This window comes from Alosa pseudoharengus, unplaced genomic scaffold, assembly GCF_046254945.1.
Source record: "Alosa pseudoharengus isolate Yale_2024_CS ecotype anadromous, Long Island Sound unplaced genomic scaffold, YU_APseudo_1.1 YU_APseudo_1.1_scf_13, whole genome shotgun sequence".
Lineage (NCBI taxonomy): Eukaryota > Metazoa > Chordata > Actinopteri > Clupeiformes > Clupeidae > Alosa > Alosa pseudoharengus.
In genome coordinates, this window is record NW_027468598.1 from 7,121,900 (window position 1) to 7,266,078 (window position 144,179).

The 144,179-nt window shown below is 40.6% G+C and overlaps 8 protein-coding genes, 2 long non-coding RNA genes and 1 pseudogene across 14 annotated transcripts in view; 8 read left to right on the forward strand and 3 right to left on the reverse strand.

Annotated features, from left to right (window-relative positions):
- The window catches only part of LOC143121546 (neprilysin-like), a 26,855-nt gene extending 8,606 nt beyond the window's left edge, over positions 1–18,249 (forward strand). Inside the window, exons 1-20 of one of the 2 annotated variants that reach the window (XM_076281963.1) lie at positions 3,250–3,388; positions 3,771–3,854; positions 4,206–4,301; positions 4,393–4,511; positions 4,921–4,986; positions 5,796–5,930; positions 6,018–6,119; positions 6,208–6,344; positions 6,709–6,802; positions 7,042–7,170; positions 13,541–13,639; positions 13,784–13,861; positions 14,089–14,192; positions 14,468–14,526; positions 14,961–15,080; positions 15,377–15,510; positions 15,924–15,989; positions 16,553–16,648; positions 16,731–16,807; positions 16,928–18,249. In XM_076281963.1, coding sequence (XP_076138078.1) covers positions 3,379–3,388; positions 3,771–3,854; positions 4,206–4,301; positions 4,393–4,511; positions 4,921–4,986; positions 5,796–5,930; positions 6,018–6,119; positions 6,208–6,344; positions 6,709–6,802; positions 7,042–7,170; positions 13,541–13,639; positions 13,784–13,861; positions 14,089–14,192; positions 14,468–14,526; positions 14,961–15,080; positions 15,377–15,510; positions 15,924–15,989; positions 16,553–16,648; positions 16,731–16,807; positions 16,928–17,027 — 1,905 coding nt within the window. In that variant the 5' untranslated portion in view covers positions 3,250–3,378 and the 3' untranslated portion in view covers positions 17,028–18,249. Of the gene's footprint in view, positions 1–3,249; positions 3,389–3,770; positions 3,855–4,205; positions 4,302–4,392; positions 4,512–4,920; positions 4,987–5,795; positions 5,931–6,017; positions 6,120–6,207; positions 6,345–6,708; positions 6,803–7,041; positions 7,171–13,540; positions 13,640–13,783; positions 13,862–14,088; positions 14,193–14,467; positions 14,527–14,960; positions 15,081–15,376; positions 15,511–15,923; positions 15,990–16,552; positions 16,649–16,730; positions 16,808–16,927 lie in introns of those variants that run through there. The other variant, XM_076281962.1, reaches the window with a different exon arrangement.
- A 17,609-nt stretch (positions 18,250–35,858) lies between these two features.
- LOC143121550 (extracellular calcium-sensing receptor-like) lies at positions 35,859–40,845 on the forward strand. Its single transcript, XM_076281966.1, has 6 exons — positions 35,859–35,998; positions 36,146–36,437; positions 36,703–37,521; positions 37,750–37,980; positions 39,701–39,824; positions 39,947–40,845. The coding sequence occupies exons 2-6, from the start codon at positions 36,180–36,182 to the stop codon at positions 40,843–40,845; spliced, it is 2,331 nt and encodes a 776-aa protein (XP_076138081.1). The 5' UTR covers positions 35,859–35,998; positions 36,146–36,179.
- Positions 40,846–44,339: 3,494 nt separating this feature from the next.
- Positions 44,340–47,918, reverse strand: olfcw1 (olfactory receptor C family, w1). The gene is made up of 6 exons (XM_076281964.1): positions 47,842–47,918; positions 47,366–47,654; positions 46,298–47,110; positions 45,811–46,041; positions 45,519–45,642; positions 44,340–45,247 (listed from the first exon to the last, which is right to left on the reverse strand). The coding sequence occupies exons 1-6, from the start codon at positions 47,916–47,918 to the stop codon at positions 44,340–44,342; spliced, it is 2,442 nt and encodes an 813-aa protein (XP_076138079.1).
- Positions 47,919–49,582: 1,664 nt separating this feature from the next.
- On the reverse strand, positions 49,583–53,350 carry LOC143122249 (extracellular calcium-sensing receptor-like). Its single transcript, XM_076283108.1, has 7 exons — positions 53,336–53,350; positions 52,933–53,096; positions 52,397–52,685; positions 51,435–52,256; positions 51,098–51,319; positions 50,789–50,912; positions 49,583–50,484 (listed from the first exon to the last, which is right to left on the reverse strand). The coding sequence occupies exons 1-7, from the start codon at positions 53,348–53,350 to the stop codon at positions 49,583–49,585; spliced, it is 2,538 nt and encodes an 845-aa protein (XP_076139223.1).
- A 15,127-nt stretch (positions 53,351–68,477) lies between these two features.
- Positions 68,478–71,436, forward strand: LOC143121549 (extracellular calcium-sensing receptor-like). Its single transcript, XM_076281965.1, has 5 exons — positions 68,478–68,764; positions 68,881–69,630; positions 69,727–69,954; positions 70,235–70,358; positions 70,523–71,436. The coding sequence occupies exons 1-5, from the start codon at positions 68,510–68,512 to the stop codon at positions 71,434–71,436; spliced, it is 2,271 nt and encodes a 756-aa protein (XP_076138080.1). The 5' UTR covers positions 68,478–68,509.
- A 2,610-nt stretch (positions 71,437–74,046) lies between these two features.
- Positions 74,047–81,914, forward strand: LOC143122250 (extracellular calcium-sensing receptor-like; annotated as a pseudogene).
- Positions 81,915–86,143: 4,229 nt separating this feature from the next.
- Positions 86,144–91,683, forward strand: olfch1 (olfactory receptor C family, h1). The gene is made up of 7 exons (XM_076281467.1): positions 86,144–86,159; positions 88,217–88,400; positions 88,535–88,823; positions 88,953–89,765; positions 89,845–90,072; positions 90,556–90,679; positions 90,773–91,683. Exons 2-7 carry the CDS (start codon positions 88,234–88,236, stop codon positions 91,681–91,683), a joined length of 2,532 nt encoding a protein of 843 aa, XP_076137582.1. The 5' UTR covers positions 86,144–86,159; positions 88,217–88,233.
- An 846-nt stretch (positions 91,684–92,529) lies between these two features.
- On the forward strand, positions 92,530–97,187 carry olfcj1 (olfactory receptor C family, j1). The gene is made up of 5 exons (XM_076281469.1): positions 92,530–92,814; positions 94,810–95,622; positions 95,709–95,936; positions 96,018–96,141; positions 96,274–97,187. The coding sequence occupies exons 1-5, from the start codon at positions 92,563–92,565 to the stop codon at positions 97,185–97,187; spliced, it is 2,331 nt and encodes a 776-aa protein (XP_076137584.1). The 5' UTR covers positions 92,530–92,562.
- A 14,113-nt stretch (positions 97,188–111,300) lies between these two features.
- LOC143121073 (uncharacterized) lies at positions 111,301–113,291 on the forward strand. Of its 4 annotated transcripts, XR_012986391.1 has the most exons (8): positions 111,302–111,366; positions 111,617–111,757; positions 111,914–111,949; positions 112,024–112,063; positions 112,162–112,326; positions 112,421–112,512; positions 112,621–112,689; positions 112,791–113,291. It is a non-coding gene; the product is annotated as an uncharacterized LOC143121073 (long non-coding RNA). The 4 variants fall into 4 exon arrangements; XR_012986392.1 differs by having other exon boundaries at positions 111,301–111,366; positions 111,650–111,757; positions 111,914–112,063; XR_012986390.1 differs by having other exon boundaries at positions 111,914–112,063.
- A 4,173-nt stretch (positions 113,292–117,464) lies between these two features.
- On the reverse strand, positions 117,465–118,322 carry LOC143121074 (uncharacterized). The gene is made up of 3 exons (XR_012986394.1): positions 118,160–118,322; positions 117,971–118,058; positions 117,465–117,817 (listed from the first exon to the last, which is right to left on the reverse strand). It is a non-coding gene; the product is annotated as an uncharacterized LOC143121074 (long non-coding RNA).
- Positions 118,323–126,000: 7,678 nt separating this feature from the next.
- LOC143121075 (extracellular calcium-sensing receptor-like) lies at positions 126,001–129,145 on the forward strand. The gene is made up of 6 exons (XM_076281471.1): positions 126,001–126,155; positions 126,369–126,660; positions 126,796–127,587; positions 127,667–127,894; positions 128,022–128,145; positions 128,232–129,145. The coding sequence occupies exons 1-6, from the start codon at positions 126,001–126,003 to the stop codon at positions 129,143–129,145; spliced, it is 2,505 nt and encodes an 834-aa protein (XP_076137586.1).
- Positions 129,146–144,179: the final 15,034 nt, after the last annotated feature.

Here is a 144,179-nt window from a genome sequence, read left to right on the forward strand (position 1 = left end):
AATAGTAATATTAATGTGGAATGCCTAAAGTCGAATGCCAAGGGTATGATACGGTTTGAAAGGCTTTTCCATATGCATAGAGGAGATGCCGAGAGAAAGGTTTCCTGTTTGCGCTTCAGAAAAAGAGAAACCCAGAGTCCAGGGTCGTACGAGGCCACCACATGTGGACAACACGTTTGTGTATCACGTTACCCCAGCATTGAAGATGCTGGACCTGAAAACAGAGTGTGTCAAAGAAGCTGCCGAGAAAAAAAACGGATTTATTCCCAGTGGGAGTAGGCTGATCATCTGAATGATTCAGTGCCCTCATTCATTTGCTGCTTGAATGAATCCTTTAACACTAAAAGAAGAATCTGCTTTCAAGTTCATTCGCCATCTCCATCCATTTTTACTAGATAGGTGAAAGAGCGGCGCTGACTGTCCGAGTCAAATGGTTCTTGTCTCACTGACATCAGGTGTTTTTGGGATCTCCTGACAGAATGTTAGTTGCTCACCTGGCTTCTTGGGGATGCGGCCTGTCACAACGCCAGCTTGAAGTCTTTGTTGGCTGAGTGCTGTGGTGTTTATCCAGACGTGACGTAGTTTTTTACGGCATGGTAGATACACTTTCTCAGAGTGTTTCACTGCCTGTACTGCTCTGTCTGTCCTCCACATCCAGTCCAGTCCAGAATCATAACACATGTTTGGATAAGATGCCAAGCTTTTAAGCTAGCCTCACTGTATCATTGTGTCCATAATCTAGTGTTTTATAACAAACAGAACACACAAGTGTGGATATCTAACCACAACAACCTCACATGTGTGGCGCCTGAGATAGCAGCCATGTCAGTTGGGTAATGTCTGGGTAGGAAAGAAAAGTCACTGGTGTTACACAAAGCAAATATCAGTGGCAAATAGAGAATGGAGAAAGAAAATATGGCTGCCCTCTTGGTTGGTACTGTACGCCTGTCCCTTGGTTAAAGGCTTTTGTGGTAGTTGGGGTATGGTTGACCAGAAGCAGATGACCAGAGCCCACTGAGGTGGGAGAGGTCCTGAGTATTTTCATGGTTGTGTCCTGGTCAGAGCCATATTTGGATTGAGAAATTCATGAATATCTGTCAGGGCAATCTCTCTGTGTATCTAACTGTACAAAATACCTTTGGGCACATCATCACTGACAAGATGGAAGATGATGCTGATATGTATAGGCTGAGACGAATGTTGTATGTCCAAGCAAACATGTTAGTCCAGAAAATTCCATCACTGTTCTGATGATGTGAAAGTGAGCTTGTTCCGTGCATACTGCACCCTTATGTATGTAGCCCCATTATATGGGTCAGCTACAAAGAGGAGACCCTGCGCAAACTTCAGGTAGCATATAATGACTGCCTGAGGATACTGCTGAAAAAGCCCAGGAGTAGCAGTGCAAGTAAGCTCTTATGTGACTCAGGGCTAAGCACTTTACAGGCTCTCTTGAGGAACCTAATGTTTAAGTTCATGTCCCGACTTGATGAGTCTCAAAACTGTATTATAATGATGCTCACAAGCCCCAGGTGCAGCTCGGTCAGATATCAATCATATTTGTGGAAACATTGGTATGGGTGCCTGTTAAGACTCTCATGAATCAGAATATGTTTGTATGTGTAAATGTATCTATGTTTTTATGTTTTTTTTTTTTTTTAAATGTCATGCTGTTTGTCTTGCGGTTGGGTCTAGAGCCTGTAATACAAAGTGACTTTCAAAAATGAAGATCGAATTATTGAATATTAAGTATCTCTAGAAAAGAAACAATTGTAGGTAGAGACAAACTGCTTCAGAAACATTAGTCTATGTCAAGGCCAACCCAAAACAAATGGAAATCAATAGAACTCTTCTTTCAACTGTGAGTCTCACACTGAGATGCCCATATGCTTCCATGCTGTAGAAGCAGAAGCCTTCCCTTCCCTCTCTGGCTGCTACGCTGGTTGGTTTGCCAATTTGACCATGGTGTTCTGTTATTAGAGCAAGTGAAGTGTGGCCCACATGTAAGCACATGGCAAAGCAACTGTTTATAATCCATCTGATTTGTAATAGTTAACATACTATGCTTTGAGTTGACTAGAATTTTGTGTACCACTACACACACACACACACACACACACACACACACACACACACACACACATAATCAAGCTTTATACATAAACTCGAACATAACTTTGCACAGATTCACTGTCCATGTTACATTGTATGTGTTCAATTATAATCGTAGAAAGGGGGAGATTCTGCTGCAGCCTACATTATGGTTCCCCACCCCTACATCATTTCTCTCAGACTTGCTACACTGTCTCTTTTTACAAATGTGTTATGACTCTGTGACATCATAGTTGACAGCTTTTATGGCAGAACATTTTTGGGTACACATGTCATTTGTCATGAAGGGTATATAGATGTCATGTGGCTGCCATTAAGTGTTTGCAAATGTTTTACAATATTTGTGAAGCTTAAAATGTGTCTGAATACATGATTTGCACTTGACTGTGCTCTCCAGTTTGTCCTTTGTCAGGCTTTGTCAGGCAATACCAAAAAAATGTTTACTTTTTTATGAAGGATGATTGTAAAAAATGTGTAAACAATTGTATTCGGTTATGTTGCCTATTAGTGTTGTCCATCAGTGTCCAGTATGTAATAAAGAATGTGTGTGTGTGTGTGTGTGTGTGAGAGAGAGAGAGAGAGAGAGAGAGAGGGAGGGTTAAGGATTTTTTAAGCTGGAGGGATTCCTGCCTTGCTTTCACCAGGTGGTCGGTAATCCAATCACACACACAAGATGTGTGCCCTTTTACAGGAAGCCCTCTCACTCTGTCTCTGCCCCCAATTAAAACTAAATAAGAGTGTAAATACTGCTTTCCAGGACCATGAATGGAAAGGCTCACTATTTGTGTGTTGAGTTTGTGTGTGTGTGTGTGTGTGTGTGAGAGAGAGAGATAGAGAGAGTATGGGTGTATGTTTCAAGACAGCAAGAATGGTGCATTATAGTGAGACTCAAAGGTTTTGAGAAGACAGCACAGCATGCAAGGTTGGATGAAAGGAAAAGATCTCTTTATTTGCGACATGTGATGTAAACTCATGTTCTGTCTCTAGAATGTGACATTTGCATGCAGTATCACCTTATGACAATTGCATTTAATCCCATTAAATGTACAAGGTTTTGTGACAGATGAGCGAATTTTAAGGCAAAATTACTGAATCATCTTTACTGTCTTTATTTCTTCTTGATTTATCCTCAGATAGACCAACATGCACATAGTCATGAAAAGACAAGTTCAGTTTGTACAAGTCTGTTGTTCCTTCAACCACCTCTCAGATTGCAGTATTGTGTGAAATAACTGGCAATTACCTTCAGCTGATGACACTGAAAAGATGACCAAAGGTGGAGGATTTCATCCCTCAGTTGCACTCATCATAGGCAAAGTTCATAATGAGTGAATGTGTTTATTGTGTTGGCAAAATGTTCAGCTTTGCCGGTTACAACAGATTGTAATACACCATTCACACATCATCCCTGTAATGGATCAGAAACAATTATACAATTTGAGGGTTGTAAACAATATTCCACCAGACACAGTTATTAGCATGTTATGTCACACAGTTCTTTCTTATGTAAATGTTGATAAAACATTACACCAGATTGTTGTGCATCAGAACTGTGCATCATAGTGATTTAAACCATCAGAAATGCCATAATGAATAGTTTGCCAAAATGGTTTGAAATGATTATGAAATGACATGTTCTTTCTCTTGTCTCAATGCAGGAGTACTAGAAAGACAAGACACTAGCAACAGCAGTAATGCCTTGACCAAAGCCAGAGTGCTCTACAAGTCCTGCAACAATGAAAGTAAGTACCGGTAGCTGGTATTGTTTTATACACATGTCTATGATCCAGAAATGATATCTAAGATGAGTCAATACTGTACATGTAGACCATGTTGGTTTTCAGTACTGAACACACTGACATCTTTACATGGTCTTACTTGTGGTTTTGCTTTACCAAGTACTTGTCTTGGACTTCAGCCCTGTATGTAGCTATGCATTTCAGCCATGTGTTATGGAGTCATACAAACTCATTTGAACATAAAATTGTGAGCTATTATCTGGCTAAATTCATTAGCTATATTTAGACCTACAAGGGAAAACTCAATGGGAAAGATTTTGCATCTCCTCTGCCTGCACTGCATTTTTCTGACAGGTCTCATTGAACAACGAGGAGGGTCACCTTTACTGTCAGTGCTGCCAGATGTCCTCGAGTGGCCAATAGCAACAGACCATTGGGACACCAAATATGGTATCCGGGATGTATCACTTGTTAAATGTGTGTTAGTAGTTGCCATGTTTCTCATTACAGAGGAATTTTAATGTTTTCCCCTCCTCTTCAGGAACTCAATGGAGGGCAGAAGACATCATAGCCAAACTCAATGAGAAATATTTGAAACCAGTCCTTATTTATTTTTTTGTCAGCACTGATGACAGGGACTCCAATTCTCATATCATTCATGTAGGTATTCCATGCATATCAGGGAGCATTTACGCCATCACTTCTCTCTTTTCTCTTCTCTCTTTTCCTGTCTGTCTTTCTCATTCAAGACAAGACAGACAAACAACACACACACACACACACACACACACACACACACACACACACACACACACACACACATACACATACACACACAGATAGAGAGGGGAAATCTATTTAGACAGACCCTGTGGAAACGTTTCAACCAAGAAAAATAATCATAAAATAAGGCTGGTTTTCCAGATAGAGCGTAACTGCAGCTTCAGTGTACTTTAACTCAATCCTTGTGCTCACTGATGCTTGTTGTGATCGGGTCTTTTGGATCTTGTATAATATGTCACTGTTTTACACTGAACGGATGATTGTGTGGTTTTATTTCATGTGCCAGATTGATCAGCCAAGTTTAGGCCTCCAGTCCAGGGACTACTATGTGTGTGCAGGACCATATAAAGAGGTATGTCTGCAACATTACAAATGCACATAACGACACAAAAGTGAAATAAAACTGGTATGCCCATATGGCATGCGTTATTATTACATGCATGCTCACAATAACCAATTAACCAATTGTGCAGATTTAGAAAAGCTCTAATCACATAAGCAGTCGGGCATTTCTCCTCTGCCAACCTCAGCTTGTTGCTCAATCTGATTCAGTATAAGCAGTGTCAGGTTTCCTCATTAGGAGCAGGATAACCATGCACATGTCTAAGGCTCCCAGCTGTGACGAGAGATGGAGATAACAGCCCACAGAGCAGCCTTATGCTCCTCTGTCCATGTCCACGAGAGGCCAGTTCTGTCCAGCTCATCAGCCTTTGCTCAGCACCCCCCCCCCTCTCCCCAGTCCCATTTTAGTAATCCAACCCCCAAATGTGATGCTATGTTTAGTAGAACAAAACAAAACCTACTTTTCTAAATGTTCACAAGGATATTATCTAGGTCTGCTGTTCGAAAAAAAAAAAAACACAAACCAGATGGAAGTATTTCCAGTCCAGCCTCACATAGTTTAAATAGGGTATGAGAGCAACACATAAATATTCAGAGATGGGCTCTCTGCTGTCTCCAGGGGAGACTATAGGGGATGCTTTAGTGGGAGGGGGGGGGGGGTGGATTAATGTACCACCTAGTGGGCCACTAAAACTGTTACCTCAACATCTCAGGAGGCCCTCTGGACGCTGTGCTACATTATTTAACATGCAAGCTGTCAATCCATGAATGTGTTTTAAAAATATCAAGATGGTAACAACAGTACATCTCTTTTTCCAGGTGTGCGATGCCTATGAGACCTTCATGTTTGATGTGGCCAAACTTATGCGCTCAGACAGAGGTCTAGAGATAAATGAAACTGCCATCAGAGAGGAAGTCAAGCTTATAATGCAGCTAGAACAAGATATGGCTAATGTAAGCACCCTTGTCTTATTTGTGTTTTTTTGTGTGTGAGTGTGTGAGCTTTCTGCTTTTACAACAGTTTCTTCTGCTGCTTCCCAGGCAACAGATACATCAGAGGAGAGAAATAACCCTACACTTATTTACAACAAGATGCATCTTGGGGCCATGAATGTCAACTTCACCTTGGAATTTGAAAGTGGTGTAAGTAGCACACCTTTTTGTGTTATGCTCTCAAATATGAAGTGAAAACATGTTATACACATTTAAATATGCCATGTCCTCTCGCCAGGTGTTTAATTGGACACACTTCATCAACAAAATCATGGAGACAGTAAACCTCACTGTGACAGATGCTGAAGACATTGTTGTGTATGCACCAAACTACCTCAGAAAACTCAATGCCATTATTAATAAGTACTCTACCAGGTAAGTCATAGGGGACTGCTACAACAACACAGTATTGGGGAATGACACATACCTATAAAATGTGTTTTCTTTGTATATCTCTCAAATTCTTCATCTGACTGACTACACACTTGATGGATGGTAAATGTGAAGTTGTTTTGGATGTGAAATGTGGAAGATATTGTTACAAGTCGACATTTAGCGAATCTTGACCTCAACAATATGACAATCGCCTGCGGCTGTGATATGCCTAAAGGCACAGAAATGTTTAGCAGACCTTGACCTCAACAATGTGATGACCATATAATGCAGTCTGCCTGTGGCACATTTTAAACGAGCACTCAGCACTGCACTAGTATGATAAAATTCCCGTTTTGCCCCTTAGACAAATCCAGAACTACATGGTTTGGCGTTTTGTGATGAGCATGGTCGGGGGGCTCAGTAAGTCATACAGAGACACCCGCAAGCCACTTCAGAAGGTGAGCCGCCAGACACAACAATAACATCAAATAAGCTGTGGATTTTGAAAAAGGCTCCCTTCTGATTTTGGTTTTCTTTTTCACCATTTCCACTACTGTTCTTTGCCTCGCGGTCATTTATGTCCAGCCATTCATTTGTTGGAACTAAAAATAAGAGGAGACTGATAACTGATAAGCGCCTGGTTAGCACACTAATGACACTGTCAGTGAGCACACTGTCCTTTGGACTACTCCGGCAGGCCATCTATGGGACCACATCTGAAGCCGCCATCTGGCAGCAGTGTGCCAATTATGTCAACACCCACATGGACTACGCAGTGGGCAGACTGTACGTGGAAGAGGCTTTCTCAAAAGATAGCAAAAGCATGGTAAGCTGAGCTTGGCTGTCATGTGTGCTGATTTATGTGAATGCGTTTGGGTGTGTGGTGTGTGTGTGTGTGTGTGTGTGCCTGCATGAGGGCTGCATGTCTATGGCACCTGTCATTACAGATCTATTGCTCATTTTGCACAGGCTGACTGCCCCTTTATGTGGCTTCAATCTCTTTCTCTCTCTCTCTCTCTCTCTCTCTCTCTCTCTTTCTCTCACACTGTAATGTACAATGGGTTGTCCAAAATATTATGCATTTTAAACCATATGTGTGTAAGTGCGTGTGTGTGTGTGCATGTCTGGGTGTTTTGTTATTGCAGGGTACCCGCCGAGTCTTAAAATTATTAAAAAGTATTAAATTTCATTTTCCTAAATTAAGGCCTTAAAAAGTATTGAATTTCACCTCAAATTATGGAATTTTTTCACGGAGGTCTTAATTTTTCAAATGATCAGTAGATTTAGTGTAATATCCTCACATAGCGTAAATCACAAGGATTAAAGTTCTCCGTCGTACGACGGATTTCCGTCAATTTGATTTTAGAAATTTCATATTTGAGATAGATGCAGATCCGGTGAGAGAAAAAAAAGGAGGGGGGGGGGGTCTATCACCTTTTCTTTTCCTTTTTTAGGGCAACTAGGCCTACAAATATTAGGTCCGATGAATGAATGTGTGTGATGGTAAATGTTTAAAGACCTAATAGTGTTCTTGAGAAATTTCTGTGTCTCAATCAGAGATTGCTCAAGAAGATACGTCAGCCATGAGTTTCGCTTTGTTTATGTTGTAGCTACACGGTTGTCTCATTGGCCTGGGGCGGTTGCTTAAAAAAAAGAACACGTCTGGAGGACGGTCTAAAAGTTGGATTACAGTGACACAATCGAGACAGCTGATGAGGTTGCCCAATCCGTTTAACTTTTTTGGATATGCTATTGTGAGCTTTATGTGCGAATTCGGAGGCTGTGTTCTTTCCATGCATCAATGTAGACAATTTCTTACTATCGCGAACTCTTGTCAGGGGAGGTCATTCATTTTGGGTGTCACCTATGACTTGAACAGATAGCCTGCTATGCCACCCGATGTACTATTATTGTTACAGTTTTTAATCAATGCAACTAACATTATGTGTAAAGCGACACAATATAAACCGTAGCCTATGCCTCCCGTCTGTTATGACATGTAGGCCTACAACAATGTTTTTCCCAATTTCCGACGGAAGGTTTTGACTGAGCGTGTTCAGTTCAGAGCGTGAACAGTTCGCGACATTATTATTTTATGTTAAGTAAGGGGGTCAGTCGTGTTAATGACGTACAGACAGCCTTGTAGCCCATTTGGCTTAGGCCTCACTTTTAATGACAGTAGGTTGTGAGGGTATGTTGACAAAAAATAACCATGCAATTAAAATAGTCAACTTAAAACTTTGCTATTATTAATGTATAGCACAAAACCATAACCAGTAGGCCTACCAGAACCTCGCATATTAGCGTCATGATTTGTGTACGTTTATCTATGGCTGACCGTTTTTGCGCTAAGTGCGCCCTCTCCAGATTGTCGTTATCAGATGCGCAGACCTCCTGCATGAGCACACACAGTATTGCTGCTCATTGGAAAACTGAGTTGTCTGTAAAACTCAAAAGTACCATGTTTTCATTAAATGCGGATGAGGCAACAAATGGAAATATGAACAGTATCTAGACTGTTCTGATTCATTACATTGATTAGGAAATGTGAGTCTTGCAAGTCTTGCAAACTTGATTTTATAGATTTTACTTGGTGTTGAATTGCATATTAAGAAAAAAATCTCCCCTTTAAATACTTTTGGCCTGAAGTAATGAAATAAGAGTTTAAGTTAAAGCCTTGCTACAATATTGCTGCAGTAGAAAAGAATAGCAATGGCTAATCAGCAATGGTCAGGGATGGTATTGAAATATTGTTTTGTTCATCAGGAAAACTCAATCTCAATCAAGAACACTCTCAATTCGCCTTATTCACATGGCGGCTAAAACGAGGCTACAGGGTACACAAACCAGTGGCGGACCGTGCGTTCAGTGGTTAGGCCTTCAAGGATGACCATTTTTTGACAAAAATAATAATAGGGGGGCGTTACGGCGGAGATTTTTTTTTTACATTTCAGCATTAAAATGTGTGCAATTTCCCAGCATTTCATGGTGGGGGGGATAGTTTTCTCTCTCTTACGCGAGTCTGTAGCACTAGAATCTTCGTTACACAAACAATTAATGCTCCGATTGCTATTGGTTAACAGATCACCCTCAGCAGCAAAGTAAGCTGCTAGGCTATTTATTTACCACCCATATTCACAAGTAGGCTACATTATAAACTGCTGCCTGCTGCTGCCAGCAAAGACGTGCAATTTAGTCCATGTCATATTGAAAGTGAACACCAAGTGTACTCAAGTATGGGTTTGTGCAGACTACTTTGAAATATTTAGGCTATCGGTTGCCTAATTTATGTTCATGACTGCCACCGGTCTACAATGATGTGTCCAAACCATTTAGTAGTTTAATCTGACATCAGCAAACTTGCTTCAGACTGTGGCTCTCCTATTTAGTTGTAGCTCTAACGTTAACGTTACAGTGCAACTAGTCTAGGTACCACGCTGCTCTGATTACTCGCGTGAAACTACAGTAGGATATCCTACATTGTTTGCCAAGCGTAGGTTATTTCGCGGTAGGCCTACACTGAGAAAATGTCTCAACAGAAAATTATTTAAAAAAAATGTCACTGCACACCACCATGCTATTAAACATAAAAGTCACCAGATGTATTGCCGTATATCTATGTGTATTGCCCTAATGCTGCTACTGCATGTTGGTTATTTTAGAATGTCTGATAGCCTGGTCTGATTTCACCAATAATTTCCACAAAACTCAGAGAGATAAAAAGTCAGACTAAACTAGTAGGGCAGGGAACCAAAGACAAATGACAGTTTTCACATAGATGCCGATCCAGACATCTTCACCAAAGCCACCAACTCCTCAAGCTAGCATACAGTAGAGTAACCAAGCAGACACTGCAGTCTGCAAGCAGCACAAAAACAGTTTTTATATATAAAAGGGCCAGATAACAAGCATCTATAGTACTACTGTACTACAAGTCTATGTTATCAAATGAACATGAAACAAAACTTACCAATTCCTGCATAGGTTACCAGCTACGTGCAGAGCTAGCTGCCGTTATGTGCATCTTGCTAACATGTATTCCAGCTGACACTTGTTACATTAGCCTATATTATTTTGCTTAATGAAGGCGTATCAATATATATTTTTTAAACAAAAACGGTCAATTTACTGTTCATAACTATAACCATAGTCATGTCAGTGTGACATACTTTTCCAGTGAATGTTTGTCTGTCTGACTGACAGAAGTTGCTCACGAAGTTCATCACAAAACAGACAGCGTCAAAATTCGTGATGAACGGTTCCGGGTATTCTTTTGGAACATTGCAGGCCCAGCTGCAGTCAGACCTGCCTACCTCGCCATAACAGGTCGATTTGATTGGCTAATCAGTCAGATGTAGCCATCAATCAAGCCGAATCCAAACATATGATTTCTAATGGTTGCTTAGGTACCGAAAACGCAGTGATTCCTTGAGAAGGCCTGATGCGGGACTTACCAAGAGAAGACGTGCGATTGGATAAAAACGTATCGCACCCCCTCACTATTTGTTCACACAATCTGCCAATCAAATCACATATCGGACCAGCGGTGGGATATCAGTAGTCAAGAACGATCGGGGAAGGAGAGAAGCAGAAGCAAATAATAAATGCTAAAGTACAATGTTATTAAAGACACTATTATTTTTCATTCGTTTGAAAATAGTTAGGCCTTCAGAGAAGGCTTTGAAGGCCCTGACGGTCCGCCACTGACACAAACCATAGGATTTTTATGTTCTATGCCTTCACCTGTAGGTGGCATTAATTATATAGTAACTTAAGAGTACCCTGTAGCCTCGTTTTGGTGTTTATTTGGTGCTTTACTTTGCTGTTTGCATCTTTTTGTACATTAAAAACCAATAGGTCGCGACCGCAAAAGGGGTGCTATCTCTATAGGTAGATATGAACAACGTATGACTTATGGCCTGAAAAAAGTTTTTTTTTTCACTTTAATCCCTGATTCTATTCTGTGTAAATTTGTCCATGAAGCAGGACATTCAGTCACGTTACTAGCACGACAAATCTTTGCGTTGCCACTGCACTGCTGTCATGTTCATCTTGGCATGTTCAAACACTTGTAAATAGTAATTATGACCGCCGCGCAGCGAAGCGGCGGTCATATAGGTTTAGTCAGAATTTTTTTTTTTTTTTTCTTTTTCGCATGCCCAAATTTCCGTCAATGAGTCCCGGGACACTGAAAGACCAGGGTACACGAAACTTGGTGGGCATGTAACCCCATATGGATAGCATGGAACCATCGTTTTTCGTTTTGATCTGTAGCCCCCCCCCCCCCCGCTGGACTGGACCCCCCAAAAGGAGGGTAGGGCAGACACAGTTTTCTGTGAATATCTCGAGAACCGTAAGGTTTAGGAGGACCTTTTTTTTTTGTATGTTGATCTCAAGGGGCCATGTCAACCCATTCCATAACCACTCGTTTCATGTATAGTGCCACCTAGTTAAACACAAAAAAGTAAAAATGAGGTGTTGTAATCGCAGGTATCTGTGACCTAACATAGTCAAAACTGCACGAAATTGGAAGTGTAGGATCATTATGACACCCTCTGAATGCACGCCAAGTTTCGTGGAATTCCGTTCATGGGGGGCCACACAATAAATTAATTTATGTTACTATACACCAACTGGCCTGTAGGTGGCCGGAGACAGTTTTCTGTGAATATCTCGAGAACCGTAGGGCCTAGGAGGTCCACCTTTTTTTTGTATGTTGGTCTTAAGGGGGCATGTCAACCCATCCCATTACCACTTATTTCATGTATAGCGCCACCTAGTTAAAAATTAAAAAGCAAAAAATTAGGTGTTTTCATCACAATATCTCTGGCTGACATGGTCAAAACTGCACGAAATTGAAAGTGTAGGATCATTATGACACCCTCCAAATGCATGCCAAGTTTTGTGAACTTTCGTTCATGGGGGGCCTTACAATAAAATAATTTATGTGTACATTTAGTGACCGTACACCAACAAGGATTCCCGGGACACTGAAAGACCGGGGTACACGAAACTTGGTGGGCATGTAACCCCACATGGATAGCATGGAACCGTCGTTTTTCGTTTTGATCTGTAGCCCCCCCGCTGTACTGGACCCCCCGAAAGGAGGGTAGGGCAGACACAGTTTTCTGTGAATATCTTGAGAACCGTAGGGCCTAGGATGACCAATTTTTTCCGTATGTTTGCCTCCAGAGGTCATGTTATCCCATTCCATGTGCACACATGTGCATAAACAGATACACACGCACACACATACATTCACAGTAATCATACGTATGACACATACTCACACAGTAGACATATGTACGCATGCATGCACATGCACAAACACACATACGCAGGCAAACACACAAGCACGCACACACACACACACACACCCACACACATAAACATAAACGTGTACACGCACACATGCACACAATTCAAGAATTTCTCAGAATTATGAACAGGCAAGATGGGGGTGGGGTTGTATAAAATGAATTTTACATGTGAAATCTATGAACTAATCATGTTTTGGTACTTGTTGTCAAGCAGATACCAGTGAGAATTGAGTGTGGCTAATGCAATTTAGTGAGACAGTTAGAATCATATAGGCCTTTCAGCGTGATTTATTTTTGTGGAAAAAATGTGCTGGACTGGGCGGCGGTCATATTTTATACCGCTCTGCGGTACATCTAGTTTTTTGAGGTTTAATCTTACCTTTAATATTATTTATTCTATCCGAATGGGTGCGATGTAGGTATTACATTTCATCTGAAGTGGTATTAAAAAGGTCTTAAAAAGTCTTAAATTTAGGTCTGACAATTCTGGGGGTACCCTGTATTGTTTCTCTGAACTCTCTCTGGCCTCTATTCAGAGTGCGTTCCACTGTTTAAAGTCACATGGAGCACATTTGAACTGTACACATGCTGTACAGTTGGTCTATCATCTCTCTCATGCACAAGGCTATTTTGAGGCTGTGATGACAGGCAGGGAAAAGTCTCAATCGGCGTACTAGATTTAAACATCCATTCATTTACTGCAAATCCCAATGTCCTTACCATTCATACAGACACCAAATATTTATAAGAATTGGTGGTGAGGTCAATCTGAAATTAGTTCTCTATCTAAAACAGTTTTTAATGTATTACTACAGTCAAATATACATATTATAAGATGTAAAGATCTGGCCTGTGAGAGTCTTTTTTGTGTCTCAGATGGATGAGCTGATTGCTGAGATACGAGACGTCTTCATCAGTAATCTCAATGATCTCCCATGGATGGACTCCGAGACCAAAAAGGAGGCTGCTAAAAAGGTGAGAGATGATGTTACCCGACAGGACTTCTGGAGTTAATCTAACACATGGTTTATTATTTGTCTTCTGAGAGGAGATGTTGACTCTGCGTTGGGCTCCCTTTACCCTGCTCTATCAGCTCACCTCTCTGTGCTCCTCCTGCAGGCCCTGGCCATAAGCGAGAAGATTGGCTACTCAGAAAACATCATGGATGACAACTACCTTAATAAGGAATATGAAGGTGTAAGTGGCCCGCTGTGCTCAGAAGCTCATTTGAGGTTAATTGCTCAAACTGCACAATTCAAAGTATGTATTGCTGTTTGATCTGATTTATAGATTGAGGTCATATCATCTCTTTTAACTCAAATGAGAATATTAGGCATAGTTAGGGCCTCTAGTTTTAGGCATCAATAAAAAGATGAGTGACATTTGAGAGTGTTTCCTGAATCTCTAGCCTTTGCTTTGAACAGTTAAACTACAGTGCAGATGAATACTTTGAGAACACGCTGAAGACATCCGAGATGACTCAGAAGAAGCGGCTGAAGAAGCTCCGGGTAAAAGTGAACAAAGACGAGTAAGGTCCCTCATTATCAGACAAACTCATCCACTCACACAGCACATGCACAGGACACATCCACACAGATGCACTCAGTGAGTGGTGTTCTACTGTATATCCCATCCTGGGGTTTGATATCTTGTTGGCTTGCTTTTCCACTTGTCTGAAGTAAAGTCAGAGTAACTTCAATTAGGCGTAAGTACGTAATGGAATGCAATGCAATGTATTGTAATGTAATAGCTATAGTTATATTTGTATTGAATGTGCATTGTCCTATGTCTTTTCCCATGAAGGTGGATTACAGGGCCAGCTGTTGTGAATGCCTTTTATTCAGCAAGCAGAAACCAAATAGGTAACAGAATAATATATCACCTAGTTTGGCTGTACGGAAAATGTGCTGTTGCTACCTCTTGAAATAAAATGATCATTCCCTAGATACAATGTTTATTTCTGACAAAGACCATAGGTTTACTAGAGAATATAGCATGTTTTACTATTGCCTCCTGTATGCCTAATGTATTGTGTTTACATAGTTCTGCTAGTTGGTTCAGTGAATGCATATGGTGTCAGTTCAACCGATATAATACAGTATAGTAGATTATATAGCTACATTATCCTATCTCTATAAAGTGTTTAGAGGAAAAGTGATCTTAATACAGTGAGATGTTTGAAAACAATAGTAAAAATAAGGTTGAAGATGTTATCATATTTTTAATTCTCTGAATTGAAGAAGTCAGGTAGCTTTTGAGGAGTAACATCTGCTCCCTGATACCTTCCCTTTTATAGTGTTTCCTGCAGCTATCCTGCAGCCTCCCTTCTTTGGCAAAGGTCAAGCCCGCTCCCTAAATTATGGAGGAATTGGAATGGTGATTGGGCACGAGATCACACATGGCTTTGATGATAGTGGTAAGAGGCTCAACTACAGCCTGTTAATCCACAGGATCTCATTATTTCTTTACCAAGCTCAACACATACAGCAGCCTACATGGCCCAGAGTGTCTTAGTTAGCTCAGCCAGCTCATATCTACTAATCATTAAAAGTTAATAAGGCAGATGAAAGGCAAATAAAGCACAAGCATTATTTCATAAAATGAAAATGAGTTATACACATACATACATACATACATACATACATACATACTGTACATACATACATACAGAACGTTAATACTTTTCTTTCTTTCTTTCTCTCTTTCTTTCAGGAAGGAATTATGATAAAAATGGGGACATGACAGACTGGTGGAGTCCTTCTTCCTCTCAAAAGTTTCAGGAGCTTTCACAGTGCATTGTGGACCAGTATGGCCGCTACTCCTGGGATTTGGCAAATGGACAAAACGTATGTAATGCTACCCTACATCTACACCAGTGAGGAGCACAGAGCCTCCTCATAGACAGAACAAGACCAGTTTTCTGTCCTTAAGCTCTCTACTCAGGCACTATTACTAGAACTTGAGCTCTCTACTCAGGCACTTCTTTTACTAGAACTAGAGCTCTCTACTCAGGCACTTCTTTTACTAGAACTAGAGCTCTCTACTCAGGCACTTCTTTTACTAGAACTAAAACAAGCAATGATATTGGTGGTGTCTGTTCAGGTCAGGTCAGGTCTAAAACTTTGTCTTTCTATTTCTTTCCTCTGCCCACCTTTCCCGCACTACCTACTTATTTTCTTCCTGTGCATCTGCGTCTGTGTGTGTGTGTGTGTGTGTGTGTGTGTGTGTGTGTGTGTCTGTTTGTGTGTGGGTGTTTCAGCTCAATGGGAATCTTACCTTGGGAGAGAACATTGCAGATAATGGGGGGATCCGTCAAGCCTATCAGGTGAGAAAAAAACATCTTTCTAACTCTGACTCAGACACTCAGACACTTCTATACCAATTATCTAGATATTTTTTCAAAGCCATAAGCCCAATGCATTTGTTTTGTGCTAGGTGAATGGACTTTCTATATTGACTCCAGACAAAGCAGCTTTTTGGGCCTTTGCTGGGAAGATTTGGCCAGTAAAATTTTGCGATGACACATAAAAGACCCTCATTCTGACCCACAGTGGGGAAATGCCAGAGATACTTAAACAAGAAGGATTTGGACAAGACACTCTAATTACAGGGCAGCAAAAGACAGGGGCAATTGGGACCAATTTTATTGCTGGTGAAACCACCCCAAGGCTTTGCCCATCGTCAGCATCTTCCTCATGGAATTGGATCCATTTAGTGGTTCCAACCTTGGTTTCCTAAGTCTGTAATGAGCCCCAGATTGTCCTGTCAGACAAAGAATCATAAAACAACATTCTTTAACCCAGAAAGCAGGGAAACAATCAGTGTACTCACTGTATGTATGTGTTTATTCAGCTTGTTGAAATGACTGGTTGAGAACTGTTCCTCCAGGCTTATCAGAACTATGTGAAGAAACACGGAACTGAAAAGCCTCTCCCAGGTATTGACCTCAACCATGAGCAACTTTTCTTCCTCAACTTTGCACAGGTGAGATCTGGTTAAGAAATTTGTGCTTATCTATTAGCTTTGAAATATTAACTTAAAATCACCTTTGAAATTCCCTTATTAGGTGTGGTGTGGCACTCACAGACCTGAACATGCAGCCAACTCGATCAAAACAGATGACCACAGTCCAGGGGAGTTCAGGTATAACTGCTGCCTAAAGGCTAATTTATTAAAGAGTAACCTACAGTTAAACTGAAGAGATATTCAACTGAGATGTTTGTCTATTTTGTGATTTGTGATTTATTTCCTCCCCACATTCAGAGTTATGGGGTCACTGCAGAACTTTCCAGAATTTGCCAGAGCTTTTAACTGTAAGAAGAATAATGCCATGGTGCCTCAGACTACATGTCGAGTGTGGTAATACACTCTGAAGAGACGGAGCAAGAGGACAAAGATCTCTCCACTTCACACTAGACCAATAAGGCTTGAATGGGAAGGTCCCATTCTCCACAGGGTAGGCTAGGGCTCCCCAGCCGACCTCTGTTATTTTAACAGTACAGAGGCATGTGCCTGTGTTATAGTCTGCCTTCACTGACTTTATTCAAATTATTTAAGTCTACTTGATGAAATTGTATCCAGTCGTGTGTTTTTGCTGTTGATATTTTTGAAGATGATAGTAATGTGATTTTATTTTTTTAAATTGTCAATCAAGCTTTATTTGATGGCAGTATGTTGTCAAGCTGTGATGGGGATTTTCAGTAGCATACATGTCATACCACAAGCACAAAAAGCAGATCACTTCAGCTGGAATCAATGAGTCAATTATTGGATTCATATACATGTTTATCATGTTTTTAATGCCAAGAATGTATGATTATAAGAGTATATATATAGATATAGATATATATATATATATATATTTCAGTGAACTATAGATACATATGCCTGTGTAAATACCATGTGTATACAATAGATACAAATGCCTGTGTTTCCAAAAATGCTTTTAAAGAAGCGCCTTTTAATTTACATAAATGTCAGAAATTTTAAAAATATATAATAATATGAAAAACCAAGGGCCAGTGAGTACACAGTAATTAGTGTTGTGTACCACGGTGCTCATTTCTTTTCCAATTAGTAATATCCACCTCTTGAAGCACTGGCCCAATATAATGGGAAAGAACAGAGAAAGTCTAATATTTAAGTGGCAGTAATACAATTGACAATCATAGAAAATATTGTTGTAGTTCTTATTTTTACATTTCTGTATTGTCTGCATCCATCATTCAACTTGTTGTTATACCCATACTGTTCATTCTGCCATTTTTTCTTCTGTGTGTGTGTGTGTGTGTGTGTGTGTGTGTTTGATTTATATGCCAGTTTAGAACACAGTCTCCAGCCTTTTTTCTAATCAGTAAACATTGTGTTGGTTCTTTTCTATGTCATACTCCAAAAAGTGTGTGTGTGTGTGTGTGTGTGTGTGTGTGTGTGTGTGTCCTGCCCTTGATTTACTTCATGACCACTGCAGCCCTCCTTCCAAACTCATCTCAATCTGTATGAGGACAGACAAATATACCTCAGATGCCTATATTTGAACACTTTATAATGAACATCCTCAAAAAAATAAATCTTGTTTTAATAGTAAATCAATCGTCTATCTTCTCCTGTCTCCCTTACTGTGTCCTTTTCACTTTGTTGTGAGTTGTGACAGCCCCAAGAGTTCTACCTCACTTGGAAGGCATGGGTGGACAAACATAAGGTCCAGCAAACAGGAGGCCACTTCAGGTTTGCTTTGGCAAAGGAAAAAGCCCTGTGAGAGTGCATCACTCCAGTCCATTATATAGTTTCACTCTACTATGACATGCTCTATGCAATGCCCTTACATGGGCATTGATGGGATTCAATGTTGGTCTATGGATAGTGAGAAACTGTGGCCAAATGTTATACTGGTTATTATTACATGCTGGTATTCAGTGTTCTCTTTTCACGTGTTGTACAAATCTTGCCCAGCTGATGCAGTCTTGCTTGCAGTTCAGCTTTATCAAAAACACATTTGTTGCTGCTCTGGCAGCAGACCCTTAGGCAACCGGAGACATGGGACAGATCAGATACACCTTTATTAGTCAAGTCTCAATTGCCTCGCATGGACACTTGCGTGTACACGTTGGGGTCTATGATACACTCATACAATGCACACACAATAAAGCATACAGATGTGCTATGCATGAATGTCTGTTCTGTTTTATGATCCATATTTAATGTGAAGTATGGTATTCACTTCTGATAGAGGAAAGGCTTCCTGCAGTTTTATTTCTTTTCCTTCTAGCCTTTATAGCTCTCATATTTCCACAATAATAATTTCTACATGCTGGTTGGCAAAACTGGTACAGCATAAGACCAACTTTCCATTAACGTTGTCCTCCTTCACACGGGTGAAGTCGTTTGACCGATCTCAACACTTGAGTCAGGGTCCTTTGCAAAGCCACTCCTATTTCCCATAAAAAGCTCTGGAGACTCTTACACTGGGGCACTCCACACTTACTCACAGCATGCCTGCGTCTAATTATAAGCAGTTATCTCTCGACATCTTCTCAGTGAGCATGGGTCAGTTAAGTGGGACTTGTGGCTGTTGGCACATCCTCTTGTGGTTTTGTCTGCTGTGGCTGGAGGGCAGTGGGAGATGGGTTAAGAGATTGTTTGGGGTTAGCTGGCAGGTTAATGTGCTCCCTCTGCACCCCCGCCCCCCCCCCCCACTCCTCAGGAAGAGCACTAGATAGGTCACTTGGACCTCTCACATTACAAGCTCTTTCTTCCTTTCACACACAATTTGTTCACCTACATCATGTTTTTTTTGTTCTTTGCAGAAATGAAAGAAAAGAAAGGGAAAAATCCTTGCAATTGTGGAGCGATGGCACTTGACCTCAAGCTTCTCGAATTGATATTGTTCTTCTCACTGAGAAAAATACATTTGTGTAATTTACTGCTGACTGTTTTTATACCGTTCATTCAACTTTCACAGGAAATAAGCAGATTCACTGAAACAGAGACAATGAGGATTGCCAGAGTTCATCAGTGTTGAGGTGATTTATCTTCATCATATGAACATGGCACTTATAGAATCCTCCATAGAAATGTATGGGGACAGCTTGTCAAGCCAAGATGGCGGTTGTCTACACATACACATATCCATAACATAGCCTAACATGGGGTCATCCCTATGTTCCCCGGGTCCTATGTTCCCCGCTCGGGGTTAGGGTTATGGTTATGGTTATGGTTAGAGTTTTAAAAAAAGGGTCCTATGTTCCCCAGTCCCATACAAAGCGGGGAACATAGGACCCAGGGAACATAGGTACGCTCCCCCTAACATAACATAAGAGTAATGTTCATTTAAACTTATTTTAGCGATTTGGAGATATTCATACTGTTCAATTCAGATTTATAAACAGATTTGCCTGATGTACTTTTTATGTCAATATAACCTCCCTATTTTAAGTTATGTATGCTTCCCCATTCATTTGAGTAGGACCTTGTTAGTCTGAAATAACGGCACAGAGACGTTACCAAGATGGCCGCTGAGCAGCGAGGACTTTGATCTTTTCATCAATTGAAATGTAAATCCATAGCTCTCCGTAGATATTTCAGTGGCAGAGTGATTGGTCCATGTGACTAGTGCTGGCTTTTTAGTCATCACACAATGTTGATGGAAAAGCTTTTCTCCCCATGAGTAGGCTACAACCTCCTTGGGAGCAATGAGAATTTAAAAGAGGGATTGAGGCTCTATCTCCGCAGGGTTGCTGCCATTCTCCACCCCACCCCCCCCACCCCCCACCACCCGATCAGAGATGGATTCATGCCTGGAACAGCAGATGAGAGGAAACTGGAGTCGATAAATGATTGTGTAAATCATGTGGTTACTGGAGAAGAAAGTAGACAGCCAACAAACACAGCAGGCCTCCACTTCAGAAGAGAGGCTCGTTGAGTAACGCTAACACTGAGGGTGCTCACCAAGGGTGCTTATGTCTGTGGCTTGAATGAAATGAAATAACACAATTACTTTTGCAAACTTGACCTTTCAGCATTGAATAAACAAAATATGCTTAGCAGGTTAGCCATGTATTCTAATTTTAATTCTATCATTATTCTTAAAAAAGTTAATATATAATAGGTCTTGGTGGAATGACCAAATCATTCATGAAACAACATGTTAGAAATGGCAATAACAACATCAGAGAGCATATTTTAATGTGTAATAGAAATATGTTTTCTTTCCTGTATGCTAAAGCCAGAACTTGGGAATGTTTTTGGCCAAAGGAAGGAATATAATACAGTAAATCGATGTGTGAGAATTAGCCAGGAGGCAGATCTTACTTCTCCCATGGCTATTATGGTCCTCTTGCCATGGTGGTGTGTCAGAACTTGCATGAGTTTGTACTTTAACATCACTCTATATATATAAAAAACAATCAAGGACATCTATCAAGACCATAGTTGTCATGCTCTCTCACAAGCGGATCGAGATTACAGAGAACAAGACGGAACACTCTGTTTTTCAGACAGAGATCACATAAGCTAGGACTATAAATGAATGAGAGAGGCCAGCGAGTATGGGCTCTGTTTATCCAGACTCTGGTCCATGATGTGTAGTCTGCTTCCTCCTCCAAGTCCCAGTCTCATGTCTCAAACCATGAGATTACCAGCATTCCTAACAGACAAATAGACTCGAATCCAGTGGCAGAGTGACATGGCACGACTGGCTCATGTATTTGTTGCATCAGAGGTGGATGATAAACCGCACCAAGAACAGTTTTCGGATGAATAAGGAGTCTGACAATGCATTGCCATAAGGATTTCATTTGTTGTCCTTAGAAGAGTTATTTCAGCTCTGCATGAGGTCCCATTTCAATTTCCTTCATGAAAGGCTGGATATCTATTACAAAACAGATCTATCACAGGAAAGATCAGATGCAGGGAAAACACGTCTGACTATGTCTGGAGCAACTGGGACCGACAGTAACAGGGCCGCCTGCAGCTAAGGCATCTGTGGTTTGTGATTATCCAAACCACAGGCTTTTATATGCATAGATATAAATGACATGTTGTTATTTTGGGACACAGATGTCACCTACCCCTCAACATTTTACAATTGCGGAACATCAGAGCTGACCAAAAACTGACCCTCATAAACATCAGATGACTGTTAACATCATGATAAATGTGTTCCAGAAAACTAAGGGCAAAATTCCTCCAAAGACTCGTTTCCAGAAGATGGGCACACATTGTATATTTGGACTTTGAATGGGGACTGACCCTAAAACTTTGTGACAAATGTTTTGCACTGATTTAAGCAAGTGACTTGATCTAAGGAAGTTCTTGCTCAACATGCCATGTTGTTATGGTACACTCTTTATCTCAAAAGCGAGAGGTTACATTTGAAACATTTAGATGAAAATATGTATGCATTTGTGTTAACTGCTGAACTAAACCAGGAAATGTTGATACAACAGCACAAATAAAACAGAGTCCATGGGACCTTATGGATTTCGTTTGTTGATGTTAAATGATGGGGAGTGGAGAGTAGCTGGCAGAGATTATAAGAGGTGACTTTTCTTGTAAAACATAATTTACATCTTATCATTTTAACCTTGAATGAAAATAGATTCTAAGAAAATGTGTCCCTTGAAATTGTTAAACCAAGACAAATAAGCAATTTATCACAACTTCAGCGTCAGAAGGAGGCTTGGATAATTTATTTAATGAAAAGTTGCATAAGCTGAGGGGAAATTCACTGCTTCTAAATGTGGCTGAAGTGTTAAAGGAGGCTGTGCTTATGTAAGGGGGATTTGAAGGAGCTGGGTGTGGAGAGAGGAGCTTGTGTAGATCCCTGGAGAGACAGAAGAGGAAGCTCATGCCACCACACACTGTGTCACTAGGAATGACATGACTCACATTTACTGGTAGTATTTGTGACTACTGTATCATTCTTAAAAAAAAGGAAAGCCGCAGACTATACTTCATATGGTGTTTCTCAGCTTAGTTTGTTTGAAATAAGGAAACTTAGTATTCCAGACATGGTACATGTAGTTAATGAATTCAGAGAGGACAGCGAGTAGGATGTGTGATTTCTCAGTTAAAACAGAACTGTTAAAAAGTGCAAAGCAGAGAACGTGTTTCTGAAGTGAAGAAAGTGCTGTGCAGCAGTGAGCAGAGAGGGCCCAGAGAGAGAGAGAGAGAGAGAGAGAGAGAGAGAGAGAGAGAGAGAGAGAGAGAGAGAGAGAGAGAGAGAGAGAGAGAGAGAGAGAGAGAGAGAGAGAGAGAGAGAGAGAGCACTGAGTGTGGAATAAGAGCTGGGCTAGCACAGAGGGGTTAAACTCTGAGCAGCCTGCCACTTAAGCAGTGTGACCTTTACAGCCCAGGAGTCAGCAATAGTGAGGAGCCGCTAACGAGCCCAGCACCGTTTCAAGCAGGGCACATGCGCGCACACAAACATGCGCGCACACACACACACACCACACACACACACACACACACACACACACACACACACACACACACACATACACACATGCGCACACACACACACACACACACACACACACATACACACACACACACATACACACATGTGCGCACACAAACACGCACACACACACACACCACACACGCGCGCACACACACACGCACACACACACACACACACACACACGCACACACACACACACACACACACAAACACACACACACACACACACACACACACACACACACACACACACACACACACACACACACACGCACACGCACACACACACACACACACACACGGAGCACCGGCTCAGCCATCTGAGACGAGCCCTTCCAGCCCAAGAAAGCACCTTCATCTCAGGGCCTTCCAGTGTCAACATGTCCTCATTCCTTCCCCCCTCTTCCCCATGCCTTTTGTGTGACCAGGGCCATGAGGAAACTCTGGGTGACCCTGTTTTGTGGAGGGTCGTTGGCATGTGATGGCATGAGGCCACCACATGTCTGAAATACCTCGGGCAGGCAGCTTTGACAGCTCACGCCACTTCACACATCTCGGCAATCTGTCAGTCACATTTTTGCATTGAGAACAAACACTTTTTGAAAGTCAGCTGTGCTTTTAAAGTAATGACCCACTGTAGAGTCGGACGGCCAGGTAGGTGGACTGCAGTGCAGCACACAGTGGCAAAAAACAGAATGACCTAACGGTGGTGAAATAGAATGATAGACATTCTATTTAGGAATCATCAACAGGGAAATAGTTAGTGCTTCACAGCTGTTCTGAGATCTTACACATGGATGAAAATATGACAGGAAGACAAAAAGGCCTTGATAAACAAAATACCATAATTCCCAATGTGTCTTCAAACGCATCTTCCCCTGGAACTCGAGTGAGCAGCTGATGCTCGCCAACTATTTTTCAGTGACAGCACACGAAAACAGTAATAAACTGTCCATTATGTCCCCTTAGGGACACTGATTGGATGTGTATAATTTCAGGGCATGACATCAACCTCTGGACAAGAAAAAAGAATGATCATCCGGCTTGAGGCCATTTGAACAATCACATTTTCAAAATCTCTCTTGCTTGATGTGTGTGTGTTCAGTTCAGTTAAATTTAAATCAGCTTTATTGTCACAGTATAACAGAGTATAGCAGAAAGGTTATCACCATTCCATCTGGAATAGCATATGGCATGAAGTAACATGCAAGATATTAACACCAAGCTACACAGAGCCCAGTCACAGATTAAAAATAGAATTCACCCTCAACTGAACTGAAGTGTCATCTATATCTCTCAAAGCTGCTGTGCCCCTGCATTCCTGCCCAGTTGTTTGTTTGCTTTTGTGTTTGTGTGTATTTGAGCACAGCACAGATAAACTGTGGCATTTCACACCAAGGCTACCGGCTTTTCTGCCTTCTTTGTGCAACACCAAGAAACAAAAGGTCAAACAGTGGACTCATGTGGTCAAAAGGAGTACTGCACTTGCTGGCTGTCATTAAGCCTAATTTAACTAGATTAGATTAGATTAGATTAGATTAAACTTTATTGTCATTGTGCAGAGTACAAGTACAGAGACAACAAAATGCAACTAGCCTAATGTCACTCACTGTCACAATGTCACAGTGACTAAATTAGTTACTGGCTAAATGCCTATTTTATGGCATTCTATGGAGAATACTACCTGAGTCACAGAAAAGGTAACAACACTAATAACTGGACAAATGTCTGTGTGTTTGAATGAATGGGATATTGAATGGACAGACATGATGTGATGAAAGCTCTAAAACATACCTGGTCAAACTATTCGTCTCTTTAACCTTTTCAGATTTCATAACCTGAATAATGAAACAATGCATGTTAAAATGGAATGGACAAAGCTTCCGAAATATAACCAGCTGTGTTGAATCTATTGCATCTATCTACATGTTGTGCTTATATGAGTTGCACTACAATCCATACACTAGTACATGCTTCCAGACATTCTGTACAGCTGGCATTGTGGATTAAATTGTCATTAATTGGCATGTCAGTTACGAAATAAACATCTCTACAACTGTAAGGTGTATCATGACATGATTGTTTTGTTTTGTTTCATTTTGTTCTGAAACAAAACAGCTGCATTGGGAATCCAGAATCTACTGTACATTCAATGCATTATGCTTGAAGTGCTGGAGCGATTACTCATGGTCACTACAGAGCACAGCAGGCGAGTGAGCACATCTGGAGTACATTTTGAAGACCACATATGTCATCACTGAAGGGAAGTTTATCTGAGGTCTGGCTAAACAAAATGTGCCAATTGTTAAGGATCTGACTCACACAAGTCTGTGGGGTATTAACACATAATCATTCCACCTGTTTGAAGAGGTCTTGGCTCTGTGTTTCTAGGCTGTTCCAAATGTATCTTTAAGGTGGCATAACCAGTAGCGAGTTATCCCAATGCGCAATACGGCATAATCATAATATACTTTAAGGGGGGGACATGTCCCTCCCAATATTAAAAAATGCTCAAAGCTCAAAATGCCTGGGAAAACACTGACTTGATTTGCAAAAACATTCCTCTCTCGAGTCATCACTTACTGTATGAAATTGTAGAATGCCATGGAATCATGAAATACTTATTGAAAAAAGAAACTATTGTTTGGGGGGGGGGTGGGGGTATTTCAGCTAGCCTATACCTCATTAAACCTGAGTGAATGTGTTTTTCAGCCAACAGATGCACCCTATGGAATATTGACTTTGTATTTTGTCTGCATTGGATCTTGCCCTCTTCCACCCTCGACTTATACATTAGGATTTAAAAAAAAAAGTCTGATACTATCACTTGCCTGGCCAAAAGAAACGTTGCATACTCTAATATTTCATTGTACCACCTTTAGTTTTGATCACAGCTCCCATTTCCCTTGGCGTTATTTTGAGAACCTCACAATATTAATTTTCATTCAAACTTGCATTCATTTATTGCCAAGATATTGTATGGACGTCAGGAAAGTGGAACCACTGCGTAAAGGCTTCTTTGGCACATTCCAAAGACTTTCAGTGGTTTTGGTGGCCAATTTATGTGTGAAAATTATTCCTAATGTTCTCGGAACCACTTTTCCATCATTTGAGCCAAGTAAATCTTAAAATTGTCTTCCTGGAATATGCTTGTGCAGTTGGGCAAGAAAAAAAAAGCAATTGGTGTGATTACCTAGTCCTTCAGTACATCCAGGTTTGATAGCCACATAATGTCACTGTAGACCAATGACTGAATATGTCGTATTGTGTGTGTTGAAACACTTCTCTTCTGCGCAGTAACCATTTCACATCATAACAAGCAGTGTTATGATCTGGTGTTGCTTCAACCTTGTCCTCCCTCCACCCTTTCCTTCCCCTATGGGCATATCCCATGATGACAACACCAGGAGTCATCTGCCTGAAATTCTGAAAGAGTGGTTCAGAGAGGATGAGGACTCAGTTTCAGAGATGAATTGGCCATCACAGAGTCCTGATTTAAACTTAAATGAAATGTCTTTGGAAAGAAGAAAACGTTATGCAGAGCGTGTACAGACTTTATGCAGAGGGTGTAGATAGAGTCAGTGCAGTTCTGATTAACAGGCACTGATAGAATGTTTCTCTACTTAGCAGTTCTATTTCCAGTCATTTTCATTGTTCAAGGAATGTAAAGCTCTTTTGGAGGTCCCATTACCACAAATGAGACTGTTCACATGTTTATGATTAGGCAAGGTTCAGTGATTTGGAATGAGGCATGTTACTGAATAAGTCATCAAACAATTTACTGTAGCATGACCTCTTTCTACAGTATCTCAATCAATAGATGTATCCGGGAAAAGCAGCTTGGGAATTTGAGGCAGAACCTCCGCCATTAACATGGCCATTTCATCCCACCACGAGACAGCCTGGTGTTTGGAGAAAGTCTCACTGGCACTTGGGCTCCTGCTGACAAACGGCCTCTTTAACATGCCTCTTCTGGTCGAGGACAAGAGGGAGGGAACGAGCAGTCAGATTAAATGCTTCCTCTTCAGACTGGATGAAGAAATGAAGAATGGTGAAGGGAGGGAGAGAGAAAGAACACTTTTCTCCATGCCTCCAGACCACCATCATCCGTCATCAGCCACCAGCCACCAGTCACATGCAAGCAGCCAATCAGTACTTGTACAAAAAAGACTTACCAAAAAGGTGCAATTAAATGTTGACCCCCATCCATAATACAGTCAAGAGTATTAAACAACACTGAGAGAAAGTGAAGTGACCAAGAGCAATGTAATTAAAGTGATTAACATACTGTAACTAACAACTGGCTTTAGACTTAACTATTCAGACAGTATGCTTTTGTTATATTTCCTCAAGCCAAATCTAATGTTTTCAGAAAGTCAACATACCCTGTCTGATGCTCAAGTAGCAATAATAAACATTGTTTCCTTCACTGGTATGACAGACTAGTTATTCATGTTGCCTTAGATCTGGGGTCTTTAAACCAATACAAAATATCTAATTATTGCAATGTATCCTTTTCTAGCTTTCATACATCCTGATCCAAAACATGTCTTTTTTTGTCCAAACACTGCCTGGAAAGAAGACAAACATCTTATCATTATCATTATCACTGTTCAAGGTATCATTGTTCAAGTCCATTCTGAATTAATATTCTACACGACACATGGATATCAATTCTCCTTGCCCCCCAGCACTGTCTGCTTGTGCGCCTGACACCCTGTGAACAAAAGCAGACTTCAAGGACTTGTGCACAAGGGAGAAAAGGGAATGAGGACTTCAGTGAGGGCCCACTCTGCCTGCCAGGTGACATGACATGCTGCCCCCACAAGCACAGCCAGTAGGATTAGGGCATCACAAAGAAGCACAATTCCCCACAAGCTGGATAAATGTGACACACACACACACACACACACACACACACACACACACACTCACACACACACACACGCACACACACACAGACTCACACACACACACACACACACACACACACACACACACACGAACACACACACACACACACACACACACACACACGGATAATACATGCAGCTGTGCTGTTATCATTTTTGTAAAGTTAACATTTTGGTAGTGTTTTATAAATTATTTGCAATAAAACATCTACAAACATATAACCTCAAATACATTCATCTTAACATATGAATCACATGTTAAAAAAATAATCAACAATAAAATCTGTTCTACGATGAGGATGCTATACATTCGACCAGATCAGATCATAAATCTTTATGTTATGAAGTTAATTTACGTAATTGTTTCTAAGATTTGAAGAGGAAAGGGGGTAAATATAAAGGTAATTGTATTGCTATGCAATAGATGTAGGCAATAGATGTAGACTACAATCCAATAATAATTCACACATGGAATACATTAGTGTAGAGGGAGAGCAGCTTCACAGAAGAGAACTTCTGACGGCAAATTTGAGGAAAAGTCGGTAAACCACCTTTCTTACCTAATTTGAGGGTGCTGATTCTGAATATTTTGTTTACCAAGCTCAATTCTGAGTTCTAAGCCTCATAATCGGCATTTTAAAATAAAATAGCGATTATTTTGCTTGTTTTTCCCTTAATTGGGTTGATTTCAAAAGTAATCACTAAAACCAATTAAAAGTGATCTCTAAATACATGTTTGAGCATTAAAGAAGACATACTATAGTTTATTAACATATTTAAGTTTTAATAATTAAGTTTCATATTAAGATTACAGTTAACATGTAATGAACTCGAAAATTCTAATCAAAACACAACCATATTTTTTATTGCTATAGTTAGTCACTCATGTGGTGATTTAATGCATTTCATCACAATAACATAACACAATAACATAATAAAAAGTTGCACAGATAACCTTCAATTCAGAAATAAACCTACATATGAACTTAGATAGCGGGAATAAGCCCAACTGCAATATCTACAACATCTACATTAAAACATCAGCAACAACCGACAAGCATTTTTATTCACAGTTTGAGTTCCACACAAGATGCCTTCATCTTCTCATTCGTGGTAATTTATTCCATTGGCCTGTTGTTTATCAATCTCCAGAGGGTCACTGCAAAATACATTAAATTGTTAATTAAGGACATGTGCCAGTATGTAAGAGTAAAAGAAACTAAAAATAAAAATAAAATAGAAATAGAATTAAAACTTACCTTCCTCGGATATTCTATTCCTGGTCTTCATCTCCAGTGTTATGGCATGGGTGATCAGCAGTAGCTCTACATCTACAGGCCCCTGTACAGAGTAGGCCAGCACTGTGGCAACTGCATTTGCCTGTCTTACAACCAGACTTGCATCTGCAGTTCACCATCAGGTTGCAGCTTTTTGGGATAGGTGCAACAGACATGAGCTTGGGTTCCAGGTTGCCACTGACTAAATTCCATCCCATTTTCTCAACAGGTGGTAGCACTGGATTTGCTATGTGTGCTTGTCTCCATACCATAGCTTGATAATGTGCTCTTCTTATATGCCATTGAGCAGCATCACTTGTTGGTGGTAGTGCCTCCGGTCCTCGACATCTAGAAAATAGAGTGGCTCTGGCATCATTACAGCTCTCATCGGTGGTGTCATAAACATGGCAAATGAACTTCTCAGCAGACTTTATTGTTGTTTCACTCAGTTCACCCCTGCCGAGTCCATCCAGGAGAGCTGGCTGCTCGAAGAAAGTCTGCCATGATGTTTTCTTGCTGTGACCCGCAAAGTAAGAGACTGTGTCACAGCCAGTTATCGCATGAAAAGAGAGAACATTCTCAATATTCAGTATCTGTGCCCTTAGAGACTCACGCACGGTGTGTATAGGAAGATTCTTTGGCTTCTTACGCGTTCCCATGCTCATCCACAACTGCTTGCACTTCATTTTATCAAAATGCGCAATTAATAACAGAAATACATCTGTGTCTTGACTTGAGACAACAAGGAAATCTGCATCAGAATGCACACAGTGCAGGACCATTCGAGTGTCTGCTTCCTCATGGTAACCCTGAAGAGCAGTGATGTCTACATCTGAACGTGAGCATTTCACTGTGTTCTCCTCTTTAAAACCACCCGCTGCAATGATGATCTTGTCATCTGGAGAAAGAGCCAATAACTCATCTGACAGAAATCGTGCAAGGTCTGCCTTATTCTCATCAAGAGCAAAAAAGTTAGACCAGTTCTTTGGCAGTGGCACAGAACCATCTTCAATGGATCGTCGAATGGGTGTAAACCTTCTAGTGCGTTTCTTCCTTGTTGTGTTTTTAATAGAGGTTTCCCTGTATCTGTCAAATGTTACATCAATTCTGTGAAAGTTTTTGCCAATTGCAAGCACCCCTCTCACAAACTTTCCTGCATACTCCTTAAATGTGCTGCAGTCAGATGGGTGTCCTAAAGACATGACTAGAGCTTGACCATCTATTACCAGTGTTGAATGAGCAGTTTTTGGAGTGATCACTACTGGACATTCCACATCGCTAGACAGCACCTGAGTTAGGATAGACTTATTTCCACTTCGCAAATAACCATCATTATCTGCAATAGCTACAGGGACATTAATCAGTTCATAGCTGAGAATTTGTCCTAGGTCCACTTTCCTTCCAGCATCATACGCAGTAATGATGCGTTGCAGGATGTTTCTTTCAGCTTTAACTTTGATTACTGCCTTATCACCTCCTTTCTTTCCTGCTGTATGGAGAGAGGAAAATGTGAGGGCTTTATTTTTGGGCAAAGTGTCTCTGAGCTTCTTATGCTTGCCATCTTTCCTTGGTAGCATGAGCCTCTCTTTCACAAAGTTTATCAATTTCTCCTGGCCAAGATTAAATGCATTAAGTAGAGAGTCTTGTATTTCTTGTGTTGCAAGGTCTTTGGTCACAATGTTCTGCAACTTATCTGGTATTGCTCCCTTTTTGCCATCAGCAAAGACCATTGACTGCTGCAACAGCTCCACCACTTTATCTTCATCAGCATTATCCTGTAGCTTCCTAAATAGGTTTGACTCACTATGACACATTTGATCCTCATTGTCAACGTGGTACATTTTCCTTGTATGTTCAGCAATGCGTGCACGAAGACTGTATGATAAAGTCCACCGGAATAGCGCTGATGGTGTTCGAGTGATACCAACTATCCCTCCACTTCTTTTCCCTATTCCATTCAGCCACTCTTGAGCTTGATCAGGATCCACTTGATTGAATCTTCGGGATGAGCCTTTTACCACCCAGTTTCCTCTCTCAAATTCTTCATGTACTTCAGCTGGCAGCTGCTTCATCTGTGCAAGGTACACAGGGCCCCATCTTGCATAGTTTGTGTGGTCATAGCGATGGAAGAAAGGTAGCATTTCCTGAAAAGCATACAGGTGTAAGTCCCACTGTCCTTCTCTCTGAGCTCGGATGAAAAGCAGGAGGATATGAACCATCTCTGTGTATTGCCACCAGAAATGAAAATTGGGGTTGTTTTCTTTCTTTGAGGCAATGAAAGAGGACAGAAGTGTTGTGTAATTGTCAGATGATAGCAGATTATGCATTCTTTCAAATTCCTCCCTTTTATCAGATTCTGCACACTCATCAAGACTTTGTTTCAAATTCCCATCATGTTCTTCCATATAGGCCAGAAGTTGTGGTAGGAGAAGCCGCCACAAGGCTTGGAGAGTAATTTTGTGAGCTCGAACACCCCTATTATACTCTTTCCCCTCAAACACATGGTCAACCTTTCGGGGACCTAACAATCCACTCTCCACCCAGATTTCTGCTAGTCCAGAGCCTTGCATATGCTGACCTAGAACCTTTAGAAAGTTCATTGATGTATGAAGACCCCCTAGGCGAGGAATGAGACTGTTTTTGTATTCTGGAACAGCCCATTTCAGTTCCATAAGCAGTGGGAAAAGTGCTTGGTCAACTGTGAGCACTACATGTGATTGATTAAATGACCCAGCAACTTGAAAAATTCTTCTGACGACGGTGTTCATAGTGTTTATGTCATGTGCTGGAGCTGTTATGATGGGCATATAGCCAACCATGCTTACTTCAGGGTCCTCTTCAGTGTAATCTTCATTAAAAAGGGTCCAGCCTGGCTTTAGATTCAGAGTTTGACGCTTAAAGTAAAACGCCATGTCTGCGGCGACTGCTTTTTGTGCCCCTGGACATTCACTGAGCTTTTGTTGAAACCATTGCTCACAGACTCTTCGTTTGAAATCTGGCTCAACACTTCCCTCACGGATGTACACAGGCAAAACTGCATTTATCTCTTCTGGGATTTTAAGACTTCGCTGCTGAGTTGGAGCTATATTCTCCAGAAGGTCACTAGACTCTTGACCTCTTTGCCAAGCAGCGTACTGCGTTGCATGAAATGTGTTTTGACCATCAAGCGTTTCCTCATTTATGTCAATGTTGTCTGCAGAGAAATGGATGAAGCGCTTCTCAGTCAAATTGGTTGGGATGACAGATCCAGTGTCTGTGTCCATTGATGATAGAGTATGTGCTGCAAGTGCAGTGTCAATCCGAAGAATATCCCTATAACTAACGATATGTCCTGCATTATGAAACATCTCAACTAGCTTTCTTGACCGAGTTGCCTGATGTAAGCTTGCACCGAGCCCAATGTGTTTAGGTGTCCACTTCTTTCCCCCACTCACCATGTACACCAAGTCCTGTGCAATACTCAATACTCTGGTTTCCATCTTCTCTTCATGTTTCCTACGGAGCTTTGCTATTTGTCTTTCCTCTCTCTTTGGGCCTCTTGTCTCATCATCCTCAAGTTCATCAGCAGGGTCAATGTCATCATCTGTTTTCTCTTCTTCACTGTCTTCAATTTCATTCTCAAGAAGAGACTGACCACCAAGCAGAAGTCTTATGAACATGTACAATCTCTCTGGAACACAGGCAATAGCATTTTCTTTAGAAACATTAAGGCCTCTGATGACTGGGTGTGCTAATATATCCGACCGAAGTTGTAGCGCTACATGCACCATTGACAGGAAATCATCTTGCATGTCAGGCTGATAGACCGGTATAGAAAACTCATCATCAGCAGCACCCATACCTTTATTCAATAACTCTGAGACCGGGATATGCGCAAATTCTTTAGGAAGAAGGACGGTTTGACGCTCTGTGATCTCCTCATTTTTAAGTCGAATGAAATCATAAAAATCAGTTACATGAGGCTCAATGTATTCTTTAAACGTTGATAGACGACTGAGAAATGAGAGTGGGATTTCAACGGCTAGTTCGGCAGAAAGTGAGCAGTAATGAGAAAAAACCTCTTTCAGTTCCAAAATGTGTCCCATTGTTGCCGACTTCTGTAGGTCATTAATAAGCCACATTAGTATCCTCCCCTTCTCATCGGTTGCCTCTCCTTTCGAGCGTGATACTCTTTGTAGGAATTTCTTGTAACAGTTGGGATGATACTTGCCCTCAGCTGCTATCAAATCACTGATCCCTGCCACACGCACAGAAAGACTGTGATCACACTTTGCACCCTCAATAATCTGTTGACTGACTTTAAAAGTCATAACAGAACTTAGGGTTTCTTTTTTTGAACCTTTACTCTCTTGACAAAATATGCACAAATTCCAGTTGGATGATGAAATCCTACTCCGTAGCCCAGAGCTGGTCGTCTGTGGATTCTGCTTGAATGAAGATAATTGCTTTTTTAATCGAGTGATCTTACCCTTGTCTGTGAAAATAGCAAAACATTTCTTATGCCAACGAACATCTTCGATGTTGTCCTCAGCAGTAGACAAAATTCTTTCAATCGTGTCCATATTAGCAACATCTTTAAAATTTTGTCTTTCCTCTGCAGTCACTTTTAATGACTGTAAACCTTTTGTTGTTGCTTTATAAATGACATCTTGTCGAAATTCTTTGCAAATAATGCAATCTCCATAGCGCTCTTCATCGCTATTCAAACATGCACACTCTTCCATTTTTCTGCATGGCTGGAATTTCAATGATAGGAAAGAGTACCAGAGAGAGGTTTTATAACTAGGCAAGCACAGTCACCTTTACAGTAAAAAAAGAAAATACAGTGTAAATCCTCTGTAAAGACTGAACACTGATGATAATAGTTAGTGACAAATGAGCAGTCAGCTACTATTATATCAAATTATAATCAAGGAATCTATTTTGTTTCTAAACGTCATACCAATTTTTAGCTATTATTTCAATTTATATTTTAATTTGAGCTTATTTTCATGTTAATTTGCTACTTGGGGGTCACTGGGGTAATTCCTATCCTGTCCTACAACCTATCTGAAACACATTTTTTGCGATTCCTATGATATCTGATGGCAAAACCAAAAAGTATGTGAATTATGCTAATTATGCTAATTAGCAATCTTAAAACTCCAAATTGAGTTTGGTAAACAACATATTCAGAATCAGCACCCTCAAATTAGGTAAGAAGGGTGGTTTACCGACTTTTCCTCAAATTTGCCGACAGGACTTTTTCTGAATGTTTGTTAGCTATCTGCTCTCCCTCTAAATACAGAGAATGTAAACAAATGTATTTTATTGCATTCAAGGCTTATCTATTTTTTTATAATTTACTGGCTTTTTAGCAATAGATACAATATACCTCAAAGTATATCTGTTTAAATTATTAAAACTATTTTTAAGTGTTACAACAGTGGTAAACATATATATAATTTTTCAGTATTTATAAACAACTGAAAAAATGACATTTGGATTTTACTGTAAACCTTTTGCGTGCTTTGTCATAGGACCATGAACTACCTGGACTATACTGTTGTGAAAAGGAGTGGAGTGCAGTAGAGAGGACAGCTGGCAGTAATTGGCTGAGGTCAAGCTGAGCACTGACCCCTGGTTCTCATCAGGGCTGAGTGGTGTGGAGTGGCTCTGCTAGAGGAACTTGAGTCGGCCCGACTCTCATCCTCACTTCATCGCTCTTCCGTTTCTCCTTCATCTTCTCCTACTGCACCTGCATGTTTGTGTGCTCAGAGCTTACGGTGTGATAATGAGGACAAAAAGGTGCAAGGGATAGTCTAGTTGTTTGTATGTGTGTTGTGGTTGCGTTTGTCTTTGTGTGTGTGTGTGTGTGTGTGCGTTTGTCTTTGTGCAAGTGAAGTGTGTGGAGTCGTTAGTGTGGGTGGACTAATGGTCCTCAAAATTCCTGGAAAACAAAGTGATTGAATGATTGCCTCCAGAGTCTCAACAATTATCTCATTTGCTATAATTAAACACAACTCCCTGTGGATTGCAAATTAAACACTTTTCCCTCCATGCATGTCAAATTGGGCATTTCACAGGGTCTCTCTCATCACTGCAGGCCTAAAAACAGGCAATTCATGTCATCTTACATAGTTATATATTTGAAGTACCAACAGAAAACCGAATTATACTATCAAATACTATATCTACTGTAGCAAGACCTCCGTGTCCCACATGAATTGAGGTAAAGTAATAGCTGAGTGTTTTTGTTTTGTTTCTTTTTTCATCTGGGCTTTGATCAATTATCTCCACCCAGCCCACTTACAGTACCTGTGCTCCTGTGTACTCATTCACCCACACTAAGGGATTTGGCTTGTTTGCTTTGGGCAAGTTTGCCTCTTCTTAAGCAGGCTCTCCCTTTCTCTTGCCTCTCTCTGTGAGGGGATGTCAGGCCCTTCGTTTGCCATTTGTCTTTCTCTGTTGTAGGTGACGTGTAGGGGATGGGTGTAAGTGTTGGTCTCTGCTTGCTGTTGGTCCTCTGTGGTCAGGGCCAGGTGGGTGGTGAGGAGCCTGCCTGTCATTTACAGTGGAAGACTGTGTCTAATAGTCTCTACAAGGACGGAGATGTGATCATTGGGGGGCTGTTTCCTGTTAATGCCTTGGCACCTAAGCTTGATCTGACGTTCAAAGGCCAAGTGAGCAATGCTGCATGTCAAAAGTAAGGCGGAAAAAACAAACTGTATTCTACTATCAAATTCTACATTTATATAAAACTCTGAACCTTGCATATTTTGATGTGCAATTGTGCAGAGGGTTGACCTCTATCTTTATATATAAAGTACTGTAAGTCTTGATTTCTTTGCAGGTTCATCTTACGGCACTATCGCTGGCTTCAGACTATGGTGTTTACCATTAAGGAGATAAACCGTAGCCCTATTTTGCTGCCAAACCTCACTCTGGGGTACCTGGCATTCGACACCTGCCTGCAGGAGCAGACGACAGTCGGGGCTGCGCTGGCCATGGTGACGGGGCAGGAGGCTGCGGTCTGGGGTTCCAGCTGCACTGGCAGCCCTCAGGTGCCCATCATCATCGGTGATGCCAGGTCGTCTGGCTCCCTTGCAGTTGCCCGGACTCTGGATATTTTCAACATCCCTATGGTGAGTTAGGGTACAATGCTGATAACTGTTTATTCTCTCTGCTCACTGTAATTATAGATTATATTTTACTCTGGAACTATGAATGGACTCAATTATATTTAAGTTGTTTTTATGCTGCTTTTATTTTAACAGGCTATTGATCCATAGTGGAAAAATATGTTGTGTATTTACAACAAGCACAGAATGAAAGTAATTGCAGATGCAAGTTAAAAATGAAATATTTCCAGTACATTATTCTTTTGTAGATTATATCTATCCTCTTTAGGTCAGCTACTTTGCCTCCTGTGCATGTTTGAGTGACCGACAGAAGTACCCAAACTTCTTTCGCACCGTCCCCAGCGATGCCTTCCAGGCCAAAGAGCTTGCCCATCTGCTGCAGTTGCTGGGCTGGGCGTGGATCGGGGTCGTGTTCGGAGATGACGATTACAGCCGCTACGGTGTGCAGCTGCTCCTGAAGGAGCTGCAGGGCTCCAACGTATGTGTCGAGTTCAGCCAAGTCATCCCCAAAGCCCACAACCCCCAGAGGATAAGGCACATCATGGAGACCATTCGCCTGTCCACAGCGAGGGTGGTGGTCATCTTTGCCATCAGCACTGATGCACAAGTGCTCCTGGAGGAGGTGGTGAGGCAGAACATCAGTGACAGGCAGTGGATCGGCACTGAAGGCTGGGTAACGTCGTTTGACATTTCAACTCCTCAGAATCTGCCCTCGTTGGTGGGGACACTGGGCTTCGCTCTGAGGAAGGCCCACATTCCAGGCTTGGGCTCTTTCCTCACCAGCATCAAGCCGGCGGGCTCGAGGACTGAGCCGTTAGTGAGAGAGTTCTGGGAGACGCTGTTTGAGTGCTCGCTGGAGGGAAACTCCTCCTCTGGAGACAACAGGCCCCGTTGCACAGGCACAGAGAGCGTGGAGGAGAAGGCCAGCTTATACTCAGATGTGACTCAGCTTAGAGTGAGCTACAATGTGTACAAGGCTGTGTATGCTGTTGCCCATGCAATTCAGGACATGCTTGCTTGCCCACCAGGCCAGGGGCCATTTCAAAATGGGACATGTCCCAATGTCAAAAAGATTACACCAAAACAGGTAGGGCAGGCACTCTAACTTTATTACTTTTTCCTGCCATCTCATCAGTCATATGACCATTTTTGCTTTAGTTTGGATTGTAGCCTGCTGCTCAGTGAATTAAAAATATTATGTTCTCTCTCTCTCTCTTCCTCCTCTTTGCACCTCTTTCTCCCTCTCTCTCTCCCCCCTGTGAGCATGGTTGTTTGTCTTTCTCTCTCTCTATGTGTTTTTAATCCATATTTGGAGCTCCTTCACTACTTGAAGAAGGTGAATTTTACAACACATCTGGGAGATACTGTAAACTTTGATATGAATGGAGACCCCTCTGCCTCATATGACATCATCAACTGGCACATAGGTGATGGAGGCAAAGCTGAGTTTGTGAAGGTGGGGCAGTATGACTCCAGCCGAGGGCCGGGTCAGAAACTCCAGCTGGACCTCTCCAAAGTGGTGTGGGGTGGTGGATGGACCAGCAAGGTAAAATGTCAGCTAACGAGTACAAAAATGGGTTTTGACAGCCAAAGCAGCCATTTAACCAAGCGTATGTTGTCTGTTAAACACAGAGAAATTAGAAAAGAACAAAGAGAGACTCTGTTGTACTCAGGAGAGTCTGTTTACATTAGAAAGATATGAATATGTTTATACAATTTATAAAGACATATTAAGCCAACACCCGAGAACCCACTGGAGAGAAAACGGTCCAAAGAATGCCTGAGGGAATAAATATGGATTTATTTCACAAAAAATAAGACAGGGATGGACAGAATTTATAATACATGTATTTGAAATACATATTTCAAATACAACATAGTATTTTGTAATTTGTATTTTATCAGGTTGAAGAAAATGGCTTCGTATTTTGTATCAAAATACTTTATAGGTGTGTATTTTTGTAGTTTAAAAACACTGCCAAATATTTTTGCTTAACCATACACCATAAAAATGCAAAAAAAATGAATGTAGCCTCTGACTGGTGCTGACTTAGTAACTTGCCCAGACTCGTTGTGATCAGAATATTGAGATTCAGGAAGATCCAGTGCTGAGTAACGTGTAGGTTACACACACCCATGCGCGCGCACACACACACACACACACACACGCACACACACACACACACACATGCACACACACACACGCACACATACACACACACACACACTCCCTCTCTCTCTCACACCAACCCACTTACTGAACCACGTGGTTACTTGATCACCCACACTTAAAAGTTAGTCTGTTTTTGGTAGAACTGGACAACTTAGACTGTGGTGTGTCCTTTCTGAGCAATGTTGCTGAGCAATGTTCCTGAGTATTCCCTTACAAAAACAAAATTTTTGCGGCAGATTTGCAGCTCACTTGTGGGTGATTTGTGGGAAACAAATGAGTTCACTAGAAAAATATTGCCAGAAGTTTGCCAATGTTGGCCACTACAGGCAAACGTCCAGCAAAGTTCTGGCAATAATGAGAAGTTTGCCACTAGTGCCAAATGTGTTGGCCAGTGATTTGCCACCACACTTTGCCAATAATGGGAAACTTCCAGTGAACTTCTGACGACAAATCTAATTTGCATATGACATTGCTGCAAATTTGCTGCAACATTGCCAAAAGTTAACCACAACTGTTTGCCAGAAACCTCATTTGCTTGTGGAAATATGACCTTGCTGCAAATTTGTGGCAATTGTTTGCCAGAAACATGAATTTTCTGCAAGGGTTGTTTTTCTGGCATGTTCACGTTAATATTGGGCAACTTATTTATGCTTTTATTAGGCAACTTATTCTTGAGAACTTGAATCATCAGTAGGCAACATGATCATCCAATAGGAACACATGGAACCGGTTATGTGGTTACCCTCAACATTGCTCAAAAAGTTGTCCCATGAATCACCTAAAGCAACATGATGAAAAATTTAGAAACCTGAAAGGCCCATTTTTTCTTCATGAAAATACACTGCTCAAAAAAAAAAGGACCACAATTGTTAAAAACACATTTATTGAAACCTTCCACCCTTTTCTCCATTCTTAAACTACATTCACAGAATGTCTTACAGTTCTTGCAAAATAAAACGCTCGCCTCAAAGGTTTTACAGTGTCAAACAGTGTCAGAGTACCGATTCAGTGTAAGATTGAAGTGTTCCCTTAATTTTTTTGAGCAGCATATTTTATATAGTCAGTAGCAGGGCCTTTCACTGTTCCTCTGCAGATACCCGTGTCAGTATGCAGCACCCCTTGCACTCCTGGAGCCAGGAAGGCTCAGCAAAAGGGAAGACCAGTCTGCTGTTTCGACTGTGTACAATGTCCAGATGGGGAAATCAGTAATGAAACGGGTACAATTCTTTTGTCACATAAACATTCATTCTTACTTTCTCATAAGTTTGTGAATTACACTGCTCACATAATATTCAATGTATTGTTGTATTTGTTGTCTTTTATCTACTATTCCATCAAGGTGCAACTGAATGCATAAGATGCCCAGAGCACTTCTGGTCCAACAACCTGAGGACAGAATGTGTCCTAAAGCAAGAGGAGTTTCTCTCCTTCCAGGAGCCAATGGGGATTGTTCTGACGGCTCTTTCAATATCCGGAGCGCTACTAACATCTGCCGTCCTTGTGACCTTCATCCGCCACAGGGACACACCCCTGGTCCGTGCCAACAACTCCGAGCTGAGCTTCCTCCTGCTGCTGTCCCTCATCCTCTGCTTCCTGTGTGCCATGTCCTTCATCGGCCGGCCGTTGGCCTGGTCCTGCATGCTGAGACACACCCTCTTCGGGGTGACTTTCGTGGTGTGCATTTCATGCATCCTCAGTAAGACAGTGGTGGTCCTTGTAGCCTTCCGGGCCACACTACCGGGCAGTAACCTGGTGCGCTACTTTGGGCCGGCACAGCAGAGGATAGGGATCTGTGTGTGCACCTTGATCCAGGTGCTGGTGTGTGTGCTCTGGCTTACGCTGGACCCTCCACTGCCCTCGCAAAACAAAGCCACCATCCGCAGTGCCACGGTGGTCCTGGAGTGTGCAGCCCACTCGCTGGCTGGGTTTGCTGCTTTGCTGGGCTACATTGGTCTGCTGGCAACTGTCTGTTTTCTACTGGCTTTCTTTGCCAGGAGGCTCCCTGACAATTTTAATGAGGCCAAGTTCATCACCTTCAGCATGTTGATATTTTGCGCTGTGTGGATAGCATTTGTCCCAGCCTATGTGAGCTCACCAGGAAAGTACACCGTTGCTGTGGAAATTTTTGCCATCCTGGCCTCCAGCTATGGGCTGCTTTTATGCATTTTTGCACCAAAATGTTACATCATTCTGTTCCAACCACATAAAAATACCAAGAAAAGCATGATGGCCAAATGACGATACGCTCTGTTAAAATGCACTTTTTCTACTTCTTGTCATTCTTCAAAATGGTCTACTAATTTGCTGACTAATGCAGGCTTAATTGACAACTGTTTACTGTTAATTCTCTGTAATGTTCATATTCTGTAAGTCACTATAAACAAAAGTGTCTGCTAAATTCCATACCATAAATCTCATTCATCTGTCATAGTGACATATATTTGTTTTGGGTTATGTTTGTCAGACTTTCTTGTACTTGTGATGCTTTAGTAAAATATAATGATTTGTGAGAATGTCAACTGCCCCATTTTTCTCTCTGCAACCACACAATTGTAAATGGTGCCACATGTTACAAAAACAATATTTCTCTTTGCCAGAACTGTAACTCTTCCCTCAAACAAATGAACAAAAGTGTTCATGTGCAAACCAATGTTTCAACCGTGAGAACCATGTCCACACACTACACCAGTTATCTTCCTCTGCAATGTTCTGGCTTCTAATCACACACCACTCACACACACACTAAACAGACCTCTCGTTCAACACTCCACCTCCACTCAGTCATCATCTGGCCAGTCCACTGTCGACTGGCCTTCCTCAGGGAGCTGCTTGTTATTATGAGTGTCCACGATCTTGTGTGACCTCAGTGCCATCACTAGATAAACCCCAGCAGACAAAAGGCCCAGTGAGATGACCCCCAATGAGCCCATTGTGCCGCCTGGAGCGACACTGTATCTGGTGGGAGCCAGAAGGGCGCAACACAGACAAACCAAGTGTTCTGTGGCGATCAGCAAAGCAGCCCCCTCCAAGAACAGCAGAGGAATGAATCCATTCTATACTCAAACTGCGTTTCTTGACTTTGCTCGATTTAATATAACTGGAGTTGTGACATAACACACATTTATCCTAACATAATGAAATACAGTAAAACAGAAATTATGAAAGTAAACAACCAGGTATTTTTTGTCCCTGTACTTTTTAGATAATAATAATAGTATACTTAACTGACAGACCAAGCATCAATAAATATAGACAATAGACATATCATAGTATATTTTTGCTCTCTCTCTACACACCTACACACACACACACACACACACACACACACACACCTTTGCTACGTGAGGTCTAGTGGGAGGGGTTGGAGTTTAGAGGGTGTCTAGAGTGTGATGAACATGCTGAACGAGTTATTAAAACTCATTAGCAGAGCTGGCATGGGCTGTGCAGACAGCCTGGGGCTGTTTTCTGAGCCGCAGTCATTTTCCCAACACATCAGGAGGTGTGAGCTGTCAAGCGGCCTGGCCCCCTCCTCGCCTCCGACGTGCCTGTAGGAACGGCCTCCGCTCCGCCTCCACCGGGCCGGTCCCCCCAAAGCAGGCCCGCACTCACAGGCCATCCATCACTGCCACCGTCACTGGGGATACGAGACTGTGACAGATCAGCGCTTACACACATTATGTGGCTGTGCTTCTGTGCTTGAACAGTGAGACAGACAGCTGATTATTGTGTGCCATCATCATTGGCATTACAACACTCTGATTTATAGAGAGAGGGGCGGGGGAGTGGGTGAAGGTCTTAGATGTCATACACGCGTCCCTGATGAACCAGCATACACAAGGCAAAGGAGATTTGGTGGTATTACATTGGTGTTGTTTGTACATATTTTCATGCAGCGGTTCACAAGTTGGCTGAGGTAATAGCCAAATTACTGTTCCTTGTGGAGCCAATTTGGCTCACAATTATCATATTTTCTTTGTACTAAGAGGGAATATTCTACAATTACATTAGAGAGCAGGGAAAATGGCCTATAAAATCATAATAAATCATTCTTACAAGTCATTTCTCAGAAACACAAATCTCCTTACACTTTCATACATTAATATTTTAAATTCTTCTTATTAGAATCTTTCCTTTTTCAACTAAATCATCTTTAAGTGCTTGCACTAGCAACTTAGTTCAGCTTTTGACCAAATGCAGATCCACAAGTATAATAGACTTTTCTTTATCAAACAAACGAGCCATTTGTTGACTCTTTACAGGACTTGTCCATGGGTCACTCAGTGCACATCCTCCAAGTGTCTTGTGAGAATGTTGTTTACAGTTTTTTTTTCAAATGCTTACACACTAAATCTTTGCTTGTCACACAATTTTCTAATCATGTCTTCCAAACATCATAACCCCACACCAAATCTGCAAAACCAATCTAATTCTCAGTGTTTGACTCAGTTTTCAATTGACTAAAACACATTTTGCAAAACACCACACACAATTTTCTACTTAACACACAAAAATCGAACAGGAAGTAACTTGATTTCATTTTTCAAACACAACCCATCAAAATGCCACACTAAATCACCAGTGCTTCACTCTCTCTCTTCACATGTGTAAACACTCATTACTTTACGGAACACCATCCAGTCATTGCCTTAGTATAGGCCTATAAATAGATATTCTATATGTAGGTATGGACCCTTTCAATCTGGCCCTAGAGGATTTCAGAACCAATGCAGATACTTTGAAAGGAATGTTCTACAAAAAGTCGACTTTATGTACAGTAAAACTTGTCTTTTTTACTATATTTATGTGTCTTTTTTGTGTTTTTGTGTCATTTTTCTATAGACCTATGAATACATACACCCCCCCCCCCCACACACACACATACAGACAAACACACACACACACACACACACACACACACACACACACACACACACACACACACACACACACACACACACTTTTCTTTGGAAAAATGTAATCATTCAAAGTAATTTGATAGTAGTCAGTCATTTCCATAGGCAAAATCAGCTTTTTCAGAACTCCATGTACATCTGGTGGTCATTGCCTCATCTGGTGGTCTATTTTGCTTTGCTTTGTTCTTGTTGGCTGTAAAATACTGTATTCACAACAGCAAATTATTTGGAAAAAAACACTATTTTTTGGTTTCAATATTGCTTGCATTTTTACTGTGTATTTCAACTTCTCTCTGTAGATACCATAACTTTCATTATTGTATGGAAATACATAAAGCCTATGAAAGACAGAAGAGCGGTTTTGAGCAACAGTGTGTACATGATGTATCCAAAATGTCATATTATGACAAAAGTGTATGTAATGTGAGGCGAATGTTTGATTTAAAGATGTGTTTATGACATTTTGAATGTTGTGTGTCATTTTGCTGGAGATTTGAGGCATTTTGCATTTTGTGTGAGCAATTGTTGGTTTTGTGTGTGGAGTTTTGAAAAATAGACACAGAGTTTTGAAAACGTGTGTAAACAGTTGTAAAAAACTGTAATAGAATTCCCTGGAACTTCTGCGCCCTCTGGTGGTCAGAGTGCACACACACTTCAGAACAGATAAATACACATTACACTCTTGCACCACTCTACTACTCCTTACTGTCTTTCAAAGAAGACAGATACATTACACATGGGCAGGACTGAAACATAAAATAACGTTTAGCTATTTCCAGCTTTTCAACCATTTATGCATATTTTATGGAAATGAATATCTCATCGACCTCCTTTTTGTGACATGATGAACTTCTTTGTGTTATGTTCTGGCAGAAATATGATTATGTAACATTTAGGGACAAATATACATAAAAGAACACCAAAACTAGATGCCAAAATAGCAAATATCTCCACAGCTACAGTAAACTTCCCTGGAGAGCTGACATAAGCAGGAATAAAAGTGATCCAGACAGCACAGAATATCAGCATACTGAATGTGATAAATTTGGCTTCATTAAAGTTATCAGGTAGTTTACGAGCCAGAAAAGCCAGAATGAAACAAAAAGCAGCGAGGCAGCCAATGTAGCCCAGCACACAGCAGAACAGCGCCACCGAGCCCATGTGACACTCCAGGATGATCCTGTCTCGGTACAGCCACGTGTTCCTGATGGGGTACGGCGGTGCTCTGGCCAGCCACACGGCACAGAGGACCACCTGCAGCGAGGAGCAGAGGAGCACGCTCAGACGCTGCTGCGGACGCCGGAACCAGCGGGCCGAATTGTCACCGGGCAGCGTGGCCCGGAAGGCCATGAGCACCACGAGGGTCTTGCAGAGCAGGCAGGAGAGGCAGAGCGCGAAGCTCAGGCCGAAGGAGGTCCGGCGCAGCGGGCAGGCCCAGGGCGAGGGTCGGCCGAGGAAGGTGAGCGCGCACAGGAAGCACAGGCCCAACGAGAGCAGCAGCAGGAAGCTCAGCTCCGAGTTGTTGGCGCGGACGATGGGCGTATTGTGGTGGCGCAGGAAGACGGCCGCCACCGCCAGCGTGAACGCGGCGCCCAGGATGGCCGTGGCTGCCAGAGCCATGCCGAAGGCCTCGGTGTAGGACAGGAACTCAATCTGCTTGTGCACGCAGGCGTCTCTCAGGGCGTTGGACCAGAAGTCAGCAGGACAGGGAGTGCATTCAGGCTGGTCTATAGAGTCAAAGGGTCTTACTTTACGTGAACAATGATAAACACTGAATGAAATGAAAAACTGAATGAAAAACACTGAAATGAGACTAATATAGGCTTACAAGTCACTAAATTATTATTTTCAAAAATTATTCACGTCTCATTTATAAAAAAGAAACGATTCATGACAGAGACTGTGTGTGTGTGTGTGTGTGTGTGCATGCACATGTGTGTATGTCTTTGCTCAGGCAAGGAGGAATTGTCCTGTTGCTTGAGTGATTTCTGTCCTTACCTGTTTCATTTGTTATGGTGCCCTCTGCACACGGAACACAGTCATAACAGCACACAGGGAGGCCTTCCCTCGTGGCCTTTCTGAAGCCATGTTGACAACTGGCAGAGCAAACGGACTTGGGGACCTATGCATAATAACACCAGACATTTTAAGTGTTGCATGAAAGAAGAACAAAGGAGAGGTAATATAGCACATTAATAACATTACATTTCAAAACACAGAACACTGTTCATGAAGCAAACTGTTCATACAGCACGATGTGTGAATGACACGTCGTCCTGCTGCTGCTCACCTCTCTGGTTCCCCCATACCAGATGATGCCGTCGGAGTTCAGCAGCAGCTGCTGTGTGGGAGGCAGACTAGAGTCAAATCTGCCGACGGTCACATACTCCACAGGCCCACCAGGGGAGCCTGTCTGCCAGTTCACAATGTCATACGCACCCGCAGGGTCTCCGTTCTCATCAAAATGCACCGTGTCACCAAAGAGGTTTGTGTAGTTCACCGTACGCAAGTACTGAACCACCTGGGGGGAAATAATGGCAAATAATGCCATAAGGAATACAGAACAGAACACATACAGTAAATATGCAACTTGATACATGCAGGAAACAAACAGGTAAAACACATTCCTGCATTAAGAGTAGCTTTACAGTCTTAGAGCAGAATCCATTATGCTTAATAAGGCAATTAACACACACTTATAGTAAAATCACAAACATAATCATCATGAATAACACATATTTGCATAGCACATAAAAGTCCAGTTGTACATCTCCCACCTGCCATGGATGGAGACTATGGATTGAGATGGATGAGTTGTGGTCAGTCAGTAAGTTGTGCAGAGCATGTGCCACAGCATACACGGCCTTGTGCATATTATACGTGACTCTGAGCTGAGACACGTCATTGTAAATGCTGTCTGTGTCTTGTACACTCTCCCTGCCCGTGCAGGTCTTAGTGTAAGGCACGGGGTCAGCCATAGAGGCAGCGGGAAGTGTGGTGTTGAAGGAGCACTGGAACTGTGTTTCCCAGAATTCCCGGACAAACGGGTTGTAGGGACTGCCCAGAGGTCTGAGGTTCTGCAGGAAATGCTTCAGGCCCGGGATCTCTGCCCGGCGGATGGCAAAGCCGATGGTGCCGCTGAGAGAGGGGTAGTTCTCCCGGGTGGAGATGAGAGTGGACGTGACCCAGGCCTCGCTGGCCACCCACTGCTTTCCCGTCACATTCTGGGACACCATCTCCTTCACTACAGGCTCAATGTCCTCCTCGATGGCAAAGGCCACCACCACTTGAGCTGTGGAGTCCCGGATGATTCCCACAATCTCCTGCAGCTGCTGTCGGGAGGGGAGCTTAGGGATGGTGATGCGGTACGCCACACACACGCCCAGACGAGTTACTTCGGCCGTGAACATATCGATGCCCATGCGCCCGTAGTCATCGTCTGCCCCCATGGTTCCCACCCAGGTCCAGCCGAAGTGCTTGACCAAATAGGCAAGGGCCCTCGCCTGGTTCACATCACTTGGGATGGTCCGGAAAAAGTATGGAAACTGGCTTTTGTCACTCAGGCAAGCACAGGATGCAAAGTAACTCACCTAAAGAAAAGAGGATGAATAAAGATTGAGAGAGATTGAAACAAGGACAGAGAAAGAGACAAACAAACAAATAGCAAGAGAGAGAGTGTGAGACAGAGAGAGAGAGAGTGTGAGACAGAGAGAGAGAGAGAGAGAGAGAGAGAGAGCAAGTTACGGTTAAAAAATCACACCCTATTTGAGGCAATTTCTGCATAAGTAATAGTATCATTTTGCATGGACACAAAAATATCACACATATTTGTGTTTGTCTCTCACCAATGGAACCTTGAAGAGATTGAGCAGCCTGGAGATGGCCATAGACAGAGAGGATCCAGAATCTCCCACTATGAGAGGGACACTGGGAGACACACACACCCCTGTTCCGTTCCTCTTGAGGGGCTGTGAGATTACCGACAGAGCTGTCCTCAGAGAGAACATCTCCACTCCACATGTGTCATACAGCCTGTAGCCCAGTGTAATGTTGGGCAGCAAGGCGGGATTCCTATTGATCTCATCAATGAAGTACACCATGGCCTGGGACCAGCGGAACACCCGCAGATTAAACCTGCCAGAAAGACATTCGTCATTTCATAATTTCATGCACAACAACAACAAATGCAGAGTGACAGAAATGGAATAAACGAGAAGAGAAAGGTTGAGAGAGGGAACAAGACAACAAATCATTACAACAGTATTACGAGATGATGGATTAACTAAAAAATGTGCTCTCGGAGCGTATGAGCACTGTTTACCCCCGGCATCGCCTCTTGCTAGGTTTTTTGGAGAAGGTCAGTTCTTGTTCAACTCCTTTGGAGTGAATGGGGAACATCCCGGCCAGGACAACGTGCCCATCCTTGTGCACCACGGTGGAGTCGAGGTCCTTCCAACGCTGGCATCCCCCACTGGCTGCTCTCAGGTTGGGGCAGAGGAGGCTGAGGAGCAGGACAGCAGGGGGGAGCAAAGCCATCTCCATACAGGGCCTCTGGACCTCCAGACTGCCCCCTGCTCTGAACACTGGCCCCTCTTCAGTGAGCCTTTATTGGTGGGAATTAATGAGGTTCTCATCTTCAGGGAAATGAAATGGGGGAGAAGGAAGAGGCATCATGCATACAGACATGCGCAGATCCCCTCACGCACACAAGTGCATAGTTTACACTGACACATACGTAGGCTGTCAACATACACATTTACTCGCAAACATGTGGTACTCACATAGCATACACACACACACACGAACATAAACACGTGTCACAAACTCACAATATTTAGTATTTCCGTATACAGCAGGGCCTTTCTGGATAAACATTTTTCTCTTTATAAAAAAGAAAAGAAAATGGAGATGATTTACATATTGAAAGAGGTTTTGTTGAGATAACGATGTTGATCCAGAATAAATGTCAACTTGTACAAGCAACATTGTTGTGTTGTGACCATTGTGATCATTTTGGCAAGAAGTTGGTTCATCTATCGCCAGTTGCTGAGCTATCAAGACTGGCATTCATATTTGTGCATTTTCTGCTCATTAAATTCAAAACAACAGCTATGTTTTCAGAATATTGGCTGCAGCTGTCTTCAATTCATGTTCATTATCCCACATTGTGCCTCTGTTCTCAGGGTAAATACAATACCTCTAGGTGATGAGGAGGGTGTGCTGAAGTATGCAGTTTCACGTGTGTGTTTAGGAGTGAGCCATTGAGAGGTCCAATCATGACTGAGTGCAGGGTTTCATTAAGTGACATTAGCTTCAAGTTTGGCACGTGTCCCTGTGGCCGGTCTGTTTTCCATCACGTTCCCTTGCGCATGAGGGGACCATGGGCAGCTTGTGTCTCTCCCTGCCCTGACTGGTGAAGACAACGACAAATAATGAGCCCTGGCTAATCAGTCACAGCTGGTCATGTGTATGACTTGGAACAAGAGGGGAGGCCAATGGAACAATTGGGGGGGGGTTGATGTTTGCATGCTGACAGGCTACACAGAATAGGGAATTCATTAATCAGAGCCAGCTGGGCATTTTTCACAGATCATAAGACTGTACACCTCCAAGAAGGCACACATCTGCAGGTGAAAATCCCTTCAAACCATACCAAACTTATGAAAACACATATGTGGATAGATATGCTAGTTAATTTGAAATGGATGTCCTGCATATGGTGGATGTGAGTGGGCTATGCTGCCATGCTGATACATTAGGAGTAGACTGGAAACATGTTGAGCTTTGTTGAATTAGTAAAAATCGGCTGTGCAATAGCAGAGCTTTGTGGACAAAAGGCAAAAATGCATGAGCACCACTTGTGAGAAACTGCTGTACTCATGATGTACTGGTGTACTCAAGTGAACATTCATTTAACATTCTACTGGTAATCATTTAATAACCAATCATTAATCATTGTTCAGTTTAATACAACATACAAACATTTATTACATATATTTTTTTATATATTTACATTGTATGCTTAAACTGTGACATCTTAGTATCTTTTGTCCTCTATTGTCCTATGTAGTCTTAGCCATCATGTGCTTTCTAGTGTTCTTCTCTGGTTTCAGCAAAATGATGTAGCACTTGGGGAAAAACAGGCAAGCCAGGAGGCTGTAGCTGGAGGCGAGGATAGCGAAGACTTCTGTGGCGGTGGTGTACTTCCCTGGAGAGCTGACATAGGCCGGGACAAAGGCCACCCACACGGCGAAGAATATCACCATGCTGAAGGTGATGAGCTTGGCCTCGTTGAAAGTGCCCGGCAGCTTCCGGGCCAGGAAGGCCAGCAGGAGGCAGAAGCTGGCCAGCAGTCCAATGTAACTCAGCACCAGCGAGAAGGCCAGCGCCGAGCCCTCGTCACACAGCAGGATGAGCCGCAGGCTTTCCCGGTTCGAGAGCGTCCTTGGCGTCGGAGGCGCTACCGCCAGCCAGACCCCACAGATGACCACCTGCACCGTGGCCCCGGCAAAGATCATGACCCTCTGCTGGACGGGGCCGAACCACCTCATCACCATGCTGCCGGGCAGCGTGGCTCTGAAGGCCATGAGGACCACCACCGTCTTGCTGAGGATGGAGGAGATGCAGAGGGAGAAGGCGATTCCAAAGGCCGTGTGGCGCAGCATGCAGGTCCAGGCGGTGGGCTCTCCGATGAAGGGCAGGGCGCAGAGGAAACAGAGGCCCAGAGAGACCAGGATGAGGAAGCTGAGCTCGGAGTTGTTGGCTTTGACAATGGGAGTGCCGCGGTTGCAGGCAAAAATCAGGATGACTGTGAGAGTGCAGCAGAAGCCTACGAGTGCTACTACCATCAGAGTGATGCCCATAGTGTCAGTGTATGATAGGAACTCCACCTGCTTGGGGACACAGGTGTCTCTCCTGGCATTGGACCAGAACCCAGGCAAACACTGTTCGCACTCTATGGCATCTAAGACAAAACAAGTGACAGGACAAAATGTAATTGACAATCAATATATTATATATTATATATTATATATAATTCATGCATCTTAAAAGGTATGGACTATGTAAAGTAATTTCAACACATTCACCATGTACAACAGAATACTGTACATTTACAGCACTGTTTCAGCTATTTAACATGTGCTCAGAAAGAATCCAGGGTTTTTTGAGGTGCTAGTTCTGTACATGTTTGTCTATCATTTACAGTTCCAAAACAGGATACACAGTCTGTCACCTGAATAAAGTGTCTGCAGCAGTGTGTCACTCACCTGTCTGATTGCTAATCTCCCCAGCTGCACACAAAATACAGTCAAAACAGCACACAGGGAAATTGGGTTTGATGGCTTTCCTAGTGCCTGGGGGACAGCCTTTACTGCACACCGAGAGAGGGACCTGGGGAGCAGAAAGGGGACACGCTACACCAGTGAAAGAGTCGGTCAGACCCTCCATCACTAATGCACATGGCTATACAGAATGAAAACGGAATGCTGTACACAATAACAAAAAAAACTTTGAATGAAACAGAATCAAAAACAGTGAATTATATGGGAGAACACTGAAACACATGCGAGACTCACGTCTTTGGTCTTCCCTGTCCAGAGTATGGCTTCTTCATCAATCTCTAGTTTGTTCTGTGTGGTTTCATCAAATTTCCCCACTGTGACATATTCCACCTCTCCATCTGCATTCAGCTGCCAGTTGATCAAATCATACATCGCCACTGGGTCACCATTCTCATCAAATTTCATTTCCTCACCAAAGTCATTAATGAACTCCACCTGTTTCAGGTACTCCAGGAGCTAACAGAGAAAATAAGGGAAGGTGGCAGAGCAAATGGATGAGAGGAAGAGGGGTCACAAGTGGGAGGGGGGGGCACTCAAAAAAGAAGCAATTTACAGAGAATGGTGATCTAACCTGCCATGGCTGTATTGTGGACATGTTAGGACATGCCCCTTCATGAAGAAGCCCTTTGCCTGGCACGCATTTGGCCATGGTTTCCAGGGCATGAGCGATAGTATACACTGCTTTATAGACATTATAAGAGATTCTGAGTTGAGTAACATCAACATAAATGTTTTCTGTCCTTGCAAGCTCTTCCAAGCCTGTGCATGGTGGTTTATCAGGTGTGTCTATGTCATCTCCATGATGTAGTGAACACCCAAATAGGTTTTCCCAGAATATTGGAAAAAATGGGTCCTGGGGGTCAAATGAGGGGTTCAAACGTAACAGAAAGGACTTGAGTCCAGGGATATCAGCCTTCCGAATGGCAAAGCCCATGGAGCCCTGCAAGATGGAGTGGAACTGTGGGGTAGAGAGCACGGCAGCGGTGATCCAGGCCTCACTGGCCAACCACTGGATGCCCGTCAGGTTCTGCCTCAGAGCCTCCCTGAGGAGCGCTCCAGCATCTTGCTCAACGGCGAACAGCAGCACCACTTGAGTACCAGATGTTCGGATCCGCTCCACGATGTGGGCCATCTGGGTCTTGGCGTGGTTCTTAGGAATTATCTCATGGAGGGCCACACAAGCTCCAAGTTTCTTCACCTCGTCAGAAAATATCTGGGCACCCCCTCGCCCATAGGCATCGTCGCCAGCAACTACTCCAACCCACGTCCAGCCAAAGTGCTTCACCAACTGAGCCAGGGCATCTACTTGGAAAACATCGCTCGGCATGGTTCTCAAGAAAGCAGGGAACTCAACTTTGTTACTCAGACAGGCACAGCTGGAGAAATAGCTTACCTGTGGAGAGAACAGAAATGAGAGGGAGATGAGACAAGACGAGACAGTAAGAGAAAAGAGAGAGAGAGAGAAAAAAACATGCAAAATAGGCATAGATCACCACTGAAGATGTGTTGTTGAATTCAACAAAGATTTCATACCTGTGGAACATGAAAAACCCCAAGGAATCTGGCCACTACCAGAGAGAGCGTGGACCCACCATCCCCAATCACCACAGGCACTGTTCCCCTGCACTGTGTGCCCACGCTCCCCTCCCCCGGATGGCCCCTCGTCACAGCCATGGCTGTGCGCAGGGCTTGGAAAGGGGTGCTGCAGGAGTCATATATCTGGTATCCTAGCGTGGTGTTTGGCAAAAGATTTGGATTTTTGTTGATCTCCTCTATTGCAAATATCATAGTCTGCATCCATCTAAATGTCCTGAAGTTAAACCTGAAATGAACCATGCAGACAGCAGAAATTATGAAGCATTACGAGCATTACAAGCACAAGCATTACGAGCCTAGACAATGACATATCTGTTCTGAAACACCTTTGACACACCCCATGTTTTACATAACAAAACATTCTTTTAACATTTTAGAACACAGCTTCATATAAGTGTTTTACACAGGTGAACTTTACACTGAACAGAACAGTTACAAATATGAAGAAGATTTTTTTGTTGGATTCCACCAACCCAGAGCACTGAGCTGGAGCTGGTGGTGAGGTGAATGACGGCACTGACTCCAGCACCGTGTCGTGCAGAGAGAAGAGACCCCCCAGGACCACGGCTCCCTCCTTCACCAGCACCGCTAGCTCTGAGGGGTTTCCGATGGGACGGCACTCCTGCGTTTGCTGGGGCTGCAGAGACACATGTGACCATAGGAGCCCACCGATGATTACCAGCCTAGCACACGCGAACACATCGTACAGCATTCTCTTTGATGCACAAAGAAAAATCACAAATTATGCAGCATCTTACAATGCATTCGATTGGCCCTGCTAACAAAGACACAGACACATACACACTACAACACACATGTCCAGGCTTACTAAAATCTATCTGATGCTATTGATCGCCACCTTTATAGGACTGTTACCGCTCTGCTTGACATCCTTATAGAGACCCAATCCTGTCTCAAGGGACCTGACCCAATGGAAAGACCTGTCGAATGTTTGCAATAATATTATGAATCGTCGCCCCCTGGATTCTGAAGATAATCAGTTCCGACAGTAGCTGCTCTACCTGTACATCTCTCTCTTCTGCCTGAATACATATTCTGAAAAGCAACAGCCAACTGTTGTAAACACCAGCTGTCTCCTGTATCCTCGCTGAACACTCAACAAGTTCAGAGTTTGAACATTTAAATGACACTGTGATATAGGGCTGAACCCTTTAGAGGAAATATCTAACAGCAATTTCTCTGACAGATATTGCAACTGCAATTTGATTTGCGATATCATTTTTTGAAAGTAAAGCTTCAGTTCAATATTCATTACATAAGATATATAATAACATCATTCCTTGACTCTGAAATAGTTGTTTATTTACTCTTGTGTTATTGGGAAAGACCAGCATTGCTTCTGCCTTTTTTGTGGTACATTCATTATATTGCTGCCTGTGGTACTTTTTCAAATTGCTACATGTGTGTTGTGCTTCCTCAGGAGGAGGGAACTGCTTGACAATAGGTTTTGCATAGAAGCTTTGAGTGTCTGTTCTTATATAATTTATGGTAAACCCTAAAGACAAATAATCATAGTCACAAGCTGTGCAATTAATTGCTGCCTTCGCAATTTGCTAATTACATTAGTTGAAACTGCGATTTTGATTAAAAGAATGAATTTATGACTCATTAGGGCTCTGATGATTAGCAATGATGCTGTTTCGGGTACTTTATTATTTTAAATGCTGCAGGCTTTGTGAGACAGGCAGATGGAGGAAATATAAGAAGGAGAGGAATTAAACTGTTTTGTTGCCGTAGGCAATGCATCCCACATTTCCTATCTAATTCTATCAAGAGACTCCCCCTAAAGACTTGTAAGTGAGCCTGATGATGGGTTCCCGTAGGATTCCACACTACAGAGAGCATTCTCAACACTGGAAATCACAGTATCATAGCACAACTGTCTTTACATCTTGGCTCAAGAGACTGCCTTATGTCTGCCTTATTTATGAGACAAAAAGGAAAAAGTAAATATTATTGAACATTTGACATCAGATTAAAAACCCATAGACTGTAAAATAGACTGATGAGCTAAACACCTAAAGTCAGCCCAGGCTTTCTCATTGCATTCCATTCCTGCAATGCAAACAACTGTGAAGGTCTACATTTCAGACCTCTGACTAGGAAAAGTGCAAAGGAACACCAGTCGGAGTTCCTACTTACAAAGTTAGGGCATATCGATTTACTCTAACTTCACTGCGATGTATTCTGTCAGCATTCACAGTATTCTGACATTACACATCAATGTATACCTATTATGTGGTCTGTTACCCCATGTGATGTTTTCCCTCTTCTATTTTATTCATGCATGCCAGAAGTCTGGACTGCTGACTGTCCAATTGTATTTTTACAAATAAAACAAAAATCAGCTTACCTCAGTCAGCCACGTGCTTTGTTTACATCTGGCATCAAAGATCATCTGAAAAGGGCGATTCCAATCTTATGCTGAAAAAGTGGTAGTTGGTTCTGGGACTTAAACATCATAGGACATTTTTTTTAAATGGAATCCTATGGGGGAAGTAGCTAAAGTACCATGAACCAACTCTATTTTGAAAACCAGTCAAGTCCTTTTCAATTAGACAAGCAACCCTATTATCTTTGATATCTTTCCCACAGCTTAGCCAAATATCATGGCACCTTCTAAGAAAAAATATTGTTTTGTGAAACCACTGACAGTTCTTCTCCATGTAAGTGGTATAATTGTTTATGCTTAGCTCAGGTTAGCAAATGCTCAGTGTGAACAGAGAATTGATATGATCGGTTCAGAGTGGTAGAATGATCCAAGCTAAAACTAGTGCGATATGTCCGACTTCCCAGTTTTCTGCAACACTGCAATAATACCACTTTGTACTTAAAGAGGTGATAATGAGTAGTGTCAATGAATAAACTTGGCTTGGCTTCAACAGGCACATAGACATATGAATATCTATTGTTGGTACGGGTTAACAGTTAACCCATACCACCAATAGAGATTTATTGGTCCACCATGTTCAGTGGAAAGACTTTTGGATTTTTAGTTTTGGATTTAAGGGTGTATGATCTATGCTATGATGACCAAAATGGTTCTGTCACCTCTACAGTGCATGAAAATGCACTGTTCTGTTATCCGAAGTCTTCTTCTTCTTCTTCCCACCAAATTTCTGCATCTAATTCAGCTTCAACGGTTTAACGTAGAAACTCTGTTAAAACTTTGTAACGTAGGTCTTGAAAAGGACACTTGAGGAAAGTATTTTTCACTGATTTGCACCTGTATCAAGTGACAGCTGCTCAACTAGGCCCCTCACAGAGCCAAGAATGCAATCAACTGCACCTGTGCTCTCTCACTGACTGCAGCAATGGAACCTCTTCAATGGAACCTCTTCTCTGTGTCTCTCTCCATTGAACTAGATAGCTCACTTTTCTCTTCCCCACTTTCTTTCACTTCTTTTTCTTCAATTCATCCATTAAACTATCTGTCTATCAACATCCATTAAACTATCTACCTATGCACATATATTAATTCACTATTAAATAATTCAGCTATTTAAACTACTCAACTATTGAACTGTTCAGCCATTCCAAGTGTCAGTTGTCATCAACTATGACTCCCGCCAAATGTTTTCTCTGCCTAAAACTGTTTAAAAATAAAAGTCCTCACTACAATAATTCCCTATTAAATAATTTAACAATTTAAACTATCCAACTGTTTAACTGGTCAGCCATTCAAACTGTCAGTTGTCATCAACTATGACTCCCACCAACTGTTTCCTCTGCCCACAATTGTTTCAAAATAAAAGTCCTCACTACAATAATTCCCTATTAAATAATTTAACCATTTAAACTACTCAAATATTTAACTATTCAGCCATTGCAACTGTCAGCTGTCATCAACTATGACTCCCGCCAACTGTTTCCTCTGCCCACAACTGTTTCAAAATAAAAGTCCTTACTACAATAATTCTCTATTAAATAATTTAACCATTTAAACTACTCAACTATTTAACTATTCAGCCATTGCAACTGTCAGTTGTCATCAACTATGACTCCCATTTCCAGTGGCGCAAAAAGTGGGTATGCGCTATATGCGGGCGCCAAAGCGATGGTAAAAAAAATAAAATAATAATAATAATATATTTGGTATATTCTATATGTAGCTACTGTTGTACGTTTCTAAATCAATTCTGCATTTCCTCAATGTTAAATAACATTTTAGAGGACTAACAGGCTAGAGTAGGTGCCCTATCTCATAAGATTCTACATAGAAGAGGGAGTGGGGGCGCCGTGAACGCTGAGTGAGCAGGTACGAGTAGTGAGTTTTCGTCTATGGAAAAAGATGGATAAAGCAAAAAAGCTGTCGGGGGCTAAAAATAGAAAAAGAAAGGGAAAATGAGATGGCATGTCAAGGGATGCGACAGTAGTTAATTAAGTGGATGCTGAAAAGCAACAGGTAGGATTTAAAGTGTGACGTCTGTGCTTGGAGACACACGTTTCATGTTCACGTTATTCATGTTACCAGACTAACTAGCGTTTGCTAAGCATATGCCGATTGGAATAGCCTATTCCATTCAGATAGCTAGGTGGCTACCATGCTCATACTGCACTTTGAATGGCAAACTGCAAACAGAAATGTCACACTAGCAACAACTCATTACATGTTTCCATTTCTTAACAATGTAAACTCCTTGTAATAACTTAATATTGTGCTGTCAATGTGGCGCAAACAAAGGCTAAACCCCTCAAAAAATGGGTAGCTGCGCCCCTGCCCATTTCAACTGTCAGTTGTCATCAACTATGATCCTCTGCCCACAACTGTTTCCAAATAAAAGTTTGTTTTGCATTTTATGTTAATGTATGTTTTGCTTTTTCATGTACATGTAATTTCCTCGAAATTAAATTTTGTAGTTTATTTCCATCTTATGACACATAACAGATTTCTCCTGATTTTTATTATTTTCTGGTAGCGAAAAGATGGAAGCCTATTAGCCTATTTCCATATTCCCATCCACTTCAGACACAGGACATTTTTGCACTTTGACTTCCACGGGCAAAAATACTGTTCTCTCAATTTGTTGTCACAAAATGCGTGGAGGCTGCAATTGCGTCATCAGGGGGATGGGGAAGATTCTCTGTTGTCACTCAAAGGAAGAAGCCTCTCCTCATGCCACAATGATGTTATCTGCCTCCTTTCTGGGGCTGGAATTAAACAGTCTGTCGCCGTAACGGATTATGAATTTTAAAAATGTGCGTCAGAAGGTTCAAACCCTGGCAACGAGTGTCTTCACTTCTCTGCCAGAAATGATTGGGCATGATGGCCGCTGCATGTAGCCATGCCTATGGGCTTATTATGCATGAGGCCTTTTCAGATCTAGTATGCCAGACACAAATTACACCCATCCAGAGACAGATATCGCCAGGTGCTGGTTCCCCCCGATGCATGAAAACCCTTGCTATCTGGAGGAGTGACAACTTCCTCAGCAGGGGGCGCCGCTGGACGATGGATGCATCAACCACCCGGTGGGGTAAAATGGACAAAGTGAATGGACACTGGTCTCAAAAGCAGACCAGGTCACACATAAATGTGCTGGAGCTCTACGCTTGGGCCTCCCCTCGGAGTGGACACATTGGCACACTCATGGCAGGAGGCTCGCCTGTATGCATTCCCCCGAGTGAGGGAGGAGCAAAGATCTCTGATCCTGGTTGCCGCGAGGTGCCCTAATCAGCCATGGTTCTGTGCAATCTGTCAATGGGGACGCTGTGGGATCTCCCTCTGTGGCGGGACCTATTGACACAGATACGTGGTGCAGTGTGGCACCCCCAACCGGCACTGTGGAAACTGTCAGCTTGGCAGCTGAAAGGGACTTTTAGCGGCAGGCTTGTGTTATGTTGTGGTTGAAACCATCCATGTCATTTCGGCATTGGAGGTCCAGGTCACAATTGCTGGTTTCATGCTTTATAGCAGGGGTGAAATGGAACAGGACAGACCACTCCACTCTTTTTCTGCCCTGGGACATGTCGGTGGTGTTGCGTGAGCTGTCAGGGCCTCCCTTTGAGCCCCTTCAGTTTATAGACGTTAAAATTCTGTCTTAAAAATGGCTCTGGCATCTGCAGAGCATGTGGGTGAGATACACACCCTCTCAGTTCATCAGTCCTGTATGTGTTTTTCGGCTAGAGGGGTTGTGACCAGCTGTTTGTGTGTTATGGGGCCGCTTCAAAAGGCAAAGCCCTTTGCAAAGACAGGCTGGTGCACTGGATAGTGGAGGCTATAGCAATCACCTATCGGAACCAAGATAACCTCCAATGGATTTACAAGCACACTTAACTAGGGGTGTGTCACCACCATGGTCCTCCACAGGGGCCTTTCTGTGAGCGAGATCTGTAGAGCAGCTGGATCCATCCACACCTTTGTTGTGTGCACAAGCACCTTAGAGTATGTCACATATGGCAATGCACATTGCCCATACTGATATACAGCATAATGACAGATGTTTGCCCCCTCCCCTCCATGGCTCGGGGGTCATAATGACAGATGTTTGCCCCCTCCCCTCCATCGCACGGGGGTCGTTGGGCTGACATGCCGCTGATCCTTTGTTTATGACAGCAGGCGCGCCTGCAGGTGTACGTCCGTACGCACTGTGCGTACCATCACTCAACAACGAGAGAAAATGTACCTTGTGTGTGTGTATATTCACACCATATTGGCCCACCATACCTTTCCAACTATGCACAGTATTCCATTAGTTGCATGCCATCAGGCTATTTACAATTTTCTATTAAGTAAAGTTAGTGAACACTTATCAAAATGAACGCGCACACATGTTTGAGCAGGAGAGAATACGCACGCAGGCACGCATAGGCTACTTGTTTTCTTTTACTCGGCTTTCTATATGGTTATCAGCACACAATGTTGAGCTAATTCACTAACTCAATACTCATCATGTGATATCACAAGTTTAAACAACGAAAACAGAAAGGATGGAGGCAGCAAAGCTAGAGGAGCTATTCAAGATGGGCAAGAACAAGGTTGGCTAAGCAATTGGTGTGCTTGTCATAACGACTGCATTACAGCTGTTTAAAGCCAGACGTTACAGTAGCTATAACACAACTAAAGGTAGCTTTAGCCTGTATAGGGATGTATAAAGTTGCCCAAATGAATAGGTAATTGTAGACGTTGTATATATATATATATATAATTTCCCCATTAAGAAAATGTGCAGAGAAAAAACAACAGTGCCATTTAGCATAATCCATTTTACACAGTAAACATACTGTATACATCCTGGCCTAATCCATTACATTTATGCACATCTCTTTTGTGCCGATGTCACACATAAGGTGGCCTTTCATAGTTTATCATGTGGAATTTTATCATGTGATTTCTGATTGGAAATACAAAGCCATAGTGAGCATTGTTGTTTCTTCATAGAAAAATAGTCTTTCTATGACTCTATGGATAAAGATGTATGCCCGTTACTTAGAGAGGTCTGGTTTGTGTGTGAATGGACCACTCTGCTCTAGCAAAAGATCCTGGGCCCAGGGAATGCGCATGCATGAGCCAGTCAGACAATGAGTGTCTCGTGCATAAATGAAAGCATATAATGTGGTATAAAGGAGCGTTGAGTTGACCAACTGATGGTTGTGTTTAAAATATTAGTATTAAAATAAGCTCACAGATTGTGCTAATTACCGGTAGCTTTAGTTTTAGTTTAGGCTTGGTGTTTTGCCCGTCATTTAAAGGGACACCAGGCAAGCCTGATGCTTTTTCTCTACGAAACTCCCCCTCACTCGGTCTGAAGCTCTTTTCCTTTTCTTTGCGTCTTCTGTCAAGGGTTTTCGCTGCTTCTTCGCCGGCTCTGACACGTTTGCAACAATCTCCAGCGTTTTGTTAACCTGCCTCTGTGCTGTAAACTGATCCTGCTTCGGTCGGCGGGTAGGATACACCGAACTTGCAAGTGGGATATTCTTCGTACAGGCAGTAGGGGCGGGCGAGAGAGCCTTCATTCGCCCCGTAATGAGTCATCTAACCATATACCGACTTACGAAGATGATAAATTAACACGAAAACGTTGCCTGGTGTCCCTTTAGAAATCTGCTTAACTGAAATGAAAGTAGCCCAAAGCTGCACATGTCCAGTTTGAAACTTGCATGTTGTGGTCCTGTGTCTGATCAGACAAGCTATGTGAACCTCCATTGAGAACATTATCTGTATTGAACAATGTCATTCATGGCCAATGTGAAAGTCAGATATGTAAAATGATAATGGTCCATGTAATAATTTCAGTGCTATTGATTATCCATGACCCTTTTTTCATGAATAGATGTACAAACTCATCGTGGGGTCAACAAAAAGGCCAAGTTACTCAATCAAACAGTATATCAAAAGGCTGAGAATATAGTTTGCAAAGCACTTGCTTTCTGAATATATAACATTGTGAATATGAGTAGCATATGTACTGTATTGTTATTTATACTGTAATGATTTAATTTGAAATTAATATTTGATTACATTTATAATGAAGTTTATAGCAGAGTGTATTACAGTTATTCAATTTGTGAACATAGTTTTATGATGCAACATTTTGAGTGATTGCTGAATATGACGTTATTAGTTTAACAGACATCGAAATAATTAATTGACCCTTGAGATCAGGGCGCAGACATTTTTAATCATGTTTACAGCTATACAGTAGAGGATTGACAAAAGCCTACAAAGATTTTGCTATCCACAATTTAATTAAAACAGTTGTTTGTGCCCACCAGGATAAAATAACAAAGCAAGAGTAAACATGTGGTAACAGCTTTATTTTGATCCATTCTAGTCTCACAGGTCAAAGCAACTGTTGCTAACTGATAATACCAATTTAAAAAAGGTCTCAGGGGTTGAGCTAAGCTGTTTGTGAACTCAAGGAAATCAACATCTTACGAAAGTTTTCATTCAGCAATTAAAACCTGCCCCGAGGTGTAGTTTTAATGATGGAAAGAGAGGAAACACAAGCACACAGCCTTGACTGCGGCGGGGGTAGAGGCACCAGTGGGGGATGCTGGCCCAGGCCGCTCAATTCTTTCTTGTTTCCTCATGTCCTTAGAGATGTGGCAGGTGTGTTGGAAACAGCTAAACATGTACTGACAGGAAACAGTTTCCCAATCACATGATGAAAGGGGAGCCTAAGGTGTAGTGGAGGGGAGGACTCAGGTGTCTCCTGGTTGTAATTACTTGCATCATTGTCTTAATTTTGTATTTACAAAGTAGGAACATAATGTGCCCACCTTGTAATGAAAATGTCTGGGGAGGGAGTAAACAGAAATGTAGAAAGTACCTTAGATGTACTTAACTTAATACATTTTTAATAAAGTTAATATACACATATTTTCTGTTGGGCCTGTGTAACTTTTTCATGATCCAATACAAACTCAGCAAACATCGTAAATTATATTGCAATCATGATTTTACTGTCCTTCTCTCTCCAATAAAGACATTTTTTCATTATAATATTTGTGTTTTATCACATAACAGTTGAATGAGGCACATGGTACTCTCCATACAGAGGAGAATGAATATAACAAGATTATGATCGGGTCATTTTGCAATCATTTCCAAGTATAATCATTAATTGGCAATAGCATATGGGCCTCAGAAGTATCTTCATTTGTGGAGGCTACAGGTAAAGCTATAGTTTTATGATACATCAAATCTATGTTGTTGATGTATCTCTTCATATAATAGAAACATGTTTCACACCAAGTGTAATTAACTATTATTAGATAGATAGATAGATAGATAGACATATACTTTATTGATCCCTAGGGGAAATTCAAGGTCACAGTAGCATACAGACAACATACACACACACATTCACTAACAGCAGAAAAAGTAATTAAAAGTATATAATATAAAAAACACAACTAAGCAATAAGGACTGTAGAAGATAAAGAATATACTAATATACTAAAATACAAACTATACTAAATAAAACTTAATCTAAATCAATTCTAAAAAACAGGATTATACTTTTTAAAACATTATACTTGTTTATTTATTGTTAAGCAGCTCTCTATTATTCAAACAATAGTGCACTATTATTGTTCTCATGCAAAATTTGTATGTGGCATTCACAAAAGCAATTTGTTTGGAAATGAATCATTATATTACTCAGAATTAAACTTTTCCATTGTGGTGGTGTGACGATAATGGGCCTACATGGCTACATTGCAGTTATATATTTCATCAGCAGATGGTGCTGGAGACCAGCATTCTGACAGCTCTCAAAGACAAATCCCCTCCTGCATCTACAGGCCCTGCAGTCAACTTAATTCAGTTTCAAAGTATCTTACAGTCAGCTTGTCAACCATAGGGAATGATTCTGGTGCCATGATTAAACATATATTGTTTTATCTTGTAAAACAATTTCAAATTCCACAATATTGCATTATTCAGTAAAACATTTGATTATTAAGAAGTGTCAGCAATGATGCAAATGAACACATACTATTACTATACAATAAGACACAACAGCACAAAGAGATTTTGAGTGACTGCATAAGTTAATGGAAGAATTGAGAATTAATTAACACAATGTATTAAAGTTAGGAAGTTTAGGTTTGCCGTTAAGGTCATGCTCATGGTGTTAAATTAGGATATCGATTTTGTCTAGTGGATCAAATTAGCCTAGCTATACTTGCCCATCATTCAAATCAAGGCCTCTAGTCTCTTAAATGATCTTAGTGGGCTTTTTACTGATGATACCCAAGTGCTGTGCATTGTGTTGCAATTGTGTGTTTAGCATTCTTCATCATTGTTTTATTAACTTAAAGCTAAAGTTAAAGTTAAAGTTGACTGATATTTAGCAGACACTTTTATCCAAAGCAACATGGATGACGGGAATCAAACCCAGGTCGACCGATTATCAGTCGGCTACGTCACCGCTTCTCCACTATGCCCGCAAACTGTATTGATTGCTTGGTACTTAATTCAAGGAAACTTAATTGGTACTTAATTTAAATTAATTTAAGGGATTTAAATGCTAATCCATGCAATTGGCTGAACCGCTATCATTAAAAGTACAAGCAGATAGATAGATAGATAGATACTTTATTGATCTCCAAGGGGAAATTCAAAACCAGCATCCATGGTTTAACAAATGTTAGTTTATATTTGCCATTCATAATTTATTGATGTGAATATAAAACATCAGAAACTTGCTCAGATTAATAGAAATCTTTGAGGATACAGAACATAATGGCAAATATTCCATTGGGCCAAAAGCCCAGGTTGCCAAATTGCTACAGTATATTATGTCATATTGCACTAATGTGGGGTCAGCTAAGAAAGATATATTAAACATATTCAGAGATGACAGCACATTAAAGTTTTTTGCCCAATGAATAATAAGCCTGTTTAATACTGCTATTATGTCTTAACAGACTGAAGCACTGGTTTTAGCATCCAGATAATAACGTCCCTGTAATCATGAGCTCAATGCCACAGTCCACACTTATTTTGATATCTCAGGTTTTCCCATATTTGACCATAATGCCTGTCCAATAATAATAAAGCCAAAGACTTAGAACAAAACCTAAAAAAGCCTAGGACACATTCTGAAGGACAATTGGAAAATTCCCAAACACTGGTGGGAACATATGTTAGCCTACAGTGCGTGGCGGTTATGACCTTGACTCTGAGTAAGAATGCTTCTGAAGTCAGAGAGACTACTGGCCTGAGGCCTTTTGTGTCTGACCATGACAAAAACATTTTCACCTCATTTCTATGTAAAGTGCACACTGGTTTAGCATTACAAACATCCAGTGTTGAGTTGGGAGAAGGTTGAATATGAATTAAAATAAAGTACTCTAAAGGAATAATACGGTATAGAATGTTTTAAAGTTCAAAGTTCTATTTTCATGTCCATGTCTCATTTACATAATTTGAACAGGGGTCATGCTGGACAAGTAGGCCTGAGTTGCTGTTTACAGTGAAGTGAGACAAACAGGTGAGGGACTCTGTGGGGACCAAGCTAAGGGCTGCTCCTTGATAGGCAGAGTGCTTTGAGAGTTTCCCTAGGAGGCTTTGACTCTGCCACAAGCTGCCAGATGGGCTCAGACTAAGAGGCAGTCACCTGGATGAAATTTAGCCTTCAAAACATGTAAACACCTGGCTCTTTAATTAAACCTCACCTGGCAAGAAAATAAATTTAAATGACATCTATGGGGCATACAATAGCAACGCAGGTCCCAATCAAACCAAGCGTGAGAAATTAATTGTTTATTTTGAGTAACTGTCACAAGTAGTCTAACCTAATGTTTTTCCCAGAGCAAAGTGACAAACTAAGACAAAACAATTACAATAGGCTCACCAATTAAGTGATCTGAAAATACACACTGGTGAGACCAATTACTTTGGAAAAACACACAGCATGTCATCATTCTGATGACAATCTACGATGACAGAACATTGTGGTCAGATTTGTCGGACATGCTTTCAAACAAAGCATACATTACAAAAATGCCCTGTATGGACATGCCTGATGACCCACACCAACAGCACATGCATCCAAACAGAACATGCATACCGTAATATACTAACATACTAACAAAAAACACATGAATGCACACATAGACATAACCACACAAACTCTCTCTCTCTCACACACACACACACACACTCAACATAACAGTAAAAGTGAATGTAAAGATAGAATCATATGACACATTTGGCTTGGCCTTTACATAACCAGTCTAATGTCAATGGTCAGGTCAATGTCTGTGACCTTGCTTGTCAAGGGCTGCGTGACTATAGAGGGCACTGTCACTCTGCACACTTAATGTATCCAAAGATAACATCTCAGAGACTGATGGAAATTACCTTTTGGGTGGACACTAGCTTTATCCACAGTAACAGTATTTTTTTACAGTAACAGTATTTTAATTGCAATTAACAAATCATGATGGCAATTACTGTCAAAGCAATTGCTGGGTTAATCAAGACCAAATCCACATTGTACATAATTGCTCTTCAATTAAGAATGATCTGCAATTGATAATTTGTACTATGAGATGAGGAAAAATCCAAAGTGCTCAGGAATTGCAGAAAAAAATTGAAGGTGCTCTTGTAGGGAATACAAACGTCATCAGGCCTTCTTCAGGCTATATGTGCCGATATCTGTGACGGATACCCTGAAGAAGGCTATCTGTGCCAATATGTGTGGGTTGCTGCCCAGTTTATGTTTTTAAATGTGACATAGCCAAAATGTAAAATAAAGGCTTTTTATACATTTTTGGATACGAAGAGTGCCTTGGATTTCCTCCTTTTTCAAATGATAATTTGTACTGTTGAAAGAGGCAGGTCACCATGTTCATTGGGAATGGTAAATGGTCTTTACCTCTTGGTTTTTTAAAAATGAGGTTACAAGTAATCCACAGGGCTATATGAAATAAAAAATTTAAATCTAATCTTTGTAAAATCAGAAAATATGATAGATATGAGTTGTAAAGGAGTTATCTATAGAGTGTAATAATGCACACCATTTTCATAGCAGGAGTATGCCTAAATGATTAAACTGTCACATCTTGATAACATGATTTATGTGCATATTTATATAATTGCTTCTCAAGTTTTCAATAACTTCAGGTAGTCACATATTTATATAGATACAGTTGTTCTACTACTACAATTACTATTAATATTAATACTATGTTTATGTCCAAAGTGAATATTTATTATTATTATTATAATTGTATTATTATTATTATTATAATTATTATACAACAATAATAATAATAATAATAATAATAATAATAATAATAATAACAATAACAATAAATAAATATGCAAGCAGCAATGTGGGGGCCAAGCAGTTGAGCAGGAGTTGTCATGGCAACACAATGTTCTTACATTATACACACACCCAATTAACCCCCTGTCCCATACACACACATATACACAGATAAACCTCCTCTCCCACACACCCCAATAACCCCCAACACATACGCATACCTCAAACATCACCAAATGTATTGTGCGTATTCAGGTTGTAGTCATTTGACCACATATCAAGTTTGGTGTCGATACGAGAAAGTGTTGATAATTATAGCACCCCTAGTGGTCAAAAGTCACCAAATGTATTGTGCGTCCTCAGGTTGTAGTCACGAGTCCACATACCAAGTTTGGTGTTGATATGAGAAAGTGTTGCAAATTATAGCACCCCTAGTGGTCAAAGGTTGCTAAAATTAATGTCTGTCCTCAGGATGAGGTCCCAAGTCCATATACTAAGTTTGGTTTCAATATGTGAAAGCATTGCTGAAATATGAGCCCACTTCATGTCATTATAGCGCCACCTATAGGTCAAAAGTCATCAAATGTATTGAGCTTCCTCCTAATTGGGTCCTGAGACCCTCTACTGAGTTTGGTGTTGATACGCAAAAGCCTTGCTGAGATCACTTCACTTCCTGTTTGCAAACTTGATTGGTCGTCACAGGCAACCGGTTTTGAATATGTCTCCAAAAAGCAATGCGTTTATGAGTCATGGTCTGGCGATCATCTGCGTCAAGTTTCGTGAAAATCAGAGAAACTTTGTGACCTTTGATGCCTTTTAAGTGTTTTTGATGACATCCAATATGGCAGTCGAATCAATTATGTTGACGTCACATGTTGGCATGTGTCGGCCTAAGGACCTCTCAAGGTATTAACAGATATCACTAATATGCTTTAATTCCAAACACATGACCCGTTACAGGCTAAAACGTAATTTTGTTAATTATAGCGCCACCTATAGGTCAAAAGTCATCAAATTTATTAAGCCTCCTCCTAATTGGGTCCTGAGACCCTGTACTGAGTTTGGTGTTGATACGCGAAAGCCTTGCTGAGATCACTTCACTTCCTGTTTGGCGGCTTTGCCGCCAAACTTGATTGGTCACGACGGGCGATGGGTTTTGAATATGGCTCCAAAAAGCAATGCATTTGTGAGTCATGGTCTGAAGATCATCTGCGTCAAGTTTCGTAAAAATCTGACAAACTTTATAACCTTTGATGACTTTTAAGTGTTTTTGATGAAATACAATATGGCGGAAGATCCAACATGGCGGAAATTGACGTCATGGGGTGCGTCGAGTTCGGTCTCATCCAAGGATTCCAAATATACCTTAATGTTCAAAATGTGATGTACAGTAAATGCATAGATGCAATTCAACATTTGAAACGTTGGTGGCGCTAGAGCACTCCAGGTGCAGACTTGAAACTTTGATAAATTAAACATATGACCGTAACGAATCAATGTGCCAAATTTCTCAACTTTTTACTGTATGGTTCAATGGCAAATGAGTGTTTCGTTATAATAATAATAAGAACACATAGAATCACTATGGGTTGCCTCGCAGCTTCGCTGCTTGGCCCCCAATTAATCTGATTTATAGTTTGGGAATAATGATTACCATCAAATATATGGATTATCAATTCCATATAACATCATAATTGAATGTATAACTCAATAGTATTTCAGACTACATTACATTTATCTTATCATCTATTACATCTCTGGAAAGTTATGTCAACAGAAATATTTTTTTTGGTGACATACTACATGTCACGTGCAGAGTCCACTCTTTCTCTGATTCGCCCACACTCATATTCTCATACTCTGATGATGTCCATGTGTAACTATATAATGGATGTAATCAACAAACTAATGGATTGTTACGATGACTGAACAGGCCACACATTTCTCAGGAATGTCTCTCTGCGCAGTGCTGCTGTTCTGCACCCTGTTAGCAAAGGCAGAGAAGCCTGTTTGTCGGCTGAGAGGGATTCCAGAGTTTCCTCTGCTGTCAAAGGACGGGGACGTGACCATTGGCGGAGCATTTTCCATTCACAGCAAAATCACACAGCCACAGTTAACCTTTACTAAAAGACCAGAACAACTTAAGTGCTCTAGGTTTGTTAAATAATGGACTGGAAATATCTGTGTGTCTCTGAGTGTGCACGTGAGGATGCAACATGACTTCTATGATAAAATTTGATAGCTATTTTTTCCCCATTTATTTTTCCCTAGCGTGAACCTCAGAGAATTCCGTTTTGCTCAGACTATGATTTTCACCATTGAGGAAATCAACAGAAGTGGAACTCTGCTTCCAAATGTCACCATCGGTTATAGGATATATGACAACTGTGGTTCAACTCTGTCATCTATGAGGGCTGCCATGGCTCTAATGAATGGCCATGGACTCATAGCAGAGGAATCGTGTACGGGACAATCAGCTGTCCATGCTATTATAGGAGAATCAGAGTCCTCCTCAACTATTGTGCTTTCCAGAACAACCGGACCCTTCAAAATACCTGTGGTAATATTTTTGTTATAGTGTAACAGTTCAATGTGAAAAATACAGTATACATATGTGTTTTTAACTTTCCTTATTTTATTTATATATAAATATTGAAATTCATTTGTATCTGTCAGATCAGCCACTCTGCTACGTGTGAGTGTCTAAGCAGTAGAAAAGAGTTTCCCTCCTTCTTCAGAACCATAGCCAGCGACTACTACCAAAGCAGGGCCCTGGCTCAGCTGGTCAAACACTTTGGCTGGACCTGGGTGGGCGCAGTGAACAGTGACAGTGACTACGGCAACAATGGGATGGCAATATTTCTGGACGCTGCAGAGGAGGAGGGCATATGCGTGGAATACTCAGAAAAATTTCACAGAACAGAGCCTAATAAATTGCTAAAGGTTGTGGATGTTATCAGAGCGGGAACTGCCAAAGTGATAGTAGCATTTCTAGCCCATGTTGAGATGAATAATCTGCTGGAACAGCTCACTCTCCAAAACATAACCGGGTTACAAATGATTGGTGTTGAGGCCTGGATTACGGCTGACAGTCTGATTACCCCAACAAGCTTTAGCGTTTTGGGTGGGTCACTTGGCTTCGCGGTGGGGAAAGCCAACATAAGTGGCTTTAATGATTTTGTGATAAAACAGTTTTGGGAAACGTCTTTCCAGTGTCACAAGAATAACACATCAGGAGATGAGAATCTGTGCAGTAAACATCAAGACCTTATTGAGTGGAGGCACTATAATGAGGATGTACCAGAACTTAGATATTCAAGCAACATCTATAAAGCCATTTATGCTATAGCACATTCTCTGCACAGCCTTCTACAATGCAAGGCCCATGTTGGATGTGACAAAGAATTGCAAACCGAGCCTTGGAAGGTACATCTACTATAGTACAAAAAAAGCAAAGAAATAATGCTCTGACTACACTTCAACTGCATACAAAAGTAGCATATCATGTCTCTTTTACCACAGGTGGTTGAGTCTCTGAAAAGAGTAAATTTCACTATAAAGACCAACGAGCAGGTGTGGTTTGACAGTACAGGTGCGGCCGTAGCCAGGTATGAAGTGGTGAACTGGCATCAAGGGCCAGATGGAACAGTGCAATTTAAGCCTGTGGGCTACTATGATGCCTCACTGCCAGCAGGACGTCGCTTTGTCCTCAGTGAGGACACTGTAGTGTGGCCTGGGGGTTCAAAGCAGGTATGCTCATCAATCAAATAATAAAACACGATAAAAACCTAGTACGGTAATCCAAACCGAATATTAAATGTAATGATAATGTGAAGAGAATGGCGTCCTCATATACAGCTGTCTGTCTTCAATCTTGCATGCTGGCAAGGGCAGGGCTTAAATGACTTGGAGGTTACAGCTACATTGACTGTGTTAAAATGATTTCAATATGTGTGAAAATAATCTTAGAGTGATTGTGTGGCTATTCTATCATAATACGTTGGTATCTGAAATGTGATTTGTCACACAGAGGCCTGTGTCTGTGTGCAGTGAGAGCTGTCCTCCAGGCACCAGGAAGGCTGTACAGAAAGGCAGGCCTGTCTGCTGCTATGACTGTATACCATGTGGAGAGGGAGAGATCAGCAATGAAACAGGTAATTCAGAGACAAGGTATAGAATGCCTAGAAACCTGGCCTGTGAGTCATTATGCATTCTCTTAACACTGTTCAGGATGCACTGTCTGAGCTCTGGTTTACATAACCCGTACCAATACTGCGGGTCAGCATCTCTAACCATAGTGATCATAATTCTCTTACAGATTCTAATAACTGCAAACTGTGCCCAGGACAATACTGGCCAAATCCTGGCAGAGATAAATGTGTATTAAAAGCTCTCGAGTTTCTCTTATTCACAGAGGTTATGGGAATAGTCTTAGTATTTTTTTCATTGTTTGGTGTCTTTTTAACTGTAATCACAGCCATTATTTTTATGTTAAAGATGGATACACCTATTGTTAGAGCCAACAACTCAGAGCTGAGCTTTTTACTGCTCTTCTCACTGACTCTGTGTTTCCTTTGCTCTCTTACTTTCATTGGTCGGCCCTCTGAGTGGTCCTGTATGTTGCGTCACACAGCGTTTGGGATCACCTTTGTTCTCTGCATCTCCTGTGTTCTGGGGAAAACAATAGTGGTGTTAATGGCCTTCAGAGCCACTCTTCCAGGCAGTAATGTCATGAAGTGGTTTGGGCCTCTGCAACAGAGACTCAGTGTTCTTGGCTTCACTCTCATACAAGTCCTTATTTGTGTTCTTTGGTTAACTATATCTCCTCCCTTTCCTTACAAGAATATGAACCTTTTCAAAGACAAAATCATTCTTGAATGTGATGTGGGTTCAGCTATAGGATTCTGGGCCATATTAGGCTATATTGGACTCCTTGCACTCTTGTGTTTCATACTGGCTTTTCTGGCTCGCAAACTACCTGATAACTTTAATGAAGCCAAATTCATTACATTCAGTATGCTGATATTCTGTGCAGTCTGGATCACTTTCATTCCTGCTTACGTCAGCTCTCCTGGGAAATTTACTGTAGCTGTGGAGATATTTGCTATTTTGGCATCTAGTTTTGGTTTATTGTTTTGTATATTTGCTCCAAAGTGTTATATTATTCTAGTACGGCCTGAATTAAACACAAAGAAGCATATGATGGGTAAAATGCCTTCTAAGTCTCTGTAGTACACATAATGAATGGTGAATACACATGTTAAAATGCATTTGATATATTTTATTTCATACAGGAGGTTGATTGTGATGAATGATTTTGTGTAACATATGTAATAAATATGAGCTTCAATATGACTCCAAAGTTTCAGCACTTCCACCCATACACAAGTAAAACATTAAGAAGCAATTGATTCTATGGCAAATCAGTGTTTATCAGTGTTTCCTAAAGCCCAAGATGACATTTTGAGATGTCTTGTTTTATCCACACCCCAAATATATTAAGCTTAGTTCAAGTTGCAATCAGAGCATTTACAGCAGGTACAGTATACTAAATATTTAATCAAGCGGCGATTGCGGGGTCCAAGCAGCTTCACAACAGTTCACACCAATTTAGGGTATGTCATCAAATAAGGCCAAGTATCACATTTTCATGTCCAGCGTTTCTAGATGTGTGTCAGTTGGAGATTCCCCTATGGATGGAATATCATGAAATTCAATTTGCATATAAGGAATGTTTGGTCATGATTGGACCTTCTAGAGTAGTTGTAGTAGTGTGCACGTCCCCACCGGTCAGGTGCAGGGCAAATGGAACTAGAACTCAAAAAGGATGAGATGCCCGCACTTTGCTAAAAACTCCCATACATTTATTATGTGCTGCAACGTTTTGACCCGGCTGGGTCTTCCTCAGGCAAATGTCATTCAGCAGTGGCTCAAGCGTATAAACCTGCTCAGCTGATCATTCATCAGCTGAGCCCATTCACACTAGAGCCCGACCGATTTATCGGCGGGCCGATATTATCGGCCGATATTAGGCATTTTCCAAACTACCGGTATCGGCATTTATAATGGCAGATAAATGAATATTTTAAAAATAAAATAAAAACGGACGAAACACCCTTCAACCATAGAATGCTTCAACCATGTCATGCGGGTTGGCGTTGTATAGTTTGTCCACCAGAGGGCACTCTACACCGTCCCTGCTGGCAACACTCGTGTACAGTATAAGGCGCCACACATCCTGCAACGTGCTGATCGATCCAGCCAGAGTCGGGCAGAGAGAACCAGTTATCCGCGAGTGAGATCATCAGTTAAGTGTGTTCATGGTGATTTGGTCACGAGACATACATTGCTTGAATAACAATTAAAAGAACATCCCCATCAGTTCTCTTAACTCAAATAAGCATGACAAAATTTGTGAAAACAATGTCCAGTTTTGCTGCTGTTAAATAAGCCGAGAGTGAAGCGGAATTAGCTAGTACGTTACGTGTAGTTGACTGTCTGTCCTTTTAACTTTTGACAATGTGACTGAAGATGTATTTCTTTAATAGCATGACAGTTATAGCAGTGAGACGTATCATCTCTCCCCGGCCTGTTATTTTTAAAGCGTATGTTTTACAATTTGCAGTATGACGCTATCCATTGCTAAATTATGGCTCATCATAGACTAGCTAACCACAAAGCTAGCTAATGCCATGAATATCAGTGGAAGACCGCTAACGTTAACATAAATGAGCTTGGAAACCACAACGAACTTATTCTGCCTAAATAAAGTAATGATTACTGTATTTATAACTAGTATATCTGTAGTTACAGTCCCTGCATTGTAAATGTAAGTTAGACATGCGAGGAGTGAACATTTAGACATAGAGAAAAAGTATCAAACGTAGCTTGTGCAAAACGTAGCTCATGCATAAAAGTTAGCTTTTCTTTTACACGTGTGTGAAATCCAATGACGCCAAGTGTGCGTTTCAGACTGTCGTTCAGCCGCAGCATTAACGAGTTACATAATGGATTTAGATCACTAAGTAGTAGGTTTTACAAGGCAGGCAGCAACTGATGATTGAAAATGGTTCGATGTAGCTTGATGGAAATAATTTTAAAAGTGCTGGTAAAGGGATAAGCAAGCTGACATTGTAATTATAAGGTAGCTTAAGGCAATAGGGACTAATTATTACACAGGCACACTCAAACATTTAGGAGTGACCTTTATCTTGTTTAATGATAATACAAATGATGATGATAGTAATAATGTCATCATTATTTTTTGTAATTATTAAGTCTTAGTTCAAAGTTATATTTATGAAGCTTACCAAGTCTTTTAATACTGGTAACTTTGATTTGGTTGTTGTTGTTATTGTGTTTTTGTTCAAAAGACTTCAAAAGTTTCATATCTTAAGTTTCTATTTTTATACATTTTATTTATCAGAACTTTAATATATTTCGATGTTCCTCTATTCCACTGTGACAATATTATTTAAAAATAAACAAGTTTGTTTTTAAAATGCATTATCATATTATTTTAGTCAATACTCATAAATAACTACAAATAACTAATGTTAGGGAAATCTGTTAATGTTTTGTTGCGCGTTTCTGAAAATATATATATATATATATATCGGCTGATATATCGGAATATCAGATTTTTAAATCAACAAATATTTGTATCGGTATCGGCCTTCAAAATCCTTTATCGGTCGGGCTCTAATTCACACTAATTACCAAGGCCTTGAAAGCCTAAGTATCACCTTATCCATCACACATGTGTCACCACATAAGACAATTAGTGATGAAAATACATATACAGTTTCCCCACAAAAAAACAAAGAAATAGAAAAAGACTCCATGGCTCGCAAAGTAAAAAAAAATACATTGTATGTTACCTTATCCCACAATGACATAATTTGTCACATCAGAGCAATCCCACACACAATATTACATGAAGAATCAAACACCCCCATGTGCTGTGTAAACACCCCCATGTGCTGTGTAAAATATTCCCCACTCGTGTTTGAGTTTAAGAAGTCCATTCAGAAACACTGGTACATCATTGAATCTGACCCCAAGCTTAACAAGGCTCTCCCAGACAAGTCCCGTATGGTTTTTAAGCGTGTACCTAATCTTAGAGACCATTTGGTTTGGAGCGACATGCGCCTCGATCGCGCACCACTCCTGCCGCCTGTGCCAGACGGAAATTACAGGTGTGACAGCTGTGTACAATGTTCATACACACATAAATGTAGGACATTTAACCACCCGCACACTGGCAAAGCTATACGCATTAGTGGTGCCATTACTTGCAGCACCACACATGTCGTGTACATGATATTGTGTCCTTGCGGCCTAGCATATGTGGGCAAAACTATGCGAGCGTTGCACACTAGAATCAGCACAGGAGCAGTATTAGAACGGGGGATGAGCGAAGTCCAGTAGCTGCCCACTTCAAGCGAGCTGGCCACAATGTTAGCACACTAAGAAATGTTGGGGTGGAATATGTAAATAGCTCTCCAAGAGGAGGCAATGGTGGTAAAAGGCTTCTCCAAAGATAAACTTTTTGGATTTATTACCTCAATACAATATCGCCAGGGGGTTTAAATGAGGAATTTGACATAAAGCCTTTTCTCTAATGTACTTTTTTGTATCTTCATGTAATATTGTTCGTGGGATTGCTCTGATGTGACAAATTAGGTCATTGTGGGATAAGGTAACATACAATGTAATTTTGTTACTTTGTGAGCCATGGTGTTGGTCTTTTTCTATTTCTTTGTTTTTTTGTGGGGAAACTGTATATGTATTTTCATCACTAATTGTCTTATGTGGTGACACATGTGTGATGGATAAGGTGATACTTAGACTTTCAAGGCCTTGGTAATTAGTGTGAATGGGCTCAGCTGATGAATGATCAGCTGAGCTGGGTTATACGCTTGAGCCACTGCTGAATGACATTTGCCTGAGGAAGACCCAGCTGGGTCGATCCCAAGCCCCATTGCCACTGTTGCTAGGTTGGACAAGTTTGGTCGTACAAGCTTGAAAAATGCATGCGGTTTTGTTTTGCCACATGCCACGTATGTTACTAACTTTATAGCTTCAAAAAGTTAACAGTAATACAGACTATAGTAGCCTATGTGATGGACCCGTTAGGATTTCTTCCAATTCCAATTAATTTTGTGTTCGGCATGTTATGGTTAACAGCTAATGTTACCCAACTTCACATAATTTATCCCTACACAAAACCTCTCCCAACCCTTCTTATAAAGTTTCTTATTCAACTGATGCTTATTCTAAATGTGATATGCCACTGACATCATGTGTGAAGAGTTAACTAAATGTTGTACAGCTACAATTAAATGTTTTAATTTGGTTTGTGGGCCCCTAGGTAACATTGTCTGTAGCCCCCCCCACCCACAAAATGGCCTACCACATAAGCCAACAAACCATTGAACCACCAAATAGTCATACAACATCACTGCAACGTAGATACAGCAAAAGCTGAATACCAAGCAGGCCTACTCACACTAGGCATAGAATAGAATAGAATAGAATAGAATAGAATAGAAAGAAGAGAATAAAACCTAGGGCACATTCTGAAGGACAATATTGGATAATTCCCAAACATTGGTGGGAACATATGTTGGCCTACAGTGCGTGGCGGTTATGACCTTGACTCTGAGTAAGAATGCCTCTGAAGTCAGAGAGACTATTGGCCTGAGGCCTTTTGTGTCTGACCATGACAAAAACTTTTTCACCTCATTTCTATGTAAAGTGCACACTGGTTTAGCATTACAAACATCCAGTGTTGAGTTGGGAGAAGGTTGAATATGAATATGAAGTAAAGTACTCTAAAGGAATAATACGGTATAGAATGTTTTAAAGTTCAAAGTTCTATTTTCATGTCCATGTCTCACTTACCTAATTTGAACAGGGGTCATGCTGGACAAGTAGGCCTGAGTTGCTGTTTACAGTGAAGTAGGACAAACAGGTGAGGGACTCTCTGGGGACCAAGCTAAGGGCTGCTCCTTGATAGGCAGAGTGCTTTGAGAGTTTCCCTAGGAGGCTTTGACTCTGCCACAAGCTGCCAGATGGGCTCAGACTAAGAGGCAGTCACCTGGATGAAATTTAGCCTTCAAAACATGTAAACACCTGGCTCTTTAATTAAACCTCACCTGGCAAGAAAATAAATTTAAATGACATCTATGGGGCATACAATGGCAACGCAGGTCCCAATCAAACCAAGCGTGAGAAATTAATTGTTTATTTTGAGTAACTGTCACAAGTAGTCTAACCTAATGTTTGTCCCAGAGCAAAGTGACAAACTAAGACAAAACAATTACAATAGGCTCACCAATTAAGTGATCTGAAAATACACACTGGTGAGACCAATTACTCTGGAAAAACACACAGCATGTCATCATTCTGATGACAATCTACGATGACAGAACATTGTGGTCAGATTTGTCGGACATGCTTTCAAACAAAGCATACATTACAAAAATGCCCTGTATGGACATGCCTGATGACCCACACCAACAGTACATGCACCCAAACAAAACATGCATACCGTAATATACTAACAAAAAAACACATGAACGCACACATAGACATAACCACACAAATTCACACACACGCACACACGAACAAATGCGCACTTGCGCGTGCGCGCACACACACACACACACACACACACACACACACTTATTAATGTTTTAAGGTCAAGATTAAACAATTGACCTTCTCCTCAGGAGAGACTGATTTCAGTATTTCCCTTTTTGTTCGGCCTGCATGGGTTAGGCCTGTCAGGGCAGCTCAGATTTAAACATCCACAGGATCATGAATACTAATTATAGATATAGGGGATATTTCTCAACATAACAGTAAAAGTGAATGTAAAGATAGAATCATATGACACCAGTGGCGTAACTATAGTAGGTGCAGCAAGTGCCGTCGCACCAGGCCCGTGACCTCCTGGGGCCCGTCGCTACCCCCGCCCTGCCTCCTTTTTTTTTTTTTTAAGAACTTCACCATTAAGAATCAAACTGTCAAATAAAAACGGCTAAATCAAATTACCATCTTTCTTTGTTGTCATACTGTTTCGCCAGAGTATCTTTCTTTCTACTGAGATGCAGTAAGGATTTCTGGGTAGGCTAAGTGATTTGTTGTGATTTTTAAATGGATGGTGGCTGCACATTTCAGTCATCGTTCCGACCAAAATGCCCTTCAAACACAAGAGCGGCTGCAAGAAGCGGCAGGAGCGTAAAGAGCAAGGGGAAAGGGTGGCAAAACTCCCGAAATTAGACCAATTTGGATTTTTAACCAAGAGTGACCGTGAGGACAGGACACCTAGCAGCAGCAGGTGTCCATTGAAAATACCAGAGCCAGAGCATTAAATATTGGGAACATCGTTGACGGTTTTGCACAACGAAAGGCTCGTAAGATGGCCTTCTTCTAATGGCCTAATTCACGCATATTGGGGATTGTATGCATATGAATGATTTTATTTGGTTTCTGCACGGTTAAATAAGTTAGGCTACATTACGTTTTGTTTCTGCGCAGTGCAAGTTTATAAGCAAGCAATCTACGCTTGCAGTTTCAGCAGAGGGTTGAAGAGGCGCATTGAGCGCATTGAGTGTTCCCATAATTCCATGCGAGTTGATGTTAATGCAGTAATATTAGATTACCCTGGCCTGCAGGCTGTTAATAAAATTATTTTTAATGTTTTCACATGTAATGGATCCTATGTAGTCGTGTGTTTTTTATTTGAAATTGTAATCTGTAACTACTAAACTACTTCGGTGCCTCAGGCCCTTTGCATAAACAACTGAAGTCACCCTTAATGTGTATTGCATGTATCAGAGCTAATTCATCCTGGGCTAAAGTATGTCGGTATGGGGACCGCGTAGCGCTCTCGCACCTGGGCCCACCATTGGTTTGTTACGCCACTGTATGACACATTTGGCTTGGCCTTTACATAACCAGTCTAATGTCAATGGTCAGGTCAATGTCTGTCTGGGTATCTGTGCCGGATACCCTGTGAAGGCTATACGGTTGGGTTGCCGCCCAGTTCATGTTTTTAAATGTGACATAGCCATGTAAAATAAAGGCTTTTTATATATTTTTGGATACAAAGAGTGCCTTGGATTTCCTCCTTTTTCAAATGATAATTTGTACTGTTGAAAGGTTAGAGGCAGGTCATCAACTTCATTGGGAATGGTAAATGGTCTTCACCTCTTGGCTTTTTAAAAATGAGGTTACAAGTAATCCACAGGGCTATATGAAATAAAAACAGAGCTATATGAAATAAAAAATTTAAATCTAATCTTTGCAGAATCAGGAAATATGATAGATATGAGTTGTAAAGGAGTTATCTATAGAGTGTAATAATGCACACCATATCCATAGCAGGAGTGTACCTAAATGATAAAACTGTCACATCTTGATAACATGATTTATGTGCATATTTATATAATTGCTTCTCAACTTTTCAATATCTTCAGGTAGTCACATATTTATAATTGTTCTACTACTACTATTAATACTATGTTTATGGTTATGGTATTTATCAGACATTTTTGTCCAAAGTGAATATTTATTATTATTATTATTAATACTTCTACTAATACTACTACTACTACTACTACTACTATAATAATAATAATAATAATAATAATAATAATAATAATAATAATAACTAGAGAATGTAATTCCAGGGAATTACGAGTGCATGAAAATGACGCTAGGACAGACATGGTGGTTGCACAGCTTAATAAAAGTTGATAGTTTAAAAGTAGACAGTTTAAAAGTTGAATGTAGATTGGGAGTTGATCACACTAGTTGACTGAAAAGCCCAGGCTGCCAAACAGTTGTGGGCAGAGGACACAATTGGCGGGAGTCATAGCTGATGACAACTGACAGTTGGATTGATTCAAATATTTCATAGGGAATTATTGTAGTCTAGGTTTGTTAAATACTGGAATGGTTTAAAAATATCTGTGTGTCTGTGAGTGTGCACGTGAGGATGCACCATGACTTGTTTGATAAAATTTGATAGCTATTTTTCCCCCCATATATCTTTTCCTAGCGTGAACCTCAGAGAATTCCGTTTTGCTCAGACTATGATTTTCACCAATGAGGAAATCAACAGAAGTGGACTCATAACAGAGGAATCGTGTACAGGACAATCAGCTGTCCATGCTATTATAGGAGAATCAGAGTCCTCCTCAACTATTGTGCTTTCCAGAACAACCGGACCCTTCAAAATACCTGTGGTAATATTTTTGTTATAGTTGTAACAGTTCAATGTGAAAAATACAGTATACATGTGAGTTTTTAATTTTCCTTACAGGTATTTATTTATTTATAAATATTTAAATTCATTTGTATCTGTCAGATCAGCCACTCTGCTACGTGTGAGTGTCTAAGCAGTAGAAAAGAGTTTCCCTCCTTCTTCAGAACCATAGCCAGCGACTACTACCAAAGCAGGGCCCTGGCTCAGCTGGTCAAACACTTTGGCTGGACCTGGGTGGGCGCAGTGAACAGTGACAGTGACTACGGCAACAATGGGATGGCAATATTTCTGGACGCTGCAGAGGAGGAGGGCATATGCGTGGAATACTCAGAAAAATTTCACAGAGCAGAGCCTAATACATTGCTAAAGGTTGTGGATGTTATCAGAGCGGGAACTGCCAAAGTGATAGTAGCATTTCTAGCCCATGTTGAGATGAATAATCTGCTGGAACAGCTCACTCTCCAAAACATAACCGGGTTACAAATGATTGGTGTTGAGGCCTGGATTACGGCTGACAGTCTGATTTCCCCAACAAGCTTTAGCGTTTTGAGTTGGTCACTTGGCTTCGCGGTAGGGAAAGCCAACATAAGTGGCTTTAATGATTTTGTGATAAAACAGTTTTGGGAAACGTCTTTCCAGTGTCACAAGAATAACACATCAGGAGATGAGAATCTGTGCAGTAAACATCAAGACCTTATTGAGTGGAGGCACTATAATGAGGATGTACCAGAACTTAGATATTCAAGCAACATCTATAAAGCCATTTATGCTATAGCACATTCTCTGCACAGCCTTCTACAATGCAAGGCCCATGTTGGATGTGACAAAGAATTGCAAACCGAGCCTTGGAAGGTACATCTACTATAGTACAAAAAAAGCAAAGAAATAATGCTCTGACTACACTTCAACTGCATACAAAAGTAGCATATCATGTCTCTTTTACCACAGGTGGTTGATTCTCTGAAAAGAGTAAATTACACTATAAAGACCAACGAGCAGGTGTGGTTTGACAGTACAGGTGCGGCCGTAGCCAGGTATGAAGTGGTGAACTGGCATCAAGGGCCAGATGGAACAGTGCAATTTAAGCCTGTGGGCTACTATGATGCCTCACTGCCAGCAGGACGTCACTTTGTCCTCAGTGAGGACACTGTAGTGTGGCCTGGGGGTTCAAAGCAGGTATGCTCATCAATCAAATAATAAAACACGATAAAAACCTAGTACGGTAATCCAAACCGAATATTACATGTAATGATAATGTGAAGAGAATGGCGTCCTCATATACAGCTGTCTGTCTTCAATCTTGCATGCTGGCAAGGGCAGGGCTTAAATGACTTGGAGGTTACAGCTACATTGACTGTGTTAAAATGATTTCAATAAGTGAAAATGATCTTAGAGTGATTGTGTGGCTATTCTATCATAATACGTTGGTATCTGAAATGTGATTTGTCACACAGAGGCCTGTGTCTGTGTGCAGTGAGAGCTGTGCTCCAGGCACCAGGAAGGCTGTACAGAAAGGCAGGCCTGTCTGCTGCTATGACTGTATACCATGTGGAGAGGGAGAGATCAGCAATGAAACAGGTAATTCAGAGACAAGGTATAGAATGCCTAGAAACCTGGCCTGTGAGTCATTATGCATTCTCTTAACACTGTTCAGGATGCACTGTCTGAGCTCTGGTTTACATAACCCGTACCAATACTGCGGGTCAGCATCTCTAACCATAGTGATCATAATTCTCTTACAGATTCTAATAACTGCAAACTGTGCCCAGGACAATACTGGCCAAATCCTGGCAGAGATAAATGTGTATTAAAAGCTCTCGAGTTTCTCTTATTCACAGAGGATATGGGAATAGTCTTACTGTTTTTTTCATTGTTTGGTCTTTTTTAACTGTAATCACAGCCATTATTTTTATGTTAAAGCTGGATACACCTATTGTTAGAGCCAACAACTCAGAGCTGAGTTTCCTGCTGCTCTTCTCACTGATGCTATGCCTCCTTGCTATGCTCTCTTACTTTCATTGGTCGGCCCTCTGAGTGGTCCTGTATGTTGCGTCACACAGCGTTTGGGATCACCTTTGTTCTCTGCATCTCCTGTGTTCTGGGGAAAACAATAGTGGTGTAAATGGCTTTCAGAGCCACTCTTCCAGGCAGTAATGTCATGAAGTGGTTTGAGCCTCTGCAACAGAGACTTACGGCTCCCACACATAGCTGCGTTCCGTCAACGCATGCCAGTGGGTGTTCCCGACGGTAGCTATGCAAATGACTTGAAGTAAAACCGTAATGTGATTGGTTGGTGCCGTCCGTAGATTGGCTTGATTGGCCGGTGCCGTCTGTCGGTGCAGCAACAGCTGAACTCCTCAACGCGAGCCATATTAGGCTATATTGGACTCCTTGCACTCTTGTGTTTCATACTGGCTTTCCTAGCTCGTAAACTGCCTGATAACTTTAATGAGGCCAAATTCATCACATTTAGTATGTTGATATTCTGTGCAGTCTGGATCACTTTTATTCCTGCTTATGTCAGCTCTCCTGGAAAATGTACTGTAGCTGTGGAGATATTTGCTATTTTGGCATCCAGCTTTGGTTTATTGTTTTGTATATTTGCTCCAAAGTGTTATATTATTCTAATACGGCCTGAATTAAACACTAAGAAGCATATGATGGGTAAAATGCTTTCTAAGTCTCTGTAGTACACATAATGAATGGTGAATACATATGTTAAAATGCATTTCATATATTTTATTTTATACAGGAGGTTGATTGTGATTGTGACAATGATTTTGTGTAACATATGCAATAAATATGAGCTTCAATATGACTCCAAAGTTTCAGCACTTCCACCCATACACAAGTAAAACATTAAGAAGCAATTGATTCTATGGCAAAAAATCAAGTTATGATAAAAATAGGTCATACACTGAGAAGCACTTTACCATTATAACACCTAAAACCTTATATTGCATTTAATATAAAAAACATGTGTGTGAACAATAGTTAAGAGGAAGGGCAAGAGTATATAGCCTGCTATACAAGAGGGAGACTGCTTATTAGAACAAAAAAGTATTATCTGCAAGGATTAGATTAGAATAATATCAGTTAGGGGTGTAAAGATTAACCGATACGTATCGGTATCCGTTTTTAACGTGTAAGATACGGCCCGTGAAGCCCCGTATCAGAAAAAAACTGAAATGAACCGGTCGTTATATCGATTTACTTGTTATGAATAGGTGCACAACCTTTTCTGCTCGCTCAGACTCATTTACGTTCCAAGCAGCGCGTTCATTCCACTTCCGGTTTTGAAACTATTCGTGGCACGGAATTGTCGGTAATGCAGTTCGTTTTTGGTTACATTCATTGCCCAAAGTTGTCAAATGACCTCATTACCCATACATCTATTGCAACTTAACCATGTGACAACTTGCGCTCGGTCGGCTTTTGTTTTTCGAAATCCAGCGCAAAATTAAAGGAATTATCCGGAGTAAAATGCACTTTAGATCAATTTACAAATGATTGGGAGTACATACGTTGAGTTGACATCAAAATCATGTCATTCGGATGTGTTTTGAGAAAGTTCGATTTTACCGTTTTTAGTCAAAACTCGTTAGCCTGGAAGTGACCAGGGCAAGTCATTTCGCCGCTACAAAACGCTATTTTTATACCTCTTCTACAGTTCCAAACAACATTACACTTACGTGGTAGTGAGTAGAGGGTCCCTAAAGCCAAACCGAAGTATCCCGAAGTCTTTATGTGGTCGGATAGAGAGTCCAGAATGAATTTCATCAAGCCAGTACCTTTCTGGAAATGTTGCTGCTGCAGCTGGCGTCTTTAGGGGAAAGTCCGTAGGAGTCGATTGCCGAGTGTGGAGTAACACGCTCTGGAAAATCACAATTTCGTTGCCGTTTTTTTTTTTTAAAAAAAAACATAGTCCAGTGTTTCTTTCGAAATTGAAATGAAGTTGTATGGACTGGACTATGTTTTTTTTTTTTTTTTTTTTTAAACGGCGACGAAATTGTGAATTTCCAGAGCGTGTTACTCCACACTCGGCAATCGACTCCTACGGGCTTTCCCCTAAAGTTTGTGTTAATTAAATGTTAACTAAATGTTTTAATTTGGTTTGTGGGCCCCTAGGCAACATTTTCTGTAGCCCCCCCCCCCCCCACAAAATGGCTTACCACATAAGGCAACATACCATTGAACCACCAAATAGTCATAGAACATCACTGCAACGTCGAAACAGCAAAAGCTGAACACCAAGCAGGCCTACTCACACCAGGCAGCATCCTTACAGAGCAGCATTTGAACCGACTACTCACACATAAGACAACGTTCTTACAGCAAGAACTGGCCTACTCACATCAGGTAGCATCCTTAAAATGCACCAATTGAACCACCAAATACTTACAGACAAGACGTCCTTGCAGACAACTTCCTTACAGCAACAACCAACATAAAACAAAAGCCATAGCCTACAGTTTGCTACACCAACAGATAGCTTACAATAATCGACAACAAATGCAATAATGCTACAGCAGTTATGAACTAACCTACATATTCCTACCTTTAGAAGGTTTTATTCATTGTTTGGTAAAAATCCAATTTACACAGAATATCAATGGACATCAGAGACAGTTGTTTCAATCTGTATTGGCTCATTGGATCTCTATTTTTAACGAGTTCCAGTTTTGAAAAAGAGCGCTCTCTGCTAGCATTGTTACAGGCAAAGTCATACGTTGCGGTGCTCTACTGAGCTGAATGTGATGCTTAAACGTCGCTGTCGTTGGCATATGGCTAGTGTTCTCAGAGTTGTAACATTATCTCCATCAACCGTGACGCTATGTGTACATGGACATTAATATTCCGACTATTGTTGCATCCCTTGCGTGTTGATCTCTGGTTCTTCAGCTCTTAGACTACAGCCTTTCGCTTTTGAGCCCCGCTCTCATACCTTCTTTCCGACATTTTCTCAAGGTGTCCAACCAATGCTCCCTCTAAGCTGCACGCGCGCGGGCACGCAGACCAGTCGAAGTGGCCGCACAATAGATTTTTCAGACCGAGCACATTTTTCAGACCGCACAAACGATTTTTTTCAGGGGTTAAAAATCTGAGCATCAAAGGCGATGTAGGCTAGGGAATAAACATTTAAAATACTGACATGTCTGACAACCAAGCCGGATGCAAGTTAGAATGTTTACATACAAAGTATCCTTAGGCTACTCTAGGCAGGCCCTGCTTCAGTTATGTAGTAGGCTACCATATTGAGCAGATGCTCCAGAAAAAAATGTCTGCCTAACGTTTAAACATGAGTGGCTAGATTAAATACTCCAATCTGACACAAAAGATGGTCCAGGTAGGAAAAAACTTTCAGACATATTTACGAAAGGAGTGGTGTGATCTGCAAATTCTGCTCGGAGGCCAAAGCGAAAGGAGAGTTCGCTTGTGGGAAAACTTGGTCTGAGTGGAATCTTGATTACCTAAAGCGTTATCTGACACAGAAAGTCCATGTAGACGTAGGCCTATTGAAAATATTAAGACATAGACATGGGAACTCTATCGATCAAATTCTCCCCGAAACTAATTAATCCCGAGAGAGACGCATTCAGAGAGCACGATCCGACCCTGAACAAATACAATTATTAATCGACAATGTGATGCTAGCAATTAACACCAACATGTCCATGTTATCAGTTCAAGATATACGATCATATATTTTATATATGATCATATATACTATACTGTATACCATACCACTATACATATACCATGACCATATATGGCACGATGCTTGTGCTTTATATTACGTTTCGGAAGCAAACTGATTTCAGTTACAAGACAGTTTTTTCTGGAATCATTCAGCTTTCAGGATGCCCTGCAGAAAACACCCTTGATGCCATTACCAAGTTCTACGCAGACCATGCGCTAAACATTAACAAAATGGTAATGTTTGCTTCAGATGGTGCTTAAAGGTTGTATCAGCGATTAAGGCTGAACGTCACTTCTGTTGCTGTTCAAACAAAGCAGAGAGCTAGCTCCCTACTCCCTTCCCCTCCCTCCCGTGCAATTGAAACTCTCCTAAACGCGCATCTCGTCGGTTATTGGTTGGAACCCTTTATTTTGCCTTTGAGTGGTTGCCAACACTTGTTGGTAGCAATTGTTTTTGTGTACAGATAGGCTGCCTTCAGAGACGGCCTGCTTATGGCATGCAGCTAGCGGATCGTTAGGAAAGATTAGATGAATTTGATAATTTGTGTTCGGGCCTTTTTTGTGCCTGAAATCGCTGATACAACCTTTAATGTTAGGCAGATTTAAAGGAGTGGCTGCTTTACTGAAGCGTCAGGTACCGCACTTGATAAGATGAACCACATAGCCAGATAGGCCTATCTCCCTCAATGGAATTCAAATTACATGTTTTGTAGCCTAGTTTGTTGCAAACCACTCCAGTTATAACATTTTTTATATAGGCTACCTTTAGGAAAAATGACACCATGTCAATTAAATAGGCCTATAGTTATTGTTAATCACTGCATCAGCATTTTTCTTTCAATGAAGTTCCACTTAAATGTTGTACCTGCTGAGAAATGACTAAAATGACTTGAATTTCCCCTTGAGGATCAATCTATCTATCTATCTATCTATCTATCTATCTAAACACCTTGGATACTTTTATTTGTATATATCTATATAATCATTATCAGTTATAACCAGTGAACCAGTCATAACCTCTCTAAACCTTACTGAAGTTCAACCAAAGATCCTTTAAGTTCAACTAAACTGACTGGTAAAACACCATCATTAAAATGTTCCACAAGTCCAACCATTATAAAGGATATTGAATAAATATCAACCTTTTTAGACATAGCTATTAATGCATTTGCCGTTATCTCTTTGAATTCCCTATGGCTAACGCAGGTTCGCGGTCATTTTCGGCAGGTCGCGTGGTTGCGAATTCCTCAGTGCTAAAATGTGTGCTCAGAAAACAAAATATTTGCTCAGTGCTGAAAAAAATTAGAGGGAACATTGTGTCCAACTAAACTGTAGGCCTATGAATGACATATGTTTTGAAAACCAAATTTGACCATGAACTCCGCATATTTACCCAATCAGCGTCTTAAAACTTTAAATATTTATTTTGGGCCAATTAAGTTTAAGTTTTATTCTCTTATGTAAATTTAAAGTAATTATTTTTTTTTTTATGACAGTCTGGCACACTTGGGGACCCTAAGCTGCAGCCATATTTAGCCTGTGCATTGATATATGCCTGACAATAGCCTTGTTATTTTGCTAATGTTAATAGGAGCCTAAACTGACTTTGTGTAGGGTGTGATCTGTATAAGAACGCATAGTGTAATACATCAATGATTCTCATCCTCTTCGTCATACCCAGGTGATGGATGACTAGTATGTAATCAGACTCTGATTATCAGAGTTGGAACTGTAAGCCCCCTTTTATCAACAAGGTAAAACGACACAAAGGATGCTCTCAATGGTACAGCGGTAGAAGTTCACCGTTTGCCTCACGCAAACGGTGAACTTCTACCGCTGTACCATTGAGAGCATCCTCACCAACTGTGTCACAGTATAGTATGGGAACTACTCTACCTCCGACTGTAAAGCGCTTCAGAGGGTGGTGAAAACTGCCCAACTCATCACCAGTTCCTCACTCCTGGTTAGTGTAGGAACATGAATTTGTCTAGAGATTGTTTGAGAAATGAAGTCTCAGTCAGCCAGGAGTAGAGTCAGAAATCTCAGAGAGCTTTATTCACGAATCCGGAGACCTACGTTGTCTTGCTAACAGACGCAGTCTGATGTTACAAACAAGGAAACAAAATTTATACCCCCCTCACAGGTCAGACAAGACATGACATCTCCATTAATGGTACGCAAACCTGTTTACGACTTAGTTACCCAAGGGTTGACCATATCTATAAGGTTGTATCCCATAACGACCGACATCTATGGAATCAAGTCAAGATTGACCCCAAGACAGTAAATAAGGTCTTGGGCGCCAGCCCGTCCGGAGCAGGGCCTACCCAGACTCCTTCGAAGACACATACACACACATACAGCATTTCGCACTCACACACACAGCATGGCTGCGCAAACACCTTGAACACGGCATTCCACAGATGTTACCTCATAAATATCTCCTCCACTTTCTGCTTACAGCAGCGTCTCTTTCTTCAACATGTGCAAAGACCATACCAAAAGAGAAAATGGTTGAATATAGCACACACACATAAATGGTGAATACCTTTAAGGCCAAAATTTCTTACTACATTAGACACAAACTGCATTTCGTTGTCTCTTGTACTTTGACTGTCTCATGCTCCCTGAACCACTCTTTCACAATTTGAGCCCGATGAATCCTGGCATTGTCATGTTGGAATATGCCTGTGCCATCAGGGAAGAAAAAATCCATTGATGGAATAACCTGGTCATTCAATTTATTCAGGTAGTCAGCTGACCTCATTCTTTGGGCACATAATGTTGAACCTAGACCTGACCAACTGCAGCAGCCCTAGATCATAGCATTAATTCCACAGGGAGGCTCTTACCTATTTGCTTAGTTAAATCCAGGCGGTGACCTTTTTTTGGCCAGGCAGTGTAATAAATGGAACCTAAGTCATCAGCAGCTGAGTTACATCAACAAAGAGGGCACTTTATAAGGTCTTGCAGACTCCCCCTTACCATTTGTAAACAGCTCATTCTACTCTGAGATGCCCATCTGTGCATTACTCCTGATCTACACCTTGATGGCAAAGGCAGAGAAGCCTGTCTGTCACTTAATGGGGATGCCTTATGGACCTTTGTTATCAAAACAAGGAGATGTGATCATCGGAGGAGCATTTTCAATTCACAGCAAAATTAACCAACCACCAATGACTTTTATGGAAAAGCCAGAACCTATAACATGTTCTAGGTTTGACTATAATTTTACAATGTTCTTTTTTGCATCTAGCATTTAAATTTATATGTCAAATGCACTGCCATATTTACAACAGCTTTAACATTATGTAACATCTAACATGATTTTTATATTGCTTTATTTTCCAGCATAAACTTCAGAGAATTCCGCTTTGCACAGACAATGATTTTTGCCATTGAGGAGATAAATAATAGCAGCAGCTTACTTCCAAATGTGTCCATTGGTTATAAAATATATGATAGCTGTGGCTCAACTTTATTGTCGATTAGATTAGCTATGGCTTTAATGAATGGACAAGACCTCATAGTCGGAGAATCATGCACTGGGCAGTCAGCAGTGCATGCAATTGTAGGAGAGTCAGAGTCCTCCTCAAGCATAGTACTCTCCAGAACAACTGGACCCTTCAAAATCCCTGTGGTAATGTATCCGAAATTCATTCTACTACTACTACTACTACTACTACTACTACATACTATATTATATGTTTTGACATTTCACTGAAATGCTGTCTGTGATCCAATTACTACAATGTGTCTATTTCAACAGATTAGTCATTTTGCTACTTGTGCTTGTCTAAGTAATAGGAAGGAGTTCCCCTCCTTCTTTAGAACCATTCCCAGTGACTACTATCAAAGCAGGGCTCTGGCAAAACTTGTTAAACACTTTGGCTGGACCTGGGTAGGAACTGTGAGAAGTGATAATGACTATGGAAACAATGGTATGACCACATTTGTGGAGGCTGCAAAGAGAGAGGGAATATGTATTGAGTACTCAGAGGCCATTCAGAGGACCAACTCACATGAGAGGATCGCCAGTGTGGTGGAGATCATAAGAATGGGCACAGCTCGTGTATTGGTGGCCTTTCTGGCACAGAGTGAGATGGAGGTGCTGCTGGAAGAGGCCATTCTTCAAAATGTCACTGGACTGCAGTGGATAGGAAGTGAGTCCTGGATCACAGCTAGGCACCTGGCCACTCGAAGGACAGCTAGGATCATTAGTGGAGCCATTGGCTTTACAATAAGAAAGTCAAAAATCCCTGGGCTGAAGGATTACCTCTTGAAAGTGAATCCACCCAAAAACATTTCCAGCTCCATTCTGAGGGAGTTCTGGGAGACAGCATTCCAGTGCCAGTTGCCTGAAAAAGGCAATGCAAAAAGTATGAGGCTATGTTCAGGTTCTGAAGACCTGACAGAGCTTAAAAACCCCTACACTGATGTGTCAGAGCTTAGGATCTCCAATAATGTGTATAAAGCAGTATACACAGTGGCTCATGCAATGCAGAACCTTTTGGAATGCACAGATGGTCAATATCCTACAGAGGGCAGAGAGTGTATTCTCAAAGACAGAGGGCCAGGTCAGGTAAGGCTGCTTGTGATTTTAAGACCAATAAAGTCCAAAGTAGAAACAAAATGATGAATAATACATTCTCCAAATTCAGGTATTACATTATTTACAAGGGGTAAATTTTACAATGCCCTCTGGAGAGAATGTTTACTTCGATCAAGATGGAGATCCGGCAGCAAGATATGAGTTGGTAAACTGGCAGAAAAATGCAGCAGAAGACACTGTGTTTGTAACTGTCGGGGAATACGATGCCACACTACCAGAAGGCAAGCAATTTGCCATGAACAATGTCAATATTGTTTGGACTGGCAACAACAATTCAGTAGGTGCAATGCAGACTGTATGATTAAAAATAACTTCTGCTATAATTTGCAATATAATTTGAACATTCTACAATGCCCTCTGTACTATGTAGATTCAATATTGTATTTTTGTATCTTGTGTGTCACAATGCTTTGGTGATAAAAGTACTATTAGTTCAAGTACTATTGTCCTGTTTGATTGTCTTTTAATCCATGGTACTTTGCTGTGAAAATGATATATTCCAACAATGGTCTCTTCAAAAAGCATTTAAAACTCAATCAACAACTAGTTTATTTGTTATATCCATACAAAGTTACTTTGTCCCAGCTATCCAATTCATAATCTGATATTTTGTTGTTGCTTTCTTTTGTATTATGCAAAATGCTCAATTTACCCTGCTTATTATTGCTCTATTAAATGTGTTTAAAGTCATTCTACAAAAAAAAAAAAAGGTCTTCACCAAATACTTTAAACTTAAACTTGACTTTTAACTGTACAACAGAAACCAAGCTCTGTGTGCAGTGAAAGCTGCCTCCCAGGCTATCGCCAGGCTGTGATCAGAGGGAGGCCTGTGTGCTGTTTCTCCTGTGTGAAGTGTGCTGAAGGGGAGGTCAGCAGTAAGATGGGTGAGAGACTAATCTATGATAACATGCGTGGCAATTTTCAATAAGAGCATATTGACTGTACTGTATAATAACAAAGTATATGTGTTGTTTTAGATTCTACAGAATGCACAAAGTGTCCTCTGGAGTACTGGTCAAATAAAGACCACAGCGGCTGCATTCAAAAGCGCATGGAGTTCCTCTCTTTCACTGAAAACATGGGAATCATCTTGACTACTTTCTCTCTGGCAGGAGCCTGCTTTACAATTATAGTGGCAGTTGTGTTCTCCTGTTTCATTGACACACCCCTGGTTAAAGCTAGCAACACAGAGCTCAGTTTTCTGCTCTTGTTTTCTCTCACCCTCTGCTTCCTTTGTTCTCTCACATTCATTGGCCAGCCCTCCGACTGGTCCTGCAGACTGAGGCACACAGCGTTTGGGATCACCTTTGCTCTCTGTCTGTCCTGCATCCTTTCCAAGACTATGACAGTGGTCATGGCTTTTAAAGCCTCAGTACCAGGTGCTGGGGTTCCTCAGTGTTCATTGCCCTTGCAGAGACTGAGTGTATTATGCTGTACACTTCTACAAGTGATCATATGCGCCCTATGGATAGCACTTGCTCCTCCAGTACCATACAAAAATATGACTAACTTCACTGATAAAATCATTCTAGAATGTGATCTTGGATCAGCAGTGGGTTTCTGGGCTGTGCTAGGATACATTGGACTTCTTGCTGCCTTATGTTTCATACTGGCTTTTTTGGCTCGAGAGTTGCCAGATAACTTTAATGAAGCCAAATTCATTACATTCAGTATGCTAATATTCTGTGCAGTCTGGATCACTTTTATTCCTGCTTATGTCAGCTCTCCTGGAAAGTTTACTGCGGCTGTGGAGATATTTGCTATGTTAGCATCTAGTTTTGGCCTCCTTTTCTGCATATTTCTTCCTAAATGTTACATAATATTATTTAAACCAGATAAAAACACAAAGAAACATGTGATGGGTAAAGCACACATGAAGTCACTGTAACTTGTTCCACACAGACATCCAATGTTTAAAGGAAAATACTCCATCAAGCTACTTTAAGGATCTATCCTTATCATTAAACTACTATTAAAGACTATTAGTGTACACATTAGATCCACAACTGTATTGCCAACTGTCTCTTTAATTTTCCCTTCATGAATCACTGTAAATCACAGAAGTACACAAAGAATGTCCACTTGAAGAGAAGAGTTTCAACTTGATCTAGAGATGGGCCCCAGACCTACATTATGAGTTACTTTGGATAGTGTCTTCTAAATGAATACATCTAAATTATTGAGAAATATGAGACTTATGTTGAACTTTCAAGACAAAATGCAGTGGAGAAACCCTTGAGGACAGATAGGAGCTGATTGCTCTATTTTTCTGTCAATCAATATTCATTTGCTCACAATTGGTTGAAACAATACTCGACTCTATGCTGCTCTCCACGCCTTGTCCTAGATTATCTACTATAAGAACCAGATCATCAGTGTGACTGGATGCTGTCTGACAGATATAGTCTGTGGGGGAAAGCAATGTTGTTGTTAGCTTATTCAATTCTACTTACATTGCTAGATGCAACACATACATGCAGACCTTATGGATCACAAGAACTCCTTTATTTTTCAAAAGACGGCAACATTAACATAGGAGGCATTTTTTCATTTCACCAAAATCCGACAGGTGTGAATCCATCACTTCAGGTAAACCCAGGACATGTAAGATGTGAAGGGTAAGATAATGACATCTAATATTTGTAATAAATTATATGGAAATATCTCGAAGTCTAGAAACACATTGGTAAATAGCATTATAGTACTAATATTACTAATATTTCTGTGTTGTTCTTTCAGACTTGATCTTGGAGAGCTGCAATATGCCATGACTATGATCTTTGCCATAGAGGAGATTAACAACAGCACTGAGCTCCTGCCGGGCTTCACGCTGGGATATAAGATATTTGGCTCCTGTCCCAGCGTTCCCCTGTCTGTGGGGGCTTCTCTTGCCATGATGAATGGTCCTGTGTCAGAGAGCTGTGTCACACCTAACACTGTGCATGCAGTCATAGGGGAAACCACATCCACTGCTACCATAGGCATTGCGAGGACCATGGGTCCATTTCACATTCCTGTGGTGAGCACAGTGACCGCAGGGAACAGCCATATATATCCATGATGAAACTGTCTGACACCCAAAGTGTTACTGATTTATGTGAATATGTTTTATAGGTAACACTTTATTTTAAGGTTCACATGTTGGCCACCAATACATACCTAATTAATACCTGTATTAGTGACTTGTAAGGCATGTGTTAGGCAACATTAACCATTTGTTAGGTGTGTATTCACAAATTTCTTGTTCATGATGAATTAGGCCTTTATTATTGATATAATCTTAATAATGACCTTGTAAGCCTTGATCTCTACATACTAATTAGTAGTAAGTACCAAAATAGAATATGCATAACCTACTTGTATACTGTCTGAATAAATCCTAAATAGTAGGAGAACAGTTGTAGAATAAGCAAGTGTATGGCTCAACCTCATTGCTGCATTTCACTGCCCAGGTTGCTGTGTGAAATAGCACTTAATAACTGGGAGATTGGCTCCCATTCTAAAGTGGAAACTGGTTCCTTGGCAGCAAGCACATTATCATCAGTAATACCTCTGCAGTATGTACTTATTATGATATGTCAAAATATGGTCCCTGTTCTAAAGTAGAGGCTGGGAGGGTGTTAACAATAGAAAAGAAGATGAGAAAAGTGACAGCACTGACAATGTTTATTTAACAAGTTCTGTAAACATGTTACATTGTACTCAATGAGTTTACAAAGCACAAAAAGACTAGCAAAAGCTAGTTTTAACTAGAACTGACAGGATAAAAACACGTCTTTTAAACAAATAAAAAGGGCAAAAGAATTGTCATTCAACACATCTGTGGTGGTCTTCTTTGAAATGGGACCCACCTACCACATATCAAAAACTTGTACACAGCAGGCCTATTTGCCTGAAAACTACAGTAGCAGTAAAGAAATCACACAAAAGAACATTTGCTATTTACTTGCCAGAGTGGACTAGTATTTTATCAGTATTGGGAGAAGGTATTGCTAGTCTTTTTGTGCTTTGTGAGCTCATTGAGAGTACAATGTAACATGTTTACAGAACTTGTTAAATAAACATTGTCCCAGCCTCTACTTTAGAACAGGGACCATATTTTGAATGAACAATGTATGCACTAGCAATGTATTAAGGGTAAAGAATGTCTGTATTGACCAGGAGTTATAGTCTAGACTGTTCCCATCATATCATTCTTAATAATAATAATGCCTGACTTTAGAATATGGAACCAATTCATGACTAATAAGTACATTCTGCAGAGGTATTACTGATGATAATGTGCTTGCTACCAAGGAACCAGTTTCCACTTTAGAATGGGAGCCAATCTCCCAGTTATTAAGTGCTATTTCACACAGCAACCTGGGCAGTGAAATGCAGCAATGAGGTTGAGCCATACACTTGCTTATTCTACAACTGTTCTCCTACTATTTTGGATTTATTCAGACAGTATACAAGTAGGTTATGCATATTCTATTTTGGTACTTACTACTAATCAGTATGTGGAGATCAAGGCTTACACGGTCATTATTAAGATTATATTAATAATAAAGGCCTAATTCATCATGAACAAGAAATTTGTGAATACACACCTAACAAATGGTTAATGTTGCCTAACACATGCCTTACAAGTCACTAATACAGGTATTAATTAGGTATGTATTGGTGGCTAACATGTGAACCTTAAAATAAAGTGTTACCGTTTTATAATATATTTTCTGCGCCACTCTTTTCTGTTTCCTCCAAACAAATTTGCATGAATACTTGAGTGTATACTGAATTACAAGCTGTTGTGTAAGGGGCATAGACAAAAGTATTTGCCTACATCCCCTGAAATTAATAATTTATTGGCAAATAAACCCTGGAAATACATATTTTTTATGACCTTTGATGACTGATGTTTTTTTCTTTCAATTTCATTGTACTATCTTGTCTGTTTTTGAGTATTATTATTATTATTATTATTAATTAGAATAAGCATTAATTATCATCCTGTTGGCTTCTTTTGCTGCAGCTCAGCCATTCAGCCACATGCGCGTGTCTGAGTAACAGGAAAGAGTTCCCCTCCTTCTTCAGAACTATTCCCAGTGACTACTACCAGAGTAGGGCTCTGGCAAAGCTGGTCAAGCATTTTGGCTGGACTTGGGTAGGGGCCATCAGAAGCAGGAGTGATTACGGAAACGATGGAATGGCCACTTTCCTTAATGCAGCTGAAAAAGAGGGTATCTGCGTTGAATATTCTCTGGCTATCTATAGGACTGACCCACATGAAAAGTTTCTTGAGGTGGTCGATGTCATCAAGCAGTCTACATCCAGAGTGATTGTGGCTTTTGCAGATGGTAATGATCTAGACATTCTCCTTAAAGAACTCTTTCTCCAGAATGTAACTGGCTTTCAGTGGGTTGGCAGTGAGGGTTGGATCACATACAGGTATGTCGCCACGCAGACAAACTATGCAGTAGTTGGTGGGGCAGTGGGCTTTGCTGTGCCCAATGCAGTCATCCCTGGATTGAAGGAGTTCATGTTGGATGCCCGTCCCTCAATGCAGCCTGGGAACCGGGGGCTGGTGGAGATGTGGGAAAGTGTGTTTGAGTGCAGCTTTGACCCTCACTCACACAGCACAGCCAAAGCCTGCACAGGGGAGGAGTCCCTGGGAGACACACACACTCGTTTCACAGACGTGTCAGATGCCAGTCTGCTAAACAACATTTACAAGGCCGTGTATGCTGTGGCACATTCACTAGATGAACTCCTTGCATGTGAAAATTATCGAGACCCATTTGCAAATCAGTCCTGTGCAAACAAAAACCAAATTGAACCATGGCAGGTTTGGTGACTTCCACTCACTTCTAATATCTTATTTTGCAGCAATTACAAGACCATAATATAATGAGAGAGTGTTTTGCATTGCAGGTCTTGCATTATCTGACCATGGTAAATTTTACCACAAAGCAAAAGGAAAGGGTATTTTTTGATCACCATGGGGACCCAGCTGCTCGATATTCCCTAGTAAACTGGCAGATGAACTCTGCTGTCACCATCACCTTTGAATCTATAGGCATTTATGATGCATCTCTACAGGAAGGACAGCAATTCATGGAAAATGGTGTCACTGCAGTTTGGGCTGGAGGCCAACAGGAGGTAAATTCTCTGAGATACACTTCAGAGATAACATGTATGCTAGTTTATGTGTCAAACATACTGTATGCTTGCTTGTTTAAGGTACCAAGGTCTATCTGCAGTGAGAGCTGCCTGCCAGGCACTCGGAGGGCTTTCGTAAAAGGAAAGCCCATCTGCTGCTTTGACTGCATCCGCTGTGCAGACGGTGAATTCAGTAACACCACAAGTGAGATGGCACAGCTCCTCACCTTTACTCTAATGCTGTTCATGTTACTCTGCGGAAAGATCACACTTACCACATTTGTCAGATATCTAAAAGTGGCCATCTTTCCTATATTCAATGTGTTTGTCCTTTCAGATGCAGACACATGCTTGTCCTGTCCACCTGAATTCAAGTCAAATGAAGAGAGAACTCAGTGTGATTTGAAAAATACAGAATACTTACATTTTAAGGAACTAATGGGGATACTGCTAGTGACATTCTCTGTGTTTGGTGGATGTTTCACAATCACAATAGGCCTAGTATTCTTCCACTACAGGCAAACACCTATTGTTAGAGCCAACAACTCAGAGCTGAGTTTCCTGCTGCTCTTCTCACTGATGCTATGTTTCCTTTGCTCTCTTACTTTCATTGGTCGGCCCTCTGAGTGGTCCTGTATGTTGCGTCACACAGCGTTTGGGATCACCTTTGTTCTCTGCATCTCCTGTGTTCTGGGGAAAACAATAGTGGTGTTAATGGCCTTCAGAGCCACTCTTCCAGGCAGTAATGTCATGAAGTGGTTTGGGCCTCTGCAACAGAGACTCAGTGTTCTTGGCTTCACTCTCATACAAGTCCTGATATGTGTCCTGTGGTTAACTATATCCCCTCCATTCCCATACAAGAATATGCATCACTACAAAGACAAGATCATTCTTGAATGTGATGTGGGTTCAGCTGTAGGATTCTGGGCCATATTAGGCTATATTGGACTCCTTGCTGTCTTGTGTTTCATACTGGCTTTTCTGGCTCGTAAACTACCTGATAACTTTAATGAAGCCAAATTCATCACATTCAGTATGCTGATATTCTGTGCAGTCTGGATCACTTTTATTCCAGCATATGTCAGCTCTCCTGGAAAATTTACTGTAGCAGTTGAGATATTTGCTATTTTGGCATCTAGTTATGGAATGCTTTTCTGTATATTTATCCCAAAATGTTACATAATTTTACTCAAACCAGAGAAAAATACAAAGAAGCATGTGATGGGAAAAGTGTCAACAAAAGCCCTCTGACTGTACAACCCTTGTTTTACTGTATACTGTGTAGCCTGTGCAACATTTAGTTGTAGGTTGCTTTTGTGGAAAATGTTGAAAAATTGCTCTTATGTATTGGAATAAAATGTGCTTTTACAAACTTTCCAATAAATATAGTCATTATTTTCTATCACATTGTATTATCACCATATTGTTTAGAAATTGTGCCATGTGAGGCTATGCTGGTAATAGTTTTTTCACCACAACACAACCATTTACTGTGTTGTACTCAAAGCTTGCAGCCCCACCGTTTAAATATATAGATATTATTATTAAAAATATTATTATTATTAGTAGTAGTAGTAGTAGAATAGTGGTAGTAGTAGTAGTACTAGTATTTGTCAAATTCAATAGAGGCAGTCAATAACTTCTCCAGAAAGAATGGATTATTCAGTCTTCAGTGATGCTTTCTGAATAGGCAGACACAGCATTGCCAGATACAGGGCCCAACAGTAACACTTTCACTACTTAATTAACGACCAAACATGCTGACTATAGACACCAATTAGTCACACAGATAGATACAATAAGTGATTAAAAAAATAAGTGAAATGGTGTAATTTACAGTCATGATGGTGATAGAAGTGTATGGTAAATGTAGGTGTAAACTGTGTGTAAGATGAGTACGTATTGGATGGGCTGGAAAGAGTGTGATGTGTGGTGATGAGGTGAAATCCAGTCTCAATAATATAATAATTATGTCAATAATAAATACAGAACTTCTGACATGCACAGCAGGTATTGACACAGACTGTTTCAATAAGGGAAACTGATGTGTTCATTTACATGAGAAAGACACACATAGCATGATAGTACAAAATCGTTATGGCTGTGGAAGTATGTTTTTTTTTAACAAACTCCAGATTAGAGCTCCCTCTAGCAGTGCTATCCAGATGATGCATCCATACCAGAAACTATACATGAATTGAAAGGGGGAGACTGGATAAATGAAATGCTCTAGGTCTTTTCTCCATCTGACATTCATGCGGCTATGGCAGACTCAAGCCTCCTCAAATTGTATCTCTTCACTGATTGGCCAGCTGGTAAAAGTGGTTGATGTTATGTCTCTTTTTTATTTGAAATGTTTTCAACTTGCAAAATTATGCTTTTTGGAGCAATATGGTTGTTAAATGCTATTGCATTTTAAAAAGGAAGTAGCAGTTGTACGACGGAGAATTAAGGCCACACATGAAGAAAAAAAATATTTTTGCCATGACTAGATTAAACTCGACATGTCAACTTTAAAGGTAGGCTACAACTGAGAAGATTGAAAAGGAGGACGAATGAAACATTTGAGTTTTCTTCGAGTGCAACAACTATAGACAGACATCATTTGGACAAAAACAGATCATATTAACCTCCGTTGCTCTGCCAAATACTTTACTGTTACGTCCTTTTTATCACAGAGTTATAGGCGATAAATTTGATGGTCAAAAGTAAACTTCATTAGCGATTTATTTATTTATTTTATTATTAAAGAGTGTTTTTTATCGAAAGGTTCGACTTCATGCTTCAGTAGCCTAGACTACTGCATGTTTGTTTGTACTGGATGCAAAACAGCCAAGGCTATTGCTGAATGTCTATGGACAGACGAATGAAGCTGTCGTCCCGACCAGGCAACCCCATGTATTCTAAGTAAATGCACAGATATCTGTGTTTATACTATATTTTATGCAGGTGAGACATGGAAAAGCAGTTTTAGAAAAACTTTTTTGTCAAATATTGAAGTTGTGGGAAGTGTACATAGCTTAAACTATATGTTTAAACTGTATTTCGAGTTAATGTCGGTTTTCCCAAAGTTTGGGGGGCGTATGCACTGAAGGGAGCAACCAGTCACTGCTGTTAGCTGGCAGTGGAGGGTAGTTAACTTGTAAAGTAAAGTGTTTAAAGTGTCTATTTTTCGCTAACTTTTACAAATTCCAAGCATAAAAAGGCCAAACAAACTATGTTTATATGCAAATATGCCGAATCGGACCATCTACTGAACTCAGTTCGCCATTGGTTGATGTTGAGAGCTGTCTATGCTCATTTGCATAACTGCAAATTGATTGACTGGCGCTTGCGTTGCCGCTTGAAAAGTTGAAACAATTTTAACCTTTGGTGCAAGTAGTGGCGGCAACGCAACGCTTCACTACCATAATTTTACACACGGTTTGAGGCTTCCACACTGCAATAATAAAATCTAACATACCGTATTTTCCAGACTATAAGTCACACTTTTTTTCATAGTTTGGCTGGTCCTGCGACTCAGGTGCAACATGGTTTTTTCCTCTTCATGACACATTTTTTGACTGGTGCGACTTATACTCCGGTGCGACTTATAGTCCGGAAAATACGGTAGTTACCGACAGTCTACCACTCTGTCCTGAGGTTCATTACTGGTGATGGCTATAGCACTCATCATTGTGTCCTCTATGGTAAAGTGGGTTGGTCATCTTTGACTGAGAGGAGACATAATCATTGGTATCTCTTTATTAACAAAGGTATTGTTGGGAAATTACCAGGTTATATTTCAAACATGCTTGTTTGGAATTCTGGGGTCCCTATCAGACCAGATCAAATGACTGTTTGATGCTCAAGGTTCCTCGTACCAACGATGAGTTGGGAAAGTCGGCCTTTTGTTTTGGTGCCCCTACTTCCTGGAATAATCACTAATGTAACATAAAAAATAACTCTCTACTTTCCTATAATCAATTAAGATCTGTAATTACAAACCTTCCTATGTCAAATTGTACCTGTTTTATGTAAATGTTATTGCATTGCATGTAAATGCAATGGACTATCACTGTTCTTAATATTATTCTTCTTCTGACTGAATTTGACGTTTAAAGGCTCTAAAACCCCTGAACCGTTTGACGTCATTCAAACACTCCTACAAAGGTATTGTAACGGAGATTTGTCCTATGTCTTTTCACATTTGTGAACTTTATACTTTTTGAGATATTTACGATAAAAGAGCAAGAAATTCTCATAGAGTTAATAACATTGACCGCTGTGGCGGCAACTTAATTGTATTATGACGTGACCTGCAGCTGAAAGCAATCAACAGCTGAACACGAACTACCACTGGAGCTGTGAATCTTCTGAACGTCTTTGCTTGCCTTGGTCACTTTATTTGCTCGTAAAACTCTCCTTCAGAGGCACATTTCAGACAAGGTAAGTGTTCCGGTTTTTGGTATTTGAGTCATTTATGTCGTCAAATATTATGTAACGTTAGCGTTATATGAAATGATGGGTCACAAATAGCTAAACTAATGTTATAACGTTAGGTAACTTAACGTTAGTGAAATAGTGATGATATTTATTATGTAAGGAAACCCACTGTTAATCAAAGTTAATATGTCGTCAACTTTACAGTGACCGGTTAGCTGTAGGTTTTGATAGCTAACGACAATCAAACGTAACGCACTAACGTTACATTTGTTCATTAGACCTACTGTAGGCTACTAACCAGCAGCGTTTTAACTAGAACATTAGCAGCTAAGCAGGGGGTCGTTTCTAGAAAAGTTAGCAACGACGTTGCTCAACCACCATGGTACGACGCAACTTGCGACCAAACAACGACATTGTTGCACATGTTTCCAGAAAGCATCGTACCTGTGTCGCAATTCGCTACCTCCTACGTTCGAACACTGTAGTTCCAACAACGTTGTTGATGATGCAGCAATAGATATCATTGGTGGAAACAGTGGCAACGTGTAATACCCCACCCCTTAGAAATTCTCTGCCACAGCCTATGTTGACATTTTTCTCTTTAACCGAGTGATTAATGCTGGCATTGTCATTGTCATCTGCAAAAACCTAAACCTATTAATTGCAAGTATATAAAACATTTTACTGAAGCCGACCAATATGTGCCATTATTTGTGTTAAATATCTATGTTGGAAAAAATATATAGCCTGGACGAATGTCTGGGTATCGCAAATGTTATCTATTGTCTCGTGGCTTAACGGCAGCGCGTCAGTGCACTACGCGCTCGGCTGGAGTTCGCATCCTATCTCTTCTTTTCATCTCTGAGTAAGAGTAGGTAGAGTTCTCAACGGGTCGGGTCGGCCCGACAAACCCGACGTGACCCGCAGGTTCGGGCCGGGTTCGGGTCGAAAATATAAGCAAATGACTCGGGTCGGGTCGGACCTCGGGCTTAATCTTTTCTGCTCAGTGAAAAAAAAAAACCTGCTGTTCACCGTAAAGAAAGTCTGCTGCTGCGTGCAACGTGCATCAAGACCTGCCGCTGTGTGCACGCCTTTAGCCTGGAGAAGAAGATGGAGTTGGTGAAAAGTAGGCTAAACTTGCCACAGGTGAATTCACCGTCGCTACTACAGGAGTGGGAAAATCAGAGGTCTGGAAAGTGTTTGGAGTGGTGCTGGATTCTGATGGAAATTCTACAGGTTATGTGCAATGCTCAAAATGCAAGGTGCTGATGAAATATGTGACCCTGCAAGGCGAAACCGGTCGCTTTGGTAAAATTTTCAAAATTAAGTTATCATCATCATAAGAAAATCAAACCTACAACGTTGGGATAATACAATAAGTCATCTGCTTTAGCCACTACACCATTTATCACTGCTGATGTAAGGGTCTGTGAAGATTATAATACTAAAAGCAAGGCAATACTTGAATTAACATAAATAGCAAGAATGAGCCAAGTAGGGGAGTCAGTGTCTTAATCAAAATTAAGCTACAGGATCAATCATTGAGTCACGAGATAAACATCCACTTAGCAAATTTTGGTTAGGCGGTTGTGATTTTTGGTTAGGCGCTCCGGACACCAACAGGAACTACCAAGGAACGACACAAGTGCGACTGCCTAGAAGCAGTAGTTCAAACGACCAAACTTTGCATCCTTGTTTGCGATTGAGAGTTCGAACTACCCTTTCTAGAAACACCAAATCCAAGAACGATGGAGCGAACTACCAAGGTTGCGACGCAAGTTAGCAAACGATGCTTTCTAGAAACGACCCCCAGAGAAGTAGGTAGGCTATAGCCTACTATGGCTCTGGTTCTATTCAACACCAGGTCACTTTCCACAGGTGTATAGAATCAAGCACCTAGAATAGATTATGAATGCAGACTACATGGTGCTTGATTTTAGCCTACTGTGTGAAGGGACCTGATGAAACCCATCATGGGTTTCATTCATGGCATGAATAACGTTACTTGTTGATGGTCATATAACGTTATGGCTTCTACTGTTCACATTTTAGTTAAAGCTGACAAATATTCTCCTGTCTTTATGACCAAATGTTTAACATTGTACACCGCTTGTTTGTGTATCAAATAGGCCAGGCTACGTTTTCATTCTACGCTTTTACATAGCCTAACACTATCATAGTATGCTATCATAGTTCGTCTATTGATGGGTTTCATCAGGTCCCTTTTCACAGGTGTATACAATCAAGCACCTAGATTATGAATGCATTGGTGCTTGATTAATACTCCTGTGGAAAGGGACTTTAGGAAATAGACCATATAGCAGTTGGTTATCAAGATAATTAGTATCAGAATGATCCGTCCTTACTCATATGATTAGCAACAGCAACAACAAACCCTTTGGCTGCAAAGTTTTCTAAGCTTTTTACGTTTTATATTTAAAAAAATATGATTAACTATCAACTATTCCTAAACTGAAAACAATAAAAAACTGAATTCTGCTTTGTTTGCAATTTAATAATAGGCTAGCAACTACCAGTAGCTTGATGGTGCAACAGTTGTATAGTAGGCTACTCTACCTTTTTTTTTTAAATTGTCCTAGAATTGTTGAGAGAATTGTTTAAAAGCTTAAAGGGCAATTCCATGCAAAGGTCATCCTTACCATGGAAAAAAAAAGTTGTGCATACGCAAATAGAACTGTTGTTAAAATCTTCATTTAGGTCTATATTTTATTGTTTGTAACTGATCTGATTGAATGTGATGGAGAATTACACTCTTTTTACACCATAAATATGGTGTGCAACCATACCAGAAACAACATTTTTCACATGGTAATATTATACATATTTAAGGGACTGTACGATATTTACCGGGGGGGAGAGCCTAAGAGAATTTTTTAAGCCTTAGGGGAAGGCCCAGGAGAAATTTTTTGGCCTGGGGGGAGGGCCGAGGAAAATTATTTTTTCCTGATACATGATATTTTTTCCCCCTGATCAATGATCCGTTTTCGATATTTTAAAAGGTTTGTAGGCCAAAACATGATTCACGTCTCTTTGACAGAGTGGGCGAGTCCAAAAAGTCGCAACCCTACACTGTAAAAAAATATCCGTAAAATTTACGGTAGAATACTGGCAGCTGTGGTTGCCATTACTTTACTGTAAAAAATACGGTGACAATGTAAAGGACATTACGGTAAGCTATATTCCCAACTGTAATTTTTACAGTTTAAGACAGTTGCTTTTAAGGTAAATTACTATTAAAAACAAATATACTGTAAACCTGTTTAAGGTAATTTCCTGCTAAAAAAAAATAAATACTGTGAAGCTGTGAACGGTAAACTACTGTGAAAAACAAAGTTTACTCTGTAAACCCCATTACATTCTATCACCATGATAACACGTCACAACTGTATCATATGTCACAGTATTTTACTGCAAAACAACAGCAATAATGTGAAGCTGTTTATGGTAAACTAATGTGAAATACCAAATATTCTGTGAACCCCATTACATCCTTTCACTATGAAAAACACATCACAACTGTATCATACATCACGGTATTTTATTGTAGTTTGATAGCCTACAGTAAATTACCGGCAGCTGTGGTTGCCAGAATATCACTGCATAAAATACAGTAGAACACATGAGAAAACACAGTTTACCAGCATTATTTGTCACACAAAGCTACTAAATGGGAATACAAAAACACACAAAGTTCCTATTAATCAAGTCACACTTGCATTTGTTTTGAATAATGCTATTTTTAACACCTCTAATTTTAAAGCTGTTGGTTACAGTAGAACACCTAAGAAAATACAGTTTGCCAGCATTATTTGTCACACACATCTATTAAATGGGAAATAAATTATGCTACTGACCTTGAGGTACAACAGACACACTGGATATATATAAAACTCAGTTTTATTACAATATAAAAAAGGCATAAAACACACACAATATATATATATGTATAAGCAACTAGGTACTGATGCTTCAAACCAGTGTGGAAGATCTAGAGAAAGTAGCTAGTTAACTACTTCAAACCAGTGTGGGAGATCTAGGGATGGCAGCTAGTTAAATGCAAGCAGCTACAAAATACTGTTTTAAACCAGTGTGGAAGGTCTAGGGCTAGTAGCCAGTTAACTACTTCAAACCAGTATGAAAGATCTAGGGATAGCAGCTAGCTAGGTGCAAGTGACTAAACACTACTGCTTCAGACCAGTGTGGAAAATCTAGGGATATAGGGGATGTTATGCTAATTTTATTAAAGCTGTTGGTTACAGTCTGGAGAATGTTCAGAAAATCAAAATTCCAGCACAGTATACTAACATGAACTAACACAAACATGGCACTAGAATTTTCCATTTTCAAAATAATAAAGTTAGGCCATCAAAATGTTCAAAATCTCACAGTTTAATTTGTCTCTGTCCACTCATGATCAGCGAGATCAGTGATGAGGGTGAGGACTCTCGGGTTTACTGACAGCTGCTTCTTGTTCTTCTTTGTTTCAAATTTTGTGCCCCTCTCATGGTTGATGTTGAAGAAACACCTTTGTGAACACAACAATTTAAATTAATATAGTGATTTGTTCTAAATAAGTTGGGTCATAAACCTCAATTCCCTGACGACTGATTTGACTTATATAACCCTTTCTAAAAAAAAAAAAAATAGACACCATAAAATATACTCTTTTGATCCCGTGAGGGAAATTTGGTCTCTGCATTTATCCCAATCCGTGAATTAGTGAAACACTCAGCACACAGTGAGGTGAAGCACACAATAATCCAGACGCAGTGAGCTGCCTGCTACAGTGCTCGGGGGGCAGTGAGGGGTTAGGTGCCTTGCTCAAGGGCACTTCAGCCGTGGATGTGGGAATGGGAGAGCAGTGCTCAACCACTTCCCTGCCAACATTTTTCCTACTGATCGGGGATCGAACCAGCAACCCTTCGGTTACAAGCCCGAAGCCCTAACCAGTAGACCACGACTGCCCACAAGACCCCATGTCCCTCACAAAAATGTCAACATTTTTTGCTAGAGGGCCTAATCCAAAATGGCCGCTGGCATCACCTTGATAAAGTATTACAGAAGTATTATTTAACAGAGGACAGTTATGTATGAAGACACTTTTTGTGGCAAATTGACCATGAGGATTGTGATTCTGACATCATTTTGAGATTTAGACATCATCTTGGCCCTGAACTCCAAGATGGCTGCCATCTTGTAGGGCAAAAACATAATTTCTAATCTACAAATTTACTTTCAAACCAGAGCACCTAGAATGATGCATGAAGACACTTTTTGTGGCAAATTGATCATAAAGGATTGTGATTGATGTAATCTTGACATTAAAGGAATTATCCGGAGTAAAATGCACTTTAGATCGATTTACGGATGATTGGGGGTACATACATTGAGTTGACATCAAAATCATGTCATTCAAAATTCATGTGTTTTGAGAAAGTTTGATGGTACCGTTTTCAGTCACAACTTGTAGCCTGGAAGTCAGCGGGGCATTTCAATTGTGCAGCTACAAAACGCTATTTTTATACCTCTTCTACAGTTCCAAACAACATAACACTTACGTGGTAGTGAGTAGAGGGTCCGTAAAGCTAAACCGAAGTATCCTGAGGTCTTTATGTGGTCGAATAGAGAGTCCAGAATGAATTTCATCAAGCCAGTATCTTTCCGGAAATGTTGCCATCTTTGCTGTAGGAGTCTTATTGCTGAGTGTGTTGTAACACGTTCTGGAAATTCACAATTTCGTCGCCGTTTATATAAAAAAAAAAAAAAAAAAAAAAAAAAAAAAAAAAATAGTCCAGTCCATACAACTTCATTTCAATTTCGAAAGAAATACTGGACTATTTTTTTTTTTTTTTTTTTTTTAAAACGGCGACGAAATTTTGAATTTCCACAGCGTGTTTCCACACTCATCAATAAGACTCCTACGGACTTTCCCCTGAAGGTGGCGGCAAATATAGCAAAATATCCGGAAAGGTACTGGCTTGATGAAATTCATTCTGGACTATCTATTCGACCACATAAAGACCTCGGGATACTTCGGTTTAGCTTTACGGACCCTCTACTCACTACCACGTAAGTGTTATGTTGTTTGGAACTGTAGAAGAGGTATAAAAATAGCGTTTTGTAGCTGCACAATTGAAATGCCCCGCTGACTTCCAGGCTACGAGTTGTGACTGAAAACGGTACCATCAAACTTTCTCAAAACACATCCGAATGACATGATTTTGATGTCAACTCAACGTATGTACCCCCAATCATCCGTAAATCGATCTAAAGTGCATTTTACTCCGGATAATTCCTTTAAGACATTGTTCTGACCAAAACCCAAGATGGCCACCATCCAGGAGGGCAAAATTGTAAAGTTTACAAGGAGTAATAGAAGATCATTGGGGTGGTGCCTTTGACTACTCAGAGTGGCTGCCAACAGGCATACTGTAGGCTACTCAAACATGTCCTAAAACAACACTTAACGTTCGTTTTCAAAACTGTGCAACTCACCGAATGGTTAGTGGTGTTCGTTGATTATTAAAAGAAAATATATCGGCGCAATGTATGATTTCCAGCCGTCTTATTTGGTATTGTAGAACTATTTATTCAGACACCTCACAACCGCTCAATATTTGAACCTGAAGCATAGACGGTGGCGCAGTAATATCAACGTGCAATGAGTCTTCCAACAGAAATCAATGGGGGTTTTACAAAATGCCAAATAAAATACGAAACAGAAACTGTATTTCGATACGCTACTTGTTTTGGAACATCAACGAACACCACTAACCACTCGGTGAGTTGCAGTTTTGAAAACGAACGTTAAGGGTTTTTTTAGGACATGTTTGAGTAGCCTACAGTATGCCTGTTTGCAGCCACTCTGAGTAGTCAAAGGCGATTCAAAACAAGTCAGAAAGGTCGAGACAGGACCAATCTTCAAAATTTCGGTGTCCACCACTCTAGTTCATCCAAAACAAACCAGAAAAGGGACTCAAAGTGCTAAATACCAGAATTTTCCTTTAAATAATACTTTTGTAATACTTTATCAAGATGATGCCAGCAGCCATTTTGGATTCAGCTCTCTAGCAAAATGTTGACATTTTTGCGAGGGTCATGGGGTCTAATTTTTTTTATGAAGTGTGTATAAAAGTCAAATCAGTCATCAATATATTAGACAGAGAATGATCACAGAATTGAGGTTTATGACCCAACTAAATGTGTAAATAAAAAGAAACAATGTGCACACACACACACACACTTGTACCTCTGAAGGAGCTCTAGCGTGGAACCCAGATCTACTGGATAGTGGATGTTCAGGCAGTAGTAGCTTCCAAACATCAAGCAGATGGCAGTGATGAAGTTGGAGATATGGTTGTTCACAATCTTGCCGTCTATGCTGAGCATGAACTGCCTTGCAGCAAAGCAGCAGGTTCCTGCAAAGAAGAGCACATCTGCTATTACCATTCAAGTGCAAACACAAAATGTTTTGAATGATGCACAATAACAGAACAGACTGTTTTGTAGTGAATCACATAATATGATTACTTTCTCAATACAAAATATAACTAGCATTTTTAAAGGGATATTCCACCATTTGGGTAATTACACTCATTTTCCACCTCCCCGTGAGTTAAACAATTGATTTTTACCTTTTGCCTGAATGAGAGTATAGTTCCATGTGAAATCAGCCCAGAAAATCACTATGTTTCATTTTCTGTTGGTCTTATTACACTTTCTAACTTGAGACAAGTTTTGAATAGGAAAATTACCAGAAATCTTAGTCACTTTTAAACGTGATGCTAGTAGGCGAGATGCTAATGGTCTAATCCAATTCAATGGTCTATACTAGGCTGGAGCTAAAAGTGGTATCGCCAGACTCAGAGCGGCTGGATGAACTGGAGAAAGGTAAAAATCAATTGTTTAACTCAAGGGGAGGTGGAAAATGAGTAATTCCTCAAATGGTGGAATATCCCTTTTAAAGCGTAACTCTTGCCAAAATGCATCCTAGGGTGTTTTTGTGAATGTACACGAGTCAAACATTCTTTTAAAAGCATAAATACGTCCAAAGCGCCACTTTTAAACTTGTCTATGTGTACACTAACAATGTTCTCAATGTTCAAGTTCATGCGTAGAGACAGACACTGATGATACTTCAATCAAAGTTTCATGTTGTGTAGGTATGAAAGTAGCAGTGCCCTTACGATTCCCATTCAAAAGGCCATTTGACTCGAAAACGACAACAGGACAAGCTTAAAAGTGGCGCTTCGGACTAGTTATGTTTTTAAACGAAAATTTGACTTGAGTACATTCAGAAAAACACCCTTGGATACATTCTGGCGAGAGTTAAGCTTTACATGTCACCGTGCATTTTACGTAACATGTCCATACAGACCCCTTCAGTAAACTGGAATAAACTTACCACATACAATGATGCAAGGGGTCACAGGCAAGCCTTCCACGTGTACTTCATTTGCCAGGCATGTCTCCTCTACGTAGTGGAAGAGGTTCTCCTCTTTTTCATTGAAGTAGGAGAGAAGAAGAAGCACCATATCCTTGATGTCACCTGAGCTGTCCTCCAACGGCCCTCTCAGAGTCAAAGAGTAAAAAACAGAGTAGCAAAAAATTAGCAACGTTAACGTTAGCTCTCGAATAAAAAATAGTTTTTCTCGCCAAAGCAGGACAAATCGATACAACCATCCGTACAGAGCAGCATAGCTAAACAAAGTGAGCCCTGCCACTGAAAAAAGGCGCAATTCGTCTAGTTAAAAGAGTCAACGGTTACCTACTTTCGAAAAACAACGCTGTCATGTGATAGGTTCAAATAGGTGGTACAAGACTATGCCACACCCAGTATTCACAGAAGCGAGGGAAAATTAGTATCGAAGTTTGCAATGAAGAATAAGCTTCTCAATGACTACACCGACATTCCACAAAAATAACAATTCAACATTTCAAGCTACATTTAAGTTTGAGGGCAACACACTGTTGAGATGCACCATAAGATAGCAAACTTCAACTAACATTAACCTAGCTAACTGCAAACGTCTAACGTTAGCCAAGCTAATTAATATTGTCACGCGTTACCTGTGAAAAACACTGCTAGCTTAAAAGGTTCACATCCCTGGATACAAGACATATTCCCAGAAGTATGGGAAACAACTCGAATAAACAATTAGATTTACAATGTCTAAACTGCACGACAGACTCAAGAACACGTTAAGCATAGTGCATTGCAATGTAGCCTAATATTTTACACAGCCTATTGAGCCTACCGTCAGTACGTAGCACACCAGCAAGTGGGGTTAGTGCTACCTAGCTAGCTAAGGATTCGATAGGGCGAAAACATAATAATCTGCCTAGAATTAGCCCGATAAATAGACACAAAAGACAAGGCAAATATATAATCACTACAGGCAGCGCAGTGAGATAGAATTATAAGGACAAAAAATATATGTATATTACCTTAGATCTGGTCTTCTTATCCGAGTCGAGATGGCCAAGATGCTTTGCTTTTCTCAACGTCTCTTCAGTCTGCACCACACGAGGCATCGCGCTACGCTGGTCTGCGCATGTGCATGCCGCCTGCTTCAAACAACCATAGTTCTATATATACAGTCTATGCAAACAACACATATATGGTCTCTCCAAATAAAATGGCTTTGAATGCCAAGTGTTCCAGTTGGTGAATAGTTGTTTTAATCAAATAATGTCCAATAAGGTTTTTTAATATTAAATATGGGCATTTCCAAGCAAGTACACTGTAAAAATTGGATAGTTCCTTGAAGAACCTCAATGTTACTCCAAGAACCCAGGGGCTCTTCTGAGAACTCAAACGTGCCTTGATGCTCTTAGAGGTCTCTGCAAGAACCTTAACGATTTTTCAGTATGAAAGGAGGTTCCTCAAAGAACCCAATTTAATCAAGGTTCCTGGAGGATCTCCAGCTGAGAAAGAATAATTTTCTTGAATTTATCTTTTACAGGCCTATATTGCTGTGTAGCCTAGGCCTAACTGATTCAAAACATAAGCTAACCTAATCAGATAATATGATACTAGGCCTGTGATAGGCTATGACAACAAAATAAGAGTTTTGATGACCCTAATCGCCTATAGTTTGACTTGTGTTTCATTGCGCAAAAGATCTGAAGAATTCAGCTACTTGTGTGGTGTTTTCTTAATTGTGTGTAATTAACTATTTTGAAAAACTAGACGAGCATAGGCTAGGCCTACTGCCTATGCCAAAATAGCTGCAGAACACGGTCGGATAACTCGATGGGCGCACAGGTGTTGCTCGAGGCGATGACGCGCGTGTGGAATCTTCTTTAAACATGGTAACAGAATTTGACAGTTGAGTCAACGTTACTACAGGAGGTGAGTGCAACATTTTGACAGCCCTATCTCAAGCTTTTTTAATGTTGACGTTTGTCAGAAACTATACCTTAAATGATACATATTCTACATATTAAATGGAACGAGACGTTTTAACCATGACCTCATTATAGGCTATAGCATACAACTAAAGGTAAGGTCAACGTGTCATCGTTAACATAACGTTAGAGCTTAGCCTTATTTAGCCTACCGTTAGTTTTTTAAGTTATAAGATAGCATTATGCCTTGTCTTGTATGCTATGCTTAAACTGAATGTTAGCCAAATATTCTGTCTATTTTACTCCTTCAGCACAGACTTTTCAACTTCCCGTGTTTCCAACTCTCCTGAAATGAAAGCTAACATTTAATGGAGGAAGTCCTGACGTTCATTTTGCAGATTATACAGGTCCTATTTGATTCAATTTCTATGTGGTAAGTGTATAGCATGAGGTAGCCTACAGCTTTACTTACTGTTCTTCATTTGCATTCATGCAAAACAACAACCAGTCATTTAAAATATAGGCTACTCCATCTCTATGTTTAATTTCAAAGGTATCCAGTATCATAACATTTGTGCTGCTGCTGTATCTAAGCACCCTTTCCTCCGGGATCGCACAGGACCAGGATATGCATGTAAGTAGATTATTAAAGTAATAAACATACAGTTAGGCCTACTGGCTGTAGTGAGGGTCCTTTTTTAGTGCACCTAACAAGTAGGGATAATGGGATGGGATAGTCCTGTCAGGGGTATTCAGGTTGTTGTAGTCTGCTCACTTACAGATGCAGTTGAATCATGTATGCCTACTATGACACTCTTCACTGCTGTTGGTATGTTGCTTAACACCTGTATAAACCAGGCCATTGCATTTGAATTTTCCTTTAGGCTAATTGGTTTATATAACCTTTCATATTATAGTTGGTTGGGAATGCTAAAAACAAATTCAAGAAGGAGAGAATCCCACTGAGCCTTCCTGAAATTGGATACCATCGAGCAAAGGATGGGAAAAGGCAAAATTCATCACAGGCAAGTCACCTTTTCCTCACAAAGCAAAATGCATCTGTATCTCAAGCAGAAGCTTTCAGAATTACACTTCACTGTGATCCTTATTGAGGTTTACTTTAATTCCAGGACAAAACTCAAGGGAAACCACACTTATTATTTTTTTTTCTATTCACACAGATACCTGCTACCCAGGATGCAAACACTGTAGTTCAGGTATGGTGTGTGTGTGTGTGTGTGTGTGTGCGTGCGTGTGCATATGTTCACTGATAATCTTTTTACACTGACAGGTTACATGTTCTCGGTGATGAAAGCGTATCCAAATCCAATGTAAGTTTTCAGATGATGATTAAACACCATATATTACTACTTATTACATTTCTTTAACCAAATTGACCTTTACTTTAAATTGAATGTAACATTTACAGGACAATGAGACAAAAATGAAGGAGCAGTGTTGAAAAGTAAACCCTGATCTAAATACGATTGAAAACAGAATAAGGAGAACAATCAGTGACAGAGTGCCATTTATTCAACGCCACTCCACACAGGAAATCCTTACTGAATACCCAGCTTTACACCACATTTGAACTGTGAGTTAACATTTGGCATTTAGTTCACTGCAAATTATTTTTCAGATGTTCTTCTGCCAAGCAAACATGCAATTTGTTCTTATATTTTTAAAAGTTTTCTCTGAAATTCAGCACCTGCATAACATTGACCTAAGTACCAATCCGCACTAAATCAGGCCTGTGAGGAGACAACCTACAAATACAAAGGTATTAAGAAGTTTGATTTACACTTGTCATTACTGTTATAAAACTGTATGGAATTACAAGTATGTTATTACTGCTATAAGACTTATCCAGTGTATTGTTCAAATTCAGGACTCTTTGCAGCAGAGCGGCCATATCTGTTTGGGGACAATCCTGACAGGCTCATACGTTGTGGATAAGGTAAGAGTACCAGTCATTTGACACTGTTAGAAACTTCCACTGCCAATGGGCTTGAATATCACCAATTACCATTCTAAATACTGTTATTCTGTACTTTTCAGATATCCAAGACACCCACACCTACCCTATGCATGAGAGGGAACCCCTTTGAGGAAGACACCACTATTACACTTTGCATGGACGGACAAGACGTCGTAACACCAGAATATGTGTTGATGGGCATTGGAGCATTGCTAGCAGTTTATTTAATTTTCAATATGGAATACCCAAAGGCCGTGAACAACACATTTTTGTTTTTACAGTCTATGTGTGATATTAAGACAAAAGAATTATTTCGGATGTCAAATTTCATACTTAAATACTGTAGTTCAATCAATCATTTATTGACTATTTCATGTACATTAGGAAGTTAAAATTGTGTTGTTAATAGCATTGTTTAATAGATGTTTTCATTCATGCCTTCATCTATGTAGCCTGTGTATTATTTGTTTATTTATATATTTATTTATGTATCTATCTGTCCATCCTTTCATGTACAGTATTCCTAATATTTTGCCATTGACATGCTTTGACGCTTTTGATTAAATTCTTGCTTAAATACATCTGTTGTTTCATGTACATTTATCCCACATTATAATAATAAAAATAATAATAACAATAAAGGTTAATACATTCTAATAATAATAATAATAATAATAATAATAAAGGTTAATAATAATGAAGGTTCTGTAATGAACTTCAAAAGGTTCCTCAAGAAACCTTTGAAAAGGTTCTTCAAAGAACCTTTCTTTAAAGGTTCTTCGAAGAACCTTTTGAGGTTCCCCCACAGTTTCAAATTGAAGAACCCCTAAAAGTTCCTCCAGGATCTTATAATTTTTACAGTGTAGACGTTTCATTTGTAGCCTACCCTTCCCTTCATTAGAGTCTTCATAATTACCTTTGACTTCAGTGTCACTATTTTATGCCTTAGTGAAACATGAAGTCAGGCCTACTGCTTCAAACTGATTAACAGTAGGCTAGTAGTCTAGTTGAACAAAAATGGGGGGAAAAGTTCAGTAACACTTGTTCATGAGGGGTGCCAGTAATTTTGGAAGTAAGTATGTTTGTCTTCAAGGTTTTGGATTTTTTACTTTGAAACTAAGAAATCACCAAAAGGTATTTTTTCATACCTCTTTTCCCCCAACTTTACCAGGGGTGCAGCCGTTTTTAAAAAGAAAAAAAAAAACACATTTGTATGCCCATTTACTGTTGACATTTCACAGTTCTTCACTGTAATTTCACACATATTATGATAGTAAAAATAAAGTGGTGTGCTGTTTCTTGATTTAGGGTAATTCAATGTATCTACTACAGTGATAAACTGTTTTACATTTTATGGTCTGTTACTGTAGCCAATTGACAGTTCTTCACCGTAATATTTCGCATATTTTGACAGTAAAATGAAAGTTTTGTGCCGTTTCTTGTTTTAAGGTAATAAGATGTTTCTTCAACAGTAGTATACTGTTTTAGGTTTTATGGTCTATTACTGTTGCCAAATCTAGTTATTCACCGTAATATTCCACATATTTTGCCAGTAAAATTAAAGTTTTGTGCCGTTTCTTGATTTAGGGAAATTAGATGTTTCTTCTACAGTGATATACTGTTTTAGGTTTTATGGTATGTTTCTGTTGCCATTTCACAGTTTTCCCCTGTAATTTTTACAGACTTTTTTTACAGTGTACCTGAATCTCCCACAACTCCCCTCGTAAGCTTGCAGGTCACCCGCGGTTATGGGTCATAAACCAAATATTTTAATGATATTCGGGTCATTTGCCTACTTAAAATATCACGAGAAGGCTAGCATCAATACAGTAAAGCATCAATACAGTAGGCTAAGTCAACAGTAAAGAAGCTGAAGACGCGAGTTAAAATAATAAAGACACCCCTTCAGGAAAAGCGATATAGGCTATGGGAAATATTGGGAAAAGTTCTTAAAGAAGATGACAGTAGTACAAGTTATGGTCTATGTAGGCCTACTTCTTGCGAAGCCATTTAAAAGTATGACAGCCGAAACGGGCAGCCTGCAGGAATAAATTTTATGGCACAGACTACACAGCCATATCTACCGGTATGTATTGGTTCGCGCATGCATAAAAGTTACCTTAGTTCGTTGTGTTTGTGACTTTAAACAGTGGATGTGCTTTAGTAAAGCTTTGTGCTTCATTCAGCATTTTAAACCAGTTCTTACGCTAACGTTTTGACCAGCAATGTATCTCTCTTGCCTAGGCTACCTTGCCTCCCCATTTCTATTTTCGAAAGAAGTATTTCCATGGCCAAATCTTATCCTAGTGTTCTAATCCTAGTGGTTGCGTGCGTCTTATTCTCATTCTCTCTCCTGCGCAAACATTAGGCCTATGTCCTGCATGCCTGCGTGTAGTTCTACTGCATAAAGTTTCGCAAATAAATTAGTTTGTTTTACAGAAATGGACTACTGCATGCAGGCTATAACCAAAAGCACACATTTTGTAAATAAGCGGGTCGGATCGCGGGTCGGGTATAATTTTGTCCTAATTAATATTCGCGGTCCGAGTTGCGGTCGGGTTGATTAAAATATCGGGCGACCGCGGGCCGCTTGTGACCAAACTCGCGCAACACTGGTTTGTAGCCCCGTGTGTGTGTATGTGTGCTTATGACATTTGCTGGCCGTTTTAACCTTGTAAACGTCATTTTCGACCAGTTTTATTTGATTCACATAGGGGGGAGGGCCTAGGAGAATTGTTTTGAGCCGGGGGGAGGCCCCTGGAAAAAAAAATTTGACCAGGGGGGAGGGCCAGGCAGAACATTTTTAACCCGATCGTCTGGCGACCGGCCCTCCCCCCCGCTAAATATCGTACAGTCCCTAAAAAGTGGATAAATGGACCCAAGGTTCAAACAAATTGTGTCATTTGACAAATTCCAGATTGACAAGGGAATGGTAGAGCAATGTCTATGCTCAGCTTGCCTTTAAGAGCACAACTCCTTACATTTGTAAGGCTTTTGTTTTTAAGTCAGCAAGTTCCATGGCCATGTCACATCCATAACGTTTTATAGGAAAAGTTTATGCTACACATACAGTGTTGATGCGACAATGTCCAAAGTGTCTGTGCAAAGCTGATTTATATCAATGTAAAGTGTGATGACCAAATTGTGCCCCTTTCTTACTTTTAAAACCTTTAATGGTGCGTTATGGATGTGACGTTATGGATGTTACATAATGTGAATTTACAAGACTGGAGACTTTATTATACCTCAAAGCCGATAAAACGTCTGTTCTGGTGGCATGTCAGTTTCAACGCATTTCACCTTAGTGTTTACAGTTGACATTTCAAAGATTATTAGGTTGATCAAAACCACAGGGAGGCATTGCCTAACCATTAGCAAAACAAACATAATATTAAAATACCTCCAGTGATTAGCCTAGCCATAGCCTATTTTCAAGTGGCCTAATAACGAAAAGCTGATCGATTATCTTCCCGTAACTGTCATACTGTTGTTGTACAGTAACTGGATTATCGTGTTAGCTGGTGAAGATGGCTGACTTTGCAGCTGGAGTTAACATAGCAACCTCCTTCTGTTGCAGATCTGTTCAGCCTGCCGTTCACGTCTGCATAACACAGTTTAATTTTAAATGTGACGCGATATGCCAGCATGGTCCAGCTAATACCCACAGAGTAACATGTAACGGCAGCAATATGACCGCCTCTCAGTCCTGCATATTCTCTTCGCAAAAATAAATCACGCTTGTCAATTTGTCTCCATCTCCTACTCCTGCAACTCATGTGCATGTAAATGAGTGTGTGCATATGTGAGTTTGCTTTTGTTTATAAGAGTGTGTGTGTTTGTGTGTGCATGTGCGTATGCGTGCCTGTGTTTGTGTGTTTATGTGTCTGCATTCATGTGGGTGGATGTTTGTGCATGTGTGTGTGTGTGTTTGTATGTGTTTATGTGTGTGTGTGTGCTTGCCTGTCTGTATGTGTGCGACTGTGCATGCGTGCGTGTGTGTGTGTGTTCTTGCATGTGCATGTGTGTACATGTGCGTGTGTGCATGTGCGCGTGCATCCCAGCTAACAATTTATGGTTTCCAAAATGTTCTGGGAACCATAGTTTTTGGTTTCGGAAACGTTAGTTTTTGGTTCCCAAACGTTACCCTAAGGTTAGTTTTTGAGCAAGTTTTGGTTCCCATGGAAAGTTTGCTGAACGTTCCGGAAACGTTAGTTCTTGATTATATAAAACGTTCCCTGAACGTTCCCCTAACGTTATCTAAAGGTTGCAAACTTTAGAGAACCTTCCCCTAACGTTCCCCAACCGTTGCAAACTTTAAAAAACCTTCCCCAACCGTTGCAAACTTTAGAAACCTTCCCCTAACGTTCCCTAACTGTTCCCATAACGTTCCCTAACATTTAGGGAACGTTCCCTTCCCTAAATATTGCAACCTTTAGGGAACCCTCCCCTAACATTGCAACCTTTGCATACCAATTACTTTAAACAGCACGAGCAGGAATGCATTATTATATATTAGCAGGAAAGAATGAACAGGCAAAATCGATGGAACTTATAACTTTAATATAAAATTATCAAAAGACAAAAAAAAAACAATTTTAAAAGGCCTCACTGTATATATATATATATATATATATATATAAATTAGACTTAGTGTTAGCTAAGTATATTAACATAAGGCATTTGACTTTGGTAGGTGCTACATTCAACAAATAGACACACTGTACAAAAGACAACAATATACATTGTGGCAGATACCAACACAATATACAAAGACATAATACCAATACAAGTACACATGGAGTGGGCTGTTGAGTGCAAAGTAATAGTGCAAATGTAGAGTGCAAGACGTATATTGGAATGATAAAGTAAGTACTTATCCACAGAGTGATAACAGTGCGAAAGAAGCTGCTCCTGTGTGTGGTTGTTTTTGTGTGTAAAAATTACAATTGCTGTAATACAAAAAAATACTATAGCTTTAATTAAAGAAAAATACAAAAGGTTTAATACAACAAAAAAAAATACAAAAGCTTTAAAAAAAAAAAAAAAAAATAGAGCTCCAGTCCTTCAAGTCCGAGTCGAGTCTCAACAAGATCAGTCCTCAGCTTGCCTAAAAAGAAAAAAAAAAAGTTTGATGTCATACTAAGAATGAACATGTTGAAAAAAACAAGACAAAGTGCCTTACTAACAACCCTTTTTTTTCTGATCACAAAAAAAGTAGTTTTCCCATTACTTTGATTGTTATGAACAAATTTCAATTTACCGTCTGTGTGGGGCAAACTTCAGTGCTAGCCCAATCAGGTCCTCCGCCTCTGCAGCATTTAGCGCAGGGAAGTTTTTCTGGGCCGCAGCTATAGTAGAAATCAACAAATGAGAAAAGTTAAGTCAAATTAAAACTTCTTATCAGCCAAGTTAAGCATAATACTGATGTGAACAATAAAATAACACCTGCCTGTTAAAACCCTGCAGAGGGTTAGGTCCTGAAAGGATTTCTTGGCCTTCCTGCCCCGCAGGCTGTACTCCTTTAGAACGTTGTTGGTTGCCACCCGCCGTAGCATACGACGGATGGCAGCACCTGGAGTCAACCCTCCAAGGGACGCCAAGAAAAGTAGCTGTAAAACACAGAAATACAAATTATATAGAACAACACATAGAAAGTGGAGAGCTTATACAATCTCATATTGTAAGTCAGTTCAGTTATAATGATTTGAATTTATGCAATTACATAGTGTTTATCTTAAGGGCAGGACTATGGCCATTTAATTACCATTTTATTCCTCCTCTCCTGGTTACCAAGACTCTGGTCCAAGTCTTGCAGCTCGGTGACTGTCGAGCAGGGGGACAGCAAAAGGTCTTCAACCGGAGCAGAGGGAAGTGACTGTGAGCCCCTTAAGAGGCTGAGCACCTCCTCGATCTTGCCCTCAATCAAGTCGATTCGCTGTGCCATGCGGACCATGGATGTCCTCACAGCTATGGAAAAGTTGATAGTGTTAGTTGTTATACATTATAAAATTACATATGTAAACAAATTAAGCGAGTCTTCTTACCTCTCATTTCCATCTCGATGGCTGAGTCACCTCCCTCTGTGCGACGTGTTCTGCTATTTACAACCAAAAAAGTTAAGTTACAATCAAATCCCTTGTCATGAAATTGCATTTAATTGGAAATGGAAAATTCAAAGCCGCTGTACCTTCAACTGGCACCCAAGTCCTGGAGGGAGGGCATTTTGTTCCTCCTCTCCTGCAGCTCAGTGACTGTCGAGCAGGACGACAGCAATATGTCATCGACTGGAGCAGAGGGAGGTGACTGGGAGCTCCTTAAGAGCACGAGCAGCTCATCCATCTTCTCCTCAAATGCGTCCATTCGCTGTGCCATGCGGTAATGGTTGTCCTTATTGCTATGGAAAATGGATGGTGTTAGTTTTAGTTGTTAAATACATTATATACCTGCATATGTGAACAAATTAAGTGAGTGTTCTTACCTCTTATTTCCGTCTCCATGGCCAAGCCACCTCCCTCTGTGTGATGAGTCACTTGTGCTGTTTACAACAAAAAAAAAAGTTACTTACTCTCAAGTTCCTTGTCATGAAATTGTATTTACTTGGAAATGGAAAATTCAAAGACACTGTACCTTCAACTGGGTCCCAAGATGAAGTGGCAGGCGTTATAATAGACCCATCCAGCTCTGGGCAATGAGCTGGTTGCCTGTGTGGTGTTGACTCATCTAAAAAGAAAGTAAATATGAATATTGGTCAGTTAATTTATGGTAGGTTTCTTGCACATGACATTTGCAAAAGATAAACCTATGCTGTTACATTAAACAATCGCTAAAAAGAAAAACTCGCATGCAGGTGGTGGAGGCAGTGACATCTGCTGACCTAATAAAAGGCAGGAAGAGACAAATACATCAGAACAGTAACATGATATGCACTAGGTTAATAAACATGAATGTCAGTAGTTCCATGGTAGGAAATATGACTCAACTGGTTTTCTTAAATAATACATGTATAAATGTTAACTTACAGACAGGGTTTCCAGGCACACGCACCATCCTGGAATGCTTTCTTGCTTGCGGAACGGATTCATCTGAAATAAAAGACCATACAATCTGCACTGATTGCAAAAAGAATATTTTAATTGTGCAAATAATGTAGTCTGTATTTAAGAGGTCTTACCATCACGTGACCATGCACTGCCTTTTGTGGACACTCGCATCTTCTTCCGCCTCAATGCTAGAAGTGTCCATCAGCCGCTGACATTTTTCCATAGCTTTGGTGTATGAATCTTCGTTAAGAGAACAACGTTTTTGTGAGCCAGTAGTAGAGCAAAGCCGTATTTCCATATAGAGAAAACTATTATTGATAGTATTGCAGCAATCAGTCATCTGTACACAACCAGATTTTCTTGACTGGATATTTGGCCCAGCTTTTGACTTGATTTTTGTATTGTAGCCCAGAGAATTTCTAATGGGGAGACACAGCATCCATAGAAATGCATGGGCTTAGTTTGTAAAGCCAGTATGGCAGCTGTGTATAGCCTACTACACACATTCCACCCCTTCCTGTATGCTTCCCAACAGACCTCTGAAGTTCGCCTACAAAAAGGAACCAAAACTGCCATCTTTGCCTATAAGGAGATCAGGGTGTTAATTTAACCTAACTACCTATGACAAGTTACATTGCAAGTTAGGTCTGGGGTAGCAAAAATCTAAGTTGCTGTCTTAACGTAGGCCTGTTGAAGATCACAGTTAGCCTACCACTCGAAGGCAGAGGACAAACGTGTGTTGAGCAAAATGTCTGCATTTCAGACTTCTTCGTCCCCGGGAGAGTGCAATAATTCTCTCCCCATGTTATTTTCCCATAGCAAAAATTGCAAGATAGGCTACTCAGCTTTTTGAAGGCAAAATTCAGAGGTCTATTCACTTGAATCGTCTATCCGATCAACTGTGTTACAAAATGGCCGCCGACAGCGTAGCCTATACATCAGAGCCCTTCTAAGGATTATTAGACATTCTCTGACATTATCTATAGCCATCTCTATGGCTCTAGTGTAGCCTACATATGCAGGACTGTTCAGTAGGTTATACCAACTTAAAAAGCATCACCATCTTAGTATACCCACTTAAAATAGACTAGGATACATTTGGGGTTGATCACAGTATAGCCTACCCACTACAGCTAACTAGCCTACATCACAGTAGCCTAGATCCAGCTACATACAGTAGGCCTATATCCACTAGCCTACACCACTGCTGCCGAGTGACTTGCCTAAAAGGACTGACTGTACACTAAAACTAATTAAAAGAAACGGTAGCCTAGTGCTATTATTTGTAACATCAACGTGAGCAGGTTAACACGATGACACAAAACATACAATGCTGCAAAACATAACACGTTGAGAACAGCTCAAACAAAGACGAACGAGCAATGTGCTCTGGTAAATTACAAACTTGGCAGAATCGGAATATAACAAAGCCCTACAAGTGAAAGGACTTAAGGTTAAACCTCAAACTCTTGCATTACAACCACTAGGCCTACATCATGAAACTGTAACATATTTCACTTACTTTCGTGAGATCGAATTCAAGACGAGTGTAATCCATTCCAAGACTTCTTCCAGCGGCGTTCAAGAATCACGGAATTCAAACAGAGCCCGTTAACGGAAGTCAGGACAAGACTTCAATCGATCACCTGAAAGCAGAGGCGCTGTCTTCCCCCTACTGGCGTGGGGGTAGGCCTACGTGTAAGGGAGAGCCTGTCTGATTGAACTGAAGTGAATTGTGAAATGAAAGAAGTGAATTTTCTTAGTTGTGAAAAGTGTTCTATTGATAGATTTTTGTTTAAAGTTCACCTAATACGTAAAAAAAGCACAAAAGTATATATTTTTTATTTAGTAAAATTTATATTAGCCTAAAATAAATATTATCTTGATATGATGTTTACCTTACTTAGATTTGATAAGACCAATCATTTGAGTGGATCTAAATCAAGTGACTGCAAACATTTTGTATGTTACTTCAAAAACTGAAATGGAGCTTGTGTTAGTATCGACTATAGCTGTTATTGTCTCCAGTTTCTAAAGCTGATAGAGGCGCAATCAATCACACAATGCCAACACATTTAACACGGCATGGAATTGGAATGAATAGAGACGCATTACCATTGACGTCATTGCCACCTAATCAGAAGCCTCGAATGCAAATAATGTAAAATGTGTGAATATAAAATGGTAATGGTAGGCTACAGGAACAAATGAAACATGTTCTGAATGTATTCTAGTGATAGCAGAAAACTATTATAAAAATATTTTATATTTTATTTACCGAAGTATTATTGTTTGTTTAATCCAACGTGAAACTGCAATCGGTTCTGAATGCAGACCAGGCGTCTTCCCCCTACTGGCGTGGGGGTGCACTCAGAACAACCAAAAACAACCAATAACAACTAAACGGGAACGTTGTGTGAAGGTACTGTGCAACCACAGGAGAACGTTTTGGTTGGTTGGTTCCCTTAACGTTTAGGAACGTTAAGAAACCCTTAGGTAACGTTCCCTAACCGTTCGTTTTTGGTTTGGTTCGAACTACCCTTTAGGGAACCATACACTAACGTTCCCGAACGTTCCCTTAACGTTTTGTGTTAGTGGGGATGTACTTTATGTGTGCAAATCACAAATGAGTGGGTTAGGTTGATGTGGGCTCTTGAGACTAACATACCATAAATATTTTGTCATCTTGGGTGCAACGGTTCAGGTAGGGCTAGTTATTTGGTGGAGTGGCCACCAAGTTTCATGTTCCCTGGTGTTTCAGTAACCCGGGAATCACTGACCAAAATTGATGACGGTAAAAGAAAAAAAAAAATCTTTTTTATATTTTAAATGACTGGTTGTCCTGATTCTTCCTGTGGATCTTAGTGGGCACTGAGGAAGCAATAATTTCATCGCTAGTTTTTCATGATTACTATTTCAATTGTTTCATATCAAAATTCACTACTTAATTATGTGTTTTATGTAGTTTGTCGAGGACTGGTTCAGACACGTCACATCCATAACGTGAAACCGTCACATCCATAACGCCAGTTTTTCCTACATAATGCATTATGAAAATGATGCATAGTTTCAAAAACACACTTTTTGTGTTCATTCAAGTCTCCTTCATGCTACATATATCATAGTTTCGGCAGTTTCCTTCAAAATTCACAGAGTTTGTAGAAAACCTGTAATCTCTCACAAAAGTGTGTCCATTTCATGTCACATCCATAACGCTGATAAAATGCCTTGTATTCTTAGGATGAAATTGATTATTTGAAATTTGAGGATTTCTCAGTATTCAGAGGACAGAGGTTACATTAAAAGTTATGCAAATTAATTCACTGATACTAATTTTGCACCCACTCTAAGGCATTTTGTTTACCAATATGAGTCCAATTGTCACATCCATAACGCTGGAACTGCCCTAAACTGTTTACCATGTTAGTTGTTAGATTAAAATGTGTCAGCCTAATGTAATGTAACAACTTCACTTAAATAAATTAGTTGTAATGAACAATTGTACAATTGCAGACATTCCTTGTATTGTTGTGGTATAACTGTTAAACTTGCTTTTGTCTTTAAGGTTCCAGATCAGACCAGTGGTGATGACTGTGTATGACATTACGTGTGTGCCTGTCTGTGCATACCTGTCAACCATACATCTCTGACAATGTTGCTAGCAACCTACTAACATACATTCTTACAAACATGTGACCATATCTCAACATATCTGTGCACATACCATTTAACCATACTGAGACTTATCCAAGATCTACACTGAGACATTCTGAGAACTATATTGTTGTGTGAGGACTATACTAACTATATGGAACTTGTATACTTGTGAATCATATTTGTCAACCATTCATACCTTTGACTCATACCTGTGCTGTAACATCTGTGAAACTTAGCTGTGCTGTTAGACCTCTGTTTTTAGACCTGAGCTGTGCTGTGTGAAAATTAAGATCTAAGTTCTGTCTAAAACTGATCATCTGAAGGGCTGACTCTTTTATTCTTCAGTATATATCACCATCAAATTTGACCTATTGTCATTAACTGAGGCCTCTAGCTGTTGCTGCCAGTTCAGAATTAAAACTGATAAATAGATCTGTCTTATTATTGGTTAACTTTAAAATTTGGTTTCAACAACTTTGATTTTTTGACTTCAAGCTTGCATTGGTTAAGTGTTCATTAGTGTGTTCTGAGTATCATTCTGCTGTTTCTGCAGTACTGTATTAAAATCAATATTGATCGATATTGAATTGACTATTTGTACTGACTGTCATATACTCTAAGCTAACATCTAACCAAGTAGGTGGTTGTCAAGAATACTGTAAGTCTATGTAATCTGAATAATTATACTGTAAGTAATGTTATACACAGCAGTTTTTAAATTTACATGCAATAGTAATTCCCTGGAATTACATTTTCTAGTTTTGTTATTGTTATTATTTTATTATTCATATTTTCTGTATTTTTATTTTCCCTTCCTCCTTTATAATGTTATGTAGGTTGTCTTATTATTTGTTTTATTTTACACAATTATTATACTAATCTCTTGATATTCCATTGCCACTGTGTAATCCCGGCTTCACTGAAAATGAGGACTTACCTCAATGAACCTCTGATAATAAATAAAGATTGAATGAATGAATGAAAAGTGTTATTAATTACGGAGCCCAGGAGGTGTCATTGCAAGATATTTTTGTATGTCAAGAATGTGCACTCATTTTAGTAAATTGTGCACTCATTCTATTAAATTGTGGCCTCATTTTACTAGATTGTGTGCACAATTTAGTATATTGTGTGCTTTTTTTACTACATTGTGCTCTCGTTGGATATACACCAAAAAATATCTTACAATGACCCCTCTAGGGTTCAGTAATTAATCTTATATTAAGATCAAAAATCTATTTGGTATTGTTTTTTAGTATGAAGAGACTTACCGCAGTTGTGCTATCCGAAGAATTTTTTTTCGTTGTTTGTTGTTTACATGTGTTGAATGGAAGTCAATGGGAGCCGTAAATTATTAATAGAGGTGGCCAAAGAATTTATCCGGATAGTGTGACTGCGGTGCTGGTAGGGAGACAGTTGGTAAGTGTTCTTAACAGTCTTCTGTAATAAACTCCGGGTTCGCTAACTAGGTTGTTGGTGCTTCGTTTTATGTGTAGAGGCCCTAAGCAAGCTACTGACGAGGTTTGGTAGCCTAGAAATCTAGACGCGAATTTACATTTGCTGCCAGGGCTAGTCTAGCAACTCTCCGTTGGCTTGTGAGCTCCAGAAATCGAATTAATCAGGCATTGAAATCGTGTATAGTCGTTTGGTGGGCTTAACATAATGATTGATGGCAAAGTTGCAACGGTTTGGCTTGAATTCTTTGCTACTTGAAAACAAATATCCTATTGCGTCCTATTGCGTGCAGAGGGAATTTGAAAGACAACTGATTATCCCGCCCCTCGTACTGAGCACTGCGAACGGTGAGTGCCCAGACCCTACATTTTAATGTGGGTCTGGCTCGCCAGGCTAGAGGTTTGGTGATGTTTTGAACAATATTACTGGTTAAAAAATGCTATTTGGGAAGCGTTTAGCTTACTGCCGATAACTATGCCACTGTTTGCGATTTGGGGCTATAGCATATCAGGCCAAGCTCTGACAGTATAAGATCGCTAATTAGTAACTCTGTTGCAACATGACAGTTAATTTAAACTTCACAAGGAGTTTGGCAAATTCATATACAAGCTTAATGCGGCCAAAAAACTGGAAGTACTTCATAGGTGTGCAAATATATGAAAAATAATTGACATTCTAAAGACCGCATCAGAATAGGAAATTCAACCAAGCAGTGGTATGAACCATGTATATTGTATTGCTTTGTTAAACAATAATTGTATCATCAGCGGGAGAGAATGCAAAACTTGCTCTTTGCAATGAGCACGGCGGGGCATAGTTTATTTTCTTCACATACTGTATTAGATGTGATGTGGTCCTATTTTGCACTGCTATGTGGTAGATGTAGTTTATACACACATCGCTATTAATTCAGCCAATATACACACAAGTTATTAAATCAGCCATTATTCTATGCTCAGGCTGAATTCACGTGCTTGCATGTGTTATTGGAGGAGTTATGGTCCCTGTGGGGGTATCTTGATCACTATAAACTGGGGCTCCTCGCTTTATCATTTCATTGGCCTGCATTTTGTGTATCATAGTCATGATACAGACAACTCTGCTTCTACTCCTTGCAAGTTTGTGTGCTAATGGACTGATGCAGCAGAATTGCAGTCTGCTGGGCCAGCCAGCACGGCCTCTCTTGTCATCCGAGGGAGATATCAATATTGGGGCAGTTTTTTCAATACACAGAGAGCCACAGGTGAAGACTCATACTTTTACATCAGAGCCAGAGCCTACATCTTGTATAAGGTTTGTACTGAGAGGAGCCTATTTTATTTATTATTAATTTTACATTAATGGATAATGAGTTATAACTTTACATTTTGAAAAAGGCACAAATGTCTAAATTATTGTAAAGACTAATAACATTATTAGGTTTCAATTATTGTAAAGACTAACATTGTTAGGTTTCATCAACTATTTTAAGTCCTTGTATTTTGTATATCATGAATATTGTTACAGACTGAATCTGCGTGAGTTTCAGTTTGCTCAGACACTTATTTTTGCGATAGAGGAAATAAACAACAACACAAACCTCCTCCCTGGCACAACTCTGGGATATAAAATATATGACTCCTGTGGCTCTATTTCCCTGGCAATCCGTTCAGCTATGGCTTTGATGAATGGCTATGGGGAGACACTGAGTGAAGAATCATGCCAACGACCACCGGCTGTTCAAGCCATTGTTGGGGAATCTAGCTCCTCTCCCACTATTGGCATGTCATCTGCAGTGGGACCCTTCAGCATTCCTGTGGTAACACATTATAATTATGTTTAAAAAAACGTACATTATTATCAACAAGACTGTAAAAATTATATATTTCTGATGCTAGGCAACTTTAATTGTTTTTCATTCAGCCTTCTTTTTGCCTTTTAATCCAATTTCTAGGTGAGTCATTTTGCCACATGTGCTTGTCTCAGCAACACAAAGAGGTTCCCAACCTTTTTCAGAACTATTCCTAGTGACTACTACCAGAGCAGAGCACTGGCACAACTGGTCAAGCTATTTGGCTGGACTTGGGTTGGAGCTGTCAGAAGTAGGGGTGATTATGGGAATAATGGAATTGCCACCTTTGTGGAAGTTGCACAAGAACTTGGTATTTGTGTAGAGTATTCTGAAGCCTATTTCCGAACGGATCCAAAAGAAGATTTACTGAGGATCATTGAGGTGATGAAAACGGCCACTGCCAAAGTAGTGGTGGCATTTCTAGCACTTGGGGACATAATTCCTCTTTTAAATGAGCTGGCACAACATAACGTGTCAGGGTTGCAATGGGTGGGCAGTGAGTCATGGATCACTTCTAAAGGCCTATCGGAAACAAAAGCCTACAGATTCTTAACGGGTGCTGTAGGGTTTGCAATTGGAAATGTAAAGCTGGAAGGCTTGAAGGAGTTTCTCATCAATGTGCATCCCTCGAAAGCACCACAAAACCTCTTACTCAGAGAGTTTTGGGAGACAGCATTTCAGTGCTCATTTGAAAACGCCGCCTTTGAAGGCACGCAGTGCACAGGATCAGAGAGCTTACAGACTCTGCAGAATCAGTACACAGATGTTTCTGAGCTGCGCATCTCCAATAAAGTCTACACAGCTGTATATGCCATTGCACACTCTCTACATAATCTTCTCATGGATGCAGCAGTTTCCAATGAAACCCATAGAAATATTTTAGTTCCTGAAAAGGTACATTTAAGATCAAGAGAGTATAATTCAAAAAAAGTAATTTGAACAATGTGAATTTGACTACTAATTTAACCAACAGGTGCTTGAATATTTAAAGAAGGTTAATTACACCTCTAAAACTGGGGAGCAGATTTTCTTTGACTCCAAGGGAGACCCTGCAGCCAGGTATGAGCTGGTCAATTGGCAGCCGGATGATGATGGAACTTTGCAGTTCAGATCTGTGGGAATGTATGACACATCAATGCCCCCAGAGCAGCGTTTTATTCTGGACCAAGTCGGCATGATATGGGCTGGTGGTCAAACCAAGGTAAAGCATAAAAACAAGATCACTGTATAAGAACAGCAGGAATCTGCTAATACTATAGATTCAACTAATGGCTTAATGTTTTACAGCAGTTAATTATGGTTATTTTGTCCCTCTCTATATCAAAAAGGTGCCTGTGTCTGTATGCAGTGAGAGCTGTCCTCCAGGCACCAGGAAGGCTGTACAGAAAGGCAGGCCTGTCTGCTGCTATGACTGTATACCATGTGGAGAGGGAGAGATCAGCAATGAAACAGGTATATGCCATTTCAATCCAACTAGAACATATATTTTGACATATATATGATGAAACATTACATCATCTTTTTAAATATTTTTTCAGATTCTAATGACTGCATACCTTGTGATGGGGAGTACTGGTCAAATGAGAATAGGGATCAGTGTGTGTTAAAATATATTGAATTCCTTTCTTACTCTGAAATTATGGGAATTGTTCTTGTATTTTTTTCTTTGTTTGGAACATTAATTACCATTTTGGTGGCAGCTGTGTTCTACATACACAGAGAGACGCCAATTGTCAAAGCCAACAACTCAGAGCTGAGTTTTTTACTGCTCTTCTCACTGACTCTGTGTTTCCTTTGCTCTCTTACTTTCATTGGTCGGCCCTCTGAGTGGTCCTGTATGTTGCGTCACACAGCGTTTGGGATCACCTTTGTTCTCTGCATCTCCTGTGTTCTGGGGAAAACAATAGTGGTGTTAATGGCCTTCAGAGCCACTCTTCCAGGCAGTAATGTCATGAAGTGGTTTGGGCCTCTGCAACAGAGACTCAGTGTTCTTGGCTTCACTCTCATACAAGTGCTTATATGTGTCCTGTGGTTAACTATATCCCCTCCATTCCCATACAAGAATATGAACCTTAACCACAATAAAATAATTCTTGAATGTGATGTGGGTTCAGCTATAGGATTCTGGTCCATATTAGGCTATATTGGACTCCTTGCACTATTGTGTTTCATACTGGCTTTTCTGGCTCGTAAACTACCTGATAACTTTAATGAAGCCAAATTCATCACATTCAGTATGCTGATATTCTGTGCAGTCTGGATCACTTTTATTCCTGCTTATGTCAGCTCTCCTGGAAAGTTCACAGTTGCAGTTGAGATATTTGCCATATTGGCATCTAGTTTTGGATTACTGCTTTGCATTTTCACTCCAAAATGTTACATTATTTTAATAAGGCCCGAGCAAAACACAAAGAAACACTTAATGGGGAAGACAGCAACAAGGTCTCTGTAGCGGGTAATTTAGTCCCAATTCCTCATATTATCTGCTCTTTTATTCTTAAGAGTTCTGTCATGTGTTGTATCCATCCATTTAATTGGAACTGAAAATGTAAAAATATATTTTTTGATGAGATAAATCAGTTTGTTTTGCAGCGTTAGAATACACATGGCTTTATTTATAATTCAAATTACATGGAACTTTTAGCATTTATTTAGTGTCATTAGCAATAAACACTATCTCAAGGCACTAGGTTGGCTCACAGTGGTATTAGACACGACAGAATCCACAAAGGGCCCTGACCCATTAGCTTTGCTCTCCACAGGCCCCACCCCAGGCTGTGGTGCTCTCCAGGTCACGCCCAGACACACTGGACAGCCCCTCATCACATCTTTCTCATGCATGCTGTGGATATGTATTGTGTACTACAACATAAAAAATAAAATTGCCTTTTTACATCTCTATGCCCAGAACTAATCATACGCTTTATGTGAGAAGCACAGATTGTAACAGGCATTTTCTATGAATTGTAGTGGCATGACTAATAATGAGATTATATTAAACTTTCTATTGCACAGAATTGTATTGTGGAATAAATGAGTGAGCTCTTTGTATTTGTAAATACAATAAATATGGTCCCATTCATGTTTAATTACCACCACCACCAATTTGAAGCATACCTATTGGATTAGAAATCCTCATTTACATATACTACATAGCTGAGGGTTGACTCTCCATGTACGTGCACCATTTTAAAATAACGGTGGCCAGCAAGGGACATATGCGAAATACAGCTCAGTCTTTGGCGTCTGCATGTTAGCTTCAAGGATTCATCTGCAGAATTTCCCTACATTCATCAATGTAAGTTACAAACCCATTTTCTACAAGCCACATGTCTTCCTAACATTCAGACATTGAAGTTGTATTTTCCAACTAAATAAATAAAGAGAAAACTAACTTTGTGATCTGTCACTGTCTCAGGAAAGCTCTTGTTCTAAGTTATTTGTTCTCAAAGGCTCTAGACCCAGAGACAGTTGATAACTAACCTAACATAGATTTGCTAGAACTAGTAGACTACCACAAAGTTGCTGAACGTGTGTTATTTCAGGTTAGTTTGCAAGTTTAACCAAAGTCCTTATCTGCTACCTAGCTAGCGAACAGCACTAGCCGTTCCCATTCACTTTCCGTTTACTGTGCAAACATTAGCTAGCTCGGTTAACCCAACGTGACAGTACAACGATATATTTAGTGATATGAATGGCACAATTGGCAGAAGATTAGGGAAAAAGATTCTAATTTTGGAATAATGTGATAAATGCCATTTTTCAATGCATTTTTCCGCAATGGTTTTCATGCACTGTATATCCAAGTGCTGCCACCTCACCCCAAGTATGACCTGGAGAGCTTCCCTAGGCCCAGGGCTGCTTGCAAACACACACCCACACCTCAGCGCCCTGGAGGAGGCCTAGCCTACCGCCTGACCCCTGGACTGACCTCTTTGATGTTGGAGGTCAAAAGTCAACATCATAAATACCTTGAATCCGATATCTCAAGAACGCCTTGACACATACTCTAGCTCTAGATCTCTACTCCATACCATGGTACCAACGAATACCGTAACATATCTGAATCTCGGCAGACGTTACCTTTCCTTTTGCCTGTTAAATGTACCTGTGCTGGTACAGATTACCTTAGTATATTGACCCCTATGGAATGTTTGTCCATGCACTTGAAGAAATAAAATGCAACCTTTATTTCAAAAGCAATTTATTGATTATATACAATAATCATGTAAATCATTGTGACCAACAAAACAATCACACCGATATAGGAACGCCACCTATTACCACTCTCTTACGTGTATGTGTCACTTAATATTCATTTCTATACAAACCAAGACGGCGGATTCCTAAAGAAATGCAAGCACCCACACCAGACGTGTAAAGTCTAAATTAGCTATGTACCAAAAATTACATTTTACCGTGACTCGAAGAGCTGTAAACCGTGTTGTAAGGCTGCGTGTACAAATCCGCTTGGAGCTCCAGTGGAATTTTGATTTGCGACGAGAATTCTCAGTCTAACCATTGATGTGCCGTGAGAAAGGTCGGAAATAGGCACCCACCAGCCCAGCACTAAACTCCGAGTAGTGTAAACAAAATCGGATATTTCAGGCAGTAAAAGGCCCGGTAAGAACCAAACTAGATTTTGTTTAAATCTACACACCTATGGCTACTGAAAAATGTAAGGTTCATTTATCAAATGTTATTTCTAAGCATTAAAAAAACATCATTTTAGAATCTTTGAACGAAAGGGGCGGTAATTGGTGCTTTTACGATACCAATACCAATGAAAGCCAGACACAGAGTGAAGCCGTCCAACAAAGTGCATCTCCATCTAAAATGGAAAAAAATATTAAGTTGTATAATAGTAATAGTATAAAAAGTCAATATCATGTCATAAATTAGTGCTTTGTATTTAGTAGAGCCCTGGAGGAGGCCTAGCCTACCGCCTGACTGGGCGACTAGACCTCACCCTGGGCCTAGGAGAGCTCTCCATGGCAGCCCTGGGGTCAGAAGGCAGCCTGGGGCTTTGCTGGAGTCAGTAGCCGGCTTTAGACCATTGAGGCAAAGCCGAGCTAGCCAGGCTGTGCCGGGGCTAATTGCTTTCACACCTTCAGGTGCAGGTGCCAACTGGTGCCACTTGGGGGCTATATTGGTGCTACTGGCCCCTGATTTCTGGCCAACCCTAAACGATGGGCCATCTGGTGCTAGAGCCGGTGTGTGAAGTTGAGAAACATGATAGAATGGAATGGCTATGAAAGCAGTATTTGCTAATATACCAAGTTTAGTGATAGCGGTTACGTCCGTATTAAAGATGTTTGCCTGTAGGCTAACTCTGTCCAGAGGTCACCATGTAGCACAGTAGGCTAAAATTAAAAGTGAACTTCTGAGTTAATTAACATAGACAAACGTCCCACTCAGTTATTCCTGCCAGTGTGTTTTATGCTATCGATAGTGTGGAATAGCCTACTTAAAGAACTATCGTAAAAGCTCCAATTTTAGTTTCAGCCCCTTTCGTTCAGAAATTCTAAAATAAAGATGTTTTTTAATACTTCAAAATAGCATTTGATAAATGAACCTTACATTTTCCAGTAGCCATAGATCTGTAGATTTGAACCAAGTCTGGTTTGGTTCTTAGCAGGAGCATCTGCTGCCTTCAAAATCCTATTTCCTTTACTGTGCACTCGGAGTTTGGTGCTAGGCTGGTGGGTGGCCACTCAAGCGGCACATCGTCATGAAATCAAAATTCCACTGGAGCTCCAAGCGGATTTGTAAACACAGCCTTACAACACTATCACAACACTGACAGTCTGAAAACAAACGTGTCAGGGTCATGAGGCTTTTAGCCTGGGCTACTATCACCAGGTGGCCCCTCAAATTACCCTAGCCTGGCCTGGCTTGACGGTCTGAAGCCGGCTAGTGTTAGGCTTGGGTGGGGACAGTGGTGAGGGTGGGTGTCTGCATGCTGCAGGGCCTAACAGAGCTCTACAGGGCAGCCATGTGGTCAGAAGGCAGCCTGGGCCTATGCTGGACTTACTTTTATGCTTGGGGTGAAGAGAGTGGTAAGGGTGGGTGTCTGCATGCTGCCCAGGGCCTAGCAGAGCTCTGCAGGGCTCTGGAGTCAGAAGGTAGCCCAGGCCTCTCACAAGGCCTCGGGCCTATGTTGGAGCCAACTCCGCTGCACGTCGGGGAGTTCTTTGCCTCTCGCCCTCGTCCATTAATTCCGTATAACAGGACACCTTGGCGGCCGTTATCCCTTACTTAACTGACATAACCCTACATGAAACATTACAGAGAGAGCTCTCAAATGCACAAGTTCTGTGCACTTTCAGTCAGAGATTAGTGTTTGCACTATGCCTGAAACACACGTGCATACCTAAATCCTCAAATTATGGCCGGGATTCTATTTATAGCCAGGCCTCAGATTCGGACAAATAAAGGCCAGAAATAATTTTTAACTCATAAAAAAGCTCTTCTTAATATTTTATATTGTTGGTTGGTTTAATATTGTTGCCAATGAAAAGTCATTGCCCTACACCATGAGTCTCCAACACGACGCTCTCAAGCTACCAGTCCCTTTCCACCCCTTCTGAGCTTGCCTGAGGCTAAAGCAGTAACCTACATTTAAACACAATTGTTGTTGCCAGGCATCAGCCTACGAATTTTATAAAAAAGTAAACAATGCATAATTTTAAAAAAAATAACTAAATTTAGGCTATTGTAGACCTCTTTGGGTCCGTGTAACGCTTTGCAGTGCTTTGTTCTATCTGCTCCAGCCATCTGATCCAAATAAAAAATGTATTCAATAATCCAATTTTCTATTTTTTTTAACTGGTCAGCAAATAGATAATTGCTACTATTTTCTAAATTTGTCATTAGTCATACAAGATAAAGAAAATCAGAAACTGGATTGGAAACAAAAGTAAAATTCAGTTAATATTGGATTTTTGCCTTTTTTAACGTTTTTGTTGGGCTGAACCACAAGTGTAGGGGGGGTGACCTGATATATAACAGAGCGCGCGGTGTTGATCATTTTATCAGCGGATGTATAGATGAAGGGCTATCAAACACAGTTCAGCTTGCGTCAAGGTGCCAAGCGATTGATAAGGTCAGCTCGAGACCAGAACTTCAGATGCAGAGGGAGACATTGCTGCATCCTGACACTTATGAGTACGTGTTCTACTCATGTCTCTGGGAGGCTTTGGAGACCTACATGAGCGTTACCAATGGACTTGAGCCGTAGTAGCCTACAGGCAATTTGCTGTTGATATTAATAAATGGATAAACTGATAAATTACTCATTGTTGTGTCTTCATTTAATGAAACCTAGTCTAACGTAAACTGTCAAATAAGCAAAAATGCCCCATGTCAAACAGTGCTTAGGGTAGCCAATAGGCCCGTATAGCCTAATAATTCCCCAAAGCAGAATGCTTTGCCATCGACGACTAGGCCAGGGGTGGGCAAACTGCGGCCCGCGGGCTGGATCCGGCCCGCCGAGCAGTTTCATCCGGCCCGCTGAGCATTTAATTTGGTTATCAGGTTGCTCGCTATTTTTTTTTCCTGCGATGGAGACGACGTTGGTTAGCTTTACTGCAAATTGCGTTTCACTCTCCTTAGAGAATGTTTACAATGTCAACGTCAAAACATCATGTTAAATAGAGATGATAGGCCTACTCTTAGTTATCTCCTTTGCAGCAGATCTAACTTGAACGTTATGCTACTCCATTTAATTGGGAATGCGCCTACGCTCACGAGAGGGAGAGAGAGCGGCAGGTTCCAGCTGGCTTGTCATTGTTGATAATTAATATCTCCTTCGTATAAGAAACTTTTAAAAGGAAATCATGAAGGCAACATTAGTTCGCACTACTGACCATTTATAAACTGTGAGAGGGCACAGCCATAGGTACAGCACTAGCTATAGTGGAGCGGGCAGAAGATCATTGAGACATAAATGAAATATTCTAAAAGCAACCTGCGGCTCCGGAGCCGCATGTGGGTCTTTGATCCCTCTGATGCGGCTCATAATTAATCAGTATTTAATTAAAATGTATTTTATTTTAGTTCGTTCATTTTCAAAATGTAATATTGTGGATCTATCTGAGTAATTTATATAACTTTCCACCTCACTTGACTCCGTAACCGTAGCCTGCACAATATTGTTACATTCGCGGTTCGTTGCCATGTCAATATCAAACAAAATCACCGATTTCCCTCCATTTCAGTCAACTCAATTCTTGCATCTCACTGAATATGAGCCAACCAGACTCCAATGTAACACTTGTTTACATTAAATGTGCAACTGATTGTCACACAATAGACTAACTTCAAATCTGGGCCATCAGAAGATCTATGGTATTTTTCAGGAGAGAGTAAAACACAAGCACACACGGTTAAAGCAAGTTTAGAATTTTAGTTAAATGAAAATTATATACATAGGTACAAAAGCTCAGAAGATAATCATTCAATCAAAACCTTTCTGTTTCAGTTAAATTTTCAATCAGCATAAGTTCACTTTAACACTGTTGAATTTCTATTTGTTTCTAGTTTCATTCCTATTTAAAGAAAACTATGTCTTTTAATTTCCTATTTTGTAGAAAAACTAATTGAATATTTTACTGTAAGCTAAATTCTCTATTAAAGTTTAGTTTTAAATTCAAGTTATTGGATTGATTTAAACCTCAGTTCAACCCTCAAATCCAAATGCACATTCAAATCCACATAGCACATGTGGAGCAATTCAACATCAGTAAAAGAAATACAAGCAAGTTCACATTTACAAAGCAATCTTCAAGTAGCAGTCAATTCTCAGTTCGTTAGGTCCGGTTTTCTATCAAAGTCTTTTTCTATCTTATCCAAGGAACTGAAAAGTCTTACTTATTGTAGAAATTGAGAAACTGGAAAAAGAGAAAGTTAGTTAAGGTTACGCTTCCAGTCGGGCTAATCCTCTGTGTGTAGTAGAATCCATCTTGTCTCGTTGGGTAGGCTCGCCATCTTGTCGTTGTCGTTACATATGTTGTCCATGTCCGACGAAGCATTCAGTTCAAAGCAATAAAAGTTTGTGTCGTTCAATCAAACTGAGAAAGGTAAATCTTCAATAAAGTCTTTTCTGAAAACTGACGTTGTAATAACTGATGAAATTCAAAAGAAAAATCTCAAAACAGATATGCTGCTAGTCAATGACGATGCAGGCTATACTCTGGAGCTAGCACTCAATTAGACAAAAAAACATAAAAGGCTGTAGCTTTAAACAGCACGTTTCGTTTCACACAAACGGTATCTGAAAGTATAATACTTTACATCTTGACCTAAACTGACTTTAACCAAGTCGTTTAGTCGCAATTGGTTTATTTTAATGTTCTCACTCTCTATCGTTTTCTCAGCGCTTCTTTTTCCCTCCATCTTCGTTCTCCTTCTTTTCTGGACTTACGAATTCTTAGTTAAGTTTCGATTCCCTGTTTTCTCTCACTACATCCTGTAGAGGGAGCTCTAACATTTCCCTACTCATTAAAGCTATACTATTTTAAAGCTATAGAGTTCATTTTTATTCACTTCACTTCAAACATCTGCAATGCATATTTTCTGTTGTCATTTCTTTCATTAAAATATAAATCGATAAACTAAACACTGTTTTGATGTTTATTATTATTTATCTTAGTTTGGGTTCTTATAGGTTAGTTTGTGTTACACCCTCCCCCTCTGAATATATGCAAGTCCCTTTGCATGCTAATAGGCTGTGCTATTATAGGACTGAGATACTCGGGGTTAGCTAAATCTGGGAGTGATTCTACAATGGCTGTACTTAGACCTTGAAAAAGGGACTTAACTATAGTCACTAATGGATTCCCAAATTCAGGGTAAGTCAGCTTCCTAGGTGGTTCTCTGTGTCTGGAAGACCTTCTTAGTGCAGGTTCTTCTTGTTCACAGGTCTGATCAGGTGCTCTATCTGTACTAGTCAACTGTTCTTTTGTCTCTTGATTTTCTCTCATCCTCTCTTCCAAGACTGAGGTAGGTTCTAGATTTCTGTCCTCACGTAAGATATTCTGACTGGGCATATCTTTAGATTGATTTTCTTCCACAGGTTTCGCTTCTGAACTGACAGGTGAGTTAGTCTCTCCAGTGGACTCTTCAGCGGTCAAAGGTAAGTCACTCTCAGCAGCAGAAGTGTTCACAGGTAAGTCACTCTCATTTCTCTGAGGTTCCAAAACCTCCTCCCTGGTTTGACTGATCATGTCTGGTTGAGCAGGACTGGAGTTAGGCTCCATATTTCTCTGGTCAATCCATTCTGTACATGGTTCTTTCTCTTTAACAGGTTCAATCTCAAAATCATAGGGTCTGAAGAAGTAAGGCACATCATCTTCGGAGTCAGATGACATTCCCTCTTCTTCCACTGAGGTTACATCTTTACAATTTCTTCTAGTTCTACGAGTTCGGACAGGAACTGATTCAACTGGTTCATCTTCTTCAGGAGGAAGACTACAAGGCAGAAGTAGATCTCTATGCAGTGTTCGCATTGGTCCAGATTGGTTCTCAGGACACACTTTATAGACAGGGAGATCACCAGCCTGGCTAACTACCACGTAGATGGTTTGCTCCCATTTGTAACACACGGTCTCCTTCTCTCAACTGGGAGGCAGTCACATGTTTGTCGTATCGGGTTTTGTTCTGTCCTGCCATTTTCTTTGAATGTTCAGCTGCAATTTTGAAGCTTTCCTCAAGATTTGATTTCAGATTATGTACGTACTGTGAATGTGATGTATGTTCTTTGTCTCTCAAGGGTAGTCCAAAAGCTAGGTCTACTGGCAGCCTTGGTTCACGGCCAAACATGAGTTCATACGGACTAAACCCAGTTGTGTCGTTTTTTGTACATTTGTACGCGTGTACAAGCGGTTTCACAAACTCTCGCCAGCGACTTTTGCTTTTGTTCTCCAGGGTACCCAGCATGCTCAAGAGTGTTCTATTGAATCTTTCTACTGGGTTTCCTCTGGGATGGTAAGGTGTTGTTCGAACTTTTTGAATTCCAGCAATTTCACATAGTTCTTTTATCAACCGGGACTCAAAGTCAGGGCCTTGGTCGCTGTGTAGACGTTCTGGATAGCCATAATGAGAGATCAAGTGTTCCCAAAGGCTTTTCGCAACAGTCTTGGCCGTTTGATTGGGTGTAGGAATCTCTAAGGCATATTTGGTGAAGTGGTCCGTTATCACTAATATGTCCTTAGTGTTACTCTGATCTGGCTCTACTGAGAAGAAATCCATGCAGACAAGCTGTAAGGGTCTGGAGGTGGTAATATTCACAAGTGGAGCTGCTTTCTCAGGTAAGGCTTTTCTTCTTACACACCGTCCACATGTCTTGACTTTGTGTTCGACATCTATAGCCAATAGAATCACCTCCTCACTAAATCTAGAGTGCGATCTATACCCATGTGACCGAAGTCATCATGTAAACTCTTCAGTACATCACTTTGAAGCTGTTCTGGCAAAACAAGCTGGTAAGTAATCTGACCTCCTGTTGTTCGCTTTCTGTAAAGAACTTCATCTTGTAGGACTAAGCGATCCAGTTCCCTAAGCAGAAGAGGAAACTTTGGAATGGCTTCTCTCACTGAACGAGATGTTTTCTCTCCAGTTTTCATCTGTCTAATGACTTCTCTTATACAGGGATCTGCCATTTGCAACTCCTCAAGGTCAAAATTAGACAGGTGGGAAATTACAGGTAATCCTCCACACTGATCTTCATTCACAAAACTGTCTGGTATGGCATCGATATCCATTGTCAAAGAGTCAACAAACGCAGTAGCTGACTCTGCAGCAGGTGCAGACATCTGGATGAGGCGGCTTTCACAAATGGCTCGGACAACATCAGAGGTAACTTCATCATCGCACAGATGACTTTCACTGAACTTTTGTATACGCTCACGCTCTTTCTGGGATGTGAGGTCGTCATAAAGCTCTCCATGTGATCGTCTCGACAATCCGTCGGCATCGTTATTCTGTTTTCCTGCTCTATACATTAACTTGAAGTTATATGTGGATAGAGAGGCCAGCCACCTGTAACTGGTTGCGTCTAGTCTAGCAGTGGACAGCACGTATGTTAGAGGATTGCTGTCTGTAACTACTGTAAAAGAACTTCCATATAGATAATCATGGAATTTTTCAGTAACTGCCCATTTAAGGGCTAAGAACTCGAGTTTATGGGCTGGGTATCTTGATTCGCTACGAGAGAGTCCCCTACTTGCATAGGCTACAACTCTCAGGCAGCCATCTTGTTCTTGGTAAAGGGCGGCCTCTAAACCAGTAGTGCTGGCATCTGTATGAACGGTATAAGGCAACTGGGGGTTAGCAAATGCTAAGACTGGAGCATATGTAAGTTCTCTAATTATTAGCTCAAACGCCTGTTGACATGCTATCATCCACCTGCTACCAAATGCCTCTCTTGGGTTGTGGTATTGACCAATGTGCTTTACATTCAAGCCTTTCCTGGTGGGTGGATATCCAGATGTTAATTCATTGAGCGGCTTAATTTTGCGGGAAAAATCTTTTATAAACCGCCTGTAATAGCCAATGAATCCAAGAAAAGACTTCTTTCAGGTTTGTCGGTACAGGCCAAGTTTTAACAGCGGCTATCTTGTCTGGGTCCGTTTTGACTCCCTCGTGAGATACTATGTGACCTAGATACTTCACAGAGGTCTGTGCAAAGACACATTTCTCTGGCGCTAGTTTCAGGCCATAATCCCTTAGTCTATTCAGGACTCTAAACAATCTTTCTTCATGTTCTTTTAGATCTCTAGAGAAAATGATGATGTCATCTAGAAAGACAAGAACTTCCTTCAGATTCAGACCTGCCATGCATTTCTCCATGATGCGTTGAAAGGTGCTCGGCGCGTTTGTTACTCCCTGTGGCATTCGGTTGAATTCATAGAATCCAAACGGGCACACAAAGGCGGTCTTTGGCTTGTCAGCCTCTTCAACCTCTATCTGGTAATAACCAGATTTTAGGTCAAGAACGGAAAACCATTTCGATCCAGTCAAAGCCATGAAAGTGTCCTCAAGATTCGGAAGAGCATACGCGTCTTTCACTGTTCTCAGATTTAACTTACGGTAGTCTATGCACAATCTAATGTCTCCATTCTTTTTCCGTACCACGACAATTGGTGATGAGAAGGGAGATTCAGATTCTCTTATAACTCCGGTGTCTAGCAACTCCTGGAGATGCTTTCGAACACCTTCTCGATCTTCAGGGTGTATGGGTCGACATCGGTGTTTGAATAGGGTCTCATCAGTCAAGTTAATTCTGTGCTTTACTTTGTCAGTGCATCCGAAGTCCAAGCGGTGTTGGGAAAACACATCACGCATTTTCTGCAATTTCTGTGTTAGTCTTTCCTTCCATTCAGGAGTAATGGGGGAATCACTGAAGTTGAATTCTGGACTTGCAGCCATGCTACTAACATCGCTGGAGGCTGTAAGGGGCGTTTCTTTGGGAAGCACAGACTGCACTGCATTCAATTGGGCTACTATGCATCTTGGGGGAATTGCAACATCATGATCTGCTGTATTGGTTATCACTACAGGTAAGTGAGAATGCTGTTTGTTTTCAATAGTGACCATGCATGTCTTTACAATCAGTCCTCCGCAGGGTGCGATTTGTGTAAAAACCAGAGTGGGGGATGATTTTGAATAAGTTTGTAACCCCCCCCCCCCAAAAAAAAAAAAAAAAATGAACGAACGATTCATAGCCTAGTAATGTCATGGCTAGTAATACCCAAGGCCTATATTATTTTTGCCACCTTTGTAACATTTTAGTTTTAGTTTACCGTGGTGTATGACTTTAGTGTGCTTGGTATGGTATGATGATCAGCTCCTCTAATGCAGGGTAGGACTACGTTTTGACAAGCATACAAATTCACCTTGTTCTTGCCCCATCTGAAATGACTTCTCTACTTTTGCTGCCTCCATCCTTTCTGTATTTGTTGTGTAAAAAACGTTGTATATTATGGCACTGAAGTCTTAAGTTAGTGAATTGGCTAACAGTGTTGGTAACCAAATAGTACACATTGCGCTACACGCTGCGTAGGCTACGTGCATTTTCTCTCCTGCTGATTTGCGTTCAGTAGCCAAGTGCGTAATATTGCAAAAGTTGAAAAAATAAATGTGTTTATTGTAGCCTACAGAAAATAAATAGCCTATCATACTGTCAGTTAATTGCCTACAGTGCAGTGAAGAGTTTGGAGAGTAAAGTTATAGGGCAACTTGAAGTTTTATGAAAATAATTTACGAACCAGAACATAAAGACCATGACGCTTCTATTTCTTGCAGCTGTTAAAACACCCGCTAGTTTAAATACCCACCAACATACGTTTTTGCAGTACAGATTATTTCTAAAAGTTATTTGTCTACTACTGGCTGATTTATCAAACGAGTGCTTTCTCGTTCGTCCTCCGCAAACTACAGGTGTTTCGGTAGAGAGCCATTGAATAAGCGATGCCAAGCAATTTCTGTAACACTTTTTGTGACATTCAGCAAATATCTCCTCATTTAATGTAAGTTCCTTTGGACAATAGGCCTACGTTCTACTCTACGTGCAGTTGTCCTCCATCTCAGTTGCATCAGTTTTCTAATTTTGAAGGTTCTAAAACATTATTATGCTTCACTGAATCCTTCTCGTTTTCTTTCATTTGTCCAGCTAACTTTTCCATTGAACCTAGCCATTTATGATGGATTACACACTCGACATTCTGAAATGTCCTGCACGATCAAGGCCAAATTAAGTTATCACGCAGCCACTGTGTCAGCAGCAGTGCTGACGGTGACGGTGCGTTTCTGATGTCAGATTATTATGTAGGCTAGCCTACTAGACTGTTCTCACGTTGCAGCGCTTTACTTATATGAAGTAGCATTAATCAATATGAGGGGCAGAGGGGGATAAATGTTGTCCCCCCCCGACGATAAAAATAATTTAGCAGAGGTAGGGATAGGAAAACCAGAGGGTGGGAAATCCTCACCATCCCCCCCTACAAATCGCACCCTGGTCCTCCGGGCAAAGGAGATGTTGGATGTTCAAGAATAGCCCATTTGTCAGTGTGCAGCTCTTTGACTGTGACAGATGCACATAAGACCATACTCTGTCCAGCTGGAATTACTTTGGGGTCTTTGCCAGGTAGTCTTGCAAGACCAATGTTTCCCTCATTAAACTGTTGCTGACGTATCTGCAAGATTTTCAATACATCTCTGTAGCCAAACTTCGGGGGAATATGCTGGACATTTCGTATTTTGGAATAGTCTTTGTATAGCACATCATATGTTTATGCCAACTAAGATATTAGACTGTGAGGGAAGGTCTGGAACAATCAATGCTAAGGTTGGCACTTCCATGTCTACTCCTACAAAGTCTTTTGGGAATGTAGTGGTGACTTCCACATATCCCAGATACGGGACAGCTTGACCATTAGCTCCCTCAACATTCAATAAATTGTTCAATGAATGGATGGGCTGCTTTGACAAGTATTGGTTGTAGTTAAGCGCTTTGGGTTGCACTCTGTGCATGTTAAATGCACTATACAAATAAATCTGACTTGACTTGACTTGACTAGTAGGATTCGGGAATAGTCGTGACCTGTGATCCTGTGTCTAATAAACAGGTGCATTTTCTTCCAGCTATTCTTATCTGGGTGGTACACTTTGTGCCAACCAACCCCTTGGGAACGTTTGTTGTGTGTGATCTGTATCTTGTTTGTTTTGTCATGTAGGATTAGATTTTGACATGTGGGACGTTCTTTCCTAAGTCCAGTCCCTGTTCGTCCCGCAACAGGAACTTCTTCTAGTTTAAAGAGTTGTGACCATCATGGGACTCCCATTCACTCTGTCGTCTCTGTAATTGTCTTTTCTTGTCAGCCACTAATGCAGGATTAGGTTCACTACTGCAGGATTTTGCGATATGTCCATCTTCGCCGCATTTAAAGCAATACCATGGTCTAGGCTGGACAGCCTGTTGCTTGTTTGTAGCTTTAGATTTAGGTTCTGCTTCAGCTTTTGAGTTCTGATTATCTTTTTGTGGTTTGACACCACTGGTTGTCTTTGCTTTGGATGTCTGCTTTTTATCAGCCAAGGTGGCAAGCTGGCTCTGGAGTTCTGCAACTTGCTTTGTCAACTGAACAGTGACTGAGTTAAGCTGGGTAACCTCTTCTTGTTGGCAAGAGCATGATATCTGGGAATTTATTGTAGCATGTTGCTTGTTAGCACCTATGTGCTGTTTCATTTGTGTGGCTTTAGAGTAATTTTTGTTCTCTTTAGTGCGTAACAATGTCAGCAGCTCTGTGAATGGTGGTGGGTCTTGTTTTTTCTGTTCTAATTGCAGTTCTGTAATAAGTGCATCATCCCAGCATTCCCTGCAGAATTGTCTTAAGAGATGCTTATTCACATCAGCAGGTGGCACTCCGTCACGCTTCACGGTGAGAGTCAAAGCCACTTGTAGGTAAACTGATGGCTTTTCACCAGTGTTCTGGAAAGTGCCCATGAATTTGGTGAATAACTCATCACCATCTTCCATGGTGGAGAAGGCTGAATCTAATAATTTGACATAATCCCCTGGTGGAGATCCTGTGCTAACTGATTTGATAATATCAGAAGCTGGTGGGTATACACTGTCACAGATTTTCCGCACTCTTTGAAGATCAGACACGGCTGGGTCTTGTAAGAGCAATTCTACGCTGGCACGCCAGGTGTCATAGTCAACCTCATTAGACGGACAGGGTGTCCTACCAGAAAAGGTTCGCAGTCTGAGTGGTAGATGGCCATGAGCCATTGAGTCATTGTTGCGTACAATATGCTCTACTACTACTCTCTGAATGTCGGGAGGATTCAGGTCACTGTTAGAGAGAGATGGAGTTACTGGGGCTCTCCCTATGGGCATTGTGTGCACTAAACTGTTACGCACAACATTTTGAGGTGTCTGTGGTTCTACAGTGACAATGGCACCAGCGTTGGAAGAAGTTGTGATTGTGATGTTGTCAGGTGCAACTTCAGCTGTTTGAACAGTGACTGGCTCAAGGTTCTCTGTAGTGGTGATGGTTTCACTAATCTCTGTTAACATTTCTTTCAGGACTTCTTCATAGCCTTTTCCGCTACGCTTTGCTATTTCTCTTAGTTCATCCAGGTAACTTTGAGTTATATCTTTTCCAGCTTTCTGCGTGTAGACACTGGCCAGAGTTACAACACTATATGACACGTTGGAGTCACTACTGGATTGCTGGGTTCGAGGTAAGAGGGGCTGAAGGTCTTGTACAGCACTCCCAGAATTATATTCAACTATTATGGATTTCCCTGACACTGAGCTAGTGTCTGCAAGTGGAATAAACCTATCAATTGAACCGTACTGCTTTAGAAAGTCAAATATTTCTTCAGGGTCATTCCGTGTCAAATCACCCAGTGGCTGGCAGGTCACCCTCTCCCAAAAAATCTGAAAAAAATCACAGGTGTTTGTAGACCAAACCTATGCATAC

Coding starts and splice junctions, on each gene's coding strand:
- LOC143121075 (XM_076281471.1), top strand. CDS start 126,001: ATGCAGCAGAATTGCAGTCTGCTGGGCCAGCCAGCACGGCCTCTCTTG. Junction 127,588..127,666: donor ATATTTTAGTTCCTGAAAAG/GTACATTTAAGA, acceptor TTTAACCAACAG/GTGCTTGAATATTTAAAGAA. Junction 128,146..128,231: donor AGAGATCAGCAATGAAACAG/GTATATGCCATT, acceptor ATATTTTTTCAG/ATTCTAATGACTGCATACCT.
- olfch1 (XM_076281467.1), top strand. CDS start 88,234: ATGGCAAAGGCAGAGAAGCCTGTCTGTCACTTAATGGGGATGCCTTAT. Junction 90,073..90,555: donor GGACTGGCAACAACAATTCA/GTAGGTGCAATG, acceptor ACTGTACAACAG/AAACCAAGCTCTGTGTGCAG. Junction 90,680..90,772: donor GGAGGTCAGCAGTAAGATGG/GTGAGAGACTAA, acceptor GTGTTGTTTTAG/ATTCTACAGAATGCACAAAG.
- LOC143121549 (XM_076281965.1), top strand. CDS start 68,510: ATGATTTTCACCATTGAGGAAATCAACAGAAGTGGAACTCTGCTTCCA. Junction 69,631..69,726: donor TGCAAACCGAGCCTTGGAAG/GTACATCTACTA, acceptor CTTTTACCACAG/GTGGTTGAGTCTCTGAAAAG. Junction 70,359..70,522: donor AGAGATCAGCAATGAAACAG/GTAATTCAGAGA, acceptor ATTCTCTTACAG/ATTCTAATAACTGCAAACTG.
- olfcw1 (XM_076281964.1), bottom strand. CDS start 47,918: ATGTTCCCCATTCACTCCAAAGGAGTTGAACAAGAACTGACCTTCTCC. Junction 47,655..47,841: donor AGCAAGAGGCGATGCCGGGG/GTAAACAGTGCT, acceptor TCTTTCTGGCAG/GTTTAATCTGCGGGTGTTCC. Junction 45,248..45,518: donor CACCATAACAAATGAAACAG/GTAAGGACAGAA, acceptor TTGACTCTATAG/ACCAGCCTGAATGCACTCCC.
- LOC143121550 (XM_076281966.1), top strand. CDS start 36,180: ATGGTGTTTACCATTAAGGAGATAAACCGTAGCCCTATTTTGCTGCCA. Junction 37,981..39,700: donor GTGGTGGATGGACCAGCAAG/GTAAAATGTCAG, acceptor GTTCCTCTGCAG/ATACCCGTGTCAGTATGCAG. Junction 39,825..39,946: donor GGAAATCAGTAATGAAACGG/GTACAATTCTTT, acceptor TATTCCATCAAG/GTGCAACTGAATGCATAAGA.
- olfcj1 (XM_076281469.1), top strand. CDS start 92,563: ATGACTATGATCTTTGCCATAGAGGAGATTAACAACAGCACTGAGCTC. Junction 95,623..95,708: donor ACCAAATTGAACCATGGCAG/GTTTGGTGACTT, acceptor TTTGCATTGCAG/GTCTTGCATTATCTGACCAT. Junction 96,142..96,273: donor TGAATTCAGTAACACCACAA/GTGAGATGGCAC, acceptor TTGTCCTTTCAG/ATGCAGACACATGCTTGTCC.
- LOC143122249 (XM_076283108.1), bottom strand. Junction 51,320..51,434: donor CCACAATACAGCCATGGCAG/GTTAGATCACCA, acceptor TTTCTCTGTTAG/CTCCTGGAGTACCTGAAACA. Junction 50,913..51,097: donor GGACAGGGAAGACCAAAGAC/GTGAGTCTCGCA, acceptor TCTGCTCCCCAG/GTCCCTCTCTCGGTGTGCAG.